The 144,179-nt window shown below is 39.2% G+C and overlaps 1 protein-coding gene and 2 pseudogenes across 1 annotated transcript; 1 reads left to right on the top strand and 2 right to left on the bottom strand.

Annotated features, from left to right (window-relative positions):
- Window positions 1-46,474: 46,474 nt before the first annotated feature.
- Window positions 46,475-78,987, bottom strand: LOC118846819 (annotated as a pseudogene).
- On the top strand, window positions 78,965-79,994 carry LOC118847827 (THO complex subunit 4-like). The gene has a single exon (XM_036756466.1). It carries the CDS (start codon window positions 78,986-78,988, stop codon window positions 79,760-79,762), a length of 777 nt encoding a protein of 258 aa, XP_036612361.1. The 5' UTR covers window positions 78,965-78,985; the 3' UTR covers window positions 79,763-79,994.
- A 4,287-nt stretch (window positions 79,995-84,281) lies between these two features.
- On the bottom strand, window positions 84,282-84,856 carry LOC118847978 (annotated as a pseudogene).
- Between the last annotated feature and the right edge of the window lie 59,323 nt (window positions 84,857-144,179).

The following is a 144,179-nucleotide window of genomic DNA, read 5'->3' as shown; positions in this document are numbered from 1 at the left end:
GCATAGGAAGGGAGGGGATAGGATAGCAATCTGAAGGGGGAAGGGTATAGAGGAGGTGGGAGAGACATTTCATTGAGACTGTGAAGAAGAAACAATAAAATTTCCAAGGGGACCTAGGAACTCTTTGTCATGGAGAAAACATCAGTGCTTAAAGGTGTCTCTGTACTCTATATGCCACATCCTAAAATACCTAGGACCTTTTCTCTCCTCTTGAGGGCTGTTACTAACCTCCCACGAAATATGTTGGTTCCTGCTCCCCAACAGCCTTCAGATTCAACCTTCCCATGACAATTCCATAGCCACCACCTAAGACAGAGCTTTCCTCCCTTCATGTCTGGCATTACTCTGATAGCCTCCATACTGGTCTCCCCACTTCCAGTTTTTCCTCCTCAAACTATTATATGTCATTAGTGTATGCATGTGTGTGGGTGTGCATGTGTGTATGTGTGTGCGTGTACAGATACAGATACATCAAAATGATTAAATGAGGCAAGATTAGAGGTGGAAAGAGCAGTTTGGAGGTCTTCATGTCATGTATGGGATAACTCTAACAGCCTCTAAACTGTCTCTTCATCTCTGATTTTCCTTCCAATCCATTATATATGTGTGTCTTTACACACACACCCACCTATATGTATGTATGCATGCATGTATATATACATGTATAAACATATATGTACACACGTATCCATATAGGTTATATATATATATACATATGATATTATATATGTGGATATATTTACACACATGAAATGGATTAGAAGAGGTGCTACTAGAGGTGGAAAAAACAGTTTGGAAGTTGTTTTGTAGATACTTGTGTTTTGTTGTTCAGTCATTTTAGTCATGAAGACTCTTCGTGATACTATTTGGGGTTTTCTTGGCAAAGATATGGGAGTGTTTGCCATTTCCTTCTCCAGCTCATTTGACAGATGAGGAAACTGAGGCAAATAGGGTTAAATGACTTGCCCAGGGTCACATAGCTAAGAAGTGTCTGAGGCCAGATTTGAACTTAGGAAGAGTCTTCCTCACTCCAAACCCTCCACTGTTCCACCTAGCTGTCCAGACACATACATACATACATACATACACATACATACATACATATAGGTATAGATGATACATTACGTGTATATAGTACATATTTAAATATATATTTATATATTATTGCATGTCATAGTCATTTTTTTAGATACTGTTTTCTTTAAAAGGTTTTCTCTTATTTATTAGATACAATCTGAACTTCTCAGTCTACCATTCAAGGCCCTCCATCAACTGGACTCTTCCAGTTTCATAGTCCCTTGCCACATTTCTGGTCCATCCAGATTGAAATCATTACTGGTCTCCCAATAGCACCACCAAGTCCCTCTTTATACCTTTTGCTCCAACTCTTTCCTGTCTTTAGGATACTTTTCCAACATCCTCTTATCCATTATAGCCTTCAAACTAGGCTCCAAATCCCCCTCTTGAGGAAGGCTTCTCTCAGTGACTTCACTTCTGTTAATCACTCCCTGGCATTGGATGCCATAGCACCTAAGTGGATCTAGGAGATGAGATGCCCTTGTAGTAGAGTGGAGACATGAAGAATCAGAACACTTCAGTGCCATTTACTATGTGTCCTTGAGGAAGTCACTTAACTTTTCTGAGACTCAGTTTTCTCATCTGTAAAATTGGAATAATGGTATCTGTCCACCTAACTCGCAGGGTTGTCCACAAGAAATGAATGCTCCAACGTATATAAAATGCTCCATAGATTTAGGCTATTATTATGAACACAGTTTGAACTACAGTAGCTTGTACTTATGTTCCCTAGGTGTTTCAGGAATGAATGATATCTGCTAGTATAATTTTCTAGATATTTAGTTCTAAGATATTTGGGGAGGGGGAGTGAGGTGAAGAAAGGAAGGAAAGTCATTCAAGCGTGTAGGTCTTGGCCCGCGATTACCCTCAACAACCTGCATTAATCTTTGAGAGTGTCCCCTTCATTAATTAGAGAGCAGTGACAAAGTTAACCAGTGACAAAGTTAATTAGAATGTAGATCTCCTAAAATTTCTGCTTTCCTTCAGCAAATTCCTGCTGTTCTTTTAAACTACAGTTTGGAGGGCGGTGGCGAGGGAGATAAATAAATAGCAAGTGTTGCTTTAAAAACCAAGCAAAGAGGCTTCCTGACTGTGGGCTCGCTTCTGAGAAAATTGCAGGGAGAAGAGCATGATCTGCTAGCGATTGAAAGATGATGTTTACATTGGGGATTTATGGTCCTTTGGTCCAGGCTTGAAGGTAGCACGCGGCTGCTGCATCCCCAGCTCTTTGCTGATGTCTCCCCCAAAAGGCAAGGGGACAAAGGAGAGACCCAAACAGGCAAGATAGTTCAGAGGAGGTAGGAGAGAAACAGGGCTCTACAGGGAAGGAGACTGGAGAAACACTTGGAGGGAGGGAGAGGAATGAGCATGCCCACCTCCCTTCCCTTCCCCTCAGAGATGATAAATAGATGGAGGCTGCTTTAATTTAACCCGTTTTTTCTGATCTGACTAGAACAAAGGATGCTTAACTGGCAGCTTGGTTGCTTCTAAGGAAGAGAGGAATGGTGCAGGTGTGGGAGGAGAGGTCAGACAGTTTGTGGGAGAAAAGGATTTCTAAAGAGAAAGCAGCTTCCTTGATTTCCTCAGAATATCTATTTGGGAAGAGAATGTGTGCATGTTGGGGGAGGGGTCAGAATTAGTGAATAAATAATCATAACAGGCACCTTAAAGGCAGGGACTCTGTTTTATAATAAAAGCCTGCATGTTACATAGCATTTTCAAGTTTGCAAAGCACTTTATAGATACTATCTCGTTTTATCCTTATAACCCTCATTTTACAAATGACGAAGCTAAGGCAGAGGTTAAGTGACTTGCTTAGGGTCACACAGCTGAGGGTCTCTTTGAACTTAATTCTTCCTGACTCCAGGCCCAGTGCTCTATTCACAGTGAGTGTGTGTGTGGGTAGAGAGGGAGTAGAGAGGAGGTTCAAGGATTTGGAACATTGCATATAATGTCAGATTTTTTTTCAATGATTGGCAATGATTAGTTTTGTTAAATGTTTTTCATTCCTCCTCACTTTCTTTTCTTTTTTTAGTCAATAATTCATTCATTTTTTAAAATTACAAAATTCTTTGGCTTTCTGGAAGGGAAAGAGGAGGATACAGTGGGAATTAAAGACAATGTAAAAAAAGATATCAAAAATCTATTTTTCAGAAACAAAAAAAAATTAAAAAATAAACTTTATCTCTCCACACCTATCTCAGTGTTCTGCACAGAGAAGGCATTTAATAAACATCAGTCTTTCCACATTGTACTTTGTAATGCCCATAGTGCCTAGTATAGTGTTAGGCACAAAGTTAGCTCTTGTGAATGCTTGTTGAATATACAAATGAAAATCAAGAATACTGAATTTGTAATCAGAAGACCTGGGATTAGATCCTGCATCTGCTGCTTATTATCTGTGTGACTATAGACAAGTTACAACCTTTTTGAACCTCATCAGTAAAGTGAGAGTCTGCCTGAATAACTCGGTTGATGACCTCCTCCCCAAAAAAGCTTCCCATCCTTAAAATGGGACCATTTTAGATTTAGGTGGAAAAGCAGGAAAACAAACAGCAATAAGAAGAATATTTATGTACAATCTTCTTTCGTTAAATTTGGTTCTGGAACTTGTCTTTGTTATTAAATGGTAACAAGAAAGAAATACTAGCTGTGTGACGTTGGTAGAGTCACTTTATCTCTGTTTGTCTCAGTTGTTTCATCTGTCAAATGGGAATACTAAAAGCATCTATTTTTCATATGTATTTACAGAGCACTTGGCATGGTGCCTAGCACATAATGCTATATAAACGTTAGTTATTGCTATTATAATTAATTTCAAGTGATAAACCAGCTTGTCTTTATGTCATAGTTTTCAATAAATTTTATGTGTTTTGAACTCTTAAAAAAAAAGACCTATGATCCTAAGAATTCTTCAGAGATATATGGGGAAAGCATACTACATATAGACTAGAAAATATATATATATATATATATGTATACTCAAAATTACGTAATTAAAAATTGGTATGCTTAAAACAAAGGAGCACAGAAGAATCTTCTGAGCAAGCATGAGGTCACTGTCATTTATTCATCCTCTTTTAGCCATTTCTAAGTGCTCCGCCCTGGGCAGGAAACAGGAATTTAGACCAGAGAGAACAAGTTCAAGAACTAGACCCGTGGTGATAGCCAAAGAATTGGAACCTCTTAATGGCCCATTCTGTCTGAGATTTCAGAGGAGTCAGCAAATCTTTAATCTGGTGTTATGGAACATGGACTATGCCTTCAATAGTAAAACTTTGTATTGCAAAATTTTGAATATGCAGGGTGTCCCTAAAGTCTTAGTATAGTTTAATGCTGTTTAAAGCTGTACTAAGATTTATGGGACACCCTGTATTTTCTCAATGGAGAAACTGAGATTTAGAGAAGTCAAGTGCTGCTAACATATATATGAAGAGGGATTTGGACTCTGGCCTTCCTCCTAATCCGTTATACTATCTACTATGCCTTGCTACCTCTAAGACCCTGGCTAGGTTGGGCTAATAAGATCTCCCTGGCCAATTGTTTCCAGTGATATAGACTAGGAATTAGAAGAGACAAGATCATGGGATGATGGATTTAGAACTGGAAAGGACCTTTGAGGTCATCTAAACCACCACGAAACTAAGCTTTGAGCCCAGGTCCAATGACTTCAAATCCCAGTGTCTTCTCAATGAATTTTGCTGCCATAGGAAGGATAACTTTATACTCACACTTCCAGAGATTATTAAATCCTTCTTGTCACACAATGGGCAAGGACAAAGTTCATTCATTCATTCATTCAAAAAACTTTTTTTTTCCAGTGCTTCCTATTGACAGGGAGCATCATGCTAGGTTCTGGGAAAACTAAGAGGGTAAATAAGATGACAGCCCAGCCCCTTAAGGGGCTTTTGATGTAACAAGGGTGATCAGACAAGAACACAAATAAATTAATATGTCAGGGACATAAAAGTACAAAATACTATGAGATTAGAAGGAGAGATCTTTCTCACCTTAGGAGGCAGCTAGGTGGCTCAGTGGATAGAGCACTGGGCCTAGAGTCAGGAAGTACATGAGTTCAAATCCAGCCTCAGACACTTACTAACTGTGTGACCCTGGACAAGTCACATAACCTGTTTGCCTTAATCTACTAGAGAAGAAAATAAGCACTCCACTATATTCGAAATGGGTAGTATGGTCCATGGAGTCACAAAGAGTTGGACAGGACTGAACAACAACCACAACAAAAGTCTTTCTCACCTCAGGGTTATCAAGGAATAAAAGATCCCTGTTCAATCAACAGTAAATGACACCATCATGATTAAGTGGTAAAGAGTGGTGGTGAAATGCATTAAATGACAGCATTATGATTAAGTGGTAAAGAGTGGGAAAAAATGCAGTCAACTTAAAATAAACAACCTGTGTGTGAGATGGATGCGGGGGAGGGGCTGGATTGACTGTTCCTATGTGGATTCACTTATAATCAGAAAGCAGATCCCTTTTCCCAGGAAAATAAATGACCCCCTTTGTTGAGTTCCATCTCTTTGGACTTCTAGCTTTTGTATCTTTGTTGTCCCTAATTCTTGGGAGTTAGAAGAACTCCCAGAACACTCACTGTGTTTGCATGCCAAGGCCTCCAAGCAATTATTAGTCTGTGTTCAAGTGACTGAAAATGTCAGGCCTCTTCACAATGGGCCCACGGTGAGTCTGTAGGTTGTGTTCCATTTTCCAAAGACAGTCCTTGAATGAAATGACAAAGAGGGATAAGTTAAGAAGCACTTTGAATAATGAAAGCCATAGTTACAGTAAGCTGGGAGAACAATGAGCCCTGATCAGCAAAAAACTGAGGTGGGATGTTAAGGGGGAGGGGGGCAAAGAGTGGAGAGAGGAGGAGGGCCTCCCAAAATAGCCTTTGCTTCTTGCAATGAAACTGTTGAGTTTTCATTGCAATTATGAAATCTTGGCAAGAAGCTCAACAGACAGAGATCTCCCTCCTTGGTTGGGAGGTGGCTCCGAAGCTCTGCAATTCTGGAACCTGGTTGGCAATGGAACCCTGCAGAAAAATTGTACCCTGCAGCAGCAGCAAACTTCTCCTCACCCAAAGTCTTTGATTATACATATATGGACTGATGGCAATTTCCCTCTCATCTAGTCCATTTTATATTTTTGTCATGGGCTGGCTGTGTCTTCTGTTAGCTTCAACAAAATTAATCTGGGGATATTTAGTCCTCGGAGAACTTGCAGGAGCAATTGCTGGGGTATTTGGGGAAAGGGGATAATGAATAGATGGGGCAGTTTGACTTCCCATAGGAAAGGATGGGGAAAGAGAAGTAGCCAAAAATCAGAAATTGGGAAGAAAATTAAGCTCTCCCAGAGGAGGCCAAGGTGGCAGAAATCTCCCCAATGTTTAATCATCATCTCTTTTTGTGGGAAATGCATGAGGCAGGTTGAAGCTACAACATGTTCTGCAGAGTGGGAAGCTTTGGAAACAGAGGGATGATTAAGAAATGTTGTTTTCTTCTGCCAGCCCACTCAAACCCTTTAGCTAAACAAACAAAGATCCTGGATAAAAAGTAATGGTCCCTCGTTGCCAGGGTAGCAGGGAGTAAGTTTTAAAGGCTTAAACAGAAACTCTGGGTCTCATCTTCATCCAGGACCAAATAGGTTCAAATTCAAAAAAAAAGTGAGCTTACAAGTTTTATTTCCAGGCTTCCTGCCTGGCAGCAGCTCACATGTAAGGGGCTGTCAGAGACTCTAGTGGGCAATACGTTTAAAAGGCAAAGGAGGGAAGAGAGAGTTGAAATTACTTGGAAACAATTCTCCAAGCAGAAGGATTCTAGAGTCAGCTGGTAGGCCATGGAACCCAGGGGAAATAAAGAGTTCCACCTATAGTGAAAGAAAATCACTAAAGGAAGATGACATGCCAGCTGTCAAGTAGGAGGGGCAAATCCATACAAAAGATGAGTTTTTCATAGTCTTCCTGGGAGGTATGGGACCTCTAGAAATGAAGGAGACTGGTAGCGGACCGGCCACTGGCTTTACGTCTACAGGCCCTGGGTTCTAAACTTGGCTCCACAATTCCTCCCTGTGTGACCTTGGGCAAATCCTTTATCCTTTCTGGGTCTCTGATCCCTAAAACTGGGGATTTCATAAGTCTCCTTTTCCTCTTCTTTGTATAGGGAAGTGTTTCTGCTTGTGTGTGATGTTTGTCAAGATCATAATAATAAAATATTATTGTTGTTGTTAGTAGCTGCAGCAGTAGTAATAGTGGTCGTAGTAGTAGTGGTCATAGTAGTAGTAATTGTAGTAGTAGTAATATTAGCAGTAGTAGCAGTGATAGTAATGGTAGTATTTGTAATGGCAGTAGTAGTAACAGTGGTAGCACTAGTAGTAATAGTAGTAGTTACAGAGTGTGACTTGATCTCTTCTGGCTCTAAATGGATGATCCCATGAGATTTCTTATTCTCAATAATAGGGTTGGTATTTTTTAGGCTCTGAGTACCTTACCGCTTGTGTGGTAATGATTTTGAGGAATGTTTTTCTTTTACCTCCCTATTACAGAAATCTGGAGTGTATGGGGTGTTGAGGGAGGACTAGCACTTCTGGCCATCTCCCATCATCCTGATCTATACCTTGCCATTGAGCCCAGATGGCTCTGGAGGGGAAAATGAGGCTGGTGATTTTGCACAGTCCACCCTCACTTAAATCTAGTTCACTTGTCAATCATGTCACCACCCTTCCTGATGTCACGGTCCTCTTTGAGAATGAAGGACAAACAGTAACCTCTGAGTAAGCTGGTGATTCAACTGGCCAGTTCCAGTTGGATAGTGCAGCTCCTTATTTCCTTCCTTCCTTCTTCCTTCCTTCCTTCCTTCCTTCCTTCCTTCCTTCCTTCCTTTCTGCCTTCTTTTCTTCCTTCCTTCTTTCCTTTCTTTCTTTCTGTCTGTAAGGTGAATTTTAGTGTGTGTAAAGTGGATTTTTGTTATTATTTCTTTTTTTCTCAATTTTTTTCTTTCTTTTCTTTTCTTTTTTCTTTTATTTAATTTATTTAATATATTTATTTTTCAGCATTGGTTTTCACAAGAGTTTGAATTATGAATTTTCTCCCCATTTCTACCCTCCCACCCACTCCAAGATGGCGTATATTCTGGTTGCCCCGTTCCCCAGTCAGCCCTCCCTTCTTTCACCCCACTTCCCCTCCCATCCCCCTTTACCTTCTTCTCTTGTAGGGCAAGATAAATTTCTATGCCCCATTGCCTGTGTATCTTATTTCCTAGTTGCATGCAAAAACTTTTTTTTTTGTTTTTGAATGTCTGTTTTTAAAACTTTGAGTTCCAAATTCTCTCCCCTCTTCCTTCCCTAAGAAGGCGAGCAATTCAACATAGGCCACATGTGTATCATTATGGAAAACCCTTCCACAATACTCATGTTGTGAAAGATTAACTATGTTTTGCTCCCTCCTAACCTATCCCCCTTTATTGAAACTTCTCCCTTGACTCTGTCCCTTTTTGAAAGTGTTTGTTTTTGATTACCTCCTCCCCCCGTCTGCCCTCCCTTCTATCATCCCCTCTTTTTTATCTTCTTCCTCCTTCTTTCCCGTGGGGTAAGATACCCAACTGAGTGTGTATGGTATTCCCTCCTCAGGTCAAATCCAATGAGAGCAAGATTCACTCATTCTTCCTCACCTGCCCCTAAAAGTTTAGTTTCCAGGATCCATGGCCATAACAATATCAGTTTCCCAGGTTTGTGGTTCAAAATATCTCCACCATGCTTGCACAACATTATATAATGATAAATAATATAAACATATGTGCTTAAATTGTAAACATCCACTGCAACGGCGCGGTGAGATACAGGGATGAGGAGTTGTAAACTTGTGAGGTTATTGCTGGCAATATGGCTTCTTTGTCTGTTGCCTTATAAAAGAGGGAGGCATTGGTCAGTGAGTTGGGGAAACTTTATGGTTGAATGCACAAGCTGGAATGCTGTGTCCCTTGACTTGCCCCCATCAAGGCTTGGGAGGTGGGGGAAATCTGTGTTTGCCTCAACTGGGCCCCATTGAGGCTTGAGGGGATTTAGGGGAGACACAAGTTGTGCCTGTCTTGATTGACCCCATTGAGACATAGGAGTAATTTTGCCCTGCCTCTTCTTGCCTGCCCCTGTGAGAAGGGTGATTAGGGAATGCTGTAGGAGTTTGTGGTTTTTCTGTTACCAGCAATACTGGGTTAGAGAAGACTAGAGTAGAATAAATCTCATTATTAACCCCTTTGAAGCTGTTTTCCTGTCTGATCAGATCAAAAGTGAACCTGTTAGAGGCTGGAGTCTGAAACCTCCAGTGCCTCTTGTGTATTATCTGTCTCTTTTTTTTCTTTCTTTCTTTCTTTCTTTCTTTCTTTCTTTCTTTCTTTCTTTCTTTCTTTCTTTCTTTCTTTCTTCCTCCTTCCTTCCTTCCTTCCTTCCTTCCTTCCTTCCTTCCTTCCTTCCTTCCTTCCTTCCTTCTTTCCTTCCTTTCTTTCTTTTTCTTCCTTCCTTTCTTTGTTTCTTTCTTTGTTTCTTTCTTTCTTTCTTCATAGTTTATAACATTCAATTCCAGAACCTTTTGAGTTTTAAATTTCCTTGCCTCCCCAAGATTGTGTGCAATCTGATATAGGCTCTACATTCACATTAAATATATTTTCACATTAGTCATGTTGCAAAGAAGAATTATAACCAATGGAATGAACCATGAGAAAGAAGAAAAAACAAAAAAGAGAGGGAGCAAATAATATGCTTGGATCTGCATTCAGACTCTGTAATTCTTTCTCTGGATGTGGACAGCATTTTCCATCCTGAGCCTTTTGTAGTTGTCTTAGATCCTTGCATTGCTGAGAAGAGCCAAGTCTATCAAAGTTAGTCATCACACAATGTGTCTGTAACTGTCTACAATGTTCTCCTGGTTCTGCTCCCTTCAGTCAGCATCAGTTCATATAAGTCTTTCCAGGTTTTTCTGGAGTCTGTCTGCTCATCATTTCTTATAGCACAATAGTATTCCATTACACTCATATACCACAACTTTTTCAGCCATTCCCCAAATGATAGGCATCCTCTCAATTTCCAATTCTTCACCACCACAAAAAGAGCTGCTTTTGCTTCATTTCTTACCTAGCCTTAATCACTGAACAAGTGTTGCCTCAGTCAAACTGTGACCTGGGAAAACCTTAGCTTAAAAAGGCCAAAGTCTCCCACAGCATCCGGGGCCAACTCCAGTCATGCTGATGTATATCTTGCCACTGGGCCCAGGTAAGGAGAAAGTGAGGCTGGTGACTTTACACAGCCCTCTCTCACTTAAATACAATTCAATTGCAAGTCATGGCATCATCTTCCTAATGTCATGGTCCTCTTTGAGAATGAAGGGCAAATGACTACAGCACCCTTGGTATGTGGGCTTGTTGAGCCCTTTCCAGGGATGCTTATTCACTTTTGGTGTTCATCTCTTACCTAACTTTCACCTATGGCTCCAGGAAGCTCTAGCATGCCCAGTGGCCATACTCTGGTAAACCATTTTGGCATACAGGCTAAACCAAGTTGAGGGTAATTGATAGGCCTGAAACCTGCTGGTGACTTAGGGGGATGTCTGCCCCAAGCATGTGAAGATTTTCCCCAGTGGAATGGGTGGATGAAAACCCTTTGCTCCCATGGCCATGAAAGTAGCTGAAACATGTGCTGCAGAACTCTTAGAGCTTGGTTAGACATCAAAGGCACCAATATCATCTACTGCATCTCTAGCCATTGCTAGTAATATTGACTTTTGTCTTAAGGCTGAATTTTGATGACTATGGAAGAGAGAGTGAAGCTGATAACCATGCAACTCTACCTCATTTAAATCCAATTCATGTACAAATCAAGACAGTACCCATGATGTCATTGGTCCTCTTAAATTGAAGGACAAATAAATATCATTGATGACTGACATTATGTATCCCACTTTTAGGAACATATTCCTTTGGGTTTAAGAAATTATACTTCCAAGCTTTTTAAAACTATAAATTCCCCTGACAAGCTTAGCTTCTTCTTCTATAAAATGAGGGTTGGACTAGATGGTCCCTAAGGTCTCCTCCAGCCCTTGATCTATAACCCTAAATCTTATCACAGTCTTAGAGTTCATTCCCTCCTCAACTCTAGCTCTTAGACTATTTAAGTTTCCTTCAAGATTCAGCTCGGGTATTATCACCTAAGGGAAACCTATTCTGATCTAATTGAGAGTGTGTGCTCCTTCGAAAATTATCTTGAATTCACTCACTTGTTTCTGGGCAATTATAGACGTTATCTAGTACAACTCCCTCATTTTACAGAAAAGGAAACTGAGGCCCAGAGAGAATATTAATTTGCCCAAAGTCAAGGGGAAAGTACATTATATGTAGTGACCAACCACACTTCCATAGGAATCATGATAACACATGCTATTCACCTCTGGACAAAGATGTGATAGACTCAGTATAAATTAAGACTTTTTTTTGACATGGCCAATGTGGGAATTTGTTTTGCTTGACTATAAATGAGAGCTTTTCTTTTCTTTCCCTTTCAAAGGGGGTATTATAGGTAGGAGAGAGAAAAGGCAGACTTTGGTTCATTGAAAAAAATAAAATTTAATTAAAGAAAGTATTAAATTGCCTAGTAAAATGTCAGCTCCTTGAGAGCAAGAATTGGTTCCTTTTTTTATTTGGCAACCCAGTGCTTAGCACAGATTTTTTCACATAATAGATACTTCATCAATCTTTATTAAATCGAAGAAGGAACATATTAAGCTATTATAAGTCATCAATAGTGTTGCATTCTTAGCTGCTTTCCTCACTGAGAACTGAGATCTGAGTAGGGAAGGGGAGTCAGATGGGCTAATCATGGGACCCAAGGTGTTGCCTTGAGGAAACAGAAGTGGGAACTATGAAGGTGTCCAAAGATGAAGGAGGGGCAAGGACTATGGGAAGGGGAATACTAGGTAAGATCAACAGTTGTGTGCTGAGAACTTAACCAAACATTCTCGGGGAATACATAAAAAAATTTCGGGTGTAATAATTGCTGTTCTTGACCACAGAATTAATGGGGAATGTGAATTATATACAGGAAAGAAAACACACACACACACACACACACACACACACACACACACACGCATGCACACACCCCAAAACTTCTAGAGAATGCTTCAATGAAAGACTATAGATCGCTAAAGAAATTCAGAGGAGAAAGAGATAATTTATAGGTGGACTACTATCATAAAAAGTTTCCTGGAAGAAGTGGTTTATAAATGGGAATTTGAACCTATATGGGAGATTGATCAGGGAAGTTCCCTGATTAACTTGATAAGCTTATAGGGTGGTAAACATTGAATCGCTGGATCATAAATCTAGCACTGAAGGATAGCTCAGGGACCATGTAGCCCAGCTCTTTCATTCTACATATGAGGAAACTGAGGCACGGAACAGTAAAGTGTTGTCCAAAGTTGTATAGCTATTAAGTGATACAGTCAGGATTTGGTTAGCTTCTGCTGGGAACTTTGCTTGTATCTAATGAATAGAGAATGATTGATTGGTGAATGAAAGCCAGCCCTTTGAATTAGGCCTATAAAAAGGGGGTTAGTCATAGAATCAGCCTTGTATACAGGAGCCACATAGAAGTGAAAACAGATTAGAAGGAACAGGAGTAAGAGAATACTTGGGTCTCAGGGGCTGCTCCCAAATCCAGTGGTTGAGAGGTGATTACAGCTACCAGTCTTGCAAGCTTAGAGCATTGGAGAGTTTGGAGATTCAGGCTTCCAGAGAGAATAGGAGCATTCACTAGGTATCACCAGCTGAGACCTCGGCTTCTAGGGAGAACTGTCACACTAATTTCTTGGGGAGACAAGAATTGAGCACATGGCCCCTAAAGCTGGTAGAGAAGAACAGACTAAGTTATAATAACAGAGTAAAACATTTGGACAAGGCACTTGGATGGCACAGTGGTAGACCACTGGGCTTGGAGTCAGGAAGACTTCAGATGCTTTATTAGCTGTGTGACCCTGGACAAATCACTTAACTGCTGATTGCCTCAGGTTCCTCAACTGTAAAATACAGATAATAACATCACCTATGTTGAAGGGCTATTCTACAGATCAAATGAAATGATATTTGTAAAAGCCACAACACAGTGCCTAGTCCATGGTAGTTATTATATAAATGCTTATTCCTTTGTTCCTTCCCAATGCCCTGCATGATTCAGGTAATTTGCTTCATTTGCTGGCCACTTAGAAACCATGCCATCTACTTTCTAGCCATTCTCCTCATTCCCCCTTCCACTGGAATTTTGGACTCTATTATTGTAACCCAAATTTTGGTAGGTAAACTTTAGCTTTATCCTATCTGGGATCAGGCCTCCAAGCAAATTTCCAACCATTTCTAAATCATCCTTCTTCCACTCCAGCCATCCCTTTTAACTTCCTCATATCCCACCCATAGGAAACTTGTAATCTCCCCCTGGGACTTTAACCCCTGATAAGTGAGCTTTTTCTTCTCTTGCCTCAAATAGAGCCTCCACATCACTTCCTGGACATTGCTAAACCATGTCTATACCCCTTCCCCTTTGTGTGGTCTTCTTCCATTGAAACATAAGCTCCTTGAGAACAGGGACTATCTTACTTGCTTGTAATTGTATTCCCATCATGGTACATAGTACCTGGCATATATATGGTAAGCACTTAACAAGTGCTTTATCATTTGTTCATCATTCATTCATTCATTCATTTCTACAGATCCAACCTCTCTATCGGTCTCAAGTTAATTTCCATCTGGGAGAGTCTAAGCCCTCAGGGTAGTACCATAAACCTGGGCATTTGTATGGATATCTGTGGTGAAGATGGAACTCATCTGGACCTTTTGAGCAATGCCTAACAACCTCACATTTGAATCTCTTCCAAGGGGAGGCCAAACCATGGTGGTAGTTCGGGTGTGTGAGAATATATAAGATAGAAATATAGAGGAAGGTGGAACTCATTAGAGAGAGAGCTTTATCTTAATTATTTATAGGTTACCGTGATTTACGTATACATAGGTATTCTTCGTTATCTGTGGGGTATCATGTGCCTAAAAGCTTGTATGGGAGATAGAGACCCTTTTAGACATAACCATAGAGACCTAGATAAGATATATTTAAGCTTTATTCTGAAATTACCCTAAGGAAACTATAGATGGAGGAAAAATGAGTGAAAAATAGAGTAATTTGGAGGACTGACCCCCAAGGTTAAACACAGTCCATATAAGTTCAGGTTTTGGGGATGCTAGGTCAAGAGTTATACACAATAAGGGAGAGTTTTGATAATTAAAGAGAGAAATCTAGGGTGTTCCAGGTATGGGACAACATGACCAGAGGCACAGCAGTAGAAATTAGCATAATGTAATATTAGGGGAAATGAGTAGAACAGCCAGATTAGATGGGATTATTAATGCTTCATTTCTTTCTCACTCTTTTTCTTTCCATTATTAGTCAGCCAACATATATTTATTAAATACTTAATATGTATACTAAGTGGCACAGTGAAATAGAGAGCTAGACCAGGAGTCAGGAAGGCCTGAATTCACATCTAGTCTTAGGCACTTTCCAGCTGTTTGACCCTATCAATAAGTGTCTTTTTATTCTTTTCTTATCTGTAAAATGGGTATGATAGCACCTACCTCCCAGCAATGTTGTAAGGATAAAATGAGGTTTTTGTAAAGCACTTTGCAAACCATAAAGCATTATATAAATGCTAGGTATTATTAGTAACTGTGCTCACTTTTTCTTCCTATCTCCGTTTCTGCCTCATTTTCTCTCCTTTCTCTCTCTTTCACATGTATGAAAAATCCATGAGTCTTTCCTTAATTTCTCATGACTTCAGCTTTCCTGCCAGCTCAATATTTTATGTTGATAAAGAAAACACAACATTTTATGACATTTACCAACCAATTTCAGGAGTACTGGCTTAGCCTAGAGTGGTTCCATTAGTCTGAATTACTCCTTAGAAAAAGCAAGGGGTGGGGGTGGGGGAAGAGGCTTTCAATAGAAGACTTTTCCCCAATGACTGTTTGGGAGATTGACCTGAGTAGCATCCCAGCAGGGCCGGATATAATTTTTAGTGGGAGCCCAGTGAGCATGTTCTCATCTGACCAGGAACCTGGTGATGGAAACTGACCTTTTCTCAAACCTGAGGGGTAAGGGAGAGGTGCATCCAGGAATAAGGCCAGAATCCAGACAGGTTCTAGCATTCATTCTTCTAGCCCCAGGGAGGTGGAAGTTAAAGCCTGTGGTTTCTAATGCTGACAACTTGGAAGCCTGCAATAAGGAAAGAGCAGATGGGAGGCAGCAGGTCTCTGTGGCGGGACTTCCAGGCTGCTAGGAGCAGCTTTTGAGAAACGATTCTGAATTCTTCCATTCTGGCTACCTGGGGATGTACTGCTGAATTCGTGATCATAACCAACCTATGAGCTTCAAAGAGGAACGTTTTCCCTTTGCGGACAGGGAGGATGAGACAAAATGCAAGAAAAACAGGGAAGTAAAATGGCAGCAGGTTTTTTATTATTGATTTGTTTTGTTTTGATTAGTAAGGTATTTCACAAATCCATATAAAGAACTGTTTTTCCACTTGGTTTATTCACCGTATTCCATAGACACCATGATAATTCAAACCTTCCGGCTTTTGTTTATGCCATTTTCTCCAATCTTACCCACTCCCCCCAATATATATTAAGTGCTTTTTATGCTCAAAGCACTGTGCTAATTGCTAAATTTACAAGCATAAAGGCCCAAGGTGCTAAGTGTGCAAGCATAAAGGCCAAAGCAAATCCTGCCTTCAAAAAACTTACATTTTGATAGAAGTATATAAAGAGAAAAGTCTATATCTGATGTGGGAAAAATGATTAATTATATTGTTTGGGGAAAAATGATAATGATGTTGTTTAGGGGCACCTTAATAGTGTAGTAGATAGAGCACCTGCCCTAGAGTCAGGAGGAGCTGAGTTCAAATCAGGCCTCACATGCTTGACACTTACTAGTTGTATGATCCTGGGCAAATGACTTAACCCTGAGTGCTTTAAGACAAAGTTATTATATTGTTTAAACCCAACTTTATGTGATCAAAGGTTGTCTATACTCAGAATGTTACCTGACCTCAGTAACTCTCCAGGAATGCTAGAGATAGCCACAAGGTATTTTGAATTCATCCAAATCATTCTTGTTTGAGGTTACCACATCCAGGACTTGTAATGGTTCTATCCACACTTGTGTTTTGTGTTCCCTCATATTTTCACTTTGTCCAAATTTTATTGAATGTTTATAGTTATTCATATCTATCTCAGTTTACCTTCTGAGTTGCCCTCTCAGCAAAATTGCTTAACAGTGTATGTGTGTTTCATGTGTGGATACGCTTTTCCAAGTCCTATATAATGTAGGAGGGTGGAGCCTGGAGGGGAGGGAGCCACACCTTTTTGGTTCACTTGCCTTTACCAAAGGACCGAATAAATTTCTTTCTAAAACTATTTCAGATTTTGGGATTTATTCTCGCGAACAAAAGTGATTAGTTCATCAGGGAAATCACACTAACAGCTAGAGGAATCAGAGAAGGCTTCATGTAGGAAGTAGCATCTGATCTGAACCCTGAAAGAAAGAGCTTCTAAGAGATATAGGTAAGGAAGGAGACAAGACTATACAGAGGCAAGAGATAGAATGTTAAGTTCAAAGAATAGAAAATAGGACATTTAAGCTGGAAAGGACAATTGGGGATGGAAATAGTTTGGAATAAGCCTAGAAATGTAGTCTAGAGCCAGATTGTAGAGGTCCTTGAGCACCAAACAGATAACTTTGTATTCAGTCTCGGAGTTAATAGGGGGCTATAGATCTTGAGCAGGGGACTGACATGGCTAGAATTGTCCATTATGGAAATTATTTTGGTAACTGTGTGAAGTATGGATTAGAGAAAGGTTGGAAACTGGGAGTCCAATTAGGAGACTGATGAAATAATTCAGACAAGAAATTATGAGAGTTGAATCTAAGGCAATGGTTGTGTAGACGGAGAGAAGGGGAAGAGGTACAAGATATGTTGAGGAAGTGAAATGAACAAGATACAGCTACTGATGGGATATGGGGTGGGGTGGGAGGGAAATATGAAGAGTTGTGGGTAACTCCAATATTGTAAACCTGATGGCATTTTCAACAGAAATGGAGAAGTTTGTAAAAAGGATGAGGTTTGGGATTAAAATAATGAGTTCTATTTTGGACATGTTGAGCTCAAGATGGAACATTAAGTTAGAGATATCCAATTGGCAGTTTGTAATTCAGGTCTAGAACTCAATAGGAAGAATAGCTAAATGTATAGATCAAGAGAGAGGATACAGAGAAGAAAAAAGAAGAGAGTCTAGAACAGAATAAATTCCTATATTAGGGGTTAAGATATGGATGCTGCTGTTTGAGCAAAGGAGATTTTCTTCTCTGCCTTATCTCTGAAGGATATATAGGATACATGTGTATATATGTATATTACTGTATGTATACACTAAACAACTCCCAGAATCCTATGCTTTTACTTCTAACAGTGCTCAGCCCTGACTCCAAGGCACTCGTACATCCTATTAGCTTTTATCAAACATGAGATCATTTTAAAAGGCACATTGTCTTGGCTAGACCATATCACATTTTTAGAGGTTCATAGATAAACTGGAGCGCATTTAAAAGAGCCAACACATCAACAAGAAGCATTTATTAAACACTTGCTATGTGCCAGTAGCACTTGCTAAGTGTTGGGAATACAAATAGGAGCAGAACAAAAAAAGTTCCTGACCTCAAAGAGCTTAGATTCTAATGGGGGGGGGGGGGAGAGGAAGGAGAAAACACATAAAAGAAAACCAAAATGTGAGAGAGAAGAAAGAGAAGGAAGATGAGGGGGACATGATAGAGGTGACTGGATTAGATTACACCTTGGTGAGAAATGAAGAGAGGGTGAGCCTGGGTACCCTTTGCAAATATTAAATTCTGGGAGGAGCTGTCCAATCATAAGGAAGGGCCACATGGGCTTAGAGTATTTCAGAGGTATGAATTCCAGGGCTGAAGTTATCTTCTAGGAGGAAGACTTTTCTGGGTCATGGTGAGAATCCTGAATGCAGCTTGATGAGAAAAGAGATGACTGGACTGGGAGTATAATGAGGAGGTGGTAAATGATTTGGAAAACCTTCCATTGTGGGAAAAGTTGAAGAAACTAGAAATATTCAACTTTTAGAAGGGAAGATTGGGGGTAGAACATGGAAGGTGATCTTCAACTATTTGAAATGTTGTCATCTAGAAGAGGGAAGAGAGATTCTCTGTAGGAAAAACTAATAGGTAAAAATTACAAAGAGACAAGTTTTGGCTTGATTTAAGAAATAATTTTCTAATAGCTAGAGCCATCTGGCAATAGAATGGTCTGTCTTGAAAGACAATGAGTACTCATCATAGGATGTTTTTCTGGGATGTTGTAGAAAGGTTGGATTGCATTTGGTGAGACCTTGGACTAAATAATCTTTTAGGTTCAGATTCTCTGAAACCTAGAACAGCACAGAATGAAAAAAAAAGTTTGGGAGTAACACCCAAAAGGGATTGGTCAGAAATAACAGCCCAGCAAAATCATGAGGAGAGAGGTGAAGTTCAAAGGTATGAAAACCCTGCTACTCTGACAGATGACAGCATTACAACAGAAACCTCAAGAAAAACAACCAATAATATGTCGAATTGCAAATGTCCCATAGGAGACAAGATCCAGATGTTTTCATGGAAGTATTTAACACAGTATGCACACCATGCTGGCATCTCAATTCTAACTAATTGTTGACAAAAAATAAAAATAAAAAAGAATAAACAAAACAAAACATCTGAGCTTTCCATCAGGCTTCCTGACAAAGTGGGTAACATAAATCCTTCCAAAGGAGACTAACTCCACCCAGCCAAAGAATTATATACCCATCACACACCTCCCACTGTTTATAAGCCATTGACAGCAGGCAACACACCAAAAATGAATGCAAAAGATGTGGGTGGAAATGATCACTAAACACCTAGGTCTTGCTACAGTCCTCCAAGGCTTGATAAATTGGATGTACTAAGTCCCCATTCAGGATATAGACAGATGTTTAATATCACAGTGATCAAAGTTGACAGGGTAAATGAGTTTCCTCATCTGTAAAATGGGGATAATAATACCTGTACTATCCCTCCTCCCTGAGTTGTTAGGAGGATCAAATGAGAAAATAGTTATACAGAGCTTGCAAATCAAAAGCATCATATAAATGTGATTTCTCAGCTGTTATTTTTTTTCAACCATGAGTATAGTGATAACAGAGAGAGAAAAGAAGGTGAGCCTCTGTAAATTTTAGCTAAAAATTATGATTCTTGCAACCTCATCCTGAAAGGGCTAGCACTTAGACTTTGCATTATCCCATCTGATATACTCAAGTCATATTTTAATCTAGGCACGGCAGCGTAGTAAACTATAAATAGTACGGTACTGAAACTCATGAGGCTAAACTCCAGTACTGACTAGGCATCTAATGTCCAACAAATACTTAGTGATTATGTGGTATAAGAAACAAGTTATTTTAGATACTTACAGGTATTATAAATAATACCAAATCATATTTACATAGTGTTTATAGTTTATAAAATACTTTACATATGATAAGCCTTTGTGTAACTACATTTAACAGATAAGATTGAGGTTCAAGGAGGTTGTCAATTTCCCAGTTACATGGTAATTCTAATTCAAGTGTCCTGATTCTGTATCCAGGGCATTACAATTCTATATTGCCCAATAAAGAGCTTTACATCGTATCTGCTTGCTAACTGGGGCAGCTAGGTAGCATAGTGGATAGAGACCTGGACCTGTAGTCAGGAAGACCTGAGTTCAAATTCACCTTCAGACACTTACTAGTTATATGACCCTGGGCAAAACACTTAACCCCTCTGTCTCGGTTTTCCCATCACTAAAATGGAGAAAAAACTAGAACCTAATTCTCAAAGTTGTTATGGGGATTAAATGAGATAATATTTGTGAAGTGCTGCACAACTCTTTAAGTGCTATATTTTTGAAGAAGACCAAGGACATCATTTTTTTTATACTCAGTATTTTCTTTTGTTAATTTTTATTTTTAGTTTACAACATTCGGTTCTACATAATTTTGAGTTCCAGATTTTCTTCCCTCCCTCCCCGCCTCCCTCCCCAAGATGGCATGGAATCCCATATAGCTTCCATGTATAACTTCGCATTGAATTGATTTACACACTAGTCAAGTTATGGAGAAGAACTGTGATCAATGAAATGAATCATGCGAGAGAAAAAAATAGGACCAAAAAAAAACCAACCCAAAAATAAAAACAAAAGAGAGAAAAGGGAAAAAAAAAGGGGGAGGGAGGCTAGCATGAAGCGTGCTTCAATCTGCATTCATACTTCATAGTTCTTTCTCTGGATGTAGATAGCATTCTCCATCATGAGTCCTTTGGAGTTGTCTTTGTACCTTGTGTTGCTGAGAAGAGCGAAGTCTGTCAGGGTTGGTCTTCACAGAATCCATATATCTGTGGTTGTGTATAATGTTCTCCTGGCTCTGCTCCACTCACTCAGCATTATGTCGTGTAGGTTTTTTCAGGTTGCTATAAAGTCCGTATCATACCCATTTCTTATGGCACAATAGTATTCCATTACCTTCATATGCCACAGCTTGTTCAGCCATTCCCCAATTGATGGGCATCCCTTTGATTTCCAATTCTTGGCTACCACAAAAAGAGCCGCTATAAATATTTTTGTACATATGGGTCCTTTTCCCGCTTGTGTGATTTCTTTGGGATACAACCCTAAAAGTGGTATTGCTGGGTCAAAGGGTATGAACATTTTTATAGCCCTTTGGGCGAAGTTCCAAATTACTCTCCAAAATGGCTGGATCATCTCACAACTCCACCAGCAACATAACATTGTTCCAATTTTCCCACATCCTCTCCAGCATTTATCATTTTCCTGTTTTGTTATTTTAGCCAATCTGACAGGAGAGATGTGGTATCTAAGAGTTGTTTTGATTTGCATTTCTCTGCTCAGTAGTGATTTAGAGCATTTTTTCATATGCCTATAGATATCTTTAATTTCTTCCTCTGAAAACTACCTGTTCATATCCTTTGACCATTTCTCAATTGGGGAATGCCTTGTATTCCTATATATTTGGCTCAGTTCCCTGTATATTTTAGAAATGAGGCCTTTATCAGAGATACTAGTTGTAAACATTTTCTCCCAATTTTCTGCTTCCCTCCTAATTTTTGTTGCATTGGCTTTTTTCATACAAAAAACCTTTCAATTTAACATAATCAAAATTATCCATTTTGCATTTTGTAATGCTCTCTAACTCTTGTTGGGTCATGAATTCTTTTCTTTTCCATAAATCTGATAAGTAAACTATTCCTTGCTCTCCCAAATTACTTAGTATCAGCCTTTATTCCTAAATCGTGAACCCATTTTGACTTTATTTTGGTATATGGTGTAAGATATTGGTCTATGCCCAGTTTCTGTCCTACCATTTTCCAATTTTCCCAACAGTTTTTGTGAAATAGTGAATTATTAGCCCAGAAGCTGGCCACTTTGGGTTGATCAAAGAGTAGATTGCTGTAGTTGTTGACTTCTCCATCTTGTGTTCCTATTGTGTATTAGCTTGGCCTAACCATGAGCAACTGATATTTTTCCATTTATTTAGATCTGACTTTATTTGTGTGAAAAGTGTTTCATAATTATGTTCATATAGGTCCTGGGTTTGTCTTGGCAGATAGACTCCCAAATAATTCATAGTGTCTACAGTAACTTTGAATGGAATTTCTCTGTCTATCTCTTGCTGTTGGGCTTTGTTAGTAATGTATAGGAATGCTGAGGATTTATGTGGGTTTATTTTATATCCTGCAACTTTGCTAAAGTTGTTTATTATTTCAAGTAGTTTTTTTACTTGATTCTCTAGGATTCTCTAAATAAATCATCATATCATCTACAAAAAGTGATAATTTAGTTTCTTCTTTTCCCATTCTAATTCCTTCAATTTCTTTTTCTTTTCTTATTGCTACAACTAACATTTCTAGTACCAAATTGAATAGTAGGGGTGATAATGGACATCCTTGTTTCACCCCTGATCTTATTGGGAATGCATCTAGCTTATCCCCATTACAAATAATGCTTGTTGATAGTTTTAGGTAGATGCTATTTATAATTTTGAGGAAGGTTCCATTTATTCCTATGCTTTCTAGTGTTTTTAATAGGAATGGGTGTTGTATTTTGTCAAAGGCTTTTTCTGCATCTATTGAGATGATCATATGGTTTCTGCTAGTTTTGTTGTTGATATGGTCAATTATGCTAATAGTTTTCCTAATATTGAACCAGCCTTGCATTCCTGGAATAAATCCTACCTGGTCATAGTGTATTATTCTTGTGATGAGTTGCTGCAGTCTTTTTGCTAGTATTTTATTTAAAATTTTTGCATCAATATTCATTAGGGAAATTGGTCTATAATTTTCTTTCTCTGTTTTGACTCTACCTGGTTTGGGTATTAGTACCATATTTGTGTCATAAAAAGAATTTGGTAGGACTCCTTCTTCACCTATTTTCCCAAATAGTCTACAAAGTATTGGAATTAGTTGTTCTTTAAATGTTTGATAGAATTCATATGTAAAACTATCTGAACCTGGAGATTTTCTCCTAGGGAGTTCATTGATGGCATGCTCGATTTCTTTTTCTGAGATGGGGTTATTTAGAAATTTTACTTCTTTTTCTGTTAACCTGTGCCGTTTATGTTTCTGTAGATATTTATCCATATCGCTAAGGTTGTCAAATTTATGGGCATACAATGGGCAAAATGGTCAAAATAATTCCTAATTATTGTTTTGATTTCCTCTTCATTAGATGTGACCTCACCCTTTTCATTTTTGATACTGGTAATTTGATTTTCTTCTTTCTTTTTTTTAAATTAAATTGACCAAGGGTTTATCAATTTTATTGGTTTCTTCATAAAACCAGCTCTTTGTTTTATTTATTAATTCAATAGTTTTCTCGGTTTCAATTTTATTAATCTCTCTTTGATTTTCAGAATTTCTAATTTGGTATTTAATTGGGGATTTTCAATTTGCTCTTTTTCTAGCTTTTTCGGTTGCATGCCCAGATCATTTATCTCCTTTTTCCCTATTTTATTCATGTAAGCATTTAGGGATATAAAACTTCCCCCAAGAACTGCTTTTGCTGCATCCCATAAGTTTTGGTATGTTGTTTCATTATTGTCATTCTCTTGAATGAAGTTATTAATTGTTTCTCTGATTTGTTCTTTGGCCCACTCATTCTTTAGAATTAGATTATTTAGTTTCCAATTAGTTTTTAGCTTATTTTTCCATGGTTCTTTATTAAAAATAATTCTTATTGCATTATGATCTGAAAAGGATGCTTCAACTACTTCTGCCTTTCTTCACTGGATTGTGAGGTTTTTATGCTCTAGTACATGATCAATTTTTGAGTATGTGCCATGTACCGCTGAGAAGAAAGTATATTCCTTTTTATCCCCATTCAGTTTTCTCCAGAGGTCTATCATATCTGCCTTTTCTAAAATTCTGTTTACCTCCTTAACTTTTTTCTTGTTTATTTTGAGGTTAGATTTATCAAGTTCAGAAAGGGGGAGGCTGAGGTCTCCCAATATTATAGTTTTGCTGTCTATTTCTTCCTGTAACTTCCTTAACCTCTCCTCTAAGAATTTGTATGACTTACCACTTGGTGCATATATATTAAACAATGATATTGGTTCATTGTTTATGGTGCCTTTTAGCAGGATGTAATGTTCTTCCTTATCTCTTTTAATTAAATCTATCTTTACTTTTGCTTTGTCTGAGATTAGGATTGCTACACCTGCTTTTTTTTACTTTAACTGAGGAGCAATATATTTTACTCCAACCTTGTACCTTTACCCTGTGTGTATCCCCCTCTTTCAAATGTGTTTCTTGTAAACAGCATATTGTAGGATTATGGTTTTTAATCCATTCTGCTATCTGCTTCCGTTTTATGGGAGAGTACATCCCATTCACGTTCACAGTTATGATTTCTATCTGTGTCTTTTTCTCCATCCTATTTCCCCCATTTATGCTTTTATTTCTCCCTTTCCCCTTCCCCTCCTCAACAAAGTTTTGCTTTTGACCACCGCCTTCCTCATTTTACCCTCCCTCTTTATTCCCCTTCCTTCGCTTACTGTTTCCCGCTTGCTACTTCTCCCCTCCCTTCTGACCACCCCCCTCCCTTTTTTCCCCCCTTCCCCTCCTATTTCCTGTAGGACAAGTTAGATTTCTATACTTATCAGGGTATGTTATTCCCTTCTTGAACCAGATCAGATGACAGTGAAGCTCAAATACTGCTCTTCTCCTTCCCTTCTTTCCCTTTACTATAATGTTTTTGTGCTTCTTCATTTGGTGTAATTTACCCTTTTCTACTACCTCCTTACCTCTTATAGCCCTCCCTTTACATCTCTTACTTATGTTTTTTATCCTTATATCAATTATTTTATACAGGCATTCACAATCTATGTGTATCCCTTTCAATCGTCATAATAGCTGTACCATTCTCAAGACTGACATATATATGTCTATATATAAAACATACATAAGATGATATAATCCTATACAAAGATGCAAATAATTTGCCCTTATTCATTAATAAGGTTTGTGGGGGTTTTTCCCCCTGGTTACCTTTTTATGTCTCTCTTGCATTTTGTATTTGGAGATCAAATTTTCCATTGAGTTCTGGCCTTTTCATCAGGAAGGTCTGGAATTCCCTTATTTCATTGAACATCCATCTCCTTGCCTCAAAAATTATGCTTAGTTTTGCTGGGTAGTTGATCCTTGGTTGTAGTCCCAGCTCCTTTTGCCTTCAGAATATCATATTCCAATTTCTCCTGTCTTTTAATGTGGAAGCTGAGAGATCCTGCGTGATCCTGACTGTAGTTCCACGATATTTGAATTGTTTCTTTTTGGCTGCTTACAGTATTTTCTCCTCGACTTTGTGGTTCTGAAATTTGGCTATGATATTTCTTGGTGTTTTCAGTTTGGGGTCTCTTTCAGGGGGTGATTGGTGAATACTTTCAATGACTTTTGCCCTCTGGTTCTAGGACCTCTGGGCAGTTGTCTTTGATAATTTCTTCGAAGATACTGTCAAGGCTCTTTTTTTCATCGTGGATTTCCGGTAGACCAATAACTCTTAAATTGTCTCTCCTGGATCTATTTTCCAGGTCAATTGTTTTGCCAATCAGATATTTCACATTTTTTTCTATTTTTTCATTCTTTACATTTTGTTTTACTACTTCTTGGTGCCTCATAGATTCATTAGCTTCCACTTGATCAACCCTGATTTTTAATGAGTTAGTGTTTTCATTTTGCTTTTGAGTCTCCTTTTCCAATTGGTTGATTTTGCCTCTCAGGGTGTCATTTTCTCTCTTTAGATTCTGAATCTCCGTAGCCATTTCGCCACTCTTTTTTTTTCCATATTTTCTTTTAGCTCCCTAATTTGGTTTTTAAAATCCTCCTTTAGCTCTTCCAGCAACGCTTTTTGGGCTTCAGGCCAGTTCACATTATCTTTTGAGGTATCAGATGTATCTATAGTGTCATTGCTGTCATCTTCCATATTGGTATTTTGATCCTGCTGGTCTCCATAAAAAGAATCAATGGTTCTTGGTTTTTTTGTGTTCTTCTTCATGCTGGTTAGCCTTTTCCTGGCTTTACAACAAATTTCTGCCTTTGGGGCTCAGGGCTCTCTGTCCCAGCTTTCTTATTCTGGGGATTGTGAGTCTAGAATTATAGCCTTCAGTTTCCTGAGGTGTGGGGGAGGGGTCTGGCTCCCTGACGTCTCTTTCCCTAGGGGTGCTCTCCAGCACTGTTGCTCTTCAGCAATGGTCTCAGCTGTTTGTTGTTTGAGCTGATGTCTGGCACTTCCCCTGGGGGAGCAAGATTACATCTGGGCTCCTGGTGTTGACCCCTGCTGGCTCTGCCCCTCTGGGACTAATGAACTTCTACTATTTGACCACTGAAGCCCCACTTCTTTCTCCTCTGTTTCAGCATTCTTTTTTTTTTCCCCAAGGAATTCTCTGGGTGGGGAGGGGAGGGATTAGAGCCGTTTACCTGGCCATTACGTCTCCCAGAAGTTCAGGACACCGCGTTTCATGACTTTGTGCTGTAAGCCTCAGGAGTTGGTGTTTCACAGCCGGTGGTGTTGGGCTGCCTTTTGTTGCTTCCACAGACTGCCGTCCTGTGTTGGGAGGCCTGGGGCTCTCCGCCGGTTTTGGGTGCCCAGGTTTCTCCCGGCTTGTCTCCCACATGGGTTTCCCTGCCGACCACTTCTGCTTTGATCTGGAGCAGCTCCCCACATCGTGCCTTTGGCCTTTCAGATGCTCCCGGCTTGGAAATTTGCCCCACTCAGACTGCTTGCAGTTTCTAACTGTCTCAAATCTGCTCAAATTCACTTCTTTATAGGAATCTGACTGACCTTGTGAGAGAGCTCCAGTAAGACGCTGTTTTCATGTGGTCATCTTGGCTCTACCCCACCAGGGACATCATTTTTTGAGTGACGTCTTGACTTGTGCATGAATTGGAATAGGCTTTGTGCAACTCTGCTTCACTCTGTCTTCCAGAGTCATCAAAGTCTAGTGGCAAGACAAAAGCCAGGACAACTGGCGATGGCCAGGGATGCAGTAGATGCCATTGGTGTCTATTGTCTGACCAAGCTCTAAGTGTTCTGCAGCACCTGCTTCAACTGCCTTCATGGCCATTGGAATCAATTATTCTCACCGGCCTATGGTAGGAGAAGTTTTCATATGCTTGGGGTAGACATCACCCTAACTCACCAACAGGTTTGGGGCTTGTTGGCCACCCCCAATGTGGTTTAGCCCATCTGTTAGTTTTACTGTGGTGTGGCTGCTGGGCATAATATAGCTTCTTGGAGTCACAGATGAGAGTTGGGAAAGGTAGATACCAAAGATGGATGAGAATCCCAGAAAAGGGCTCAGCAAGCCCTCACACCAGAGGTACCATCTTCCCTGAACACCCTACATAGCACAATGAATAAATAAACAATAATATAAGCTAGTATTAACTATAAATAAGTAAAACATATATTATAAAATATAAATAAAATGCTTGCTTTCAGCAAGTCCACATCCTTAGGCCTTTGTTTTCTCATCTATAATGTAAAGGATTTCAACTGGATGATCCTTTGAGGCCCCTTTCACCTCTAATAGGCTATGACCTTCCCTCACCCATGAATCCTTCACATAGCCACCTGTGGATTTCCATGATCTAGATTCCTGGCTATTGGTATGACTTATAGGCCATGACATTGGCCGATCCACAGGTTATAAGCGTGCAAACCCATAAGTCAAACCATTTCCTGACGTGCATGGGCTCTTCAAAGTCAGATTTTTCCAAGTAATCCATGAAGCCGGAGTTTTTACAGACAATTCAGCAAGACCCATTGTCAGCCTCCTGAACTGCATCTAAATGACCAGCATTATCCGGGTATCTCCACAGCCATCAGAACTGTTTACAGGGAGCACAGATATAAATACAGAGTTAGTGAAAAAGAAAAGAAAATTGTCCCACTCAGATATCTCATATGACTTAAGTGAGAGGGCAAGACCCCACTGATTCCCCCAATGGCCAGGAAAAGATTGTTTGAGACTCAAAATGGAAACACTTATCCCCTTGTTCTGGTTCACTCTACTATCATGCTCAGTTAGGCAACACCAGTGAAGGCTGTTTCTTTCTATCTCTGTCTCTTTTTAACCACATCTGCCGAATTAAATTCTGAGCACTGACAGTGATGCTTTCAAAAGCTCAGAATCAATTCTTCAATCACTCCACTTTCTTAGCTGTGATTAAAAACATGTGTCCCCTAATTAAGCTAACGAGGAATTGTTAATTGGCACAAAGCCCCCCTCTGTGCACACTTGTTAATGTCACCGTCACATTGACAGGAGAAAGAATTTGAATCAAGGGTAGAGTTATTAAGTGACTTTAGCACTAGCCTTAAGGACAAGAGTTTTGCTTAAGAAGTGAAAGAGGGAAGGGGAAAGGGAGGAAGAGACAGATGGTCAGTCAGTCAGTCAATAAACATTTATTAAGCACCTACTATGTGCCAAGCACTATGCTAAATGCTGTGGGGATATCAAAAGTGGAACAAGATAGTCTCTACCCTAAAGGAGCTCACAATCTAATGATTGACAGACAGGCAGACAAAGAAATCTGGCAATTTGGGGGCCTGACTGGAATAGTAGAAAAAAATATCACCTCTATTTTAATGCCAGGAGAAGACTCAGAGTTGGATTTCCTCCTAGAACCTAATACATTCAACTCTCTGATCTGTTTTATAGTCAGTAGTGAAAGTACTTCAGCTGAGTGTAGGTAGTCAGAGTGATAAGGGGATATGCTTGGTTCCAGAACACCTGGATTTGCGATGCCAAATACACTGGAATCAGAGGACCTGGGTCCAAACCTTAAGGACCTGGGTTCAAACCTTGACTTTACTTATTTGCATACCCTTGAACAAACTGCTTAAACTTTGGGGGCCTCACTATCCTTCTCTCAATCCAAGTTTCTTCCTGATATAAAATGGGCATAATTCTTCTCCAATCTCACAGAAGATCTGAGCTAGAGTTTGAGCATCTCCTCTTGCTAGAGGTGTGACCAAGTCACTAACTGTAACCACTGAGAGTCTCAGTTTCATTATCCATAAAGTGGGAGTACATATCTGTACTATCTACCTTCCAACAGCTAGGTGGGAAAGTGGATAGAACACTGGACCTTGAGTCAGGAAAACCTGACTTCATACACTAGCTTGGTGACCCTGGGCAAGTCTTACCCACTTAACCCTATTTGCCTCAGTTTCCTCATTTGTAAAATGAGTTGGACAAGGAAATGGCAAACGACTCTACTATCTCTGCCAAGAAAACCCCAAATGGGGTCACAAGAATCAGACATGACTGAACACAACAACTATTTACCTCACGAGGTTGCTGTGAGGATGAAGTAAAATAAAGTGTGTAATTAATCAACAGGCATTTACTAAGTGTTTAGCATGTGCACTGCACCAAGTTCTGGGGGAACAAAGACAAAAGGGAAATGGATGCCTACCCCTGATAAGCTTGCATTCTAATGAAGGAGACATAGAAAGGGATTCACAAACCTTAAAGAACACCATTTACTATTTTATTATGCTAATGTTGATGGAAGCCAGCCTTGGGTTCAAGTCTTCCCCAAGACATACACTGACTGTGTGACCCTGGGCAAATCACTAAACATCTTAGTGCTTTAGGCAACTATCTGAGAATATCAGTTACAGTTGTTGTTCAGTTGTGTTCAGCTCTCTCTGACTCCATCTTAGGGTTTTCTTGGCAAACATACCAGAGTGGTTTGTCATTTCCTTCTCCAACTCATTTGACAGATGAGGAAACCAAGGCAAACAGGGTTAAGGGACTTGCCCAGGGTGTCTGAAACTGAATTTGAACTCAGGTCTTCTGTGCCACCTAGCTGCTCATTAAGTTATAGAGAAGATCCCAAACTGCGTGGTTAAGGGAGTTTTCTCAACTGGGACCATTTCCTAAACTAGTGAAATCACATTTCCAGTCCCTCTCCCTGTCCCTTTTGTGAGATAGAATAATAGACCAGCTCCCTGAGCAAGGATTCCATCAGGAGCTGGCTGCCTTCTCTGTCATCCTGCCCATTAAAGGCCTGAGTGGGGCCCTCTTGGCCTCTGCTGTGCAGTATCATTATTCCTTCTTGTCTGGCATCCAAGACCTCTCGGGGAGGGGAGGAGGAGTTGGCAGACGAAGCAGATGCAACTATGAGAAGATTCTTCAAATTTCTCTGTAATTTCCATTTTGGCAAAAACAGAACTCGTTTCCTGTCTGGCTTGGCGCCAGCTCTATCCTGCGTACCTCTGCATACCAAAGGTAAAGCTCATTTTCCCAAAGCCGTCAAGCTTTTTGAAGGTGAATAAAAGTCCTCTAAGAGCAAAGCTGCTCCCGGGGTGCTCAGAAGCTGCCATGGGGAGCCTTGCAACAACAACCAGGGACAGGCTGGATTGTAGCAAAGTCACTCGGTCACTGCTTAAAGACAGGATGTTCCAGGTAAAAGAGAACACAGAGGGGCTCTCTTGAGCTGGCTCAGTCTTAGGCTCTGACACCTCCCTCTTCATAAGGAGACAGCTTGAGAGAGCAAATCTAAGTCATAGTAGCCATTTAAACTCTAAACAAAATGTAGAATCAGAGTATCAGAGACCTGGGAGGTGTCTTAGAGATCATCTGGTCCAACCATCTCATTTCACAGATGAAGAAACTGAGGTCTGAGGTGATGTGATTTGACCACACCTAGCTGGGTTGTAAAAGCATAACCTCTGAAGGTGTGGATATGATTTCTGATTCTAGCCCCTTCTTCTCTTTCCCTTCTCACTCCTCAATCTGCTAATACTTCTTCCACTATACCCACTCCCAACCAAGATTCTATCTCCTGGGGAGCTATAAGCACTAAATCCAATTTAAGGCTAAGATATTTTTGAAGTTCTCCTTTGATAGGAACAGAGAAATAAATGGAAAAAAAATCAGTACCCCAGTATATTTTTGAGATCCCCTCGAAAAGCCCATGAAGGAAACTGAGAGGAGAAGGAAGAAAAGAGGAAGAAGAGGAAGAAGGAGGAAGAGGAGGAAGAAGAGGGAGAAGGAGGAGGAAGGAGGAGGAGGAAGAAGAAATAATCTTGGACAAGTCACTTGGACAAGTCCTCCAGGCCTTAATTTCATCATCCCATAAATTGGAGCTAGAATAATGTGGCAGGGGGTTATCTCTCTAAGAAAAGGAGATTCAATTCAATAGGCAGGTACTAAATGCCTGCTATTAAATGCCTACTATATGCCAGGCACTATGCCAAGTGTTGGGGAAAAACAATAATAAAAAAAGCCCATGTCCTCAAGAGGCTTAAAATCTAATGAGAGAAGACAATGCACCAAGGGAAGCTAAACAAGAGGTTCCTAGTGTGCCTGGAGTTGGAACAAAGCAGAATTGCTAACCGGAAGTGGAGAGTTACCTGAAAAGTTCCAAAACTTCTGGGGCCTCTGTAAAGATGGACTTTGGGAGGAGTTTATTGTTCTTCTTTGCAGCCTTCCAATCAGAGGGGAAAGGCATCGGAGGGAGCTTGATTATCAAATATGGAGTCAATCTGTATGATGATGAGAGCTTAGATGATCAACTTATCCTGGGGGAGGGATGATGTTCATGGAGTCTAAAGCAAGCAGAGTAGTTGATTTAGAATGGATGATATGCAAAGTCAGTGGTGGGAGGGGACACTAAGGTCCTTTCCAATTCATTCTAGATGCTATGCTTTTTTATGGTATCAGTGGTCAGTTACATCCAGAACTTACAGGAGTTATATCTTGTCTTTTAAAGAACAGGATTGCAGCAATGCTTTGGGCACTACTGTTAGAAATACGGCTTGATGCTGAAATTCAGCTATCAAGGGCAAATTATTATTATTGAGGAATTCAAAGGAATTTGTAAAGGTTCCTGGCCAGGAGCGGACTCCACCCTTCTTTAGGAAGAGGGAGTGGAAAGTACAGGAGTGATACCAACTTTATTCTGTTAGAATGACATAGATTGATGCACCATCAGCTCAGTACCTCCCTTCAGAGAACAGATTGGTCTGCTCCCTTCTAGGTCACAATCTTACTTATGTGCCCCCAACTCGCAACTCCTTGGCATGTTCCCCCCCTCCTCAACATATGTCCCATGTTCCAAAATGGCGGAAAACTCCCTCCTGTGGGTGTGTGAGGTAATCTTCAATTAGCCAATTAAGCGTGGGTGGTAGCCATTTAACCCAGCTCTCTCTTCAACCCTGACTGTTATCTGTCTGGTTTAGACCAGTTCTCTTACATCCTGGGTCTGAGGCATGCACAAAGTTGATTCGGATTAGTTGAGGGCTCTCATACTGGTTAATCTTTACTCCTCTTTTGTTCAAGCTGACAATTAATTATTCTGTGAAACTTAATTAACTCTTCTGTGGAAACCTAACTATCCCTAACTTTACTCAATTAACTCTTCTTTGGAAACCTAACTTTTACCCATCTCTTACACTACCATATGTGTCTGTTCATGACAGACATCTTTCTGAATCTCTGTATTTCAGAGGTGGAAGGGTCCTCACTGGCCATTTCATCCAACTTGTTGTCTTCTAGTCGTTTTTTTGTCCTATCCAAATTTTAGTGAAAACATTAGAATTTTCTTGGCAAAGACACTGGAGTAGTTCACCATTTACTTCTTCAGCTCATTTGATAGATGAGGAAACTGAAGCAAACAGGGTTAAGTGATTTGTCCAGGGTCACACAGCTATTAAGTGTTTGAGGTCAAATTTGAACTCAGGAGGTCCTGACTCCAGGCCTAGTGCTCTATCCACTAGGTGGCAATCTAGCTGCCCTTTATCCAAGCCATATCTGAAAAGAATTTCATCTTCCTGGAACCCAGGAATATCATGCTTTCCCCCAGGATAAGCTGATCAGCTCATATCTCATTATCATGTAGATTGACTCAGCTTTTGATGCTCAACACAACACAATATACTCAGTAGGTGATCATCAGACCTTCAAGGAGGGGAGATCTACCCACAAACTGCTACCTCTGAAGGCAGTTTATTCCACTTCAGGAGAGTTCTGATTGTTTGAAAGTTTTCCCTGACATCAAGTTCAAATTTGCCTCCTTGAAATTTCCATTTATGGCTGCTACTTCTGCTCTCTGGGGTAGAATAGAACAAGCCTAATCACTCTCTCATTGGACAACCTTTCAGGTACCTGAATAGGGTAATAAACCCTAAGTCTTCTCCTCTCAAGAGAAACAGCTCCAGTGCTTTTAGCTCATCCTCAGGTGGAGCTCCGATTTCCTTCAAGACACAAGTGATCCTCTCTACATGAAATCTGAAACCTTTCCTGATTCTTCCAGCTGCTAGTTCATGCCTCTCAAAAGTAGCCTATGCAATTATATGTGTTTTATATATTAGTTATATATACATATATCACATATAAATATGTGCTATATATTCATATGAAGTTTATATATGTCTATATATGTATGTCTGTATGTATCAATATGTATCTATATATTTATATATATAAATGAATTAATATATGGATAGATACATATAGTCTACATTAGATAAGGACTGGTTCATTTTTGGTTTTGCATCCTGAATTCTTAGCACAAAGCCTGGAATATTGTAAATACTAAATAAGTGATTGATTGATAAGCAGTAATTCAAAGCCCTCCACCATTTTGGTTGCTATCTTTTGGTCATCCTGTAGCAACGAGGTGAAGATAAACTTGACTAAGGACAAAAAGCAAGTCCACTGTGTCTAAAACTTTTCTACTTGCTTAAAGCAGAAGCCATTCTCTCCTTTCCCCCCAAAGAATTAAAGTATGTGGAAATGATCAGACAAATTCTGATTCTAAACTTGATTAACTATTGCCTCACTAAAACTTTGAAGAGATTGAGGTAAACACTTTAGTATCTTGACTTGTGAGCTCTTTTCCAACCTTAATTGATTTCTTGCCCAAGGCAGAGGTCCTAGCTGTCTCTCTTGGAAAAGACCTAGCCTTAATTATAGAGTAGGGCCTAGAATGGGAGGGGTGAATTGTTGAGTACCCATATGAATGCTGGGTAACATGGTACAAGATGAAGTAAAATGATAAAGGTCAAGCAAACTGGGAACCCTTCAGAGGGGAATATTATTAAAACAAAATATTGCATTCTCCAGGACCGATTCAAACTATATTGCCTCCTCCTCATTTTGTATCACTAAAATGTATTCCCTCTACTATCTTCTCCTTCACCCCTATCTCACATGAAGAGGTAACCTTTGTCCTTGTTAAGGAAAACTCCTCTACATGCACAAGTGATCCCAATCATTTTTGTTTTCTCCCAAAGATTATACCTTCTATCATCCCACTTTCTCATTAATCTTCAATCTTTACTTCTCTACTGGTAACTCCCCTGCTGCCAACAAACAAGCCCATGTCTCATATTTTAAAAAAACCCTCATTAAAAAAAAAAACCTGTTCACCCCCACTATCATCCCATATTTCTTTTCTTTCATGACTAAACTCCTTGAGAAGATCTCCTACAACAGGCACTTCTACTTCCTTTACTCTGATTCTCTTATGAACTCCTTAAAGTCTGGCTTCCAACAAGATCAGTCAATTGAAATTGCTCTCTCCAAAGTTATCAATGATTTCTTAATTGCCAAATCTAATGGCCTTTTTTTCAATCCTCATCTTGATCTCTCTACAGACTTTGATGTTGTTAATCACCCATTTCCCTGGATATTTTTGGAAATATTATTTATTAATATTATCTGAACCTAGTTTTATGTGGCTAGATATTGTTTAACCCAGAATGTGAAGTGTGGGTGATGCCTCCCCCAGATTGCTGCCAGCAATGCTTAAACCAACTAGGTCTTGCTTTAGGCACACTCTAAAAGCTTGTCCATTGGCTTTTCCCAAGTTTTATTGAATGTTTATACTTACCTGTTGATATCTAGAAATTCTTTTTGGAAACTGCCTGTGGGTGGGACCCCTCAGCTTGTACTCTTTTTTGAACTCTATGGAATATAAAGATACTGAGAGGGAGCCACACCTTTTTCTGGTTCTTCGCTCTGCCAAACGACCTATTGCTGAGTAGAGCACCAGCCCTGGAGTTAGGAAGACCTGAGTTCAAATCTGGCCTCAGACATTTGACACACTTACTAGCTGTGTGACCTTGGGCAAGTCACTTAACCCCAATTGCCCTGGCTTCCCCCTTCCAAAAAAATAAAAATAAAAAACTTCTTTCTATAACGTTTTCATTTTCTGGCTTTTTTTTCTCAATTGACAATAGTTTCTTCTTTCTCTCCAGGTTTTTACGACAATGTTCTCTTCAAACTGTCTGAATTTTCCCCAGTTTCCTTTGCTGCATCTTCATGTAGATCTTGCCCACTAACCATGAGCATCCCTCAAGGCTCTATCCTGGACTCTCTTCTCTTCTTTCTGCATACTCTCTTGTTGATCTCATTTGCTCCCATAGAATCAATAGTCATTCCTATGCAATTGATTCTCAGATCTATTTATCCATCCCTAATCTCTCAGTGAAGTTCCACATCTCTAACTGTGTCTATTAGACATATGGAACTGGATGTTCTATAGGCATCTTAAACTCAACATATCCAAAACTGAACTTGTTATCTTTCTTCCCAAACCCTTCCTTCTTCCAAACTTTCCTTTGACTGAGGGTACCACCACCCTCTTAGTCACCAAGGTTCACAACTTAGGTGTCATCCTTACCTCTCTCACTCTCTCTCACCTCCCCATATCCAATCTATTGCCAAGTTCTATCAATTCAGCCCTCGAAATATCTCTCTTTTACCCCCCCTCCTCCCTTCTGACGCTGCTACCACCCTGGTGTAGGCTTTTTTCACCTCATACCTGTATTATTGAAATAGCCTTCTAGTTAGCTCCCCAATTCAAGTATTTCCTCATTCCAGTCTTAGCTGCCAAAGTGAGCTTCCTGAAGCACGGGTCTGACCATGTCACTTCCCTACTCAATCAACTTCAGTGGCTCCCTGTTGCCTCCAGGATCACATATAAAATCCTCTATTTAGCTTTTAAAACCCTCCCTACCTTTGCAGTCTTCTTATTTTATTTCCCTTACTGTATTCTCCAAATAAGAGACTCTGGGGTCCTTGCTGTTGTGTGAGAACACAAGGTACTCCATATCCCCACTCCATTCCCTTAAACTAGTTATTCCTATCCCTGGAATGCTATTCCTTCTCATCTCTGCCTCCTGGAGTCCAAATTTCTTCAGCTAAAAGTCCCACCTTCTGCAAGAAGCATTTCTCAATCACATTCAATTCTAGTTCCTTCCCTCTATGATTACTCCCCATTTATCCTACCTGTATCTTTTTACTTTTTTATTTTAATTTTTCTACGTGTTGTCTCACTGCTTAGAATGTGTGCTTCTTGAGGGCAAGGGCTGTGATGGTTTTGTTTTTTTAATCCCCAAAACATAGCATAGTTCTTGTCACAGAGTAAGTGTTTAATAAATATTTGTTGACATGTTGCCTTTGACTCAGCTTCCTCTAGAATCTTAAGATTCCTCAGCTACCCTAAGCCTATGAAGTTGGGAAATTGAGAATTCCATTGGCTCTTGATCTAATTTCAAAGATAGCTGAGTTTCCAAGGGCTGAGCTGAAGAGATCCCTATATTTGACCCTGTTCTAGTGATTAAATGCCATCGTGGATTCCACTTTGCACACATCTTAGAGCTTCCCATCATGTTCAAGTGAATGCACTAGTTAAATAGTTATATTAATAGCAGAGTCTCTTAAACTTGGGCAAAGCACCAGATGACAAGGCATCAACATGTTCCCCAATTATTTCCATTTGTATTCAATTAGAAGGTCCAAAAGCTCTTTGTCTTTCGGGAAGCAGAGAGAGTCTATCCTTTCCTGCAGACTCTGCCAGGCTGATTCTGGAAATGCCTTCCAAGTCCTCCAAGGATCTGGGTGCCCTTTGCCTTTAGAGAACAGGTGCTCTCTTGCCTGGTCATTTTGCTTTTCTTCTTTCTTCTCCTGTGCATGCTAGAAACCATATTTGTTGTACATTTACTTTGGGTGGAAACTAGCTCATATTATTAAGCAGCCACTAAAAACGTAGTTGAGGTAAATGACAGCTTATATTTATACAGCACTTTAGCATCTTTAGAAGACTCTACATGCATCATCTTCTTGTCTGGCAACAACCTTATGAGTAAAGCAATTTTACAAATATTACTGCCCCCATTTTAGAGACTAGGAAACTGAGGCTCAGAAAAATTAAATGACTTGCCCATGATTAATCACACAGTTGAATCTATTAATTTACCGAGGGTAAAAGTATATATATATATATAGATATATAGATATATAGATATATAGATATAGATATAGATAGATAGATACACATATATATGTATATATACACATATATATATATATGTATATATATATAAGTATATATATATATATACACACATACATACATACAAGCACACTCTCAAAGGCTTCTTGAAAGGATCAGAAGTGAACTTTGAACCCAAGCCTTTCCTTAATTCGACTACCGTGCTCTTTCACTACAACTGATCCTCTAAATAAAAAGTAGGGAAGGAGTGAGGGAAGACAGCATCCTTCGTGCTCTTCTCTAAAAGCTCTGCCCTCCCCTCCCTTCCCGTTCAGCTATGGTCTCTTCATTTTTGCTCATATCAGCAACTCCGTGCCTCATCTTTCTTTCTTCCAGGTACTTTTGAAACCCAATTTCATCTGATTTTTGAGGATGTGCCAGCAATGAGCCAAGCCAGGCTTCCTTCACCAGCAATCTGGCTCTCCCTCACTCCAGGACCATTCAGCTGCGATACCGCCCTAAATGATGGATAACTGAGGGTTCGAGTCGGGCTGCAGAAACAGGTGTTTACTAAAGCTACCCTCCTGGATGGCTCCTCATGCAGCCTTCCGAAACTCTCTGCTGGGGAAATTTCAGCCCTGCTCAGCACAGCCTCAGGCCAGATGGGAAAAGATGCCTTTACAGGCTCAGCGAAAATAGAATTTTTTCAGGGGTGGGGGGTAATGGTTGGCTTTGAAATTAGCTTCACCTCTCTTCTGTTATAAAACATGGAAGACACATTTCCTGCTTGATGGGGAGGAAAAAGGAAGACAGCAACAAAACCGGTGCTTTCCATAGATTTCATATGAGTCTCCACCCGTTCCCATCTCTTTTCAATGATTGGAGGAGGGGGGAAGAGGTTTGTGATATCCTTGACAGGTTAACCACTGCAGCACTCATCTTCAATACGTCTTATTGAATGGGAACAGACAGGACCACAGCAGTGAAGACTTAGGCCCTTCACAGGCAGGCAAAGATTTCACGAAACACTCAGTGAGGGTGGGGTGGGGGTGGGTTGATGAGATCTCTGAAGTGTACAAGCAGCTGTAAGCTTATGCATATGAATGGAAAGTTCTTTGTATGTAACAGAGCCACAAACTCCAGGAGCAAAAGACCATTCTCCAGCAACTACGGGGAGAAGGAAGGAGGCTTGGAGGTGGGGGGTGGAAAAATGATAAAGATTCTATTAAAATAGGTATATAATGGCGAGCTGAGGTTATTACCAGCTGAAATAGAATCGGGGTATGGCTCTTCCACTCAGTGTAGGCTGCTGAGCACTACTGCTATGGTTTATTAAACGGCTGCCATAGACCAGGCCCCAAGGTACAAACATTCAATCTGGTTTGAAGAAGGAAAATTCCAGAGGGACAGACTCAGCAACTGGTTTCACCACAGGCTCCCCTGGTTGCAAATTACCCTTCCTCCAATTCCTTTGTTAAAGAGAAACAAAAAAAGGATAGGGGGAGAGAAACTATCCAAAAGTAAGAACAAAGTGGAAGATGAGGAACAAAACATTTAAAAAAATCCTCTTAGCTTATGAAGTGTGTCTTCCACTGAACACCAGCCCCTCTCCTGGCCCCCAATGCACAACTATTGATTTATTGTCAGTGTAACACTTGGCCCAGGAACCCTTCAAGCTTTGGGGTTCACAAAAACTGGCCTAATCTTGGGGACCAACGTATCTTTGTATCATTATTGGCTGTGTCTGGGTTTCCAGCAAAGTTGGTGTTGAAAGTTATGATGACTCAATATCCCATTGTTCCCGACCCAGCTTATCAATCAGTGTTGGGGGAGGCACTGAGGGGAAAGGAGACCCTAAGTCCTGTTCTTTGGGACACCCCTATCTGCAAATTGACACATTCTTGGCTGGGGAGGAATTGAGATGTAAGGACCTAACCTCTTTTGCTGAGGTGGACCTCTCTGATTTGTCTTAAAGTTACCTATAAAAGCTGTCCCCACCTGGAAGCCATAGCTGATGTTCAGTGATCAGCCCTTAAACATGTTGCTATCTTGATGGACTTATGATAAAATCCTTTTAATTCTCTTTGTCCTGAGTTTTGCCTCTTTAATCAGGGTGAAAGCCCAAATGAAGAATTTTACTTTCAACACCAGTAACAAGGCTCTGTCAAAGCATTCAAGGTGAATATTGTGTAGAAGGCAGCATTTCCTTTTTTCTTCCACAAAAAAGTGCAGAAACCATTTAAGAAACCCATAAACGTTCAGAAAATAATAGAGGCATTCACAACAACCCACAAACAATATTTCTCTACCAATCTGCTGGTTCCTGCTTTTTTTTTTTAATGTGGGTTCTAAAGTTCTGCCTCAGCACCATCCTTTGGCTTAGATTTCCATGCAGAAGGGAATTCAATGTGGGGGCAGGGAGGGGGTCAAGAAGATGACATTGCAGTGAGATCCCTTTCTCCTCTAGGGTTCTACACAATTTCTCTCAAATTTGTAGTACCTCATTGTGATTTGTACTCCTCATAGAAGGCAAACTCACCAGAAAGGAAGATCCTACCAATCCTACCAGTGCTGTCTAAATGACTCACTTTAATAGCAGAGAACAAAATATAGGTTTTCTGCTACCAGATAACATAGCTTTAATCCTTTACTGAGTTTTCAGCTTTAGGGAGCATGTAGGCAAGCCTTTCCTCTCTGAGTCATGCTACTCAGGAACTTCCCTACTTTCCCTATTGTTTCAATCGTTTTTCAGTCATTTTTAACTCTTCATGATGCCATTTAGGGTTTTCTTGGCAAAGGTACTGGAGTGCTTTGCCAATTCCTTCTTTAGCTCATTTACCAGATGAGGAAACTGAGGCAAAATGAGAGTTAAGTGACTTGCCCAGGGTTGTACCACTAGTGTCTGAGGCCAGATTTGAACTTAGGAAGATGAGTCTTTCTGATTCTAAGTCCTGTACTCTAATCACTGTGCCATTAGCTGTCTCTACTTTCCCCATATTGGGGTTCATGGGTACCCCAAAATGTTGGGGTGCACCAGAATGACAAGAAATAGCATGGTGTTTTGAAAGAATTTGCTTGGAGTGTCTCCAAGTTAAATGAAAGGCATTTATTAGAGTGATGTACCCAGCAGGCCTTGCTCCCCATGGGAGTCAGAGCACTGAGCTAGGTTAGGTCTATATACAGTTTGATGGGATATGGGGAAGGGGGGGGAAGAATGCTGCTCAGGAATATCACAAAGTCCATGCAGATAAGCAAAGGGAATAGGAAAGGGGAAGAGAAGAGCTGTTATGGAATGTCAGGTAGTGGGTGGGGGTGTTGCTTTGTGAAAGCACACTGGTAAGTCCATGGTGGGGGCTTCAGTGAATATTCTTTATCACTTTTCTGGCTGGTCACATCCTGTACCTTATCTCATATCTCACATCCTGCATCCTGCTTGCTCCATCTGCCTTGAGCACTCTTTTCTTCCTCATCACCTAGAAGGCCAAAATTCTCAAGTCTTGAATGCACTTGGGATTGTTCCAGGGCAATTTCCAAGTTGATGCTACCCAAGAAATTCTTCTCTGGGTAAAAGGCTAGATTATAAAAAACACACCGCCTAAAATAAAAAAAAAATCAAGTTTTGCATCTAGCCCTCATCTACACACGAAACTGGAAGTCAACAATATTCATTGACCCAGGACTTCCCTCTACATATGTGCAGCCCCCATGTATTTTTCCAGGGTGCTCCATCACTGTCCCAGTTGCTGTTCTCTCTTCTCTGTCTCTTCTTCTCAGTCTCTCTTCCCTGACCTGTGTTAGGAATGCAGTGGATCAGCTCATGAAGATCCCAGGTGCTCTGCCACTTATCCAAAGACTCAGGTCCTTAGCCCTGCTCTTCTTTTAGAGTCTTTAACACAAATTCAAAAAGGGCCACATGAGGATGAGTAAATTTGACAGAGGGATCATTTCAGCAAAGTCTATCCTCCTAAGAGGTCTGAACTAAACAAATTATCTTGTCAGTGAGACTTAATTAGGAGCCGTCTCTTATTCTCTTAACAAGGGCTGACAGACATGCCCTATACAATGATATATGGACCGTCCAAGATTCTAAACTCAGGCTCACCCTTTGGGCTCTTAGAGTTGTCTAGGAAACATCTGACGGATCCTTTATACTTGCTATGAGTGGAGAGTACAAAAATATACAAAAGAGGATAGATGATGCCTGCTCATGAAAAGCTCAGCTCAGGTTAACCTTTATTTCAGGTAGACATTAATCTACCTTCCAGATACATAAATGGTATCTAGAAAATAGAAATATAGTTCAAGATTACAGACTCATCTGGAAGGAGTTTGGAGGTCATCAGGTCCACCCCTCTCCCCTATCTTCATCATTTTACAAATATGGAAACTAAGGCCCAGAAATGTGAAATGATTTATTCAAGGTCATATACTTGTAGAGTCAGGATGTGAACCCAGGTTATCTGACTTCAAATACTTCTCAATGTATTCAGAGCTTTATATGTGTTCAATACACATGTAATAAATGTAACTGATTTACAGTCTTCTAGGTCACAAAATGGGCAGTGGCTTGGATTTGGAATTAGGATAGGTCTGTGTTCAAATCTTGCTTCAGTCACTTACTGGATGATGACATTGGGTAAGTCATTTGACCTGTAAGCCTCAGTTTTCCTCATCTGCTAGCTGCTCCTTAGGAAGCCACTGGGTATATTCAGACCTTGCATCTTCATAGGGCAGGGAACTAGCAATCACTTCACTTAGGGTTAAAGCCAAGTTAGGTGGCAGAGGAGATTACAGAAACATTTGGTGCTGGATTGTTTACTTTGAACCTCAAAGAGTCCATGTAACTTTGATAGTTTCAAACCTCCAGTCAGACAACTGGACTCTGGAAGAAGATGCAGCCAAAGGCACAGGTGGCACAGTGGATAGAGTGCTAGACCTGGAGTCAGTAAGACATAAGTTCAAATCTTGTCTCAGAATTTATTAGCTGTGTGACTCTGGACGAGTCACTTCATCTCTATTTCAGCTTCTTTATCTATAAAATGGGGATAATGATTGCACCTACCTTGTTGTGAAGATAAAATGAAGTAATATTTGTATTGCACTTGGAAATCTTAAAGTGCTATATAAATGCTAGCTATTAATATTTTAATGAAGAGGGCTCACCCTGACTCTATTTTTTAGAGTCTCCTATGATTACATACTATTAATTGTTAATTACATCACTAATTTATTACCTTGCATCAGGAATAGCATACTTTGTTCTTTCTTTAACAAATTTGAGATCTAAAGGAAAAAGGAAATTGGGGCCATTTAACTTTTTTTAATAAAAGGAAATAAAATGCCTTAAATCATCTCATCCTTTGCCCTACAGTCTTTTCAATGAGTGCTATATAATAAAGTAATTGTGTAATTAGGCATAAATGGCTGGTGGGAGTGATATCTTTTTTTTTTCCCTCTTAAAAAATACAAGTATTCCACATCTTTTTTTAGTCTGTTCCCTTTATCCTGAAGTGGCAAAGGGGAGGAATTGATTTTAGGAATAACTGCACTTAATCAGTTTGGTGAGGAATAATCCTTCTGATGCTTCTTCTCCCAGTGCCATAGCCAGCAGTTTCAAGGCTTTCAGAGACCAGAGTTGGGCCTTGCAGTCTCCTCTAAGGCCAGGCCTTTGTTTCTCTCTTTGCTTTGTTGATGTCTCTGGGTTTGTTTTTGTTTTTTGCTTGAATTAAGTCATTTGTACAGAGTAGGGCTCTTTGAGAAATTGCTCAACCTTTCCAGTGATCCCAAGCTGCTCCCTGCTGCCAGAGCTCATATTTTATTGCCATTATTCTCCCTGTGATGATCTATGACTACAGATAATGGAACACAACAGCCTCGGGAGAATCCAAATTGCAGGTGACCCAAAGGGCGATGCAAAGATGCACGTTAGGGGTATGTAAGCTGCAATGTATCTATTGCCCATTATGACTGGCATTCAGGAAGTAGCACAGAAGGCTTCAACAAGGACATGCATGATAAGAAATAGAGGCAGTCAGAGTTAGAGCAAAAAGATGGAGAACTCTAGTGTCTCAGTGGCATCCCTGAAATATTCAGAGAACTAGAGGATGGCCTATAGTGAATTGGATAAGTCTTCTGAGGAGGATTTGGAGAAGGACATGTATAGTGGAAGATGACTTGGAAGAACCTTCTACTATATTCCTGCTGAGTTCAAACAATGTTTCTAAGGCACTATGTGGGTGTGCTGGTAAATGTTTAACAATGGTAGGGGTAGGGGAAAATGTATTCATATGGGCTTTCAAATTTAATCCTCATTATTAACACTTTAAGTCTAGATAACCAATGAAATCAGAAATTGAGCTTCAACTGACGTTGAACATACTATCTGCCTCCAGAGAAAGAACTGGTATTGTCTGAATACATATTGAAGCATGCTGCTTTTTACTTTCTTTCATACCTTTTAAAAACTTCAAGTCTTCTTGTACAAAATGGCTAACATGAAAATGTTTTACATGATTGCTCATGTATAACTTATATTGGATTGCTTATGATCTCAGAGAGGGGGGAGATGAGCGAGGGATAGAATTTGAAATTCAAAACTTTTTTAAAAAGTTTAAAAATTGCTTTAACATCTGATTGGGGAAATTTATATATACATATACATACATATATACACATACACACATATGTGTATATACACACATATGTAATATATAAACACATGTGTTTATACATATACATACATATATGCGTATATGTGTATATACATATGTGTGTTTGTGTATATATATATGTATATACCTATATATATATGATCTAGTATAAATGCCTTATTATGGAGGAGGAAATTGAAGGCCCACAGAAATTTATCATTGCCCTACCAATCAAAAACAGGCATGTTATGGAGTGGGGGAAGGGAGAATGAGAGCATAGATGCGGAAATGCTTGGAAAGTAAAAACATGATAGAAATGTAAGGGATTCTCATGTTTTTATTACTCAAATCAATCTAGTCCCAACACATTATGACAGTTTAAGCCCTATTAGCTAAATGCATTATAATAATCTATTACAGGCAGAACCAGCCCTGGGCATCTGCAGCTGGCCCTGATTATTGCGATAGAAATTTCCCGGCTATGTGACATATGAGGTATGACTATATAGTCACAATGAGACAGATTGTCAAGTGTAGTTTATAGAAATTAATCAGGGTTGCACCATATATATCAAGAAAAGCTATCTTAATAAACCTAACAGTTGTAGATCATTTTACAGTTTTCAAGGCACTTCTGCCTATGAGAACTCATTTGACTCCCTTGGCAACCTTGTGAGGCTAGTAGGACAAGTAGTATTCTTGTTACATTACTTATTTATATTACATGTAATATATGTATATGTTATATACATGTAATATATATTAATATATGTAATATATTAATACATGTAATATATGTATTATATTAATGTATGTATATAAATAAATAAATATGTATATATTAATACATGTAATATATATTAATATATGTAATATATTGTATGTAAAATATATGTATGTAAAAATATGTAAACATGTAATATATATATAATATATATTACATTACTCAGGGGGAGAGTGACTTGCTCCAGATCACGTGATAAGTGAATGGTAGAGCTCATCAGTCAAAAAGCATTTATTAAGTGCTTGCTATGTACAAGGCACTGTGTTAAGCTTGGAGAATACAAATACAAGCAGAAAAATAGAGGGAAGGCATTGGCAAACAACTCTAGTATGTCTGCCAAGAAAACCCCAAATGGGGTCATGAAGAGTTGGACACAACTGAAATGACTAAACCAACCCCCACCACAATAGCATTATATATAAAGTCCTCAACTTGAGTTTAAAAAAAATAGGATTTTTTCAGGATTGGGGATAGGTGAAAATATCTAGGATATGGGAAATTTAGCTACCCAAACATTCTTGTGGGGGGTTTAGGGTACATTAAGCTCAATATGAATCAACAATGTGACATAGTAGTGAAAAACATTGTTTTTTTTTTACCCAAATATTCAAATCTTTCATTCCAGTGTGGCTGTTCCCTCCACATATGCAGATAGCAACCTATCTTTGTCGACCCTTCCTATGTGACTTTCATCTGTGCCCTCCCATTAGTTCATCACAGGGGATCAACTGAACATGGTGTGGCTATTTTAATCTGGTATCACAAAGATATCAATGGAACACACAGGTTGCCCATCAGTTACCCATGATTTTATCAGGCAACCAGCCCCATTATGACATCCTTTTCTCCATTTTCCACTTAGGACATGGTACCCCTGTAATCTGGAAAATACAAGTAAAAATTTTTGACCCTCCCTTCATAACAGAGAACAAGTCTGAAATTTTTTCCTTTTTCTTTTATGGGGTCTTTACAGCACCTTATTGTAAAATTTAGGTTAAATATTTGGTCATAGGTTCTGTGTCATCTGCAGCTTCCATAAAACACCCCCAAAATTTCCATTTAATTTCTTATGCTGATCCATCATATATCGAGACCACAATGGGAAAAGCTGTGATGTGAAAGGGATAACTATATTAATCAGAAGAGACAGGGTTTAGTCTTGATACATTCTGTCCAGGTCAGACTATAAATTATTGTGTGAAGCTCTGGATGTGGAATTAGAGCAAAAATGTTGGCAAGCTGCAGTATTCAAAGAAGGCAGACCAAGATGATGAAAAGACTTAAAAAAAAGTCACACAAGGAGCACTTGAAGGACATAGTACATAGTATAGAGAAAAAAAAAGGATAGAGGGATTATAGGTTTCTTTCAGTATTTAAAGGGTTGTCACATAGAGGAAAAATTACACGTAAGATTCAGATTACAGAAAGAGCATCGAAAAAATTCTAGAGTAGCAGTCCCTGGATCTGAGATTATGTCCTGATGGTCACTAGTTCCTGTATGACTATGGAAAAGTCACTTAAGATCTCTAGGATTCAGCAAAGTGGGAGGATTAGACCAGATGATTTCTGACTTCCTTTCTACCCTAAATCTATGATTTTCCTTGTTTTGCTTGATCCCAAGAGGCAAACAGAATGGGGGTAAATGAATAGAAGTTGTAGAAAAGTGGATTTGGAGATGATATAAAAGGGGGAAATGCCTAAGAGGGCATTAGAGCTATTTCTTTTTTTTTTTGGCGGGGGGGGGGGAGGGGTTTCAGGTCTTGCTTTATTAGAAGGAGCTTAAGAACTGGGTGAAGTTATAATGGCAGAAGTGGCCTGGAGAAAGCTTAAATGGGGCTAGCTAAGGTGGAGGGGGGAGTGGAGGGGGTTCCTTCAATGCTAAGGCAGGGGAGAGGAATAGGGGAAAAATGGGAAGGATAGGCAGGTTGGGGACTGGACTCAAAGCGGGGTACAAGGCAGAAAGTTAGCAGGAGACGGCTCAGAAAGGAGCTTCCCGGGAAGTGCGAGCGGCCATCAGGGCCCATTTCGGTTGCTTGTAGGTGACAAACATCACTACATTCTAGGAGCCCAAGCGGAGGAAGGAAGGCATGAACCCTTTGTAGAAGGCTTGAGGTCCTTTCTTCCGAAGCATGGTGAGGGTGCAGTGGCCAGCACTGGCATATTGGCCCGCAGCAGAGTTCATCTATCTCTTCTTGACCACATCCATGGGGGAAGCAATGATGGCGGTGCAGAAGACTGCCCCAAAGGCTGACGTGAAGTAGCATGGAAGGTCATCAGTCATGAGATGGGCCTTCAAGAGGGCATCTTTAATGAGATCATAGGTCACTGGCTCAGCACAGCTGACGATAGCATTGCGGGCAACACTGGGTGAAGTTCCTTTCCATAAGCCCCGAAGGCCGTCCTCTCAAGCAATGGTCTTCTAGGCATCCACTGTACTCTGGTATCTCTGGCTGCCACCTGCATGAGCCTGGGCCTGGAAACATATCTTCACCACATCTGTGGGTTGGGCTACAGCCACTCTCAGTGCCTCTGTGGTGCAGCCTGCCAGGAGGTGTCTCCCAATGCCTGCATGCTCAGATCCCTTGGTGTAGAACTGCTTGACAGAGTCATAGAGGCCAATATAGACAGAGGCAAAACTCATCTGGCACTGCAACCTAGCCACCAGCCCATTGTACAGACTGCCAGGGCCCTCAGTCTTCACCCTCAGTTAGAATGCTACCCATGACATCCCTGATACTGGGCAGTGGTAGAGGAAGTTCGGATGGCCCCCTGGCTCTCTCCTTGAATCTGCAACTGGACTTTGGCTATGTCCAGGGGGAAGGTGATGAGGTCAGCGATGTAGGCAGTGGTGCCAGCCCCGAGTGGTTGTTGGAGGCACACCTGTAGGCTTAAATCCAACAATGATGAATGCTGTCCTTCTGCTACTTCCCAGGAGGCAGAGAAATGGAAAGATAGCCTCCACTGATTGAGCAAGACAAGATAGAGGAACTCCGCTGGAGTCCTGATATGGAGGGTCTCACAGTGATGGCACCTTGATCAAGCTTCTCTAAAGGTGTCCCGCTGTTCAAAGTTGCTCACAGCGACCATGGCCCACTTGATTTTCCATAGAAAGTTGTTGGGAAACTGAACACCTAATGATCATACTATGTGCCCGGGACTGTAGAGGAAAACACGAGGAGGCAGTGGGAGGCATGAGGCCTGCAGCAGAGTCCAGCGTCCGGAGGGCTGAAGGGGCTGCCTAGCTGTCTCTTCGCTGGGTCCCTAGGAGGTCTCAGCCTTGGAGGAGGTTGAAACGCACACTCAATTAGAGCTATTTCTAAAAGGGAAGGGGTTATCTTGGGATGTAATGAGTTCCCCTTCCCAGAAGATCTTCAGGTGAAAGCTGATAACTACTTACCTAGAACGTTATAGAGGGGTTTCTTGTTCAGATATAGTGATTCGATCCCTGAGCTCCCTTCCAACTCCAAGGTTCTATGATTTCTAGAATTTTTAATAATTTTGGCACTGAGAGTGCACTCATCTCAGGCTCAAGCCTGCATTTTGGGTAGTATGACTTGACTTTTCCTAAGCAATCTAAGACCTATAACTTCTCAAAGGACTTTGACTAATAAGTCAGAAGTCTATTATTTGGGTGATGCTGCTTTCGATAACATGTAATGGCTTCACTATCCGTTGCTGCCAAAATTCAGCTTGGAAGAATTGTCTCATAAGAACTTATCCTCCAAGTTTTCTTTTCTCCAGATTAAACACTCCCAATTTCCTCAAATATTCTCCATATGACATCATCTGAAAAATCCTCACTGTCTTGTTCCTTTTGGTGGACATATTTTCATTTTTCAATGTCATTCTAAACTGACAGCACTTAAAATTAGAGAGAATGCTCCAGATGTCATCTCAACAGTGCAGAATATAGCTGGACTGTCTCTTTACCACCTTTAATTTGATTACTTTTATTTCTGTTAATGCAAACTAAACTTGCATTATCTTTTTTTTTTCATAGCAGCCATGTGGCACTATTGAAAATAGGACATTTGTCTATCTCTGGTTTTCTGGCACCTTTCCTAGTCCTAGAAATTCCTAAAAATAACTGAGAGTGGCATCATGATCACATCTGCAATTTTTTTCAGTATCCTGAAATCTGATTCATCTGTGTTTGGAAATTTGAACTAATTCAAAGCATCAAGGTAGTAGCTGAAAAGGTATAATTATATACCTTGAGTCAGGAAGATTCATCTTCCTGAGTTCAGATCTGGTCTCAGACATTTACTATCCATGTGACCCTGAGCAAGTCACTTAACCCTGTTGGCCTCAGTTTCTCATATATAAAATGAGAGTTGGAGAAGGAAATAGCAAACCACTCCAGCATCTTTGCCAAGAAAATTCCAAATGGGGTCAAGAAAAGTTGGACTTGACCAAAGATGACTGAACAACAACAATAATTGTTTAATAAAAAGAGAATTGAAGTTGAAGCCAAAAGATCTAAATTTGAGTCCTAACTGATAGCAACTAGCCATGAGACCTTGGACAACTCATTTCAACTATTTGAGCTTACAGGATTTAGAGTTCGGAGGAACCTTAGGCATTATCCATTCTGTTTCTTTCGTCTCATATAAAATTAAACTGGAGCCCAGAGTGGTTAAGTGACTTAAGTGGTTGAGATCAGAGGGCACACAGGTAGTAGGTAAGTAGGAGAACCAGGCAGCATGGTTTGGTGGAAAGAATGTGGAATTTTAAGTCAAGGGGTATGAGTTCAAACTGAGTCATTTACTATGTGTAGAACTTTACATAGAAAAATCATTTAACTTGTATAGATCTTAGTTTCCTTCTTTTTAACATTTCCAGGGTTGAAATGCTCCAAATCACTAATCATTAGAGAAATGCAAATTAAAGCAAATCTGAAGTTCCATCTCACACTCATCAGTCATACAGTGATGAGGGCTTGCACCAGGTGGTAGCAGCATCAAGAGAGAAGGGAGTATATATGAAAGACGTCAAGATGATTAAAATCAACAGACTGTATATGGGAGGGGGAGAGAGTGAGGAGTTGAGGATAACACTTAGGTTGTAAGTCTGGGTGACTGGGATGATGATGTTATTCATGACAGTAATAAGGAAGTTAGGAAGATGGAAGGTTTTTTTGGGGGGGGATTTATTTTTTTTAATTTTAATTAATTTATTTATTTTTCGTTTACAACATTCAGTTCCACAAACTTTTGAATTCCAAATTTTCTCCCCCCTCTCTCTCTTCCACCCTCTACCCCCAAGATGGCATGTAATTTGATATAGGCTCTACATATACATTCACATTAAGCTTATTTTCACATTAGTCATGTTGCAAAGAAGAATTAGGACCAATGGAATGAACCACAAGAAAGAAGAAACAAAACAAAAAAGAGAGAGCAAATAGTTTGCTTCAATCAACATTTAGACTCTGGAATTCTTTGGATATGGAAAACATTTTCCATCATGAGTTTTTTGGAGTTGTCTTAGAACCTTGTATTGCTGAGAAGAGCCAAGTCTATCAAAGTTAGTTATCACACAATGTGGCTATAACTGTGTACAGTGTTCTCCTAGTTCTGCTCCCCTCAATCAGCATCAGTTCATATAAGTCTTTCCAGGTTTTTCTGAAGTCCATCTGCTCATCATTTCTTATAGCACAGTAGTATTCCATTACATTAATATACCTCAACTTGTTCAGCTATTCCCCAACTGATGGGCATCCCCTCGATTTCCAATTCTTTGTCACCACAAAAAGAGCTGCTATAAATATTTTTGTACATGTGGGTCATTTTCCCATTTGTATGATGTCTTTGGGATATAGCTGTAGAAGTGGTATTGCTGGGTCAAAGGGCATGCACATTTTATAGCTCTTGGGGCATAGTTACAAATTTCTCTCCAGAATGGTTGGATCAGTCCACACTCCACCAACAATGCATTAGGGTTCCAATTTTCTCAATCTTCTCCAGCATTTATAATTTTCATGTTTTGTCGTATTAGCCAATCTGACAGGTGTGATGTGGTACCTAAGATTTGTTTTGATTTGCATTTCTCCAATCAATAGTGATTTAGAGCATTTTTCTATATGACTATAGATGGCTTTAATTTCTTCCTCTGAAAACTGCCTGTTCATATCCTTTGACCATTTATCAACTGGGGAATGACTTGTATTCTTATAAATTTGACTCAGTTCTCTATGTATTTTAGAAATCAGACCTTTATCAGAGACACTAGCCAGAAAAATTCTTTTCCAATTTTCTGCTTCCCTCCTAACCTTGGTTGCATTGACTTTGTTTATACAAAAAATTTTCAATTACTGTAATCAAAATTATCTATTTTGCATTTTGTAATGTTCTCTTTCTCTTGTTTGGTCATAGATTCTTCTGTTCTCCATAAATCTGACAGTTAAACTACTCCTTGCTCTCCCAGATTGCTAAATAGTATCAGCCTTTATGTCTAAATCATGAGCCCATTTTGACTTTATTTTGGTGTATGGTTGTAAGATTTGTTCTATGCCCAGTTTCTGCTATACTATTTTCCAGTTTTTCCAGCAGTTTTTGTCAAATATCGAGTTCTTATCCCAGAAGCTTGAGTCTTTGGGTTTATCAAACAGTAGATTACTATAGTCATTGACTGATACGATGAGTTTAAAATATCTATTTGGCAACCATTTCTATCCATAGGCAGTTAAAGATGTGAATCTGGAGGATAAGAAAGAGGTTAGGGCCTGATAAGTAGATTTGAGAATCATCAGCATAGAGATATTTGAATCTATGGGAGCTGATGAAATCACCAAGTTAAATAGTACAAAGAGAAAAGGACCCAGGACAGAGCCCTGTGATCTCCCACTGTGGCCTACAGTTGATGATCTTAGACAAAGATACAGCAAAGGAGACTGAGGAGTAGTCAGAAAAGTAAGAGGAAAACCAAAATAGTGTCATGGAAACCTAGAGAAAAGAATTTCAAAGAAAAGGTAATTGACAGTATTGAAAACTGAGGAGATGACAAGAAGGACTGAAAAAAGACTATTAGATTTAGCAATTAAAGAAAACTGTAAAATGATATATTCATTTTGGAGAAACATTTGTAACTTAAAGTTGCTCACTATTATTAAACTGTGTGTACCCTTTGACTCAAAAATACTGATACTAGGACTATATCTATAATCTAAGGAAATTAAAGTAAGAGAAAAGGGACCCATTTATAGTCAAATACTTACAGCTGCTCTTTTTGTGGAGGCAAAAAACTGGAAATTAAGGGAGTGTCAGTTATTTGAAGAATGGCTGAACTTATATGAATATAATAGAAAACTATTGTACTGTAAGAAATGAAGGAGACAGTTTCAGATAAACATGGGAAGATCTGTATCAACTGAAACATGGTTAATTGAGTAGAACCAGAAGAAAACATTATACAATAACAACAAGATTGTAAAAACAAACAACTTTAAAAGATTTAAGAACGCTATGTTCATCAATACAGAGCTTTAAGGTTTGCAAAGAATTGTAAATATTGTCTCATTTTATCTTCACAACAACCCTGGGAGACAGGTGCTATTTATTATCCCCATTCCGTAGATGGGAAAAAATGAAGTGGGCAGTGATTAAGAGACTTGCCCCAGGGTCAAACAACTGAGGACATGTCTGCAGCTTGATTGGAACTCATGTCTTCCTGACTCCAGGTCCAATTCTCTGTCCACTGCACCACAAAATTCTAGGGTACTCATCATGAAACATGGTTTTCACTTTCTACCAGAGAAGTGACAGACTCGGGATATAGACTGAGACATGTATTTGGGGGGAGGCAATTGCCAGTGTAGGAATTTCTTTTCTTTTAACTATGCATATTTGTTACAAGGGTTTTGTTTTTCTTTCTTTTGGGAGGAGGGGCTTTGGGGAGATAAAAAAAAGAAAAATTGTTTTTCTTAATTAAAAATTTAAATATAATTATGAGATGGAGCTTTAAAATCTCTTCCAATATTAACTCCTGTGTTTTTTCTAATCCTGGTTAATATGATCATAGATTTAGATAGAAGGAACCTCAGAGGCCTTCTACAGAAGCCCAGGGTAGTTAAGAGACTTGCTCGAAGTCACCCACGGAATAAGCGGCAGAGGAAGGATTCATACTCAAGTCTTCCATCATCCTTTCAGTGAGTCAAACAGTCAACAAGCATTTATTAAACACTTATTATGTACTAGGTCACGCAGGTCACTGCAGACAATAATTGCAGCCAGGAAATTAAAAGATATTTTCTCCTTAAAAGGAAAGCTATGGCAAATCTGACAGCATACTAAAAATCAGAGACAAGAACTTGCTGACAAAGGACCATGTAGTGACAGCTATGTTTTTTTCCAGTAGCAAAGTATGGCTGTAAGAGTTGCACTACAATGGAACGGTGAATGCCACAGAATCTACACTTTCAAATTGCTAGAGAAGACTTTTTGTTTTTTTGGAGGGGAGGGCAGGGCAACTGGTGTTAAATGACTTGCCCAAGGTCACACAGCTAGTAAGTGTCTGAGGCCGGATTTGAACTCAGGTCCTCCTGACTCCAGGGCCAGTGCTCTACTCACTGCACCACCTAGCTGCCCCCTAGAGAAGACTTTCAAAGTTCCCTTGTACAGCAAGGAGATCAAATTAGTCAATACTTAAAGAAATTAATTCAGGATGTTCACTGGAATGTCAGATACTGAAGATGAAGCTTAGTTACTTTGGCTACATAATGAGAAGACTGGACTCATTGGGAAAGACCCTGATGCAGGGAAAGATTGAAGACAAAAGGAAAAGGGGATGGCAGAGGATGACATGGATGGATAGTGTCATGGAAACAACAAACATGAGCTTAGATAGACTTTGAGAGACAGTGGAGGATAGAAGGGCCTAATGTACTAGGGTCTGTGGGGTCACAAGAGTCAGATGTGACTGAACAGCACAACAAAATGTACCAGGTACCATATTGCCTCCCCATGTTCTTTGACTCCAAATCCATTGCTCATTAATGGGGGCAAGAATTATTTCTTGCCCATCCCCCAGTTTTATTGGGAGGAAGGATCTGTGTAAACTGTAGTTAACAGGATAAAAACAATATGCCACCATCATTCTCTGCTATTCTAGGATACTGCGTCCTATGATTTCAACTTAAAATTTCCAATTTGAAAATGAAGTGGGAAGCAAAAATAAAGTTGAGAAGCTTTCATTCTTTTGTTCTCTTAACACTTCACCAACTTCCTCAAGTGAAAGCTTTGCTTTTTTTTATCCTTCTTAGAACATTGCTAAGAACGAGACATTCTGCTTTTTATTTTATTTCATTTCCACCAGCACCATTATGAATGCACTGTCTTTACACAATTACTATTATTACAAGTTCACACCACTCTTTTGAATTCATCCTTGGATTGTGCACTCTCTTCTATCTTTTGTACTTTCCCTTTTTTTTGTACTTTCCTTTTTAAAATCTGACCTTATCAGAGAGCTAAATGTGCAGCCATATTGGTTTCTTCTTTTTCTTCCTAATTGAGGTTATTTGCAATTATTTTCAGCAAGCCAGAATGTCCATTTTTTTATCATGTCCTTTTCCCCAGAGCTAATTTCTTTTGTATACTTAATTCTTGGGATAAAATCTATCCTTAACCTAAACTCAAAAAACCTACTTGCTAAAATTTTGTTTACGTACCTGACAGCCTTCAGCCTTCCATTCCTTGCCCTCTTCTTGTTTGGTTTTCCTACTTTTCCTCCTTCCTACTTTTCTCTTCTTTCTTTCCTCTATGTCCCCATCCTTTCCTGTCTCTCTTACCAATAAGCCAGCATCAAGCTTGAAGACCTGAGGTTTAAAGGAACTTATTCCTGGGAATTCCAGCTTCTATGGCAGGGGTTATAGTTGCTTATTTCTAAGGAAATGCATTTCATATATTTTCTTGTTTTTTGAAATAGATATTTCCAGGAGCTACAACCTCTGTCCTTAGCATACAGTAAGTAGAAGGATTCCAATATAATATGGTGTAAAAAGGGTTTATGAAATGTTTCTGCCCCAATATCTGCTAGATACCATCTCATTCCTTTGGGATATAAGTGGAAGGAGTCAGGCAGGATTCTGTTACAGTAGACCATCAGCACAGCTATAGAATTGGGGTGCTGTATATTGGGGTCTTTCCTTTTTTATCTATTAGAGTGTTTCCCTTGTCCTCTGACTGTTTAGGGAAGGAAGACAGAAGAGGAGAAGACTAGTGTGTTTATAAGTTTGCTGCCAAAATCCCTGAGGTCTGGGCATGAATTTTATAACTGGGGTGCACTTCTCATGTGTGATGAACTCATGCCAGTGTCAATGAAGGTTATATACCTGAATCCTCCCTTTAGAGATTACTTCTATTTCCCTGCATGCCATTTCACAGAAAGAAGAAATATCTACTCTAAAAAAGTTTAACCTAACTAGATGATCAAAAAGGACAACCTAAGAGGGCCCATGCATCACATCCCACTATTTAAATGATCATGAAGGAGTTTCTCCACATCTCTTCTTATACATTAATACACAGAATGAAGATTTTTGTAACAGACAGACCTGATTGCCTATACTTGAGGATTTCTCAAGGGGTCAACCTCCAGTCTGTACACTACTTTGGGTTCCTGTAGGGGGCACTATAATTCACCATTGGCAATCTCTAACTCACTTAGGCTAACTCACCCGGTAACTACAGAGCCAGTGGTACATTAGGAAAAAGAATGAATGGAAACCACTGTTAATGTTAAATAGAGAGATTTGGGTAAACCATGTCACTGGAATACCCCCCTCCCCAAATAATCTATAATTTCTTCACTATGGGTACTTCTTCCCAAGATACAGGTTGCAATCCATTCACGTCTACCTATCCCATGAGACTCTTGTTAATATCCCTCCATAAATACACCCCAAGTTATCCAGCCATCCTTCTGGGAGTGGAAAAAAGAGATGTTCTTTATGCTTCGTTGATAACAAAGATAGTGATGGAGAACGGGGCTTTCTGTTACTTATCCCTCAGTTTCACCATGTGAACAGTCTATTTCCTCTTTTGATCATTCAGTTCATTTGTTGGACAACATCTTTTTATATACCATAATACACGAAACTGTAATCATGTCAAAATTCTGCACTAGGTAATAGAGTATGACAGTCATCTTGGTAGTAAGAAGTAGAGCAAATAACGTGTAACACTTGGCTCAAAAGACTGTATGAGGCTCTCTCCTCATTGGTAGAGACTATTTACTCAATTTCCCAGATTTGTGTGATGACAGGGCAGCACTGGTGAGAGCTGAAGAGAAGAGAGATCTGGGCTTTTCTGGATTCTAGCTTTGATAAAGACACGACATCCCAAAATCTCTTCAAGGTCACTGAAGAGACAGAAAGACTCTGGGAAGAAGCTGGCTTGGAGAAGAGCTAGCAATATCTATGATGTCTCTATCCTTAGCTTGCTACACTACAAATTTTGAGTAATTTCCCCTTGGATGATATCACAGCCTCTCTTCCTCTTCCCCCCTCCTCCCCCCTTTCTCTCTCCCTCTCTCCCTTTCCTTTTCTCTTTCCCTCTCCCTCTCCCTCATCCTCTTTCTCTCACTGAGTTATCTCACTCCCAGTGAGAAAGCTCAATCATTTTACGCATAATTCCTCTGATTTCGGTTTTGCTATGGGGATAAATGGGTCTGTCTTCTGTTTGCCATGTGTTCTTGTTGTGCAACAGGAATTTGGTAAAAAGTCAAGCCTTGGAGATATAGATGAATAACTAAATAAATAGACAGACAGAAAGACAGACAGACAGACAGATAGACAGATAGATAGATAGAACATAGATATATGGAATATATAATGAGTTCCATAAAATGAAAACCATACATATATGTATGTCATGTATGTATGTATGTATGTATGTATGTCTCATTTGGGACTCTCCTTACTTATTAAGGAATGGTGATGATCAAGAGTATGGCTTGGACCAAAAAATTACTTTCTCTAAACTACTAATACTTGAGGGAGCAGATAGATATACTTCCAGCCTAATAACCCCTCTCTCTGAAGAGCAGAGTAGCCAGTCTCTGGCCTCAACCTCCTGCTTCCCTTTCTAGCAGCAATCACTTAGGATCCATTAAAAACCTCAGACCTTTTTCAGAACAACTACTATCTAAGCATACCTCCTCCATTTCATACATGTAAAATTGATTTTTTTTGTAGTCAAGTACTGATTCCAAGCCTCGGAGTCTCCCTTGGAGAAAAGATGGAAGAGGAGATGCTAGAAATATCAATTCTAGCCTCCTTTTTGCCACCTCTAAACAGACCCATATGGACACATAACCTACATGACAAAAAAACAATATAACAACACTCCCTGTACACATACACACACACACACACATACAATACTATTACTTACACATACTATTTAAGGGACTGGTTGATGCCCTTTGTCTAACCATCAGACTAAGGGTGATGTACAAGAGAAAGGAGAACTTTTGTCTGAAAGGCAGATAATAGGACTAATATGTTCAAGTGATAAAGGGCAATTAGTAAGCCTTAAGGGAAAGAACCCTATTGCAAAGAAGGCATGGCCAAATTGTGAGCTGCAAGAGCAAATAGGATATTTTGATGAGTCAAATCAAGCTTTGTGGGGTACCCAAATCTAAATCTAAGAGGAGACATAGATTGGAATTAGAAATTACAAGTTCAGTCTCTCATTTTGCAGATGAGAAAGCTCAGGCATAGAAAGGTTGAGTGACTTGTCCATGGTAACACAGCTAGTAAGTATCTGGATTGCAAGGATGGGCTGGAATCTAGTCTTTCCTGACTTTCTGTTGAGTACTTTATCTACTATACAATGCTGCCTTTTAGGAGTCAGAAAAAGAACTAGACAAGACATTCCAGAACACATCAAGGACAACATACAACAAAGGGCAAATGTAGGCACCAGCAAGAAGAGAGACATAGCATTCTTTCTCCATGTTGGCAGACTAGCCACAGCCTCTCCTTGTTCTGTTGTGTCTATGTTGCTTTGAACCAACACAGCCTTCCAAGGACTTGCATTATTGTAGCCAAATATTCATTTTCTCAGCCCTGAACTAAGTTATTCTATACGGGAAAAGGTATGTTCTTTTTACTTGGCTACAAAATAAATCAATTTTACACATATGAGATGTGTATGGTTCATGGTTAGATAATAGTTATTCTGAAAAAGATCTAAGATTTTTAGTAGATTCTAAGTTCAATAAGACTCAACACTGTAACACAATCTTGGGCTGTGTTAGGAAGGGCATGGTGTCTAGAACTAGAGAAGTGAGAGTCCCATTGTACTGTACCTCATGTGTCCGTCCATATGGGTATGGGCACATGTACTGTACCTGGGCATTTATCATGTTCAGTTCCGGATACCACAGCTCAAGAAGGATATTACTAAGCTGAAGAGTTTCCAAGAGAAGGGCTACTACGTTGGCAAGGCTGTTGAACTCAGGCCGTATGAGGATCAAGAGAAGTAACTGGGAATGTATAATCTCAAGTCAAGAAGATTTAGGAGAGACATGATAACCATCTTTAAATATTTAAAGAATTATCACGTGCAGGAGGAATTTGCCTTGTTCTGTTTGGCTCCAGAGAGTAGAATCAAGAACATTGGGTAGAAGTGGAAAAAAAGGCAAAATTTTAGATTCGATGTCAGGAAAAACTTCCTGATGATTGGAGATGAATAAATAGAATGACCTACCTTCAGAGGTGGTAGGTGCCCCCTCCTTGGAGGTTTTCAAACAGAGGCTGGACAGACATTGATTAGGTGTATAATCTGGGATTCCTTTCTGCTATACATTAGACTGGATGGTTAGTGAGGTCCCTTCCAACTTGCAAATGCTGTAATCCTGTAATAATATCTCTATGAATATGCTCCCCCCCATCTGAGAGTCTAAGAGGGGTAGAAAAAGTCTGAAATCAAGGTACAGTGGAAAGAGAAATTGATTTGGAGTCAGAGGACCTAGGAGCCAATTCCAAGTCTGACAATTTCTACCTGTGTTACCTTGACTAAATTGCTTCACCTCTCTGGGTCTCAGTTTCCTTATTTGTAAAATAATGGGGTTGGACTAGCTTGACCTCTAATTTCCTCTCCAGTTTGAAATCTATTATCCTAAATCAAACAGCCTCCTTCTAAGATGCAAAACAGGCAGAGAAGACCCAATGAGGCAGAGATTCAGGAAACCTTTCTAGGAAATACTCCCATCCTTTTGGCTGGAACGAATCTACTTCTAAGTGATTACCTAATGTTTTCCATCATTTTGGTGGGGTTTCTTTTTTTGACAATTTCTAAATGCAAAGAGAAACAACCTGCCTCCCTTTATATTCATGTATTCCAGCACATAACGTCTGATTTTCTGCATGGCAGGAGTCAACCAAGCTCCCATTCTCCTTTTTCCCTGTTCACCGTTCTAATGCATTTCATGATTTAGTTTCTTTGGTGTGCATTTCAAAATGACACATTTGATCAGTTCTTTAGGTAATATTGATGTTTTGCCCTTTTAAATGTGTCATTTGATTTTCTGATGCTATTCTCCATCTGCTTTGGTAACACTTTCATTTAGCTGCAATTTATTATTCGGTCCCCAAAGGTTTATGTAAGGACTTTAGCTTCAAGTTTTTTGGTCCCTCATTTTTCCCCCCTCCCCATACCTCCTTCTTTTCCCCTGCTCCCTCCCCTCCCTGCAGCCCCCTCTTCATTTCCTACATTCTGAAAACTGTGAGCATGTGACTAAATCCTTCACTATGTGAACCAGCGATGCTGGTCTCTCCCTCATCTCAATCTTATTTAAGTATTTCATGGTGCAGACCCATTGCCCTACCGCCACTATTTTCCATGGATTCAATCAAAGAACAATTTTTAAAAGCAGACGTGTGGAGCTGCTGATGTTTTACATTTCTGACATGTTTTTATGGCCTTTGGATAAGACATTTCTAAATAGTTATTCCAAAATTTCTGTAGGCAGTAGCAAAGCTTCTATGTTCTCTGTTCTTTTTTCTTTGTTTGACTTTCTTTGGCTTTTTCTTACCAGACATGATTATATTTACCTTACATCCTCAGCAGGTTAATTTCCACATTTCTGATCTCTTCACCTCCCCTGCAAGTACAGTAAATGCAGATGTTAGAAACACACAACGGGGTCGAGAGACTGATCTGACTTAAGTACATGCCAATTTCTTCCTCATGAAACATTTGAAGAATAGAGAAGATAGGGTCAAGCAAATAATAAAACCCCTCTGTTTCACGTTTCCAATTGTCAGTTCAGATTCTCTTAAACCATAAATTCCATTGAGAGGTGCCTAAACAGTTGTACTATCTAATAAGTGAGATACCACTTTTTTTTGATTTGAAAAGATTCCCACAAAGTAAATGGAACAGTTCAAAAAAACATAGGTTGTCTTGTTTTGTTTTTGTTTGTTTTGGAGTTTTTTTTTTGTTTTGTTTTTGTTTTTTTTTTTAGGAAAGACACTGGATAGAATTTTAACAGTCATCATGAAGGGCTAATATTTTCACAAAAGTAGTCTCAGACATTAATGGAATGCTGAGTAAATTATAGAAAAGTCAGGAAGACAGGTCAAAAGTTGCTCACTTCATCCTGTTTCTCTAGCTTTGCTAAATAAAGCTCCAATAAAGGGATTTGAGTAATGTAGCTCGGGGTATGGTGGGGTTGGAAGATATGAAAAGGGATATTCCTTTTCCAACTCCAAGAATAGATTGAATTCAGAGAGAGAAAGCTGAGACAGAAAAAAAGTTTGTTTTTTTTTAAAATGCCTTAAAATAAAGACTCAAAGTCAAAGCTTCTCTGGCTGACTGACCACAGCTGTGGGTCTGAATCACAAAGTAGCTGATATACACCCTTGGAGGATTAACTGAAAGACGTATCAGACGCTTTCTATGGGGAAAAGGCACAGAGCAGCTGTAATTCAGTAGAAAACCAGAAGATGGTAGTAGGAGAGAATAGTGAACCCCATCACCAGTATGTACCTGCTGAGCAGAAAAAATGTTGACTAATAGAGGATTTCAGCAATGTGTAGTCACAGAGAAAGCAGCTCGTAGTCTGATGACATTACTGGACTAGTAGATTGATTCATCAAAGCAGTAAGCAGCAGCATCAGAGGCATAGAATCCATCTAGTAGGGACCCCAGTCTGAATTATCCTGGCTATATCTGTTCTCTCATCATTTGTGTTCCCAAACATGTCTCTCTCTTACCATGCTTGTTCTTTTCCCTATGTGTACAAGTCAGTAAAACCATTTTATTTCATTGATAGTTACAAGCCAAGGCAGGGAGAAGTATCAGTTTGTGTACTGAGAAGGGAGTCACAGAATCCATTTCCCAAAGGTATATATGGAAACTTATAATTAGATTGAGTTCACAACTGGTCAGCAACTGACCTTGGGGGCAGTTTGTTTTGTTTGTAGGGAGGGGGCTGGGGCTTCCTTCCTATTCTGCTAGTCTGTCATTGGTCTCAAGTGTGCAAGCCGGAAAGGGATCTCTGTATCTTACTTTGCCTTTCCCAATATCTGGAGTAAAGGAAAGCAAAACATAGGGATTACATGTGGCTGCCCATTTTCATGGAAATGGAGGCTTATTCTAAAATAACATTATTCATGTCAAGCAAGGAAAAATACATTTTCTCCACACCTCTATCCCTAACATTATGGCAACATAAAATTGCAATAAAAGTTCTGTTATCCAGCATTCTATTGATTGGGACCTTCCATTAATCACTCTATTTGTGGTATAATGCCAACTAATAAACATTCTATATCTGCCCCTCTCCCCACTCAAAGCACTGACCATAATGATATAGTAGGAACTTAATAAAAGTTTGCTGAATGAGTGACTCAATGAATGAATGTTCAATAAAATGATCTTGAAGTGACTCCTGAATTATTCAACAAAGAACAAATTATGTTTGGTGCAGTATATTTCCATTATAGTCTAATTCTTTGAAACTAAGTTATCTATCCTGGATCTATATAGTCTCTCTCTCTCTCTGACTCTCTCTCTCTCTCTCTCTCTCTCTCTCTCTCTCTCTCTCTCTCAACTAGACCTATGACTTTAGTGGTGCAGGGAGCTCATAGTGAGTAAATCCCCTCTATAAAAGCAGATTGGCATCTGCTTTGCAGAGTCATAGATTTAGAGATGGATGGGACCTTGGAGGATATCTAATCTGATCCACTCACTTCACAGATAAGGAAATTGAGACACAAAGAGATAATCTGAGGGTTGCACAGCTGGCATGTGTCTGAGGCCAGACTTGAACTAAGGCCTTCCTGACTCCGGGGCCAGCTCTCTATACTCTATGCCATGCTGCCTTAATGGATCTTTATAAATTAGAATATGTAGTTATTAATGGGACTATTCTATAGCCTGACTTCATTAGAAAACTAGATGAAAAATTTCTGGAGGACAGGAACCTTTACATACATGTAGCATATAGTAAGCCCCCCCCCCCAATTGCTGGTTGAAGAAGTGAATGTGTGAATTCCATTTTCCTTCCTCTCTCTGTTGTAAATAAGGAAACTTATGCATTGAGAGGTGATTCTACACCTAGGCAAGGCCTTTTGAGGTTTTTTGACACTTCTAAAAACCCTAACCTTTTTTTTTTGCTCTGGACTTTATGCCTCAGCCTACAAGGTATATTTAGAGTCACTCACTGTGCCCCAAGGAATGTTAGCCTCAGGAACCCTTGGCTTTTTATAAAACAAGAGGATGCAAAGGGTACTGTCCCATTTTCAAACACCTATATAGCTCCCTTTCCTGTCCTTCAAAATTAAAGAAGAGGAAAGGAAAAGAAAAGAAGAGAAAAGAAAAGAAAAGAAAAGAAAAGAAAAGAAAAGAAAAGAAAAGAAAAGAAAAGAAAAGAAAAGAAAAGAAAAGAAAAGAAGGGAAAAGAAGGGAAAAGAAGGGAAAAGGAAAGAAAGGAAAAGGAAGAATGAGAATTTTTTTTGCAGGTGCATTGGCATTATTCTTTGATTAATCAATGCTGGACAGGACTCCTGGCTAATCTCATTAGCTAATAGTGCTTCTGGGCAATTACTCTGATGAGTGCAATTATCCTCAAATTTCTGTGTGTGTGTGTGTGTGTGTGTGTGTGTGTGTGTGTGTGTGTGTGTGTGTGTGTGTGTGATGGAAGTTTTGGTGTCTGCTTAGTGTACTGCCATTTTCCCAACCATTGGATGATCCTTTGGGTAAAACTTGAAGGGGTAGATTTTTTTCCCCTATTAAAAAGAAAGCCTCCAGAGGGGAATCACTTTTCTAAGGTCCTTTCACTTAAAGCTCAAGACTCTCCCATCTTAAAGTGGGGAGGGGGGAGCTTTCACTAAAGCCTAACTTCCCCTTAAGTTATCTGTCTATATTTCTCCTCCCTTTCTCTGTCAGACTGAGAAAAATATTGCCTCTATTCGATGCCCCCACTTTCCTTTCTCTCACTCATTCCTCAAACCTTTGTAATCTGGCTTCCATCTTCACTCATTCAATTGAAACTGCTTCCTCCAAAGTTACCAGTGCTCTCAACTTCTAAATCTAATGTTTTGTTTTTTCCTCAATCCTCTTCCTTCTCGACCTACTCACTGCATTTGACAATATAATCCACCTTCTTCTCTGGGATACTCTCTCTTCTCAGGTCTTATAAGACCTACCCTCTCTTGGTCCACCTCCTATGTTTAACCCTGCCTTCTCAATCCCCTTTTATGACTCATCAGCACCACCTTTTATTGCTTTCATTTGTATGGTACTATAAAGTTTGCAAAGTGTTTTACATATATGAGTTCATTGAATCCTCCTAAAAGCCCTGTGATTTGGTTGCTATTATTATCCCTGTTTTTATGGGTAAGTAAATTTGGTCTGAGTTCCATTTAAGTGACTTGCCCGGGGTCACCTAGCTAAATTTCATCCGAGCAGAATTTAAACTGAAGTTTTCCCAACTCCAATGCCTGTGCTCTATCTACTATGCTATGCTGGCTCATCATGCCCTCTACAACTGTGGGTATTCCTGAAAGCTCAGTCCTAGGTCCCCAACTCTTTTCTCTCTACATTCTCTCGGTAACATTATCAGCTAGTTACGAGTTTTAATTTTCATCTCTACTCAGAATACTCATAGATTTATAACTCTAGCTCCAGTGTCTCTCCTGAGCTTCAAACCTGTATTACCAAGGGATTACTGGATGTGTCAGACATCCCAGAGACATCTCAAACTCAATATGTTGAAAACAGAAATCTTCTCCCCTCCCCAAACCTGCTCTGCTCCTGTAAGGATACCACCATTCTTCCAATAAGCTTCATAACCTTGGAGTTCTCACTCTTCACTTAGTACCACTCCACATAGTCAATTGCCAAACGCTGCCAATTCTACCTCCATAATATACTGCTATCTGACCCCTTCTTTGTACCTAGCCAAATACCAACCACTTTAATTCTGGCCCTCATCATCTCTTGCTAAGGTTATTGCAATGATCCCTCTACTGAGACTGCCCACTTCATCCCATTATCACTGCCAAAGCAATTTTTATTAATCCCAGATCTGCCCATGTCACTCCACCATTCAACAAACTCCAGAGATTTCCTGTTTCCTCTAGAATCAAATATACACTCCTCACTTTAGGTCTGTAAATGCCTCATAATCTGTTCCCAACCTATCTTTTCAGTATCATACATTTCCCCCACTCCCAGGTTCTTCCATCTAGTCAAACTGACCTTATCTCTGTTTCATACACGGTATCTCTCCCTACCTTTGTACTGGCTTTCCCTGATGCTTGGAATGCACTCCCTCCTAACCTCCAACTCATAAAATCTCTCCCCTCTTTTAAAACTCACTTCAAGTACTACTTTTTATGGAAAACCTTCCTGATCTCCTCAATTGCTACTCCCCTCCCTCCTTGCTTTAGCTGCCTTTCCCCTTTATCACTGTGGCCCAATTCTTGATTTGCTAAATTCCTCTTGGAACCTCCATTTTAAAGAAAGGTCCAAACTAACTATCTTTAATTCTCTGGATTTTACCACCATACTTAGCACAAGTTTCTCCCTCAACTCTTTTCAGCTCCTTTTTATGTTTTATCTTTCCCCATTAGAATATAAACTTCCTGAGGACAGGGGATGTCTTTCTTTTTGCTGCTCTTTGCATCCCTGCTTCATAGTTCCTGTCACATAGTAAGCATAATAAGTGATTTTTTTTGACTTGACTATCTAACAACTTAATATTTATTTTCATTACTTATTCTTTATATACTTATAAACACATACCACATATATATATGTATGTACATACATACTGCATATATGTGTTTATAATATGTAGAAAGAGATATCTATAGATATAGGTATCCATATATAGATCTATATGTTACTCAGTTATTTCAGTTGTGTCCAACTCTTTGTGACCCCATTTGAGGTTTTCTTGACAAAAATATTGGAGTGGTTTGCCATTTCCTTCCCTAGCTCAATTTAGAGATGAAGAAACAGTCTAACAGAGTTAAGTAACTTACCTAGGGCCTCACAACTAGTGTCAGAGGCCAGACTTGAACTCAGGAAGATGAGCCTTTTTGACTTTACACTCAGTACTCTATCTACTCTATCACCTAGCTGCCCAAAGATTTTATGTATGTGTATATGTATGTGTGTATGTGTATATGTACTTATGATTATGGGTCTATGTGTGTCTATGTATTTTTATATATAACCACATATAATACATATATTATCTATCTATGAGTGTATAATATATATACATATATGTGTATATATATACACATATATGTATATATATACATAAATAATATGTACTTATCTATCTATGCTTGCTATTACTCTCACTCTACCCTCCAGAATGTCATTTCTTTGCATGTAGGGATTATTTCATATATTGTATTTGTATCTCCAGAGCCTGTCAAATAATAAGTGTTTAATAAATGCTTGCTGATCGATAGGCCCTTTTCATTCCTAATAACCTCCTAACCAAATACATAAAATAACCTACTTGATAAAACTTGAAAGAATTTCCAGAAATTTCCAGTCAAGCTGAAGTAATAGGCCTCCAGGTTACAATAAGAAATCTAACTAGCATTTGGTCCCATTCCATGAAAACCACAGTGGACTCAGCCATGTCGCCCATAGAATAATAGATTTTAGAACTAAAAGGGACCTAAGAGACCTCCTAATACAAATGTCTCATTTTATAGAAAAGGAAACAAAATGTGATATAGCAGAAAGATAATTTCATTTGGAGTCTGAAGACCTGGGCTCAGATCCCAGCTCTACAACCTGCTACCAGTGTGGTCTTGAGAAAATCCCTCCACTTTTCTGGACCTTAGTTTCCTCATTTGTAAAATAAGACCATCCCTATGGCCTCTGAGGGGCCTTCTCCTTCTAGATCTGTGAGTTCATGAGAAGTGACCTACTGAAGATTACCCAGGGATCTCATGGCAGAATTAAGACTAGAGCCCTGTTCTTTTGATTCCCAGTCCAGCCATCTTTCTCTTTTGCTCAATTACTTCCTTCATGGTCTGCTCTTTCCCCAAGAAGAGTAAAATGGGAATGCCACCAAGAAATTTGTACCCGCTGCTCATGGATTAGCATAGTTGAGACTTCTGAGAAAAGCATTTGGAGCTCTTTTGTCTCCCACTTCCCTTCATCCATAACCATATCCCAAATCTTCTGTCCTCACCCCTCCCTCTTCCACTGAAATTATAATATGAGGATGGACAGCTGCATTTGGAGACAGGAAGGCCCAGTACATCACCTCTGCCACTAACCATGAAATATTGAGAAATTAAACTAGCTTATCTTGTCCTCAGTTTCCTTATGTGAAAAACAGGTATAGCAATGGTACCTACCTCCCAGGGTTGTTGGGCGTGTCAAATGAGATAATATGTGAGTTCTCGTTGGCATTGTCACCTTCATCATTGCTGTTGTTGTTACTAGCATGGTATAGTGGATAGAGACCTAGCTTTAGATCCAGGAAGACTGGGTTCAAGTGCTACTTCTGATACATTCTGCCAGTATGCCTCTAGGCAAGTTGATTCACCATTTTGTGCCCTATGAAAATCTCTAAGACTATAAGTGGCAGAGAAGGCACCAACCTGCAATGGAAGAGAGAATTTCCTCACCTGGGAGTTCCCTACAGCACTGTAGTTACAGGTATAGTTCCTGCCCCCTATGTTATCATTCTTATTGCTAATGCTATGGTTAATAGTATCATTCTCCTTTAAACATCAGGAAAATCGGGCTATTCTGTTATATCCCATTCAGCTTAATATATCAAGGCTAATTCATTTCAGCCTTGCACTGGTAGCAGCACACCCAGTTGCATTTAGACCCAGAACACACACTCCTCATCCTGCAGACTAATGACACTCAGCTGTTAGTGTCTGGCTCTTCTATTCCGGTGGATTTTAGCGCTAAGTTTAAACAGCTGTTGTCAACTCAATAACCTCTCTGGACACTAATGGAACCTTCAAAATGAATTCTCCTATTATGAAAATATCATTTTTCATTATAGCTTAAGCAATCTTGAGTTTGATTTTTTTTAGTGTCTGGTTGCAAAAAAAAAAATGCTGAAGCACCTCAGTTCTGTCCAAACTCTAGTCTCAATATTATTTTAAATAGCCTTTCCGGGGAGAGAACCATCAACCATGACTCAGGAAATTTGCTGCTGAAGTGTATCATTGTGCAGCCATTGACGCCCCATCACCCTGGTGCCCTCATTTGGGAAAGGAAGTATTAAGTCCCACCTGAGCCAAAGGCAGTTAATATTAATGATGAATGCAACGGCAAATATATGGAGTTTTTCTCTCCCCTTTAACCTGTCTCAGTAATGATTATTATCATCATCATAATTATTTTAAAATGAGGCCCTGTGCTTTCTTTCCAGCAACTCTGGTACAATCTTGCTTTCTCTAGCTATTTAGAAAAGTCAGTGATGTTTTGCCCCCAGCTTATGTTTAAAAAGGTGGGGAGGGGGATGATTTTTTCTTCACCTAATGTAAAGATAATGACAATAAGTCAACTAGATTATTCACATTTTCAGGTCCTAGCAGGGGGATTAAAGCCTAAGAAATAGGGAAGTTGGACAGCCCTGTAAGTACCAAAACATTAGATTATGGCTATCATCATCATCATGATGATCACCACTATCATTACCGTCATTATTTTGGGCGACAGTTTTCTTAGCCATAGAAAAGGAAAATGAATAGCCTTTTCATCCTTGTGGAAGGCTTAACTACAAGACATATCTAGTGGTAATGAGTGTTGCATAAAGAATATTAAGATTAAAAGAACTTATATTTTCCTTTATCCTTTTAACAATCTCCAGATGTATTTCCTAAGGGTTGCCTTCTAAATCTTTTTTGTACAATAAGCTGTAAATCCTGGAACCAGCGAGCTTCTGGTTTGGCTCAACGTAGCCTTTCATGTACAATATGTACAGCCTGAATAATGGCAGAAAATTATTCAGGGGATAATTACAGCAATTGATCTTGAGATGTTTTGTGGCGTCCTTCATAGATCATTCTTCAAAGCCTTTTGGAGAAATGGTGTCTGTGGAGTCCGCTAGAAGCAAGAGAGCTTACAGGGACCTAATACAAAATAAATAACCAGCAGGCATTGCAGCAGGCACCTGAGAAGGAAAGAAAGAAAGAAAGAAGGGAAGGGGTGGGGGGGAGGAAGACTTCAAGGAGATCTCAGTTCCCATCCATAAGATAAGAGCTATTTCTGAGTCACCCCACCCACACAGTATGTTCCCTGTCTTCCATATGTCCTACTCTTGGCCCAGATGTTATCCTGATGGTAAGTAAGCCCTTATCAACTCAAGATGGGGAAAACAACAACAAAAACAACTCCATTGGATTTTTGGGAACTACCTCAATTGTAATTCAATGTTACATCTCCTGGATCACCTGAACACGTACATCCCTGCCCCTGCCCCTCCCCTGCAACACACAAACACACACACACACACACACACACACACACACAATACACCAACACACATAAAGCATAACACATACACACACACACAGACTTCCTTTTCCTTTTCTTGCCCTATAAAAGGATAAAAACTGGTTGGCATGAGAATGTATATGCCAGCATTCAGTTCAGAAATCAATGGTAACTGTTACTTCATAAATGGGTCTACTACATACAAGGAAATTCATAGAGTAGAAAGGACAGGCAGAGGTTGAGGAAAAGTTAATTTTTCTTTTGAATGGTAGTTTGCTCTTGGGTTGGCTGGTACATACCTGGGATTAGGACATAGCTAAAGAGATAGTGACAATTTTGTCACTTAATATCAATTAAGTTCAGACATTTTTTTTTTACTGTTTTAGAATGATAGATTAGTTAAGTGTTTTTGATTGAGCCTTACTAGGTGCAAAGCCCCAGGCCCAAACCGCTACCTACTAGGTGCTAAGCCTATGTGGACATGAAGCCCTCAGGGTCCTAAGGGGAGTTGCTAAGACCAGAGCCAATAGCAGGAGCCTGAGTTCTGGTCTACATTTGATGACAGCTAAAGGGTGTATAAAAAGAGAGAACAGAGCTATTTGCTTGGAGCTCTCACTTTTGGAGGTGTGTTGATGTGGAGACTCTGGGCAGCTGTAGTTAAGAGCCCTCCAGCTTGCAAACCCGGGTGCTGGGACTTTGTTAAACCCTGGTAACTATGCACTGAGATTTGAATCAGACAAGGTCTGTCTGTTGATGTTTGTAATTTGTTTGTATTTGCTTTGAAGTTCAGAGTACTTGCTTTTTCCCTTGAACCAAATGAATGATATTTGCATGTTCAATTAAACTGAGATTGTTAACCCCTTAACATTGCTTTCCTTAGTAAAGCAGATCAAAAAAATTGTGCTGGCAGTTTTCTTGTTGTTGGGCTTGTGTTGGCCTTTACCCCCGCAACAGCTGCTAGCTAAATTGTTGCAACACTTATTAAAGGGAAAGGGAAAGGTTCTTGGGTGAAAAGCATGAAAAGCAGTCGAACAGCTTATTCTCAATTATCCTAGGTAGCAAAAGGCGAAAATGGACCGCATTGCTATTAGCTTGAATCCCACTCCCCACACTACACTATACATACTTTTTTTAAAGGTCTAAGAATCAGAATTTACTATTTTTATCTTGAGAGCTTAATGAAGACAAAAAGTTCACAATTTGTAGAGATGAGTTTGGAGAAAAATATGTCTGCTGAAAGAACCGGAAGGAGAGATCAAGGAGGTATGGTCAGTGCTCTTTAAATGACTGTGAAGAACTAGATAGTTTGGATCCAAAGGACTGGAGTATGAATATCATCAAATATTATCCCAAGGTAAATATTGTCACAGGCTCAAATATAGGAATATAACGGAGTCTGCAAACCATAGGCATTTAATGAACTTGAGGTCAATTCAGGGCAAAACTCTAGGATATAGCATTAAAAGGATGGTTACTAAGCATGTAAAAAAGGAAGCATCACTCACAAAGAACCACTGTGACTTCATCAAAAACAGGTCACATCATGTTGATTTAATTTCCTAATTTTTTAAAAAAAAGATTAGTAAAATAATAATTCAGAAGAATCCTATAGATAAATTTTACCTTGATTCTAAGAAAGCATTTGGCGAAGTCTCTCATATTGTTGTAGAAAAGATAAAAAAAAGTTATATAGGGCAGACAATAGTAAGCTTAAGTGGCTACAGAAATGATTAAATGACTGGACCCAAAGAATATGAACCAATAGTTTGATACCAACTTAGAAGAAAGATGGATCTTATGGAAGACCTCAAAGATAGGTAGATAGATAGAAGAAAGGAAGGAAGGAAGGAAGGAAGGAAGGAAGGAAGGGAAGAAGGAAGGAAGGAAGGAAGGAAGGAAGGAAGGAAGGAAGGAAGGAAGGAAGGAAGGAAGGAAGGAAGGAAGGAAGGAAAAAAGAGAAATATTTGGCTTTACTCTGTTTAACATTTTTTTGTCAGTGACTTGGATAAAGGCATAGATGTTCTATGCAGATGATTCTCAGATCTATGATTAACTCAACTTCTAATCTAGCACCTCAAACTCTCTATTGGACACATCACACTAGATGCCCCACAGACCTCTCAAATTCAACATGTCCAAAACTTTGTTGTCTTCTTCCCTCAAAAAACCATCCTTTCTTCCTAATTTCTCTATTACTGTGGAAGGCACCTCTAGCCTGGTAGGCTTTTAAAGCCTTTTGCAACAGGCTACTGTAGTGGGCTAATAAATGTTTAACGATCAGCTCTCAAGAAATGCACACATGACACACTTTTAAATTTAATCTGAACTATTAGCATTTCTCCATTTTCTAAATCTAGAAAAGAAATCAACAAAACAATAAATCAAACCCTTTTGGTTTGTAGCAGTTGCTGATTTCCAAGGTGTGAAAGCTCACACTGAAAATAAGCTGTCTCTAGAACACCAGTGCCTGCCCCCCTCCTTACTTTTTTAGTCTTCCTATAACTTATTCCCCTCTGGATTCTCTAAGGTCTAGTGACACTGACCTTGCTGCTCTTTGCACAAGATATGTCATTTCCAGATTCTGTGCACTTTTGCTTACTGTTCTCATGCCTGGAATTCTGTCCTTCCTCATCTCTACTTCCTAACTTCCCTTGCTTCTTGATGGTTTCAGATAAAATCCTACCTTTTGCAAGAAGCTTTTCCCAATCCCCATTAATGCTAGTACATTCTTCCTGAAATTCTCTAATTTATCATACGCATACAAATATATGTATACATATATGCATATACATACATGTATGATATATCTTGCTTCTATAAAAACATTAGGTCTAGAAATAGATATGCACACTCACACTCACACACATACACACAAATACATACACGTTACATATTTCTACATAGTTGTTTTCATGTTGTCTCACCCATTAGCCAGGTCTCACCCATAGCTGTCTCACCCCTCCCTGAGATGAGGTATTATTTTTGCCTTTCTTTGTATGCTGAATGATTAGCACAATGCCTAGCACATAGTAGGAGCTTAATAAATGTTTGTTGAGTTGACTTAACTAGATAGCATATTTATCAACATTTTAGATGTCACAAACCTGGAAGAAATTAACCGAAACACTAGATGTCAGGGTCATGATCCAAAAAGCTGTTCAAAATCTGGGAGGTTTGACAAAATCTAACAATAACAATTCAGTCTAACAATTGAATAAAGGTGAAGTCCTATGCTTCATTTTTTTAAAAATTAATTTCTTAAGAAAAAGATGGAGAAGAAATGTTTGGAGAGTAGTTTGTCTGAAAAAAGATCTGGAGGTTTTAGCTTAATAGGAGTTCATACTTTGGGCTTGCTCAGAACGCTAACCATGAGCTAGAGTTCATGACACCAAGTTTAGTGACCAGGGAATTTAGAAAGATGGACTGGAGCTAGAAGGCAATAATCTTCTAGTTAGAAATATCTTTGTTCTTTGTTCTAGAGAACTTAGAATCAATGGCTGAGCATATCCTGCTGGCAGTAAGAGAGCCCTCATTGTCAAAACTCTGAAGGTGCCAAGTGAGGTCACTTGCAAAGGAAAAAATAAATCCAAGAAGCATATTAGCATTTCCCCCCCTCCTATGGCTATTACATGAATGGCCCCTACTTTTCTCAAAGGGCTATAAAATGGCTTTGAAATAAAAGAGCATAGACAGCTCACTTTTCTCACAAGGAAAAGATAGCTAAGGACTTTGGCTGAAACCTGAAGCTCTAAGCTGAGAGATATTTCACAGTCATGTGATCAGGAGATCTATTCCTGATAGGGTCTGGCAAAGACTATGCATGTCCAGTAGAGCAGCATCTGGCTAAAAGTATCCAGTTGAATAGTAGAGGAGACTACATATCAATCAGAGACCACTGTGAATTCTTCCCAGTGGGAACAGAAGGTTGACACCACTAGAAGACATCAATGGCCCTGCTTTCTCAAAGGCATGTGTTACCCTTCCAAATGTGTGCTCTAGCTACTTATGTTCTCTTCATGTGTACATTCATCTCATTTATGGTGTGTATATTTGTAGGAGTGTGCCCCAGGTTTACTGGAGAAATGTTATACAGCTACATTTCTTTTTTTTAATATTTTTCCCCAATTATATGTTAAAACAATTTTTAATGTTTTTTAAAAAAAGTTTCGAGTTCCAGATTCTATCCCTCCCTTCCTTCCTCTCCTCCTCCCTCCCTCCCTGAGATGGTCAGCAATCCAATATAGGTTATACATGAGCAATCATGTTAAACATTTCCATATTATTCATTTTGTACAAGAAGGCTCAAAGAAAAGAAAAAATAGAGAAAGAAAGAATGGAAAGAAAAGAAAGAAAAAGAAAGGAAAGATAGGAAAGGAGGGAAAAAGAAAGAAAGACAGACAGAAAGAAAGAAAGAAAGGAAAGAAGGGAGGGAGGGAGAAAAAGAGAGAAAGAAAGAAAGAAACAAAGAAAGAAAGAAAGAAGAAAAGAAAGGAAGGAAGGAAGAAAAAGAAAGGAAGGAAAAACAGTATGCTTCAGTCTGTATTCACAATATCAGTACTTTCTCTAGAGGTGTATAGCATGTTTAATTATAAGTCCTTTCAGATTTGAGAATAGCTCAGTCATTCACAATTCATCATACACTATTGCTTTTGCTGTATACAACTTTTACCTGGTTATGCTTACTTCAGTTTGCATCAGTTCATATAAGTCTTTCCAGATTTTTCTGAAATCATCCTGCTTGCCGTTTCTCATTGCACAATAATATTCCATCAAAATCACATACCATAGCTTGTTCAGCCATTCCCCAATTGATGGGCATCTCCTCAATTTCCAATTCTTAGCCACTACAAAAAGATATTGTCACATCTCTTACTATTTAATAAATTCTTTTGCACTGAAATCTTTTTAATCAAATGAAATAATTATCTCACTATGAAACAAAATAATATTTGTAAAAAACAAAAGTACCTAGCATAGTAGCCTGCACATAGTTGGTACTACATAAATCCTTTTCCCTTTCTTTCATAATAGTTACCTCTGGCTGACTATTAAAGGTAAAACATATCATCTTTGGTTTTAGTGGATGCGAATGTGCAGGGTGTTTTTTAAACTAGATTATTCTAATATATTTATTTTTAAAATGTATCTTTTCTGAATTTAAGAAATAAATCAAGCATTTCCATAATGTAGCAGTAGAATAAAAAAAAAGGATGATTGCCAATGAAACTGCAAATCTATAATGTACAGTTTGCTATTCCTATTCAATATATAATAAAGTTATCATGTAGCTTTCTTTTTTTTCCTTTTTCTTTCCCTCCCCATCCCCACCCTAAAGATGGCTACCATCACACATACATGTACATACATATATGCATATATGTAAAATAACTCTATACATAGTTCTATTTATCAGTTCTTTTTCTGATACAGATAGTGTCTTCCTTCATGTCTTTTGTAGTTAATTTGGATACTATGATAGTCAAAAGACTTAGTCACCCAAAGTTGTTCTTAAAACAATATTCTCTTGGTTCTGCTTGTTTTGCTCTTCATTATTTCATGCAAATCTATCCATGTTTTTTCTAAAATCATCAAGCTCATCATTTCTTATAGCACAGTACTATTTTATCACAATCATTTACCACAACTTATTCAGCCATTCTCCACAGAGTATCTTTAACATGAGACAATCATTTTTCCTCTAAGTTGGCCAGGATTCCATTGATAAGCTAGGTAATGTCCGGGGAAACCAAGCACAACAAAGTGCCTCATTTGTGCTGTATGAGGATAAGCAGAAGGCACTGAGATTGTTTATGACGGAGAAGAAAAAACTTATATCATCAGTATCTGAAGAACTGTAGCGCAGAAGAGGAATTAGGCCTGCTCAACTTAGGAGGACAATGAAGAGCAATTAGAAAGAAGATTTAGTTTTGGTGCAAAGGAAAGCTTCCTAACAATTAGAGCTATCCCAAAGTGGAGTGAGTTATGTCAGGAGGGATTGGGGTTCTCCTTCTCTGGAAGTCCTTCAGCAAAGGCTGGATGATTTCTGGGTGTGCTACAAAGGGGATCCTTTACACTGGAAATGACAGAAGAAAATGGCTGACATGGAATTGATACCTAGATAAACAAGGAGTGGTAAGAGGACCTAGCTATCCTTGATGAATTCAAGTCCTCTGGCCCAACTAAATTGCATCCTTGCATCCTCAAAAAGGTGGCAGCTATGATTGCTGAGCCTTGGTAAGTGATATTTGAAAGATCATGGGGAAAGGAAGAAGTGCCACAAGATTAGAGAAGATCAAATGTTCCAATTAAAAAAAATGAAAAGTAACAACCTGCCAACTATAGGCCAGTGAGCTTAACTTCTATTACTGGGAAAATTCTAGAATAGACTGTTAAAGAGATGGTTGACAAACATTTAGAAAGAGGATTTGTGATTACACACATAAACATACAAATGCATTGATACACACATACACACACATAATCATTTTGTCAAGAACAGGTTATACTAGACTCACCTCATTTCTTTTCTTTTTTGACAGGATTACTAAGCTAATAGATTAGATAAATGCTGTGGCTATAGTTATTAAGGGTTAGCAAAGTTTTTTATAAAGTATCTCACATTACTATAGCCCCTCATCTGGCAACTTCCCCATTTCTGACCTGTATTAGCAGGCTAGGTCCCCAGAGGGCAACTAACTACTGCTTTAGAAATTCTAGCCACTTGCCCACTAGGGGCAAGACTAAGGGACTAGGTTTCCTATTACTGTAACTCATGAGCCCCCATTACTCTTTCCCATTGACAATCAGCTAGCAGCCACAATTATATTTTAGTAAAGGGCATTTACTAAGCAGGTAATGTAAGAACAGCTGGCACAAATAGGAAGAGACATTTACATCAGGAAGATGAGTTCAAATTCAGCCTCAGAAACTTACTAGGTGTGTACCGCTGGACAAGTCACTTAATTCTGTCTGACTCAGTCTCCTTGTCTGTGAGATGGGGGTAATGACAGTACCTACCTCCTGAGGGTGTTGTGAGGATGAAGTGAATTGCTTATATAATTATACTCTCTCTCTCTCTCTCTCTCTCTCTCTCTCTCTCTCTCTCTCTCTCTCTCTCCATATATATATACATATATAGTGTATTATATATATTATATAATTGTGTACTGTCATATATAATGTTAAATAATTATAACAGTAAATATGAAATTTACATATAAATATACAAAATATGTATACATGTAAAATAAAATATTAATAAGATAATAAATATAAAAGTATCTAATAATATACATAGTATATGCCATATATAGTACATAATATATGCAGTATATAATTATATATTATCACATGTAATGTTAAATAATTATAATAATAATATAATAATAACAATAATAATAATAATAACTACGATGATGATGCTATTATAAAATATTTCTCTGAAACCTAGGACTCACTTTCCTTTTCCACACAAAAGATCCCTAGGAAGATTAGAATAAAAATTATAGTAAAATAGTAGTGTCATAAATTTGTGGAGAAGACATATGGCAGAGTTACCTCATAGCTCCTGGTTGCGTTAAGTCTTTTTCTCCCTTTGTAGAGTCCTCATGAGGTATAGCTGGCTTCTGGGCTATGAGAGTTGGATCTTTGTAGCATTTATAGCCATCATCTCTTTACATTATGGGGGCTCATGATCATTGAAGCTGTTGCCAGCTCTGAGTGACTGTATGACTAAGTGAGCTTCTTCTATTGTCATCTTTTACCATTCTAGTGGCCATTGCTACTGTCTCCCCTGACTTCTGCTACCAACTCTAGTCTCTGTGGTGGAAGGGAGTGGAGGGGAGGAGAGGAGGAGAGGAGAAAGATATGCTTCCCCATCCCTTGAAAGCGATTCTGTCTTAGAAGCCTAGCTAGAGATCCTCAAATGTTGGACTGGATTTTGCAGTTCAGAACTGTCATATTCTTATACACAGATAGAAAGATAGGACCATGGGTGTGACAGCTAATAATAAGCTATTGCTTGCATGGCATCATTTGTCTTTATCCAAAGATAAAATTAGTTAAGACCTTGTTCACACTTAACTTATAGTTTTGATTAATTGATTTATTGGAATTTTCAAGGCATTCTCTGATTAATTGGGACAGGAGTACAGATCCCACTCTTACCCTATGGAGAAGATTTTGAGAGATGGATTAGGTGTTATTACAATCAGATGGATTCAGGAATGGTTGGATAGACAGATTCAAAAAGTGGTTGTTAATGGTTTGATGTTACTGTAGTATGAAATCTCTAGGGGAATACCCATAGAGATCTGTCCTTGGTCCTGCCCTATTTAATATTTTGGTTGATGATTTGAACAACAACATGGATGACATGCAGATCATTCAAAGCTGAGAAGGTTACCTACAACCCTGGATGACAAAGTCAGTATACAAAAGAGTACTTAGAGGCTAGATCATCAGCATAGTAATAAATATAAAATCTTGCACTTCCGTACAAAAAATCAATTTCTCAATTATAAGATCAGAGGTATGGACAGAGCCATGGTTGTGAGAGCAATCTAGGGGCTTTAGCAGACTTCAAGCTCAGTATGAGTCAGCAGAGTGATTCAGCAACTAAAAAAGCTAGTAGGACCTTGGACTACATTAAGCAGGACATAGCTTCCCAGAATAGGGAGGTGACAGTCTGTCTATAGTGCACCCTCAACAGCCCTCATCTGAGTACTGAGTTCAGTTCTGGACACAATAGAATGCCTCTGGTGGAGAGGAGAGTGAGCAGGATGATGAAGAGTCTTGAATTCGTCTTGAGGAAGGAATGGGCATGTTTATCCTGAAGAATAGGGCACATGATTGCTATCTTCAAATATCTGAAGTACTATAACATGGAAAAGGATTAGAGGAGTTTTTTTTTTTTTCCATTTAGCCCCAGAGGTCAGCACCTGGTACACTGGGTGGAAGTTACAAAGAAATAACTTTAGACTTAATGTCAAGAAAAACCTCCTGACAATTAGAGTTGTCCTGAAGAGGAATGGGCTGCTTCAAGAGGTGGTGCCTTTCCCTCTCCCTGGAGGTCTTCAAACAAAGGCTAGATGACTTTATCAAAATTATGTTGATTCCTTTGGTGTGAGGCTTGAAGATTGGGAAACTGTAAGTTAGGTGTAAACAAGTTCTTAACCAATTTTATCTTCGGAAAAGACAAATGATGCCATGCAAACAATACCTTATTATTTGCTGGCATACCCATGGTCCTAACTTTCTATCTGTCTACAAAAATAAGACGGTTCTGAAGAGCAAAATCCTGCAGCAGCCCAGCCCAAATTTCAAACTATGTGGTTCTATGTCTGAGTTACCCTGGGAGACTACACATGCTTATTCCAGAAGTTTGTGAAATGACATGGCACGGTGAAAAGGAATATAAACTTAGAGTTAGAGGACCTGGGTTCAAATCCTGACCATCACTCATGAACCTTTGACAAATCACTTAACTGCTCCGGATCTCAGTTTTTTTTTCTATAAAATGAGATTGTTAAACTCAGTGATCACCACCATCTCCTCTGACTCTTGGTCCTGTGCTGCCATTTTCTCAACATGTGTTGGGGAAAGCATTCACAGTACAAAGCATATTCTTTTATAAGTTCTTCAGTGAGAGCAACATGTCATGTTTTGATGGTGGATTTCATTTTTGGAAATAACTAAATATCATTTGGAGTCAAGTCTGGTAATAAAATGGATGATCAGACTTAATAATACGGTTTTGGGTTAAAAACAAAGTGTGAGCATAAAGTTAGGAAATAGATTTTCATGTGTCTCTCAGACTAGCCCTAAGGGCAATTCCAACTGAGAATTCCCAAAACAATTTTGAGCAAAGGATGCTCTGTTAGAATAAATAATATTTCAAGGTGGCTTCCTGGAAGGACAGTGCTCATTAGGATGCATAAGGTCTGCTATGTTCCTTTAAAAAAAAGAACTGGCTCATTACTTGGTAGTCATACCTTGACCATATCCCACATGTGCCTCCACTTGGGTTAATGAACTCCATAAATACAACACCTCCTGTTGAAGCACTATCTTAAATTTATTTGTCCTAAACTTTCTTGGCTCAAGATTCAAAATGAGCCTCCATATCCTGGGGTTTTAGGATTTGGTGAAAAATTATTTTCACTTTACCTGTTGGAAACTTTTGAGGAACAGGGAAGTGCAGTCTAGTGGAAAGAGCACATGACCTGGGTTCAATCCTCATATCTGATGTTTACTGCCCATGTGACCTGAGGGAAGTCAAAATCTCCTTGAACCTCAGTTTCCTCATGTATAAAAATGGGAGCTGCAATAGATGGGTTCCAAGGTCACTATCAACTCTAGATCTGCAATCCTATGAGATTCTTTGGTTCTATTATTCTTCCAATAGAAACTTGAATGTTGCTAATAGCTTGTTATCATTAATGATGATAATAATTTACATGTATATATTACTTTAAGATTTACAAAGTGGACGTCCTGACTCGCGGGGTTCGTGCCGAGGCCCCGATTCCGCGCCCGCCATGGCCGACAAGATGGACATGTCCCTGGACGACATCATTAAACTCAACCGGAGCCAGCGGGGCGGACGCGGCGGGGGCCGGGGCCGAGGCCTGGCCGGAGCCCAGGGCAGCCGCGGCGGCGGGGGCGCGCAGGCGGCAGCCCGCGTGAGCCGAGGCGGGGGCCCCGTTCGGAACAGGCCGGCCATGGCCCGCGGAGGCGCCGGGGGCGGCAGCAGGAACCGACCCGCGCCCTACAGCCGACCAAAACAGCTTCCAGATAAATGGCAACACGACCTGTTCGACAGCGGCTTTGGAGGCGGGGCTGGCGTGGAGACCGGTGGGAAATTGCTGGTCTCCAATCTGGATTTTGGGGTCTCAGATGCGGATATTCAGGAACTATTTGCTGAATTTGGAACTCTGAAAAAGGCAGCTGTACATTATGATCGGTCTGGCCGGAGCTTAGGAACAGCAGATGTTCACTTCGAGCGAAAAGCAGATGCTGTGAAGGCCATGAAACAGTATAACGGAGTCCCTTTGGATGGTCGCCCTATGAATATTCAGCTTGTTACATCACAGATCGATACACAACGAAGACCTACACAGAGTGTAAATAGAGGCGGAATGACTAGAAACCGTGGTTCTGGTGGTTTTGGTGGTGGAGGTGGCACCCGGAGAGGCAGTCGTGGAGGCAATCGAGGAAGAGGCAGAGGGACTGGAAGAAATTCGAAACAACAGCTTTCCGCAGAAGAACTAGATGCACAATTGGATGCTTATAATGCCAGGATGGATACCAGTTAAACTAGCCAACATATTCCCTGCATGGAACAGGACCCAGGAATCTCATTCTTTACCCTTTTCGCTGGAGGGCGGAGTAGAGGACTGTGGCTCTGCTATCAATGATGGATTTGTTTCTTTTATGTTTCGAAATAGGATTTAAAACTCATGTAAAGGTTTTTTTTTTTAATTCTGAAACAGACCTGTTTTGTACCAAGTTATTTTTGGGATAAATTTTACTGGTTGCTGTTGTGGAGAAGGTGTTGTTTTCACCTTTGCCATAATAAAATAGAAATGTGTGTAAAAAAAAAGATTTACAAAGCACTTTACAAATATGATATCATTTTATGCTCACAACAACTCTGAGAAGTAAATGGTATTAATACCATCTACAGATGTTAATACATATGAGAAAAGTAAGGCTGAGAAAAATTAGGTTATTTGCTCAAAGTCACACAGCTGGTAAGTGTCTGATGTGGTATTAGACCTCAAGTCTTCCCCTTCCAAGTCCAACATCTGTTCAAGTGAGATGATGATGATGGTGGTGGTGATGGTGATGATGATGATGGTGATGGTGGTGGTGGTGGTGGTGATAGTATAATAACAATTTATTTTCATATAGTTTCACCTTTCATTAGAGTCCTACTCTAATGTTCACTGTGGCATGAAGGTGATTCTGAGTTCTCCAAGGTTATGCTAGGTGAGAGGAAGCTCTGTCAGGTCATGTCAAGGTGGAAAAGGTCAAAATACACACACACACACACACACACACACACACACACACACACACACACACAGCCAGCTTAGCTGCAGCAGTATAGCACCTAGATGGAGAACTTTTCAGTGCCATGTGCCAGGCATTTCAAACTTCAACCACCACTTTGATCATTGCCCCTCTTGGACTCTCATAGAGACAGTCTAGTTTGAGGAGCTATTGCAATTTTAGTCTATCCTTGCATAGGACATGAGAGCTGCCATATTGGGCATGACCTATAGTCCTATCGAGAGATAGGCAGTCTTTCACAGTGGGATTGTGGAAATGTCTACTTAACTTGGCATCTGCTCCATTGGTTAGGGACTTCTCACAATCAATCCTTATTTCCCAACCCTAGGTGAATATTGATCAGTAAGCATCAGAAAGTTCTGATAGAATCTAACAAAGACCTGGACCCAGAAGCTGTCCATGGTTTATGGGAAGCATTCTAATACTCAGAAAGAATGTCAACAGTGAGGCAAAGGCCTTCTATAGGACAGTTGTATAGAAGCTGAGGGCACCAGAAACAGGTCTTAGGCACAGGGTAACTGTACTTAGTTACTAGAATGGAGATACAAAGTAGGAGGGGGTGGGGAAATACTTATTAATCATTTACTATCTGGTATACTATACTAATGACTTTATAAATATAAACTCATTTGATCCTCACAACAACCTTAGGAGGTAGGTAATACTATTATTCCCATTTACAGTTTGGGAAACTGAGTCATACTAAAGTTGAGTGACTTGCCCAGGCTCGTATAGCTAGTAAGTATCTGAAGCTGGATTTGAATTTAGGTCTTCCTCACTCTAGGCCCAGCTCTCCATCCCCTGTGCCATCTCCTGTCTGCCTAGGATTTGTCTTAACGAACATGAAACCACTTTGGTCAAATCAAGGTTTGGGATTAGAGCAGGACCAGCAGCCAGACTGACATTGCTAAACACCCTAAGTTATAAATCTCTGGGCCTCTATATTTCCATCACCTAGAATCTAGAGTAATTCCAGAGCCTGTTACAAGGCTATGTTTACACTGGGAGTTGAGTGACAGAAGTTTAAGGGAAGTAGCAAACCAGGTAGATAGATAATCATACCAAGAGAAAGTGAGAAGAAATAGAAACGTTAGAATGAGTTTGGATTGAATTGTGGAAGGGGGATCTGAAGTTACTGCAATTCAGGCATCGATATCTGCATAGGCCATCTGAAGCAACTGATTTTAATGCTGCTGTGGCCAAAGTAGTAAAAAAATCTGACTTTAACAATTCTCCCACTTCCCATTCTAAGCTCTTCTTATTCCTCTTGAATAACTGACTGATAAAATTCCTCTACTCTTCACAGCCCTGACCTAGGATTCAAAACTTTTTGATTTCTTTGTTCAATACAATTAAAATTTCCATTCCTTAAATGAGGCTGATTGTGGATAGATGTGCTAATCATTTTGTGACCTAAACAATGAACTCTAAGAATGAATGGCATTTGGCTTTCCTAATAGGTAATACTAAAAATAGGCAGCAAAGAGGGACTAGAAACAGGTCTCCTGACACCTTTCATTCATTCATTCATTTTTTTTATTCACCAGTCACTAAGCACCTGTATCGTACAGTACGTTGTGCTATAGTGGAGAAGATAGACATTTTCTATGAGACCAGACTACTACTGTCCTCAAGAAACTCACAGTCTAAGAGGGGGCCATAGGTAAATACATACACATATATATGTATATATATATATATATGTATATATGTGTGTGTATGTTTGTATATATATGTGTATATATATATACACATATATACATATACACACAGAATCACTGGATTATAGTTAAACAGCTGGAAGTGCTCTCAAAGGCCATCTAATCCAACTCCCTCATTTTATAACTGATGAAACAGATAGAAAGAGATGAATGACTTTTCCAAGTTCAGAGGTAGGATTTATAGCCAAGTCCTCTGACTTTAGACCCAATGTTCTCTCCCATGTTCCACACTGTATCCAAATATATTTACATTCTGGACATTCATCATAATGTAGTGATTAAGGCACTGAATATGCCATCAAAAGATCCAGGCCTCCACTGACATTGACCTCTCTAAACCTGAACTTTCTCATCTGCAGAATCATGGTAATCATCACCATTTATATCCTGCTTTAAGGTTTTCAAAGCACCTTACAAACACTACCTTTTTTTTCCATTCTAACAACAACCTTGGGAGTTAGGTGCTAATATTATCCCCATTTTACAGTTGAGGAAGCTGGAACAGTTAAGTGATTTGCCTAGGGTCACACAGCTAGTAAGGGTATGAGCCTGGGCTTGAAAGCAGGTCTTTCTGACTTCTTCAGAACTTAAGGCATTAAATAAATATGAGAACTTATTTTTTTCATAGACTAAACCTGCACACAGTGTTTTAGGTTTTTAATAAGAAAAGGATACTGTTTTCTTCAAACACTCTTCCTGTGATGCCCAACATTGAAGTTACTCTTACAATGCACTCTCACTTTTAACACCAGTTACTTGTTGCTTTGGTCTACCTTTTTAATACCAGTGGTGCTACATGGTAGTTTGTAATGAAACACTTCGATCTTAGAATAATCTAAATGACATGTAACCCAAATGGCAATTAGTAGACATAGGGTGTGTGGATTCAGGCCATATCATGTTACCAAGAAGACATGCAAAAAAGTGACATAAAAAGACATTATAAGGGTTTATATGACTTGAAAAAGACATAGGTTAATCATATACTAGATAGTCCAAAAGACTCAGTATAGTTTTAAGCAATTTTTAAAAAGCTTAAAACTGCCCTAAGACTTTTGGGACACCTTGTATCTAGAGTGAGAGATAGAAGACAGACAGCCAGAGCTATCAGATAGAAGGGAAAGAGAATCAGGCAGGTGTCCACTACACCATTTAGATCCTGATTGCCCAGTGAATGATCCACATTCCAATTGCAGATTCATCAGAAAACCAGGGCGTAACCAGAGCAGTCACTCATCTATCTAGCCTGCTACTTGCTAACTTCCAGTTCTTTCCACCTAAAACAGCAGCCCTCAGGATCTAGACCTCAAGAGACCATTGCACTACCATGGGGGAGTAAATCTACTCAGTTTTGGACTGCACCTTGGGACACAGCCCTCCTTTTGGGAGAATAAGCAAGTGAGTAGGAAATTCACCTGAGCCACCATGCCATGCTTCAGATCCCATCTATTCATCTACTAGGAAACCAGAGCCTAGTCAAAGCAGGCCTCTTGCCAACCATTCTGCTCCTACATGCATACTGGCTCCCTGCCCTGCATTCTACCTTTTGCTCTTGCTCTGGAAGCAGTAATCAAATAATTTTTGCTGCCATTATTAGAAAGAGAATGGCAATCAACTGCCCTTATAATCTCCGGGATGCCTCAGAACACAACTCTTTCCTGGTCATCTGAGTATGTGTTGTATCTCCCAATTAGAATGTAAGTTCCTTGAGAGCAAGGGTTGCCTTACTTTTTTTTATTTATATGCCCAGTGACTTGCTTAGTTTCTAGTACATGCAAATAGTAAGTACTTTTTGAAGAGGACCATGATATCAGGAAAATGATGAGGACTGTGCAGGGTCACCAGCCTCACTTTCTCCTTCAGAGCCATCTGGATCTAGTGGCCTGATATTCACCAGGATGACTGGAGATGGCCCAGGATGCAATGGCATGAAGGACAAACACAACCTGTGAGTAGTCTGAAATGCCTGAATGAGTACCCAGCCAGGTGGGTAACTCAGCTCATCCTTTCCCTCTCCTCCTCTCCAAAGGAAGGTAAATTTTTTTTTTTTAACCTAAAAGCATTTTATTGTTTGTCAACTACACGAGAACCACGGAGAGACCAGATCACAAAGGACAAGCTTGGGCCCAGGGTGTGCACACAGCAAGGGAGCTCAGGCGAAGGTGGACCCATTCCAGCCCACGTTGGCTGCATTCATGTCGTAGTAATTGATATAAATCCTGTCCCCGGGAATTTTGAGGTGCTTGGTGAGCTGTACGCCTTGTTCTGGGGCCCGCCGATCTTGCCGATGCTGTGCAGGCTGCACAGAGCGCACGGGTCCGAGGAGCCCCCGAAGGACATCAGCTGCTCCGCCGCGATGTGCACTGCGATGTACTGGGCGGGCTTGCCCGTGGCCTTAGCCAGCTGCGTCGTGAGCTCGCTCAGCAGGGAGTCGGGCACCGCGGAGCGCGGCACATTGGTCTGAACCACGAGTATCGGCATGTTGGCGGGGGTTCCGACGGGCGGCGGCGCGGGGAGGCAGGAGCGGGCCTGGGCCGAGCAGGAGACGGCAATCGGGCCGGGCTGTGCTAAGCGAGCCTCAGCACGTCCGCACCCACCGAGCACCGCGACGGACCCCGGAAGGTAAATTTTGATGGCTTAAAGTTCCCCAGTTAACTTGGGGTTTACTGGCTAGATTCCTGCCTTCCTATCTTTCTTTTCTCTTTTGTTTCCCTTCCTTCCTTCCTTCCTTTCTTCCTTCCGACCTCCCTCCTTCTCTCTCTCTCTCTCTCTCTCTCTCTCTCTCTCTCTCTCTCTCTCTCTCTCTCTTTCTTTCTTTCTTTCTTTCTTTCCACTCATTTCACTCTGAAGCTCATAGATTGGATCACAATAGGTCCCTGGCCAAGCTCCATTTAATGGCTATATTTTGGGAGCTCTTGGCTCTGAGTGAATGTCAACGGTAACTGTTTTTCTTTTGACTAGCAACCCTGAGAGTCTTCCCCTCTCGGTTTGAATTTTTTTTTCTAATTAAAGAAGCCATCCTCTGACTCACTTCTTAAAGAGGCCTATTCACTGAATGAGGTTTTACCTCACTCAAAGTGAGAACCTGAAAAGGCCTTAGATTAAAAAGGCCAGAGTCTCCCATTGCATCCTGGGCTATCTCCAGTCATCCTGGTGAATATCAGGCCACTGGACCCAGATGGCTCTGGAGGAGAAAGTAAGGCTGGTGTCCTTGCACAGCCCTGCCTCACTCAAATCAAAGTCAACTGCAAGTCATGTCATCATTTTCCTGATGTCATGGTCCTCTTTAAAAATGAAGGACAAGCGCAATAGTAAGTGCTTAATAGATGTTTGGTTTTTTTTCTTTTTCTTTCTTTTCCCCCTCTTCTTCCTTTTGCCTCCTTCCTTCCTTCCTTCCTTCCTTCCTTCCTTCCTTCCTTCCTTCCTTCCTTTCTCTTTCTTTCCTTCTTTCTTTCTTTCTTTCTTTCTTTTTTTCTTTCTTTCTTTCTTTCTTTCTTTCTTTCTTTCTTTCTTTCTTTCTTTCTTTCTTTCTCATAATGGAAAGATCACCGTATTTCATAAAGCTGAGTTCAAATTCCAACTTTGCTATTAACTGCCTGTGTGATCTTGGTCAAGTCACCTATCTCTTGGGTTCTCAGTTTCTTCATCTGTAAAATGAGGGAGCTGAACTAGATGATCCCAAGTTTTCTTCCAAATCTGAATCTTATTATACTATAATTATAAGAAAATATAGGTAAGAAATGTGTAGCATAAAAAGGCACAGAGGTGTTTTTGTTGGCTGAATATCCACACAGATAAAATCACCGTTCCAACACTGTCAAATGTCAAAGACCATTGGGGTGATGTCTTCAGAGAACATCCTACACAGTGATTACCAGGTGTCTTCCTGGAGTCCTACATAACCCATTGCTCAGAGATGATTTTCCTACAAGTCTGACCTGACACTTACCTACACTGAGGTTGATCTGACACTTTCCTGCTCACTCACACGGCCTTGCAGATATTCTCATAGTTATGTACATCAGTCTGCCATTTCACTACCCTAAAAACCTCCTGCAGAATTGGAGATGTCATTGTGTGCTCCTGGGGCATTTATAAAGAGTCATCCTTCATATCCAATGATACAGAATTTTTCTGGTGATGCTCCTCAGCAGTCTTTACTTACCTAAAAGGATTTCATAGACTGTAGAACTGATCAATTAATCCAACCACCTCATTTTATACATAATGAAACTGAAGCCCTAATGGGAAAAGTAATTTGCTCAGGACTCCTCACTAACAGATCTGGGCCTAGAACCCTGTTCTACTGACCCCCAAGTATTTTACACCTACATTTGGAAGTTAGTCTGCCATGAAATTAAGGGGGTTCAGAGGAAGTCCCCTCTCATCCAGATCTTTATCTTTAGCACTACGCTGGGTTAAAGAAAAGAATGTTATACAATGGAAGAACTACTGGCTCTAGACTCAAATTAAATTAAAATTCCACCTCTGACACTTAATACCTGTGTAACCTTGGGAAAGTGACTTAACCAGTGACTCTGTTTCCATATCTGTAAGATGAGGAGGTTTGACTGAGCTACTGGCCAACTCCAGATCTATCATGTGTTCCCAATTCAAAACATACTGCTGGGCAAACAAGCAAATAAATAAGCTGGAGAGACAGGAAGTATCTCCCAGTGAGTATCAGCTTCGCTCTGATGCACCCTTTCCTAGTTGATGCATTTTGATTTATTTTGGTCTGTAGGAAGAGAAGAGAGTGGAGATGTTTGATGAATCATCCCACAGGTTTTTAACAGTAGAGCTGATGGCTTGAAGTTGCTTCCAAAGGGAATTCATTATGTATGCTGTGGTAGAAAAGAAGCTGAGTTAGTCTGGAGGCTCAAAGAATGTCATGTTCTTGTCGTGATGAATAAGTATTAATTGATGATAATGGATGCTTTTTAAAAGTTAGTGATGATGTATTTGGGAGAAAAACAGGAATCAGGATAAAAACATTTGTGGGAGGCAGAGTGCAGTTACTGAAAATAAAGAAAACCAGGAAAATGGTGATAGGTATGACTGCAGTTATCTATGGGCTCAGGAATTTCCAAAGTTTTGATCAAAGTTTAAATGACACTCATCAGGACATTAAAATCTGCAAAATTCTGTGATACCTTACTTTTCTAATGAAATCTTTCAGGGCAGCTTCATGTCCCCTCCCCTAGGGTGAGTAACACTGATGGGAATCTCCTCGGAGGTCTTTAAAAAACGTAGACAATACCCCTTGCATTGGGAGGATCTCTGCTTTGGGACTAGATGGTCTCAGAGATGCCTTCCAAATCTGAGAGTCTCTAAGTCTATTAGCTTCCTAGCTAGGAGCCTTTTCAATTGCCACAAATTCTTCCTTAAATTCTTTTTTCTTCCCTAGAATAATCTTTCAAACCAAAATAAAAAGTACCAGATCCACCATCTTTTATCAAAGCCACTGTACACTGCCATTTACTTTTGGCTTTCTTTTAAACCAATGGGGGGGGTCACAAGAAAAATAGGTTTTGATGCGTTCCTCATAAAGAAAATTTTCTAGCAATCAGAGTTTTCGAACAATGGAAGGAGCTGCCTTGTGATAACTACTAAGCCATAGGATCATAGAGTTAGAGCCAGAAAAAAAAAAAAATAAAAAAAATTTAGAGACTACCCCTCCCACATCCTACAACTGAAAAAGTTGAGATTCAGGAAAGATGCATGACTTTCCCAAGGTCACAGGTAGTAAACAACAGAACTAGGATCTGAATACAGGCTTTAACCTCCAAAGTCAGCACTCTTTTCACCAAAACAAATGTGTACTTTTAAAAGGCCTACTATGTGCATACAGATTATGATGTTCCCACCTACCGGACTGAAGAAGGTGGATGGATGATCAACCACTTTGTAAATAGGATTCCTGTATTGAGTGGGAGGTTGGAAGAAGTGACCCCTCAGATCCTTCCCAGCTCTGAGATGCCATGAATACTTGTTAAGGTTTTCTAGGAGAATTTTTTTCCCATTGTCTTCAAGAATTCTGTGTCCAACCCTGTCCGCCTCTCCAATCAGGGTACTGAAAGCCACAGATTGCTGCATAGAAAAAAAGGGAACAGACGTGTGAGAGAAAGGAGAAATATTACTCTGTGGCTCCTGGTGCTTCATCAAAACACAGGCCTTGTGAAATGACGGCAGACATTAGTAATCGCCAAAGCTCTGGCCTTATTTATAGATTTCTGGGAAAGATAAATACTGTACATGCACATTCTAATTAAGGCCAAGGCATCCCAGCATGCATAGCTCTGCATCTCATTTCCCTTGTCATTACTACCAGGACTCTCATATTTTCTGTGGCAGCCATGGCCCAGAATTATTAGTGGTGTCATGCCAAATGAAATGGATAGACTTCGAACTCGGCCACAGGGCACTGGAGCCTAGGCCATCTTTCTTTACACCCCTCTCCCTGCTGCACCCCCAACCCCATTATTCTGTGCACACTTAGTAATTTAGTAACTGCACACTTGCATCCTACCCTTGCTTCTGATGGCTACTTGATAGACTTAGTGTCACAATATTGACCCAGGTTTCATGGCTTTTGCCATGTGGGCCAGAGAATATCATTGGTCTTAAGCTCTAGTGGTGTATACTAGCAGGATATTTTTGGTGAAGTGAGTTTGTACCACCAATAATGGAAGATGTCTTTCAAAGAAATTTCATTTTTTGTTACTCACTTAACAATTACTTATTGTTATTTGTGGAGGCAATCAGGGTTAAGTGACTTTCCCAGGGTCACACAGCTAGTAAGTGTCTGAGTTCAGATTTGAACTCGGGCCCTCCTAACTCCAAGGCTGGTGCTCTATCCATTGCACCACCCAGCTGCCCTTTAACAATTATTTAAAAAACAGAGACATTTTGCATGTTCACAACATTTCTCCTATATAGCACCTTCGATAGCCACAACTCTAATTTAGGCCCTCATTAGCTCTAGACTAGACTATTACAATAACCTTGTCTCATCTCACCCCATTCCAATTCATCTTCCATTCAGCTGCCAAAATGATTTTTTTAAGTGTAAGTTTGGCCAGATCACCCTCCCACCCTCTGCCTTCCTTTCCACATTTTAAGGAGTCCCAGTGGTGGCTCCCTACATCTTCTGGGAACAAACATAATCATTTTTCTAGTCTTACATTTCCTTCTTTCCTCTACCCCTAGCCTACCTGCAGATCTATGACTGGAATGCTGTATTTCCCATCTTTGCAATGGATGTCTTCATGCATGGAAGATTCTACCACCTCACCTCAACCTCTTAGATTTCACTGACCTTGAAGATTCATCTCAAAGCCCACCTTCCCCACAAGGCCTTTCCCACTCCACACCCTTACACACACACACACACACACACACACACACACACGTTACTAATACCTTTCCCTTTTGGATTATCTCCCATCTAATCCATATATGTCTTGTATGTATCTATTTATATGTTGTCTCCTCCATTAGAATATAAGCTACTTGAGGGCAGTAACAATTTTTTTTCCTTTCTTTACATGCTTAGTACTTCACAGTTCCTGGAACATAGAGACCATTTAATGAAATGCATGTTGATTGGCTAATATACAAAAAAATACCAAAAAAGAAGAGTATTTAAGAATCAACAGACTTTTCATATTTATGAAAATACTTGCCATATATGTATGAAACAAATGCATATTAAATTTAAGTTAGCTACAAAATTCCTCTATTTGTTTGTGCTTTCTTCTGACCTTTCCAATTTAATTCACATCAGTCAAGTACCCACTAGAACTGGTACCATATAAGGGATCTGATTCCACCCCACACCAAAGAACTCACTATGATCTAGGTTCAATCTAGGTTTATAGCATCATAAGGCTAGAGCTAAGAGGGACCCTAGAGGTCTGCCAGTCCAGCTCCCATGTGCTATAAAGGCAGAACCGAGACCCAGAAATGGGAAGTGAGTTGCCCAAAGTCACACAGGTAATAAATCGTCAAGCCAGGATTGGAATCTGGGTATTGTACAACATTGTCCAGATCTTCTCTTTCCATGTACAAGTACAATCCTATTTCAATGGATACTTTTTATAACTTCCCATATATAACTATTTCTATAGCCTGAATAAAAGTCAATAGAACTTTGATGAAGTGCATATATGATTTTTTTAAATAAAAGTTTCATTGATACCTCACTTTTTTTTGCATTGCTATTACTTCCCAGTGACCCCTCCTCAAAACTCTCTATCTCTGTCTCTTTCTGTCTATCTGCCTCTCACACACACAGACACACAGACACACAGACACACACACACGCTCACACACACACATGCACACACGCTCCCTCAAAGTAATGTAGCTATGCAAAACAAATCAACATCTTGGCCATTTCAAACAATGTATACTTCATTCTGCACCTGTGGTCTACCACTTTTCCATGGAGAGGAGCAGAGCATGCTTTGCTGTGAGCCCCTGTGAAGTCAAAATTAGTAACTATATTGATCAGAAATCTGCTCTCTTTCAATAAAGTCAGTCTTTTTCGAGCCATTAAAGAATATTTTCTGTGATACTATTGCAGCCGAATGTACCATCTGGCCACTATTTGAGGCCCATATTTCATGCACCGCAGGTCAAGAATTCCCAAGGTAAAGGTTGCCATTATATCCCACCCCACATCCAGTATCCTACTTCGTTCTTTCACCCAACTAAACTAAACTATCCATTGTTTAAGCAAGTATATTAATTTATAAGGAAAAAAGCATAAATTCAGAAATATTACTGAGGTTTAAGGCAGCCAAAAGTAACTATAGAAAAAAAAAAGGTACCTAGTACAGACTGGATTATGGCCAAGCTCACTTATGTAGCCTTCATAGCTAAAAGTCAGTAAGGATTCGCTGCCTTCACTCCAACACACAGACACAGGCACAGACACACACAGACACACAGACACACAGACACACACACACGCAATGGTGGAGATTTGAAAACTGCCTCTTTGTGGTAAATAAATGTGTGTGCGTGTGTGTGTGTGTGTGTGTGTGTGTGTGTGTGTGTATGTGTGTGTATGTGTGTGTGAGAGACAGAGAGACAGAAAGAGACAGAGACTGTGTGTGTGTGTATGTGATTACACAGGCTTTAGAATAAATGACCAGTAAAACATCCAATCCTCTTTAGAAAATGGTAGCATTGCCATCCCATTTAATCAATGGTAACAAATACGTATCCAATAAAGACATTGATATGTATATAACATACATATGTAAGGGGCCATTCCAAACCGAATAATCTGAGGGAGCCAGAGTTTTCTAATATCATCCACAAAAGGCCACAATAAATATATTTTTAAAAATTTCATGCAAATGATATACCATCTAATATCATTGTCTGCTCCCGCTGACAACATGGAACATACGTGAAATAACATCTCAAGATTCAGTTAGTGTCATAGGATCAGTGGGAATGGGAAATAACTTTCTTGAGAGACTGGTTAGGTGCCTAGGTGGAGTGATTGGAAAAGAATAGGGTTGGAGACAGCCTGGGGCTGCGCATAGCCTAAGCCATGGTCTAAGAAATCTGAGTGTTCCAATATAGGACAGGAGTGAGATGAGCTAAGGGATTGGGACAGTCATGAAGTATGGGGTCAGAACCGAGTAGAGCCAAATCAATGCAGAGACAGTCACCTTATCAGGGGCAGAAGCTCTAAAGTAGAGCTGGATGGTGCTCATCAAAAGGATGAGGATGAGATGGGGCAAGGAGGAGCAACGTGGGATAATTCTAGAAATAAGGCAACGAAAGAGGTTCCAAGGAAGTTGTAGACTGAGTCAAGATGAGATCAAGGATTAAGCCAAGTTATGGGAAGTTGGCGTAATGGCCTAGGAAGGAGTAAGTGAGCTGACTCTTAGGCATAGCTATGACAGAGCTAGGCAGAGCAGCAGGCAGGCAGGACTGGACTGTATCTTAAAAATATGATTTGCTATCACTAGTTGGATAAACAGCTCCAAAGAATCTCTGCGATGAAATGTCATTATAACATAACAGAATTTGTAATAATAACTAATGATAATAGCTAGCATTTATATAGTGCTTTGAGATTTCAAAACACTTTATCTGTGTTATCTGACTTGATCCTCATATCAGCTCTGTGATGGACATGCTATTATGATCCCCATTTTACAGATAAGGAAACTGAGGCTGAGAGGCAAAATGACTTGCCCCGGGTCACACAGCTAGTAAATATCTGAGGCAGGATTCACTTGAGTCTTCTTGAGTTCCTACTACTTCACTACCTGACAGTGTTTAGAATCAGAGAACAGAGATGTGAGTTCCCACTTCATTACCCTTTACCCATGGAATACTGGAAAGTCATAAAATCACGGTGATAGAATATTCATAGTGGAAAGTGGCTGCAGGTAGCATATATACCAATTCTTTTTTACAGAGAAAAAAACTGAGGTCCGGACAGTAAAGTGTCCTGCTGATGACCACATAGGGCTCAAGTGTAGAGGTAGGACCAGGATTTTCATTTAACTGCTTAGAAGTTGTTATAGATAGGAATAAGAGAACATTCTGAGTCCTTATCTTCTTCCTGCTAAGGCTAGGGGGAGAGAGAGAGAGAGAGAGAGAGAGCCAGAGAGAGACAGAGAGAGACGGACAGACAGAGACAGACAAAGACAGACAGAGACAGACAGACAGAGACAGAGAGAAACAGAGACAGAGACAGAGAGAGAGACAGAGACAGAGAGAGATGGAGAGGCACGGTGAGACAGAAACAAAGATAGACAGAGACAGACAAACATGGAGAGACACAGAGACACAGACAGAGATAGAGAGACAGAGGGAGAGTAAGATGGGGGAGGAAGAGAGAGACAGAGAAGGAGAGAGAGGGAGGGAGAGAGAGAGACAGAGATAGAGAGACAGAGGATGGAAAGACTACAAACTCCAACACCCACACAAGAGCAGAAGAGAGAAGGAGAAGGATTGCTCCCAGTTTCTCCTAGGGGAAATCTAACTTGAAGTCAAATTGAAAATCTGTCTGAATGTGAGCTGCTCTTCCTTCCAAGATCTCTGCCCAAGACTCCAAATGGAACTGAGTCAAGTAAATACATAAGTGTCTCTATCAATCTACAGTCAGTTTTGGATAGACACACGCCTATGGAGTGGGGCAATTGTGTTCATTGAGTATGGTTATTCCAAACGTGTTGAAACAAAAATAACATGTAAGCTATTTGAGTATAATCCCTTTCTTCTCACCCCTGACAACAAGATTTACCTTCTCAATTATGTTTCTTTTAAAAATACGCTTTATTGATATCATTTTTTACATTGCCCCTACTTCCCACTGTATTCCCTGCCCAGCTCATCTAACCTCCTAGCTTCTGCTGTAGGACTTTACTCTCTCCCCCTGTCTCTCTGTCTGTGTGTCTGTTTGTCTCTCTCCCTTCACTCTCTCTCTCTCTCTCTCTCTCTCTCTCTCTCTCTCTCTCTCTCTCTCTTTTTCTCTCTCTCCCCTCCCTTCCCCCATGTCTTTCCCTCCCCTCCTTTGTCTCCTCTTTCTCTGCCTCTCCCCCAACCCTCTGCTATAATGTCTTCTCTCTTCCATTTACACTGCATATATCTTGTGTATACTTAGTCGTTTGCCTGTTGTGTCCCCCATCAGAGTGTGAGCTCCTTAAGGGTAGGGAACATATTTTTGCTTTTATGTATCCCCAGCACTTAGTACAATGTTTGGCACAGAGTGAACATTTAATACTAGTTGACTAATTGTTGACTGAGAAACAGGGCTGCAGGTGTCTCTACAGTAGTGAGACAGCACAGACAACTGGGTAAAGCATTGCCTGTGGTTAGGAAGCCTTGTTTGAAATCCTGGCTGTAAACCTGCGAGCTGTGCGGCTATGGGCTTCACACCCCCATGGAACTTTAGTCTCCTTATCTGTAAAATAGGGATATAAATACGGTCAATACCTTCCTCTCAGGGTCATTGGAAGCAAGTGCTTTATAAACTCTAAAACTGGATAGAAATAGGAATTGTTGCCATTTTTCTAGGAAAGAACAAATAGGCCAACTTACAGCTTACAAACAACAAGACAGTGCCCGTTGACCCTATGGTAGAGGTTATCTTTCTTCTGTGTTTTTCTTGTGATTAATGATCAGTGTGGGTTGGTAAGGAGTGCGAAACATATGCTGGTAACTGGTTAGAGGCAGAGGTCTGCAGGTGGGGATAGTTCCTAATGGCATCCGGAAGAGGGCTAGACTTCCTTCCCTAAACTAGCTAAGTTGGCTTTCACTTAAGCATACTCTGGGTGGGCATATGCTGATCAGATTTGGGCACTAAGTAGCCCTGTGGACAGAGTTTCAGGCCTGGAGTCAGGAAGATTCATCTTTCTGAGTTCAAATCTGGCCTCAGATACTTACTAACTGTGTGACCCTGGGCAAGTCACTTAACACTGTTTGCCTCATTTTCCTCATCTGTAAAATGAGCTGGAGAAGGAAATAGCATACCATTCCAGTATCTTTGTCCTGGAAACCCCGCATGAGGTCACGAAGTTGGACACAACTGAACAGCGATGACAACTTTGATCAGAATTAGGCAGCCCAGGAACATACTGGGAGGAGGGGAGAGGCAGGGAAGGGACAAGTGTTTATGAAGTACCTTGTCTTTGTTTAGCTCTGTGCTAAGCTCTTTACAAATACTATCTATCTCATTTGAGACTCACAAACAGCCCTTTGAGGTAGGTGCTGTTATCACTCGCATTTTATCATAGAGGAAACTAAAGAAGGCAGAGGTTAAATGATTTGGCCAATTAACCTAGAATCAAAGGTGTGCGTAGGCTAATTAGTGTGGCAGTATTGTGTGGCACAAGTCCTGGGTTGGAGCTCTGGCTTTGACACTTATTAGATATGAGACTCTGAGAAAGTCACTCCATTTCTATGAAACTTAGTTTTTCATCTCTAAATCAAGGGTAGGATTACTTGTACTACCCAACTCACAGGATCAATGTGAGGAACGTATTCACTAGAAGCCATATCCAACTTGTCACTTAAAAAAAATATTATATCCTCAGAACTGGCATAGTGTGTGGCACATAGTAAGCACTTAGTAGGTGCCTTTTCATTCATTCAGATATAAATGTATATTTGCATATGCACACATACGTATGTCTAATCCAATCTAATAAATATTTATTAAGTACCTACTATGTGCCACTATGCTGTGTTGTCTATACAACTAATTTAAAAAAGTATACATTCACACACATATACATAATGCAAATATGTGTATATATGTGTGGCATGATGGACATGTTGTTGTGTTTGTCCTTTGTTCTTGAAGAGGACCAGGTCATCTGGGAAACAAGGACATGACTTGCAGTTGACTTCGATTTGAGTGAGGGAGGGCTGTGCAAGGAAGGTCACCAGCCTCACTTTCTCCTGCAGAGCCATCTGGGTCCAGTGGCCTGATATTCACCAGGATGACTGGAGATGGCCTAGGATCCATTGGGAGACCCTGACCCTTTTAGGCTCATGCCTTTTCAGGTTCTCACATTCAGTGAATAGGCCTCTTTAAGAGGTGAGTCAAGAGAGGACCCCATTAATGAAAAAAAATCAAACTGGGAGGGGAAGACCCTCAGGGTTGCTGGTCAAAAGAGAAAGGTACTATTGACATTCACTCTGAACCAGGAGGGCCCAAAATATAGCCATTAAGTGGAGCTTGGACAGGAATTTATTGTGGTCCAATCTTTGAGCTCAAAACAACAACAAAAAAAAAAGAAAAAAAGAAAAAATGATGGCCATAACACAGGGCTTGGAATCAGGAAGACTCCTCTTCCTGACTTGAAATCTGACATCAGACACTTACTAGCTGTGTGACCCTGGGCAAGTCATTTAACCTTGTTTATCTCACTTCCTCATCTATAAAAGGAGCTGGAGAAGAAGATGGCAAACCATTCCAGGATCTTTGCCATGAAAATACCCAAAAAGGGGTAACAAAGATTCAGGCATGACTGAAAATACCAAACAACAACAAATAGCATTATACGTGTGTATGTATGTGCACATTCATGTCTTTATGTGAGTGGTATCCCACTGAGACTTCTGAAAAAGTTGTAGGGCTGCAGGAGCTTATAGATAGAGACATAGAAAAGAAAAGGGCACAGACAGCAGATGCAAAATACATATTCCCAGCCCTAGAAAAAAATGGGACTCCTGAAAACCTGAATTGCATATGAAGAGGCCAGCAAGACAATGAACTTGCCTCCAGGGTACAGAGATGGTATTCATCCCTTTGTCCCTAGCCACTCATCTACATAAGATTCCCAAAGGAGCATGGGAGTGAAAAAAGACTGAATTGAAACTAGTTACTCCAAGGCACAAAGGAATAGTTTACTGAGGGAACTGGCTTTTGAGGAAGAGTGTCTAGAGAGCAGAGGCTAGCTTTCTATCTTGCGCCTGAAGGTGACAAACAACATCTGAGCTGGGCTTCTGAGGGAGTCAAAGGAAAGAAGTTTCTGCAGATCCTAAGCTTAGAGTTGTTTCTGGGACTGAAAGAACTTTGTGTAACTCTATATAAAAAGAACACTTTAACGTCTCACCTAAAGAGAGTACCACCTAGTGCCACCCAGCCAACTCAGTGCCAGAAGGTATAAAGAGACTGTAGCTGTCCATTGAAGAGTGAACCCAGGAGACTGGTGAATGAGTAAATGACCCAGAGAATCCAAAATGCTCCTTTCTCTCTCTCTCTCTCTCTCTCTCTCTCTCTCTCTCTCTCTCTCTCTCTCTCTCTCTCTTTCTCTCTCTCTCTCTCTCTCTCTCTCTCTCTCTCTCTCTCTCCACACATACACATATACACACATATGTGTGTATGTATATGTATATATACATACGTGTATATGTACACAAACATGCATGCTATCCAAAAAGGAAGTGTTTGTGCAGAGTTTAGTTTTAATATTGTCAACCCCAGAATCAGTATAAAGAAAACCAGAGTCAGGAGTTGAAAAAAAATCAGAAATACATCTTTAATCGCCTTTAATAGGTATGCATCCGGGACACTGCAAGTACCAAAGTACAAGATTGCCCATTGGTATAGGATGCAGAACAATATTTAAAGACTAAAGCCACAAGCAGGGAACAAAGGGGCATTTTGGGGGAGAGGAGTTTTTAGAATGAATGAAACTCAGAAGCAAGATATGGGTGCAGATCAGGGATCCTAAAATCAGGTTAGGCTGGTTTAGGGTAATCTAGATTGTTCAGTGAGAGGACAAACCCAAAGGTGTCTGGGTAAGAGCAAGACTTTGGTTCATGGTTCTCTTTGGTGATTGGTCAGCTCAGGTCTTCCTCTAGAAATGGGACTTCCCAAACTCTGGCACAATCAAAGTCATTTTCACAATATGTTAAAGTAACTTAAAACCACCTTAAACTTTAATAATTTATTAAAGTTTTAAACTTTAATAGCTTAAAAGTGCACTAAAACTTCTAGAACAAACCATATATGAGCTTTCATTATTATTAAAAGATTACACTCCCAGATATTATTTTCCAGAGTGTCTCCATTTAAGTGGCTTGAGGCCAAATCAGTAACTTGGCCAGAAGCCTTAAGGCCAGAATATCTTCAGTTATATTTGGAACCAAGAAAGCTACTTTGACTTGACTATCATTAGCCTGTATAGGCTCCTTGAGGGCAGGAGCTGCCTTTAGTCTTTTTTAATATTTCTAGCACTTAGCACAGTGCTGGCACATAGTAGCCACTTAATAAATATTTATTGATTGATTGACTTAAACCTTTAGTTGCTACTTGACACTCATATGTTCCATTTGTCAGGTCATAGCCATGAAGACTTTGGCTCCACATACTCCTGGTTCTTTTCCAGAAATTTGTCTTCATGGAAAACTCTACTCTGCAGGAAAGGAATGGATCAGGGACTCTGGCTCCTAACTGGGAATGGAAACAATGCTTGAACCTCGGGGGAGCAGTGAGAAAAAACCCAGGGCTTGGTCTGTTGAGGATGACAACTCCATGGTCCATTTTCTCTTGACCTAGAGCTATCCCCATTGGATGCTAAGAAGGGGGAGGCCCAGACATTCTGCCTCTGAAAAAATTCCTGCCATCTGGATTTTAGTCAAGGGATCTACATCACAGCAGAGTACATGGCTGTTGTGCAGCTGTTCAACAGCTGTTGTAAGGCCCCAGGGGCAGGTGGGTGAGAAGGAAAGAGAGTCTGACAAAAAAAAAAAGCTGGAAACTCAGTGGAAACTGGAAACACCAGATCAGAATACACCTATTGCTACTTTATTCTTAATTCTCAGATATCTCCTTGGATAAAGCCCTGGACTTGGAATTAGGAGACTACATCTTAGCTCTATCCCTGATGCTCACTACCTTTATAACCTTGTTCAAGTCCCTTCTCTTCTTTGAATCTCAGATTTACCATCTCTAAAACACTAATGGTGGCTTTGACTATCTCCAAGGCTCCTTCCACATCTTTAAGTTCTAGAAGAGACAATTTTATATAGGTCTATAGCAGAATTATTTTAGTCTCTATAGCTCAATTGACACGAAGTCTGAATCTAATTGTAAAAATATTCTTCCAGAGTGGTCTGATAATTTGAGAAGGTAATGTGTTCCTCTTCCCTTCTCAGACCCCAAATTGAAAAAAAAATCTTCCTCTCTTCTCCTTCTCCACCTTCCACTGCAGATAAAATATATGTCTCCACTAGGAAGTAAGTGCCCTGTTTCCATACAGCAAGCCAGTGGTCTGGAAGGTTGTCTGCTATGAAGCAACAGACAAAAAGCTCACTGCTTAATCGAGAATTAAACTTCGATATCGACCTGTGTGGTCAGGCGGTGAGTGGACCAGCATAAATCAAACTCCTGACCCACAAACAGGAGGCAAAGCGCTTTTGATTAGTTTTTGAATGGTTTTTATTAAAAGGAACACTCCTCACTTCTGTGGCCACTTTTCATTCCCCAGTCTGTTAGAAACCAAGGGAAATTCATCCTTCTCCAATCCTGCCTTTCTCTCAGTATACTAACACACTTACCCATCTCCCATAAAGAAATCCAGGTTTCATCTTCACTGCTTACCTGGAAATGGGAAGTTCATAGCAGTACCTTATACTTCAGTTTGAATTATCTGTAGCAATGGACCACCAAATCGTATTCAACCCATATTGGAAGTCTATTCTTGGACTATGCACATATGGTCAATAAATATTTGTTGACTGTATGAAGGAACAAATTCATCCAGTCATGTAAGGAAGGAAGGAACAAGCACCTACTATGTGCCAGGAACTATGCTAAGCAGTTTACAAACATTGTCTCATTTAATCCTCACGACAACCCTGAAAGGCAGGTGCGATTATCATCTTCATCTTACAGTTGAGGAAACTGGGGCAAAGGTTAAATGACTTGTTCAGGATTACACAGCTAGTTATGAGGCTAGATTTGAATTCAGGTCGTCCTGACTCCAAACCCATAGCTCTACAAACTGTGCCACCTAGAGCTACCTCTGGGGAATAATCTCTTAACAAATAGAGCTATCTACAATTATAATTGGCTGACTCAAAGTAATGAGTTCCCACTCACTGGATATTTTCAAGTAAAAGATGGATAATCCCTTGACCAGGTGTGGATTGGACCAGATGGTCTCTGAGGTCTCTTCCAACTGTGAGATTTTGTGATACATTCAACAAACATTTATTAAATCCTTATTGTGTTCAGAGCATTGTACTAGGTACTGACATAAACCATTTAGATAAGACATGGCTTTCTGCCCTCCTGAAGTTTTTCATCTAGTAGGGGGGAAGACACAAACATGGATAACTGTAACACATAATTGTATTCATTCATTCCAACACAATTGTGTGTAACGCAACATGACATAATGATTTGAATGGATTGAGTGCTAATATGAGTAAGCATAACCTGGGTTCAAGGCTCATCTTTGACACATGCATGCTATTTATGTGACCATGGACAAGTCACATAACCTCTCAGGTGCCTGTAGACCACCCGCTGAAACTAGGAGTTTAGAATAATTACTGACCTTCACTGGTAGAGAGAATTTCATCACCAAGAGCACTCTACCAATGAAATCACATGCCTTCACCCTCATTCCTGCAACCCCAAATGGGCAAAGCCCCATGTTAAAAGTTGGAGATACAAAGTCAAAAGAAAAAAAAACATCTCTGCCTTCAAGGAGATTATATTCTATATGATAAATTTATTTAAGAGAAGTGAAAGAAGATTCTGTGTGTATTCCAGAGAATGAAGATAGGGATCAAGAAAGGGCTTCTGAATGGAGGGATGAATGACCTTCACTAGCATAACCTAAAGTGGGATAACAGAACCTTGTGTGACCTTGACTGAACAGTTTCCTTTCATCGGGCTTCATTTTTCCTTATGTTGAACTCAGAGTGTTATATGCCTGATTTGAGGCTAAAGAAGATAATATAGATGGAATCAAGGAGCATTTCAGCAGGAAAGCATAAGATAAATCCAAGATACCATGATTAATCATTTCAACAAGCCCCAGCCTGGGTGGTAAATAACTGTCAAATCTTGGTAAACAGATCAGACAGACGAAAAACAGAGATATCTTGACAGGCAGGTCAAGGAGGGAGGAAAGGAAGGAGAGAACAGAGAGAAGAGATGGGAAAGGAAATAGGAAGTCCACGCTGCTGAACCATCAAAACCCTAAGGATGGTAAAGTTTGGGAGCCTGGGCTTTGTTCCGAGGAAGGTTCCACGAGTGAAACTGATTAGCTGTAAAATATCATTTAAATCTTCTCTTAAAGCAAATCCAAGTCTTTAATCATTATCTCCCAAACCACCAAACAGCTCCAGACACACACCAGCCTCACTGAGAGACTTGTCAAGACTGAAACAGTAATTCACAAATTCACTAAAATTCCCTGCTCCACTGAGCAGTATGACAGTTTCAGCGACCGGCGGTAACATTTCTATTCAAACTGGCTTTGGTGCCGAAGCTATAAATATCCTTGCAATATTTCCTGCTTCAGAACATAAAGACAGCTTTACAGCACTGATAAAATAGAAATTACTTTCTCTCTGAGGTCTTGCTGGAATTTTAATGTCTGTTTTGCAATAAAGCAGCTCCTACACAATTTGATTTGAGGGAAAGAAAACAAACGGTCTAATTTAGTTACAATAATGACTCCTCTTGTATTGTTTGCCCTACTTGCTTCTCTGGTTGCTGGGCTGTTAAAGTTTGCACTGGCGAGCAGGGGCGATGATGTTTATGGGAATATTAAATTGGCTTCTTTATTATTTAAAGATACATTGTTTCTGTGCCTTCTTACCATAGGAAAACACACCATCAAAAAAGAAAGAGGAGGAAAAAAGAGAAGGAAAATGGAAGAAATAAAGTTTACAGTCCTTAATAGCCAGCGTCTTTTTGGAAAAAAAAATCACTTGTTGGAGTCATAAAGCTGTTGACCAAAGATGAAACAAATTTAAAAGGCCTTTGAAGCCTAAGAGATTATAAGCATTTTAATTAGTCCATACATGTCCTCCGTAGTACTTTCAGAGCAGAGGAAAGCATCTCCTCTTTCTTATTTCTCTGCATTTCCCTAGTTCTCTCCTCTGTGGGTTGTATGATACAAAGAAAAGAAAAAAAGTGTTAAGAATAATTCAATAGAAAGGGCTAAAAACATAATTAGTATTGCTTGTTTGCAGCTGGCTTACATGCTGTGGAGGGTGGGAGGTAGAGTGGATATGGAGGCTCTGCCTTGAATGGAAATGACTAGAGAGAGGCTGGCTGTTGACATAAAGATGTGCCCAAATCCATCTTCTTGGTCTCGTTCACCAAGAACATTGGTAGATATGAACAGTGTCTCAACCCAAAGAAATTCATCTCTAATGGTGAGAATTTCAGAAAGTGTGACAGGGTTGGTGGAAGGCCTTTCACAAAATCACACTGATTACCTGATGATCTATTTCATCCACATATCCAAGGACCTGTGTTTGGTCTTATTTCAATATTTTATCCATGACTTGACATGATTCCCAAATTTGCAGAAGACACTAAGCTAGGAGAGATAGCTAACACACTGGATGGCAGAGTCAGAAACCAAAGACATCTTGGAAGGCTAGAGCATTAGGCTGTATCCAATAAGATGAAATTCAATAAAGACAAATGTAAAGTCTTATGTTTGGGTACAAAAAAATCAACTTCCAAAGTACAGAATAAGAATACCAAGGGTTCATATGAGAAAGATCTAGGGATTTCTGTGGGCTACAAACAAAATATGAACTAGCACAGGTAGGTAGTACAAAAATTGAATGTATTAAGGGAGGCAAAATTTACTGGAAAAACGAAAAGGTAGTTTCTCTATTCTCTGCCCTCATCAGACAATAAAGTATTGTGTTCATTGGTGGTCACCACAGTTTAAAAAAGACATCAGTAGGGACAGTTAGGTGGTATAGTGGATAAGAGCACCAGCTCTGGAGTCAGGAGGACCTGATTTCAAATCTGGCCTCAAACACTTACTGGCTGTGTGATCCTGGGCAAGTCACTTAGCCCCAATTGCCTACACACACACACACACACACACACACACACACAGACAGAGAGAGAGAGAGAGAGAGAGAGAGAGAGAGAGAGAGAGAGAGAGAGAATGAGAGAATATTGGTAAATTGTGGCATATCCAGAAGGCAACCAGAATAGAGAAAGAACACAAGCCTTTATCATAGAAGAATCAGTTAAAGAAAATGGAGATGTTTAACATGAAAAAAGAAGATTCAGAGGGATTTTAAAACTGATTTCAAGTATTTGAAAGGCTATTATATGTAAGAACTGGATTTGTTATGTTTGGAGCCAGAGAACAGAACCAGGAGAAATGGGTCAGAATTGCAAAGACTGTTTTAGACCTGAAGTTACTAAAAAAAAAATATACATATATATATATATATATATATATATATATATATATATATATATATATATATATATATATATATATATATTTCCTAACAATTAAAGCTGCATGAAAAAGAATGGGCTTCCTAAAAAGAGGTGATGGGGTTCCCCTTCTTTGGAGGCTGGATGACCACTTATCAGGAATATCGAAGTTGAAATTTCCTTCTGGCATGGATTGAACTTAATGAACACTGAGGTCCCTTACAATTCTGAAATTCAGAGAAGCTGTGGTTCCTATGCTTACCCTATCTGAAGAGCAGGTCTGAGAGCTCATTTGATTTATATGGATGTACCCTTTACTCTTTTAGAAACCCTTTGAAAAGATTTAATTTAAAATATTAGAATTTCTGAGTCAGAAGCAACCTCAAAAGTCCTCTAACCTACTCCCTCCCTAAAATAAATCATGATCCTGTTGAACAAATCTTGGTTATGAGGTCAGAGAATCAAAGTTTGGACTCTGGGTCTGCCACCTGTTACCCAACTGGACCTCCCTGGGTCTCAGTTTCTTCATTTATACAGTGAAGGACCAGATGGCCTTCTAAGGTCATTTCCAGTTTTAAATATATGACCCTTGCAATCATCCACTATGCTCCACTTCTATGTTTACGAACTCTTAAATTCCCTTATCTGATCACAACTTGTGATCATTCCATCTATCCCTCTTCTTTGCAACTCCAAACCCTGCTTTTTGGTCCTGACCATGACCTCCAGTTCCTCAATCCCTTAGTTCTTTTCCAGGCCATCAACCTTGAAATGTCTATACTCTCCTCCTTTCCCCTGTGACCTCTTAGTGAACCAGTTCAACTCTACGCTGTTGTGGGTATGATAGTGAGTCAATTAGAAAGATGTAAACATATTGCCTTGCTGTAGTGAGAACCCAATTGTGTTTACACAACACTTTTGTACTGGACCCAGTTATTATAGTTTTGTGATTTTTCCACAACTTCATTCAATAGCACATTAATAGAATCAAAGGCAGCAGACAGTGGGATGATCCAGATCCAGGGCTGAAGCTTGGCAGGGCAATAAATTTAAGAGAAGAGAACAGCATTGAGTTCAAATGGCTTGCTGAGGGGTCCTATAGACATTTTAAAACTCAACATATCCAAAACAGAGCTCATTATATTTCCCTCAGAAATCTTCGCTTTCCTTTTCTAAGCTTCACTATTACTGTTATGGGTACCAGCATCCTCCCAGTCACCCAGGCTCACAACCTAGGTGGTGACTTGACTCCTTGAGTCCCCATCTTCTCACTCTCTCTTACCCCCACATCCAGTCTATTGACAAGACTTGATTTTATCATTGTAACATTTTTTCTATATGCTCCTTTCTTTCCTTTAACACTGAAACTATCTGGTTCAGGCCATCATCACTCATGCATCCTCTCTAACCTTTAACTAACAAACCTTAACCCATGTGTCTTTTTTTTACTTTTTCAGCTCCTCCTTTTTGTTTCCCTGTCTTCTTTCCAGGTTCAACTCAAGTTTCACTTTCTACAAGAGCCCTTTTTTGGTCCTTCCATGTGTGCTAATGTCTTTCCCTCATAGATTGCCTTCTATCTACTCTATCTATCTTGCATATACCTCATTAGTTATATATTCCTTTCATTTAATCAAATGAAAAAGAATTAAGTTGGACTAGTGAGGAGATTCCTTTCAATACCACCTTTCCTTCTCTATGGTACAGCTGGTTGCTATGTAAATTAACTCAGGAGCAAGACTGAAAAGGCCCAGGTGGAGCTCTTGACATTTTTCATACTTTCCACCAGCAACCAAAATAACTATACTCTAGACTTCTTCCTCTCATACTTTCTATCTTCTTACATTCCTGGAAGCCTCACTCTCTTTAGAAGATACCACCACTCTGGCCACCCTATTCAATGCTGTTTACTTCTACTCTCATGTCTCCAATACCCTGGGCCAGGAAGAAGAATAGGCATACTCTTTACTCATTGATAACTACTCGAAGTGAGAACATGAAAAGACCTTAGATTAAAAGGGCCAGGCTCTCCCAATGCATCCTGGGCCATCTCCAGTCATCCTGATAAAAATCTGGCCACTGGGCCCAGATGGCTCTGGAGGAGAAAGTGAGACTGGTGACCTTGCACAGCCCTTCCTCCCTCAAATCAGTCAACTGCAAATCATGTCATCATCCTCCTGCTGTCATGGTCCTCTTCAAGAACAAAGGACAAACACAACAACAATAACAACAACTTCTAAAACCTCTCTATGCTTTTAGCACTCAGCAAACTAGACAATTTTGAGTTTTACTCTACCTATCTGTATTTCCCATTGCAGATTTTTGTCACAATCATCTGGGGACTTCTTTGTCACTCTCCTTTTTTTTTGCCATATATTCCTAGCTTAGTTTTCCTCTCCATTCCAATACCTGAGTTCAAATTCATATTTTAATATAAATTATGATGTCACCAAAGATACCACAGCAACCATCAATCTTCTCAACTGCCATAATATATGTCTTCACTTCATCTCAACCAAATGGTCATAGCCTAGACCTCAGTATCACTAATAACTTTGCCACCTCCATTAGCTTGATCTCTGATACTATTTTTCTCATAATAATCTTCTATCCTTTCCTCTCTCCCTCTGCCTCATTCCTACTAATCCTATTCTTTCTCCTTCCTATGAAATCTCATCTCTCCACCATTTTTTTTGCTCTCAGTCTATAATCCCTTCAGTAGTCTCACATTCCTCACTTTACATTCTCGAGTCTAAGTTGGTCAGTTCAATCATATGCTGTTTTTTTTAACTTTGAACTCCTTGACCTTTTGCCTACTTCTTCTCATACTTTGCCACACTCTAACCATGAGCTATCCTCTCTTGACTACTACTCAAGTACTCTTGAACAATTCTGGTGAAAGTCAAATAGTTGTTGAATGGGTCCCATATAAATGGGTTTTATTTCACCTGGGCCCTTATGTCTTCATGAAAATCCATTTTTTTTAAATCCAATTGACTTCCTATTACATTCCTCAGTGCAGTTTTCTGAACTTTTTCTTCTCTCCTTTTACTACCTCCCTGATGCTACCTTTCAACACAGAGCCTAGCCTCCTTCTTTACTTTACTAAGATTATTGAAGTCAACTATCATGATCTCCATTTTTTTCCCCTGGTTCATTCATTGAAAATCTCTCTACATCATTTCCTAATCCCTCTTCCTTTTCTCTAGTCCCTGAGGAAATAGGGACATTACTCATTGCCAGGATTCCCCATTCTACATTTTTTTTGTCCTCTTAAATTTCTTCTTAACTATTGGAGACTTCCTTGATATCTACAAATATGCATAGAGCTCCCATATCCTTAATAAGTTTTCACTTGACCCTGTGCTATCCTCTCAAGCTTATGCCCTATGTAATGTGTGAAGTGGGAGAAGATAAGTGACTTCAGTGATGGTGCCAGACCACATGTGGCCCACCAGAAGTAGCTGAGGGTTCTGTTTATCAAGAGCTAATTTGTTTGATCCCATTATATGTATAGTTCTCCTTTCATACTGTAAAATTCAGAAAAAAGTAAACTATACTTTTTACCTCTATTTCTTTACTACCCTATCATTCCTAGATACTTTGAAATCTGACTTTTTGTCTGTCTCTCTATTCTCTCTAATGTTACCTATTATCTCAAAACTTGCTTTATCAAATGGCATTTTCTCAGTCTTCATCCTATCTGACCTCTGCAAATTTTGACATTGTAGATCACTCCCTCTACCACTGTTCTTTGCATCTTCCCTCCTCCCTTGGTTTTGGTAACACTGGTCTCTTTCGGTTCTCTTCCAACCACTCTGACCATTCCTTATCTCATTTGCTGGATCATCACCTATTTCTTGATTAATAAGGTTCTATAGTAGGCCCTTTTCTCTCTCTACCTTGTTTCCCAGGGATTTCATAAGCTCCTGTGGATTTTAATATCATTTCTATATTGATATGTCCTAAATTTATATGTTCATCCCTGGTCTCTCTTCTGAAATAAAGTCCTAACAAATACCTGTTGGGCATCTTCACTTGGATGTCCCATCAGTATCTCAAACCAACATGTCTGAAATAGTATCTGTCATCTTCCTTTAAAACTCTCCCCTCCTCTAACTTCTCTCTCATTTTTAAGGATGGCATCATCTGGAAAATAGATTCAGAGATATGATTTAAGAATTATTGGACTACCTGAAAGCCAAGATTAAAAAAAAGAGTTTTGACAGTATCTTTCAAGAAATTATGGAGAAAAACTGTTTTGATATCCTAGAACCAAAGGACAAAATAGTCACTGACAGAATCCATCAATCACCTCCCTAAGAGATCCCAAAATGGGGGACTTCAAGGAATATTGTAGCCAAATTCTAGAACTATGAGGTCGAGGAGAAAATACAGGCAGCCAGCAAGAAACAATTCAAATATCAAGGAGCCACAGTCAGACTCACACAGGACTTGGAAGCTTCTACATTAAAGGAATGGAAGGCTTAGAATAATATATTCCAGAAGGCAAAAGAGCTTGGATTACAGAGAAGAATCAACTACCCAGCAAAACTAAGCATAATCTATCAAGGGGAAAGATGGATATTCAATGAAATAGGAGACTTTCCCCATGAAAAGAACTGAGCTGAACAGAAAATTAGATCTTCAAATATAAAACTCAAGCTAAACATTAAAAGGTAAACAGGAAAGAAAAAAACAAGACATGTTATTCAATAAAGTTAAACTGTTTACATGTCTACATGGGAAGATGTTACTAGTAACTCTTAAAAACTGTATCTATATTAGGACAGTTAGAAAGAATATACTTAGACAGAGTGTGGGTATAAGTTGACTTTGATGTGATGATAAAAACAATTAATTAGAGGTTAAAAAAAGGATTGTACTGAGGGAAGAGGAGAGGGGAGGCAGAAAGGGGTATATTATATCACATAAAGAGGCATGAAAGACCTATTACAATAGAAGGAAAGAAGGGAGGGGATAAGCATTGTTTGAACCTTACTTTCATCAGATTTGGATCAAAGAGGGAACATACATAATCAGTTGGGTAGAGAAATCTATCTTATGCTATAGGGAAGTAGGAAGGGAAAGAAAAAAGAAAAGGGTTGGGAGCGCTGATAAAAGGGAGGGAAGATTGGGGGAGATCGTGGTCAGAAACAAAATGTTGGTGAGGAGGGACAGGGTGAAAAGAGAGAGAGAAGTATAAGAAGGGGGAAAATAGGATGGAAAGAAATACACAGTTAGTAATCATAACTATAAATGTGAATGGTATGAATCCTCCCATAAAAAGAAAGCAAATAGCAGAGTGGATCCCCCCACCCCCAACTCCCCGGAATGACGCAATAAAGTTTAGACATGTTTCTGTATAGCTATAGATAAATATGTACATGTATACATATATACACACACATATAGACATATACTTTCCCAAACATACTCTACTCATGATCCTTGTTTTTATGTTAGCACTTATCTCTTGTTTCCTATCTGTCCTGTCTTCTCTACTTTACATCTATCCACTGCCTTGCTCTTCTATTACTTGCTTACCCCCTCCAAGGATCCCTCTACTATCCTCCATTCCCATGAATCTAAACACTTTTCTACCCTATTACCAATTTTACCTACCCTTTTACCTATTCCCTCATTGTGCCCTCTAAAAATTCCTCCCTTATCCTTCCTCCCCATGCCCCTCCTGTTTTATTTCTTGTGAATTTAGAAGACTTTTACACTCTTCTAAATATATATGTATTATTCCCTCTTAAACCTATTCCTGATGAAAGTAGGTTACCAGAACTACCAGCCCTCCTCTCCCATCTAATTCGTCTATATCCTTTCTTCCTCTTGCAGCTCATTTGTATAAAATAATTATTTTTTTAGCAGTTCCTAAGTGGTTTTACTTTTTAAATTCATATCACAGTCAGGTTTAGCCAAGTCTTTCTTATGAGCTACCCAATTATTAATAAGAATCTTAGACATGCATTTTACATATATAAAAAATAAATGGTCTGTCCCTATGAATCCCTTATAATCAGTTTTTGATATGTACCTCTTGGTTCTTGTATGTCAAATCTTATATTAAATTCAGGTTTTTTTAACAAATTCTTGAAAGTCTGAGAGTTTATCAAATGTTCTTTTTTTCAATCAGGATCACACTTAACTTTGCAGAATATGATATTTTTGGCCAGAGCCCCAGTTCTTTTGCTCTTTGATAGGTTGTGTTCCAAGACCTGCTGTCCTTTATGGTCTCTGTTGCTATGCCTTGTGTAATACTAATTGTGGCACCCTCACATTTAATTTGTTTTAATCTTGATGCTTTTAATATTTTATACTTGATGATGATATTCCTATGAGTTCTCCTCATAGGATGTTTTTATAGTGGTGATCAATGGATTTTTTTCAATTTCTACTCCCCTCCACCTTATTTTAATATTTCAGGACAATTTTCTTTAATTATTTCTTGTACAATTGTATATAGGTCCTTTTTTGTTCTTAACTTTCAGTTAGTCTGATTATTTTTGTATTTTCTTTTCTTGATCATTTCTCCAGATCTGATGTTTTTCTCATAAGATGTTTGACTTCCCCTTCTATTTTTTTCATTATTCATATTTTGTTTAATTATTTCTTGATAATTAAATTTCTTATAATAAATTTCTTATAATTTCACTGGCTTCACTTTGCCCAATACTAATTTTCTTTTTTTAATTAATTAATTTTTTATTTAATATTTTTTAGTTTTCAACATTGATTTCCACAAGATTTTGAGTTACAAATTTTCCCCATCTCCCCCCCACACACCCTAAGATGGCATAAATTCTGATTGCCCCTTTCCCAAGTCTGCCTTCCCTTCTATCACCCCACTCTCCCCCCCATCCCCTTTCCCCTTACTTTCTTGTAGGGCAAGATAGATTTCTATACCCCATTGCCTGCATAGTTTATTTCCCAGTTGCATGTAAAAGCAACTTTAAAAAAAATTGTTTTTAGAACTTTGAGTTCCAAATTCTCTCCCTTCCTCCCTCCCCACCCACCCTCCTTAAGAAGGCAAGCAATTCAACATAGGCCACACATGTATCATTATGCAAAACACTTCTGTAATTGTCATGTTGTGAAAGACTAACTGTATTTCCCTCCATCCTATCCTGTCTCCCTTTATTCACTTTTCTCCCTTGACCTTGTGTGTATGTATGTGTATATATATATATATATATATATATATATATACACATACATACACACACATATATACATATATATATGTATATACATATATATATATATATAATGCATGTATATAAACACACACACATATTCCCTTCATCTACCCTAATACTGAGAAAAGTCTCATGAGTTACAAAAATCATTTTTCCATGTAGAATGTAAACAAAACAGTTCAACTCTAGTAATCCCTTATATGATTTCTCTTTCCTGTTTACCTTTCCATGCTTCTTTTGATTCTTGTATTTGAAAGTCCAATTTTCTATTCAGCTCTGGTCTTTTCATTGAGAATACTTGAAAGCTCTCTATTTTATTGAAAATCCATATTTTGTCCTAGAGCGTTATACTCAGTTTTGCTGGGTAGGTGGTTCTTGGTTTTAATCCTAGCTACTTTGACCTCTGGAATATCATATTCCAAGCCCTTTGATTCCTTAATGTAGAAGCTGCTAGATCTTGTGTTATCCTGAATTGGGTTTCCACAATACTCAAATTGTTTCTTTCTGGCTGTTTGCAGCATTTTCTCCTTGATCTGGGAACTCTGAAATTTGGCTACAACGTTCTTAAGATTATTCTTTTTGGGATCTTTTTCAAGAAGTGATTGGTGGATTCTTTCAATTTCTATTTTACCCTCTGGTTCAAGGCAGTATTCCTTGATAATTTCTTGAAAAATGACGTCTAGGATCTTTTTTTGATCATGGCTTTCAGGTAGTCCAGTAATTTTAAAATTATCTCTCCTGGATCTATTCTCCATGTCAGTGGTTTTTCCAATGAGATATTTCACATTTCCATTTTTTCCTTCTTTTGGTTCTGTTTTATAATTTCTTGATTTCTCATAAAGTCACTATCTTCCACTTGCTCCATTCTAATTTTTAAGGCAGTATTTTTTTCAGTGGTCTTTTGGACCTCCTTTTCCATTTGTTTAATTCTGCCTTTTAAGGCATTCTTCTCCTTATTGGCTTTTTGGAGCTCTTTTGCCATTTTGGTTAGTCTATTTTTTAAGGTTTTATTTTCTTCAGTATTTTTTTGGGTCTCCTTTAGAAAGTCAGTGACTTGTTTTTCATGATTTTTTTGCATCACTCTCATTTCTCTTCCCAATTTTTCCTCTACTTCCCTTACTTGCTTTTCCAAATCCTTTTTGACCTTGTCCATGGCTTGAGACCAATTCATATCTTTCTTGGAGGCTTTTGATGTAAGCTCTTTGACTTTGTTGACTTCTTCTGGCTGTATGTTTTGATCTGGTTTGTCACCAAAGAAAGATTCTATAGCCTGAGTCTTTTTTCGCTGCTTGCTCATGTTTCCAGCTAATTATTTGACTTTCGAGATTTTTCTCAGTGTATAACTGCTTTCAGAGTGTAGAGTGTTTTGTCCCAACCTTCAGGGACTTTTGAGCTACTGTTTTCAGAGCTACTTCTATTCTGAAGTGGTATGACACACCACAAAGCTCTGCCACACCACTGCTCCTCCTCCCCCAAGAACGGCCAAACAGGACCATGACCTAGATCAAAGGAGGGCAAAGCAAGAGAACCTTGCCTCAGCATCAGCAAAGCAATTTCTGTATTTCTGCTCTGATCAGCCACTTGATTCTTCCCACAGTGTGGGCCTGAGACTGGAAGCAGCCCCTGCACTGCTGCTGTTGCTGCAGCCATGGCTGCTGCATCCACCTCCGCTGCCCCAGGGCTATATGCACTTCCCTCACCCAAATCCAGCAGTTTTCCCACTGACCTGCTCCATTTTCTTTGGCATTTGTGGGTTGTGAAGTCTGGTAACTGCCACAGTTCAGTGATTCAGGACCACGAGTCCTGCTCTGTCTGCGCCTGGTCTGTCCTAGTGTGTCCTCCCCCCACTTTGGGCTGTGCTTTGTTCCCAGCACAGTATGATAAATCCTTCCCAGCAATCATCTCGGGCTGGAGACTTGTTTCCCTCTGTTATTTCCTGGTTTCTGTAGCTCTAGAATCTGTTTAGAGTCATTTTTATAGGTGTTTGGAAGGATTTGGGGGAGAGCTTAAGGGAGTCCCTGTTTTTAAGCCGTTATCTTGGCTCTGCCCCTAGTAGTGACTCTCAATACTACTTTTTAAGGTGTCATTTTCTTACTTAAGATTATGGATCTCCTTTTCTAAGTGGTTGACTTTCCTTTCATACCCTTTTCATTTTTCTTGGATTATTCTTATTTTTTTTTAAAGTTTTTCCTCCATCTCTGTCATTTGATTTTGAAAGTCTTTTTAGAGATCTTGTATAAATTCTTTTTCAGCAGGTGACCATTTGACATTGGTCTTTGGGGGCTTCTTTACTTCAATATCCTCTTTTGAAGATGAACCCCAGTCATCTCTATTCCCATTATAGCTTCCTATGGTTGTGGTTTTTCTCCTTTGCCTGTGCATTTTTTTGTGGTAATAGTTTTATTTTTGTAATCACCTTCAGCCCTGGGGTATGGGAAATGGTGCCTCTTGCCACAGATCTTCAGTTTTCCCCTGTAGCCTGGAACCAAAGCCAAACCTCTAACCTCCTTTAAGTGTTCACAGCCAGAGGCTTTCTGCCACACTGCTTCTTCACTCACCAAGCATGTGCTGGTTCCTTCTCACCATTGCCCTTGGCAGCACAGTTGGGTCTGGCATTCCTCATCAGCAGAGATTCCCTCAATCTTCCTGGCCTCAGATGCCCAAATCCCCTCACTATCCTGGGGTCAAAAGTTCCTGTGGCTGGGGCCAAGGCAGCCTCTCACACAAACTAACCCCAGGCCTTGCCTCTTGTTATTTTATGTGGCTTGCTACTTGTGGTTAAAACCTGAAGGTGTTTATTCTTCACAGGGTCAAACCTCTTCCTGAGATTTTTCTTCCAATCTTCTTAAATTGTCCCAGGATGACCCAAGACTATTCTTCTTTATCTCCACCCAGACTTTCTTCACCCTAAGGTGCTATTTTAACACTTTTGTGGGGGAAAATCTTGAAAGCTTGGGATTTTCTGAATTACTCTGCCACCTTCCCACAATCTTCTCCCAAATTCTTAAAGAAGTGAGTTTAAGTAAGAAACAGACAGCAAAACTATACTAATGGGGGACCTCAACCTCCTTCTCTCAGAACTATATAAATCTAACCACAAAATAAACAAGAAAGAAGTTAAAGAGGTGAATAGAATTTTAGAAAAGCTAGATATGGTAGACCTCTGGAGAAAACTGAATGAGGATAGAAAGAAATATACCTTTTTCTCAGCAGTACATGGCACCTTGTGTCAAAAATTGACCATGTGTCAGGGCATGTATGAATGCATCCATTCCAGATCATTATGCAAATAATTACATATAATAAAGGGCCATGGAAAAACAAACTAAAAATGAATTGGAAATTAAATAATCTAATCCTGAGGAATGAATGGCTCAAAGAACAATTCACAGAAATAATCAATAATTTCATCAAAGAGAATGACAATAATGAGACAACATACCAAAATTTATGGGATATAGCCAAAGTAGTATATAGGGGAAATTTTATTTCTCTAAATGCTTACATGAATAAGATAGAGAAAGAGCAGAGCAATGAACTGGGCATACAATTAAAATGCTAGAAAAAGAACAAATCAAAAATCCCCAATGAAATATCAAATTCAAAATTCTGAAAATCAAAGGAGAGCTTAATAAATTGAAAGTAAGAAAATTATTGAACTAATACATAAAACTAAGGCCTGGTTTTATGAAAAAAAACAATAAAATAGATAAACCTTTTGGTTTGTTTTGGTTAATTTGATTTTTAAAAGAAAGAAGAAAACCAAATTACCAGTATCAAAAGAAAGGGTGAATTCAACACCAATGAAAAGAAAATTAAAGCAATAATTAGGAGCTATTTTGCCCAACTGTATGTCAATAAGTCTGACAATCTACGTCAAATGGATGAATATTTACAAAAATATGATTCAACAGCAGAAGAAATAAAACATTTAAATGACCCAATTTTAGAAAAAGAAATTGAACAAGTCATCCATGAACTCCCTAAGAAAAAATCTCCAGGGCCAGAAGGACTTACAAGTGAATTTTACCAAACATTTAAAAATAATTAATTCCAAAGCTTTATAAAATATTTAGAAAAATAAGTGAACAAGGAGTCCCACCAAAATCTTTTTGTGATTCAAATATGGTAGAGATATCTAAACCAGGAAGAGCCAAAAGAGAGAAAGAAAATTATAGATCAATTTTCTTAATGAATATTGATGCAAAAATTTTAATTAAAACATAGGTAAAGAGATTACAGCAATTTATCACAAGGATAATACACTATTATCAGGTGGGATTTATATCAGGAATGCAGGGCTGGTTCAAATATTAGGGAAACTATTAGCAAAATTGACCATAATAGTAATAAAACCAACAGAAATCATATGATTATCTCAATAGACATAGTAAAATATTCTTTTAACAAAATGCAGCATGCATTCCTTTCAAAAACACTAGAGAATATAGGAATAAATGTATTCTTTCAACAACAGGGTGCCTTCTGGAAAAGAAACTTGCATTTCTAATAGTGATGAAGGGCTACACCCTTTATTTTTGACATGCTGAGTTACTCATAAGTCTCTATCATATAGTTCCTTCTATTATTCATCATCCAAGAACAAAGAGTTCAATGGTCATCAATCCGAGGCTATAAGATTTACTTCCATTGATTGGCATACCTTTCAGCCAAAATCCCAGACTTTCAGAAGCACTTCCATGTATTCTTAGCCTGGCTCCTTGTTATAAATCACATTCATTCTTTCTATGAATAGCAATATGGCTTTGGAAACACAGGACCAATGGGAGATGGCATCTGCATCCGTATTAGTTTTATCTGGTTAGCAATGCATAATGAATTTACATCTAGCTAGTGCCACTTCCAGCATTCCATTGTTGGAATGTGATGTTTAATTTAGGACTTGTCAAAATATCAATAAAGTGCTCAACCATACTGAAATAGAATTCCATAAACAGTCTCAGAATTTTTCAATGACAGCCCACTTCAAAGCCAAGAACTCCCATTTGTTAGTCTCACTATCTACAAGTATTCTACTGTCAGATGAAATAGACTTCAAATGGTCATCACTCTCGTGGTATAAGATGCTTCCTAACACCTCTAAGCACCAAGGTATAGTACAAATAGTTTGCTTCAATTTGCAAAAGCAAAGACTGGTACTTGCATAAGGCAATTAATCAAGTCTTTGTAGGTCTGTTTGCATTCCTCATATCAATGATCTGCAAATGGGATCAGCAAGTTCAAATTGGATTCTCTGTCTGTCTGTCTGTCTGTCTGTCTCTCTCTCTCTCTCTCTCTCTCTTCCTCCTCCTCCTCCTCCTCTCTCCTCCTCTCTCCTCCTCTCTCCTCCTCTCTCCTCCTCTTTCCTTCTCTCTCCTCCTCTCTCCTCCTTTTCCCTTCCCTCCTCTCCTCTCCCCTCCTCTTCCCTCCCCTCCCTTCCCCCCCTCTCCTTCCCTCCCTTCCTTTCCCCTTCTCTCCTCTCTTCTCTTCTTTTTGTTCCATCCTAAAAACACACTCATGGAAGATTATTGAGAAACTTAGTGATGGTGGCATTGCCTTCTTATAATAGTCACAAAATCTTTAAAAAAAAGCCTTTAGCTTTCAAAAATGCTTCAGGTGTGACTAAGTGATAAACATTTCTCTCTTTGTGGGGTTGAGTATTCCCTACTAAGATATTATGAGACTCATGTACTTGACTTGGCACCTGACCCTTGGTTTCATACGAGCATCTTCTAGATGATCTAACACTTTCATTAGACCTTCTAATTTCTAACATTGTTCCAAATTCATGGATAGAACTTGCATCAATCAATACTTTCCAAGTATTTCATATCCCTACTATTTCCAAAAAAAAACTTTTAAAAAGTGTCAGGGACCCCAGAAATTCCTTAGAGGATGTGCTCAAACTGGTAGAATTCTATCTTATCCTTCCCTTGCCATGGAGATCTGAGAATACCCATGTGCATTTTCAACACAGCAAACCATTGACTTCCTAGTAGATAGCTTGAGGCATCTTGAACTTGTGGTACAGTTTACTATTGTGCAGAGTCCAGTCATCACATATAGGTATGCCTGGGTCTTTTCATTCTTCCATACGATGACTATGGCTATGGTATAGATTATAGAACTCTGAAATGATGCTGCCAACTAATAGTTCTTTCAAGGGCTGGTTCCTTATGTCCTTCATCCCCAAAGAGGGTGATTTTTCAAGATTACTCTAGGAAAGGTCAGAAGTCATTGAAGTAAATTGTGTGCATTGCCCCAGAAGTATAACCCACTTCCCACTCACACAGTGTAAGTGTACAACCTCTCAGGCCAGGTTTTTTCCTTCAGATAATCTGTTTATTCCCCAGGTAGTGGAGAGCCATCACATTTGAATTTTCCTGAATCCAACCTAGGTAGGGAGGGGTTGACACTTCCATGTTGCTTTTACAGGTCATGTGTAAATACTAAAGGCAGAAATTTAGAACAAAGCGTTGAGGTAGTGGAAAAATAGAAAATTTGTTTACATGTTTCTCTCTTGAGAATATATGCTTCATAAGGGCAGGTACTATTTTATTTCATTGTGTTTAGGTCTTCATTTTCCCAATGCTTAACACAGTGTCTGAAACATTGTAGGTACTTCAAAAATACTTGTTGGATCAATGAATAAATCAATAAATCAATCAATCTGTATCTAATCAATTCTTACAAAATGGAAAATTTTCACCAGTTCTGGCTATACCAGATCCACAATATCCATTTTCTTGCTGATCCCCACAACTTCCATAGAGAATGCTATTCTAATATAATCACAGAGAAGCCTAGCCCCTACTCACATAGGCTGTGGAAATCTATACTGCAATTGTCCTTTATAAGATAATTAGTCATTGTCACTGGCATCCACTGTCTAGTTTAGAAGAACATTCTATCTTTTACTTGTTAACTGTCACTGCTATATAAATGTATTACAAGTTCATGCAGGCAAAATCAAATATGAAAGGTTGATAGGGTAAGGATGACATTCCTTGAGACTGGGAGGTTTTGACCTTTGAATCTTTTTTTCATATCCTGATTCCAGTCTTTTGGAATTTCCCTTCTGACATGCCAACTCCATATTCATCTCCTGAGTATGTCCAGTACCCAGGTGTTCATCTAGTCTATGGTTGTAACAAAATACAACTAACTGCCTCTTTTGCTTTGGTCCACTCTTCAAGGGGTCTGCCTTTGTCTATGAATCTCAGGTTCCTTGTTCCTCTGAACAGTGGCTAGCTAAACATGCCAGACCTTGACTGAGATATTTCTCCTTCTATAAGGTCAGCCCCTATTCTTAAGTTTCCATGGTTCACATTTAAAAGGGTCAACTGGAACTATTCCTGTCTGTATAGAGTGTATACTCTTCTTCTACTTGCCAGATTACTTGTATCACTTTGGAGTAGTTGAGAGTTGTTACTTCTACACACACAGCTTAAGGTGTACTTACAGAAAACATCACGTAAAGTCCCCCTGAGCACTTGGGTTGAGCTAGTATGGCCCATTCATTTCAGAAAGCATCAAAGCCTTTAACAAAGCCCTTGTATATAGTAACTTCTCCAGTCTCAAAACCTAAAAAGAGGTATATTCTGTTTTTTTCTCTCTCTCTGTGTCTCTCTTTCTCTCTCTCTCTCTCTCTCTCTCTCTCTCTCTCTCTGTCTCTCTCTCTCTCTGTCTCTCTCTCTCTCTCTCTCTCTCTCTCTGTCTCTCTCTTTCCCTCTCTCTCTGTCTCTCTCTCCCTGCCCCCACCTCTCTCTGTCTCTGTCTCTCTCTCTGTTTACGTATGTATACATATGTGTGTGTATATATGTGTATGAAATTGGAAAATACTTAGAAACTTTCCATCTCACAAACTGACCATCCAGCATCTATCTGAAGACATTCAAATATTGTATCCTCAGGTCATTGCCTCTTCATTGTGCTTATTTCAAAAGCAGGTTCCTTGAAGTTCTCCTATTACCTCTCACAGCTATTCGGCATTAGTCTCATGCCACACTTGCATTATATCTGTGACATGTTCCAGTTGGGCATCAAACATTTTTTATATTTAGTAGATAGGGATGCCCCTTCTGAGGACTACATCTTTATTTTTAGTCTCCCGTGACAGTTTTTTTTTAAGTCAACTTAAACTGTAAGTAACTATTCCCACTGGACCATGGTTTGTTTGGGAAAGTATGGGCCTCAAGCTAAGGACCAAGGAAGGTAAAGTTGTGCTTGAATCATGTGTTTCTAAGACTGGGGTTATAACCAGATTACTCATCTCTGAGGTAGGTGAGGACACCAGATCATTGATAATGTTGCTACTCCTCCCTACACCCTAAAAGACCTTGAACACTATCTTTAGGCAATCTTCCTTTCACTAGAAAGGCTTTAAACTTTCTCACCATTTCTGAATCTATATTAGGAAGATTTAATAAATAGTTTCTAAGCATCCCTATTAACAGTTATTGCTTTAGGGATGCTGGAATGTCCCACTGCTTAAGGCAGTTTACTTAATATAGTTAATGTTTCTTCTTCATTGCTGAATATCATAGCTTGTACTCTATATGCCCCAAAGTGCTTGAAGTGCATTATAAAGTCTCCACAACTCATTGTTATCATCATAGGCAACAAGAACCATGACAATCAGTAGTACCTGGTGGCAATCAGGAACTAGGAACTAGAAAAAATATAACAATAGCTCCAAATGTATGGTGACCATTTAGACCAATACACCAATATACAAAAAACAGTAACAATTCAACAATTTCCCTCCAGCAAATAATGAAAACCATACCAATAGCTCTTTAAAATACAACAATATAATAATCACTTTTAAATCAACTGGTCTGATTTGGAAGGTTACACTGAAAGACTATGCTGCTCAATCCCTGCCTAGAAAAATATCTTCTCCCCACCCATCAAATCCTTAATGAATACTTGTGATGCTAGGGTAGCGAGAACATGAGTCCAGGATAAGCCCTCACAAATGTAGCCTGGGTCTCCCTCATTTTGGGTCCCTTAAAGTTACACCAATGTTGAAGGGATGCTTTGGATCATCATTGATTCTAAACAACAGCTTATAAATGCTCCCTCAGTGCTTATTTTTATGAGGCCAACCCAGAGAAAACATTAAGTCAAGCAAAGGCATTTGATTAAATAGAATAGCAAGGTAAATAGTCATGAAAATCCCTTCCTACTTCTAAACACAGGGGCATACTCTCCCATAGATTGCCATGTTAGTAGTGTAAAAGGGAGTATAGGTAACCCAGAAAACTCACATTCCATTTAAAACATTTCTCTGTTTTTGATACTGCTGTTTCTTGCTTATTTCTTTCTTTCAGAGCTTTTTATGTGATTGGATGGTTTGCTGATAACAGCTGTTGAGATGCTTCGTCAGCAGAAATGCAACTGGTACATGACCTTTCTTCTCACAGAAGTCCTTAAAGAACTTTCCTGAGCATTACCTATAGCCTCAGGTCTTTTTTGGCTCTTTTGTGAGTCAAACCCATAATCAGACTGAGCTATCCCATTTAGTAACTGAATTTGTCTGAGAAATTCCTTTCAGCTCACATCATGCCTCTGGCAGTTAATACTAGGGTCATGTAGATTATCCTGGAATTTCACTTAGCAAGAATAGAGGGGACAGTATGGAGTAGGCGACCTTTTGTCCCACGTCTTTAACCAAATTGTTGCTTTTTCTACCTGTTGTTTCCAGGGTGAAATTCAGACTATTATCTGACATTCAAGGTCCCCACAACCTAATGCTATCTATTTTTTCCAATCTTATTTCATTTTTTCCTTCATACGTTATAGCAAAATTAACTAATTCTGTGATACCTGAATATTCACTGCATTTTCCTGCCTCTGTACTTTTGTACATGTTGTTCCCTAGGCCAATAATATTTTTCTTCCCTCTCTCCACCTGCTAAATTTCCACCTATTTGTGGTACCTTAGGAAGAATGTTATACTTGGAGTCAGAGGATGTGAATATAAATCCAAGCTCTAATGCTTCTTCTCTGTATCCCTTACTTGCTTAGCAGCAAGGTGGTTGGTGAGAAGAGCTGGAGGAGGTGGCTGCAGAGAAAGAGTGAAATGAAGCAGAGTAGAGGCTTTCCAGAAATTGTGTTCTAGGACAGATAGTTATTGATTGGTATAGGAATCTGCAGGGTATAAGTTTCTCCAGGGCATGCTCTCTGGTACAGGCTATAAGGTAATTGGTGAGTTTCCTATAGAGGAGGTGGCCAGAGAAGAAACAGTGAGGTGAAGTATAGTTGAACTAAAGATGGGGAATGGGTTCATTAAAATTAATCAACAAGTTCTTATGGAACAATCTCAAGTGTCCAGCTCTGTAGGAGAAAGAAGAGAAGCATAAGTATAAAAAGATTCCTTCTTCCAAGGAACCCTTTTCCCTTGGTCAGATAACACGCTTGGGTAAGGGCCACTACAATTTCATTAGGGATAAAAATTAAGGAAATAGATAGTAAGTTCTATGCTCTGTGATTTTTTTTGGAGGTTTGGGAGAAAGTCTAGACCAATGATTTCATTGGTATAAGGAATTGCTGATGAAGAATCTGTCTCTACAATCTAGGATTAGCAACTGTTCTTCAATTTATAATTTTAGAAAATTGCCTGGGGCACTGGGCACTAAGAGGTTAAGTGATTTGTTTTGTTTGTTTGTTTTTTGGCAGGGTAATTGGGGTTGTGACTTGCCCAAGGTCGCACAGCTAGTACACGTGTCAAGCATCTGAGACTGGATTTGAACTCAGGTCCTCCTGACTCCAGGGCCGGTGCTCTACTCACTGCGCCACCTAGCTGCCCCATGCACAGCTTTTTGAACCCCAATTTTCTTGACTTCAAGCCTGGCTTTCTATCCACTAGGCCCTATTGCATCTATGACACTAGTAATAAATACTATTGGAGACTGTAGAACGAAGGATTAATAAGAGCTGGGGTAGTCTAGGAAGATTCTATGGAAGGAATGAGGTTTATGTTGGAGCTTAAAGGATATGTAGGTTTAGGATAGGCAAGGGGGAAGGAGGAAAGATATTTTAGACATAAAACTTGGAAAGAGAAAAGGCATAGATCATTTTTCAGGGGCCAACTCTGGCCTGTCTCCTGAATGAAGCTTTCCCTGACTACCTTGGCCCACAGCAGTCTCTCCCTCTTCTGAACTCATAGCACTTACTGACTCTATTATTCATTTGGCACTTAACACATCCTGACTCATATCATCATATTTCTTTTCCAACATATAGGTCATATTTCCTGAATTCAATCCAATGACATTCAACAAATATTTATTAAGCATTTCTGTGTTCAAGACATACTGCATGGGTGGCTAGGTGGTGCAATGAATAGAGTACTGACCCTGGACTCAGGAAGACCTCAATTCAAATTTGACCTCAGACACTTGACACACTTACTATCTGTATGACCTTGGGTAAGTCACTTAACCCCAATTGCCCTGCCTTCCCCCCTCCATACTGCATAACCAGTGAGGAACTCGGAATAATAGGAATAAAACTAGTCACTAGAAAATGTACTCTGAGAAGAGAACCTGAGCTGGTCACTTGGGAAAGGTGAGGGAAGGCTGGTAGATAACTGGAGTATAGATTGGTAGCCTCATGAAATTCAGAGAAAGTGAAGAAGGCCTCCAACATGCTGGGTCAGTAAACGGGGGTAAATTTATGGGAGGAGATGGAAAAGATTCATCACAAATAAGCAAGAATAGATGAGTTGTAATCTGCATTCTTGAAATAAACTTCCATATCGATGGGATCAATGATTTAGTTTAACATTTCAGTATGCGACCATTTGCAAAACATTGTTTTGAAAATGCAGAAAAGAAATAATCTCTGACCTTACAGAGCTTACAGTCTATTAGGGGTCAAGACAGATACACAAATAAGTATAATTGCAGAAAGAATATAATAAAGGGATAGAAGAGATGTAGAGAAAAATACTCAGAAAGTTTGGGGCAAGGGGGAAAGAATACTGGATGTCCACAGAAAACTTCTTGGAATTTAGCATAGTCCCTGGCACATAGTAGGTGCTAAATTAGGTGTTTGTTTTATTGAATTGTATTAGAACAGGTGGCACCTGAGCTTATCCTTTACGGAAGAGATTTGGACAGGTTAAATTCTAAGCATAGGGATCAGATAACTTTCACAAATGAACAAAGAGGGGAGATGCGATGCCATCAGGAACTGCCAGTCAACAGTCTTGTTTGCCTGGAATATAGGGTATGAATTGAAGCACTAGAAAAATAGAACAGAGACTGTGTCATATATACATATATACACATACATATATCCACACAAAACATGTTTAATTGTGTGAATGTGAATACATATATGTATACATGTGTAAACACATATGTGTGTTTATATGTGCACACACACACAAATATATAAGATGTTGCAAAGGTCTTTACGTAATTTAAGCTATTAAAGCTTAAAACTACCCTAAGACTTTAGGGACACCCTGTAGCTATATCTTTGTATCCTTCTTGGAGCCTAGCATGATGATAAGCACACAGTAGGTGTTCAATATTTTTTTGATTAATTGATGGATGGGGGTATGAGTGTAGATGTTGAGAAAAGATCCATGACAGAAAGTTGTGGCAAATAAGACATCTTTCCTGTGAAAGACTCAAAGTTTTTTCACAATTTTCCTACTGCTCCTCCAACTATCTCTGTGAAATAGGGAGGGACAAAAATGATTAACTCCAATTTATAGCTGGAGAAATTGAATTCCCAAAATTGTTAAGCAAATCATCTAGCAGATTCAATTCAATTCCATTCGGTTCAATTCAATCCATCCCAATAAACTCGTTGTGCCTGTGACTAGGGATACTCTTTGTACCAAGACAGATCCTGTTCTCAAGAAAATTGGTGTTTAATAATATATTTTGGACAGTTAGGCCGATATCCCACATTGTTTACCATCTTCTGCTCTATCTAATTGAGAGATGTTTCTACAAAGAGGCTTTCTAGAGTAACCTAGGAAAGAGCATACTGCACCTCCAAGGTCACACAGCCCTGGAGAGTGAAACCCCACAATGGAAAATTTGTCTTTTTTAATCTACAAGCAGATTTCCTTGGTCAGCTGAGCTGGGGAGCAACTATCTCTTGGGGTCAAGCTGTCTGTCAAGGTTTCAAGCATCCCACAGTCCCTATAGGTTGGAAATGCCACAGTAGCAGTCTTTCTGGTATCATTTTCTTAGTTCCAGCCCCAGTTGCAATCAAGAAGTGCAAGGGAGTGTAGCAACAATGAAAATAAGGAATTAATCACTCTTGCTTGAACTCCACTAAATAGGGGAGAATAGTTGGAATAATGTGGTTCCATGGAGGGTGGCTGGGATATCTGATATGCAGCCCAGATTTGATATAAGGTCATTGGAATGTTAATAGAACTTTAATGATTTAACATATACCCACTTCCCCATCAAAAACCACACACCCATTTCTCAGAGTTTAGATAACTGGTATATTTCATTTAAATGAATTATCATTCATTTCAAACATAGTTTGTGTTTCTACAAGGTCTCTAAATCAACCGTTTCCTGATTGATTCTTTTTTGGCAGGGGGAAGGGTAGAGAGCTATATTTTAATGACTATGTTCAGTATAGCTGATCAGTTCAGCCATGTGAAAAATGTGATTTTTCACTGATATGGATACTTACAAACACATTCCAATATATATCATTATATAGATACAGTCACAGAAAGTATCTTCTACTCTGAACATATTTTTAAAAATAGTGACGATGATGGCAGCTATTATTGTTCACCACCAAAACCACCACCACCACCATTATCATCATCATTACCAAATTATAGTTATCAATAGTTAGCTAGGCAGTATATAGAATATAGACTACTGGACCTGGAGTCAGAAAGATATGAATTCAAATCTGACCTGCAATGCTTTCTAGCAGTGTGACCTTGGGCAAGTCACCTAACCTCTGTCTGCCTCAGATTCCTTGTCTGTAAAATGGGGGATAGGGCAATGATAGCACCTACCTTCCAAAGATGCTGTGAGAAGAAAATGAGATAATATTTGTAAAGTGCTTTGCAAACTTTAAATCACTATATAAATGCAAATGATTATTGTTACTATATGATTTAGAATAGGAAGGGACCTAGAAATAATCATCTCATTTTCTCATTTTAAAGAAGAGGAAACTGAGGCCTCAAGAGGTGAAGCTTAAAGTGACACAATAGGTAACAGAGTTGTTGTTGTTAAGTTGTTTCTTTGGTATCTCACCCTTCATGACCCCTTTTGGGGTTTTCTTGGCAAAGATACTAGAGTGATTTGCCATTTCCTTCTCCAGCTTATTTTATAAATGAGGAAATTGAGGCAAGCAGGGTTAAGTGACTTGCCCAGGGTCACATAGCTAGTAAGTGTCTTAGGCTAGATGTGAACTCAGGTCTTCCAGACTCTAGGCCCAGTGTTTTTTCCACTATGCTACATAGCTTCCCAAGTAGCAGAGCTCAGAATTCAAATCTGAATCTTCTTGCCCTAATTCCAGTGCTCTATTCACTAATACCCTTTCCCCCTAATAAAGAATCCTACACTGATGACATGTCAGTTCATAGGGGTGTCCTTTGATTCTCTGCAGGCTACATCAGTAAAGTACAAACTCTGTAAAGTTCTACCAAGTTTAAATGGCATCAAGAATGGGCCTACTGATGGATGCATACGGCATCTTAGAATGTACTTAAGTTTAAAGACTCTCATCAATAGGAGTAAGGGGGAGGAGCCAAGACTGTGGCTAGAAAACAGGGACTTGCCTAGGGTTCTCCCCCAGGACCCTCCAAACACTAATAAAAATGACTCTGAACAAATTCTAGAATTGCAGAACCCACAAAATAGTAGAGGGAAGCAGAGCTCCAGCCCAGGAGAACCTGGATGGTCGCTGGGTAAGGTCTATTGTACACGGAGCTGGGAGTGGAGTGGAGCAGAGCCATGCATGGTCTGCACCCAGACCAACCACACTGAGAGCCAGAGGGAACAGGCCTTAGCACCCTGAATCAGTGAGCTGTGGCAATTACCAGACTTCTCAACCCACAAACACCAAAGACAACAGAGAAGGTTAGTGGGAAAAACTGCGGGGGACAGAGTGAAAGGAGTTTGCAGTTTGGCCACCACCCCAGGGGCAGTGGAGGTGGTGCAGCTACAGAACTACAGCTGCAGTTGCTTCCAGCCCCAGGCCCACTTGGTGGGAGGAATTAAATGGCAGATCAGAGCAGGAGTGCAGATCCTGCTTAAGATCTGAGTCCTGATCCGGGTTGGCAGCTCTTGGGGGAAGAGGAGCACTGGTGTGACAGAGCTTGCTGTGTAGAAATAGCTGTGAAAATGACAGCATAGCCCCTCAAGCTTGTAACAAAGTACTCTCTACTCTATAAGCAGCCACACCCTGACAAAAAGTTCAAGGGTCAAGTAGTTGGTTGGGAATGTGAACAGGCAGAGAAAATGAACTCAGATTCAGACTCAGACTTTGGAATCTTTCTTTGGTGACAAAGAAGACTAAACCATACAGCCAGAAGAAGTCAACAGTCAAAAAGCCTATATCAAAAGCCTCTAAGAAAAACACGAACTGGTCTCAGGCCATGGAAGAGCTCAAAAAGGATTTGGAAAAGCAAATTAGAGAGGTAGAGGAAAAATTGGGAAGGGAAATGAGAATGATGTGAGAAAACTATGAAAAACAAGTCAATGACTTACTAAAGGATACCCCCAAAAATAGACTAACCAAAATGGCAAAAGAGCTCCAAAAAGCCAATGAGAAGAATGCTTTGAAAGTCAGAATTAGTCAAATGGAAAAGGAGGTCCAAAAGACCACTGAAGAAAATACCACCTTAAAAATTAGATTGGAGCAAGTGGGAACTAGTGACTTGATGAGAAATCAAGATATTATAAAACAGAACCAAAGGAATGAAAACATGGAAGACAATGTGAAATATCTCATTGGAAAAACCACTGACCTGGAAAATAGATCCAGGAGAGATAATTTTAAAATTATTGGATTACCTGAAATCCATGATCAAAAAAAGAGCCTAGATATCATCTTTCAAGAAATTATCAGCCCTGATATTCTAGAGCCAAAAGGTAGAATAGAAATTGAAAGAATCCACAAAGAAAGATCCCAAAAAGAAAACTCCTAGGAATATTGTTGCCAAATTCCAGAGCTCCCAGATCAAGGAGAAAATACTGCAAGCAGCCAGAAAGAAACAATTTGAGTATTGTGGAAACATAATCAGAATAACACAAGATCTAGCAGCTTCTACATTAAGGGATCGAAGGGCTTGGAATATGATACTCCAGAGGTCAGTGGAGCTAGGATTAAAACCAAGAATCACCTACCCAGCAAAACTGAGTATCATACTCCAAGGCAAAATATGGATTTTCAATAAAATAGAGGACTTTCAAGCTTTCTCAGTGAAAAGACCAGAGCTGAATAGAAAATTTGACTTTCAAACACAAGAATCAAGAGAAGCATGAAAAGGTAAACCAGAAAGAGAAATCACAAGGGACTTACTAAAGTTAAATTGTTTTGTTTACATTCCTACATGGAAAGAAAATGTGCATAATTCATGAGACCTCAGTATTAGGGTAGCTGAAGGGAATATACATATATCTATATATTTATATGTATCTATATATCTAGATATAGATATAGATATATAGACAGAGGGCACAGGGTGAATTGAATATGAAGGGATGAAATCTAAAAAAATAAAATCAAATTAAGGGATGAGAGAGGAATATATTGAGAGAGGGAGAAAGGGTGAGATAGAATTGTGTAAATTATCTCACATAAAAGTGGCAAGAAAAAGCAGTTCTGCTGGGAGGGAAGAGCAAGCAGGTGAGGGGGAATGAGTGAATCTTGCTCTCATTGGATTTGACCTGAGGAGGGAATAACATACACACTCAGTTGGGTATCTTACCCCACAGGAAAGAAGGAGGAAGGAGATAAAAAAGAGGGGACAATAGAAGGGAGGGCAGATAGGGGGAGTAGGTAATCAAAAGCAAACAGTTTTGAAAAGGGACAAGGTCAAGGGAGAAAATTGGATAGAGGGGGATAGAATAGGAAGGAGGAAAATATAGTTAGTCTTTCACAACATGAGTGTTGTGAAAGGGTTTTGCATAATAATACACATGTGCCCTATGTTGAATTGCTTGCCCCGCTAGGGAGGGTAGGTGGGGAAGAGGGGAGAGAAGATGTTCAAAAAAAGTAGTTTCTGCATGCAACCAGGAAATAAGATATACAGGCAATGGGGCATAAAAATCTATCTTGCCCTACAAGAAAGTAAGGGAAAAGGGGATGGGGGGGAGTGGAATGACAGAAGGGAGGGCTGACTAGGGAATGGCGCAATCAGAATATAAGCCATCTTGGAGTGGGGGAGGGTAGAAATGGGGAGAAATTTTGTAATTCAAACTTGTGTGAAAATTAATGCTGAAAACTAAAAATATTAAATAAATAAATAATGATTTAAAAGATAGAGGAAATGAAATAAACACACAAAAAAGAGTCTTATCACCAAAGATTTGATCATCATGTGTTAGAATTCTATGTTTTTGAAAAGAAACTATACTTTAAAACAGGGCCCAAAGAGTTCTCCCATGGGTAACATGTCTAACTGTTAATGCATGAGCTCTGTGAATCTAATTTTAGCTTCTCCAATACTTCAATCAAACCTCATTTGTAGTCTTGGGTCTGATTCTGGCCACCACATATTAGAAAAGTCATTGATAAGTACTGGTCAAATACCGTATTTCATGTGTTCATAAGGAGCAGTCCCAAAAGGTCCATCAACAAGTTTGTTGCAGTCCGATGATATTTTGGACATGGTACCTCTCAAAGACTGTTATGTATGGGCAGTAATATGCATGTCTACAAAAATGCAGGTCCTTGGAGCACTAATTATCTATAAGCTGAAGAGTAGCCAGATGAGAATGATAGTGAAGGTAAAAAGACTAGAAACTGGACTAGAAACTTGTGCTGCCATTAGTGGGTACAACAGAGGCTATATGGAAGATGTCTTCAAGTTTTTTAAAAGTTGGCAAAGAAAAGGGGATTAGACTTAATCTCTTTAATCCTAAAAAGCAAAGTTAGATGAGATATAACCCCTGGACATTGCCTGCTCTGCCACAGCGGCTCCATCCTCCAAACTCCAGAAACTATAGCTAGGAGGAACTAAACTTGGGTCAATGTATCTTCATCTTCACCTCCACCATTTTCCAGCCATGGCATTGTGGGACAGCTCAACCACCCTCTGATTGCCATCTTCTCCTCTGAGAACTGTAGTTATCCTTCCCACATTGTAACTTTCCACTTTGTAATTTTGATATATCAAGGGTTGGCATAAGAAATTAAATGGGAATTTTGGGCAAGTTTTGCAGAAGCTGCAAATGACACACAAAGGTCAGCAGACAACACAGGAAAAGTTTAGAAACTCAGAAATGCATAAAATATATGTGTAGTGCTGTATATCAACACATTTTATCTTTTAATGGCATAATAATTCGGACTTCTTTTCTGGTAAGAAAGGAGTGCCAAAAATTTTACATATATTTTCCAGATCATGGGGACTTCATGCCTCTAACCTGCATCATGTAGAAGGGGTAATTTCAAATATCAAATCAATGCATTGTTTATTGAATAGCTGTGTTAAAAGGTTTCTCTATGCTTCTACTCATCATCCCAGATACTTTCCAGGAAAAATAAGTAAACAAACAAATAACCTTTTTCTGGCCACCATTCCCCCATCCCCTTTTATATAGACCATCTCTCCCCTGTCCCCCTCTTAGAACATAAGCTATTTGAGGGCAGGAAATGTCTCAATTTTTTGTGTCCACAGAACTTAGTATAGTTTTTGGCACATAAAGTTTTTTTTTCCTATTCCTTCATTGATGAAAGTTATGGGGAGGTAGATTTTAGTTCAACATAAGGTAGTCCTAATTAAAGCTATCCAAATGTAGAGTGGACTGCCCTAGAGAGTAATGATTTTCCTATCTCTTCCCAGTCTTCATGGGAAGGCTGGATTGATCACTTGTCAGAAAAAATAATTCTAAAGACTAAAACTTAGAGAAGTTACAGAATCATAGATTTAGACCTGAAAGGGTGCTCAGAGATCATTTAGTCTAACCCTTTCATTTTGCAGATAAAGTAACTGACATCAGGAGTAGTTCAGTGACTTGACCAAGGTTACCCAGGTAGTAAGTAACAAAGGAAACTAGATCTATCTGATTTCACATTCATAGTCCTCTCCAATATACCTTACTTCCTTTGAACTAGTCATTTTTTACTTGAAACCATCCTTTTTGAGTTTTAAGGATGAGTAGTAGCGTGAAAGGGTCTTATTCTTTATTTCAGGATCTAATGAGCAAGTCCTGCAACATGGTAAATTGAATAGAGCACTGGAGTTGTGGTTAGAAAGACCTGAGTTCAAATCCTACTTCAAGCACTCAGTTGCTTTGTAACTATGAGCGACTCACTTAAGCTCTCTGTGCTTCATTTTTCTCATTTGTAAAATGAGGAAATTAGACTCAATGGATTCTAAGGTCCATAGCTACCACCTCTAAATCTATCATCCAACTATATTCACCAACCAGGTTTTATAAAATATGACATCTCTATTCAGCCTTTACTTTTTTAGACTAGATAACATTTGGTTTTAATTTTACCACTATGCAGATGCTCCTACATCCCCCTGTTCATTTCATAGTTACTCTTCTCCAGATCACAGCCATCAAAACTCTACATAACATTCCAGGCACATGTACACCTTGTTTTTGGACAAGGGTCAAACATATTTTCTGTTATGTTTCTAATACACCTGATGATGCCCAGAAAATTATTGGACTTTTTGGTAGCAACAGGAGCACTGAGCTGATATCTCCAGGGAACAGCCTACCAGGACTCCTACATTCCTTTCCTAGACTATAACTAATAGCTTAGAACCTATCATCTTGAAAGTACAGTTGGTATTTTTTCCTCTAAATGCATTACCTTACACCTGCTCACACTGAAGTTCATCTGCTACATTCTTGGGTGTTCAAACAGCCTGCAATTTATCTACCCTGACTTGGCATTTCACTTCCTGGAATAGCTTAGTGCCACCTGCAAGCTCAGAGACTTCACTGTTCATTTCCTTTTCAAGGGCATTTTTAAAAATGTATTTAAATAAATCCTAACCTTATACTCCAAGGAGGTTAAAGAGAGAAATGAAGAGCTTACCTAAAACAAAAAAAAATATTATAGTAACACTTTTTTTGTAGTAGCAAAGAATTGGACACCAAGTAAATCTCATCAATTTGGAAATAGTTAAATAAATTTCATTATATGAATGGAATAGACTGTTACTGCTATATAAGAAACTGAGAATATGGAAAGATACAGAAAAGCGAAGAAAGACTTACATGAACTGAACTGAAGGGAAGTGAGTAGAACCAGAAAAACAACATACATAATGACTATAATAATATACAGTGAAACAACAGCCACAAAGTGAAAATGAATTCTATGCAATTACAATGAGCAAGTTTGGAGCACCCTTCACACACACACACACACACACACACACACACACACACAGAAAAATAAAATAAAAAAGAGAAAATCCAGAGGAAATATGGAAGATGATGAGGGTAGAAAACTGCATAGATTGTTATATTCCCTTGATACATTGATTAGTTTTATTGAACAACTTTCTCTGACTCTTTCTATATTTCCCTCTGTCTCTCTCAATTATAAGGGATGGCTTTCTGGGTAGCAGAGGAGAAAGGATAATAGCAAGTATTTATATACTAATAATAATATTTGTATTTATGGAATACTTTAAGGTTTGCAAAGTGCTTTACAAATATTTCATTTTGTCATCACAACAACCCTGGGTGGTAGGTGATACTGTTATAGCTATTTTACAGAGCTGGCAGCTGGGTGGCACAGTGCATAAAGTGTAGGGTACCTGGAGTCAGGAAGTTATTGTTCAGTTGTGTCCAACTCCGCATTTAGGATTTTTTTCAACAGTGTTTTTTTTCCCAATTACATGTAAAGATAGTTTTTTTGGCATTCATTTATGCAAGATTTTGAATTCCAAATTTTATCTCCCATCCCTGTCCCTAAGACAGCAAGCAGTCTGATATAGGTTATTCATGTACAATCATGTTAACATATTGCTGAATTAGTCATGTCATAAAAGAAGAATCAGAACAAAAGGGAAAAGCCAACAAAAAGGTGAAAATAGGAGGCTTCAATCTGCATTCAGACTCCATAGTTCTTTTCTGGATGTGGATAAAATTTTCTGTCATGAGTCTTTTGGAATTGTCTCGGATCATTGGTATTGCTGAGAAAAGTTGAGAAAATAGTAGTTGATCATTGCACAATGTTGCTGTTACTATGTACAGTGTTCTCTGGGTTCTGCTCATTTCACTCAGCATCAGTTCATATAAGTCTTTCCAGGTTTTTTATGAAATCTGCCTGCTTATCTTTTCTTATAGCACAATAGTATACCACTACATTCATATGCCACAACTTGTTCAGCCATTCCCCTACTGATGGGCATCCCCTTGATTTCCAATTCTTTGCCACCACAAAAAAGTTGCTATAAATGTTTTTGTATACATAGGTCCTTTTCCCTTTTTTATGATCTCTTTGGGATATAGCCATTGTCATATTAGCTAATCTGATAGGTGTGAGGTATGGTTTTAATTTCTGTTTCTTTAATCAATAGTGATTTAGAGCATTTTTTCATATGATTATACATAGCTTAATTTCTTCATCTGCAAACTGCCAGTTCATATCCTTTGATCATTTAACAATTTGGAAATGACTTGGATTCTTATAAATTTTACTCAGTTTTCTATGTAATTGAGAAATGAGGCCTTTATCAGAATCCTTTACTATAAGAATGTTTTCCATTTTTCTGGTTTCTTTCTAGTCTTGGTTGCATTTGTTTTGTTTGTGAAAGAAATAATCAAAATTATCCACTTTGCATTTCATAATGTTCTCTATCTTTTGTTTGGTCAGAAATTCTCCCCTTTTCCATAGATCTGACAGGTAAATTAATCCTTACTCTCCTAATTTGCTTATGGCATCACCCTTTATGTCTAAATCATGTGCACATTCTGAACTTAGTATATGATGAGAGATGCTGGTCAATGCCTAGTTTCTGCCATACTATTTTCCACTTTTCTGAGCAGTTTTTGTCAAGTGGTGAGTTCTTATCCCAGAAGCTGGAGTCTTTGGGTTTATCATAAAGTGAATTACTATAGTCATTTACTGCTATGTCTTGTGTACCTAATCTATTTCTCTGATACACCATTCTATTCCTTACCCAGTACAAAATATTTTGATGATTGCTCCTTTATAATATAGCTTTAGATCTGCTACAGCTAAACCACTGTCCATTGCATTTTTTTCATTAATTCTCTTGAACTTTTGTTCTTCTAGATGATTTTGTTATTATTTTTTCTAACTTTATAAAATAATTTTTGGTAGTTTGATTGTTATGTCACTGAATAAGTATATTAATTTTTGTAGAATTGTCATTTTTATTCTATTAGGTCAGCCTATCTATGAGCAATTGATATTATTCAATTGTTTACATCTGACTTTATTTGTGTGAAAAGTGTTCTGTAATTATGTTCATACAGTTTTTGTGTTTGTCTTGGCAAGTAGACTCCCAAATATTTTATATTATCTACAGTTATTTTAAATCTTTCTATCTCTTGCTGCTGAGCTTTGCTGGTAATACATAGAAGTGTGGATGATTTATATAGGTTTATTTTATATCCTGAGACTTTGCTATAGTTGTGTACTATTTCAAGTAGGTTTTTAGTGAATTCTGTAAGTATACTATCATATCATCTGCAAAGAGAGATAATTTTGTTTCCTCGTTGCCTAGTCTAATTCCTTCAATTTATTTTTATTCTCCTATTGCTAAAGCTAACATTTCTAGTACAATATTGAATAATATTGATAATAATGTACATCCTTGTTTCACCCCTGATCTTATTGGGAAGGCTTCTAGCTTATCCCCATTACAGATAATACTTGCTGATGGTTTTAGATAGATACTACTTAATCATTTTAAGGAAAGCTCCATTTATTCCTATGCCCTCTAGTATTTTTAATATTTATTTAGTATTTTATTTTTCTCCAATTAAAAACAATTTTTAACATTTGTTAAAGTTCGAGTTTTTTGAGTTCCAAATTCTCATCCTTCCTCCCTTCCCAGTCCCCTCATTGGGAAGGAAAGCAATTTGATATAAGGTATATATGTGTAGTCATGAGAAACATATTTCCCTATTATTGTAAAAGAAAAAATAGAGCAAAAAAAGCCCTCAAGAAAAATAAAGTCTAAAAAATTATGCTTCCATCTCTATTCTGATACCATCAGTTCTTTCTCTGGGGATGGATAGCATTTTACATCATAAGCCTTTCAGAATTATTTTGGATCATTGTATTGCTGAGAATAGCTAAGTCATTCACAGCTGATCATCTCACAATACTGCTATTACTGTTTACAATGTTCTCCTGGTTTTACTAATTTCATTTTCATCTATTCATATTAAGTCTTTCCAAGTTTTTTTTTCTGTGAGCATACTGCTCATCATTTCTTTTTTTCATTTATAATTTGTAATGCTTTATTTGAAAGCTGTTTCATTTTTTTTAATTAAGATTTTTTATTTTTAGTTTACAACACTCTCTTCTGCATGGTCCTGAGTTCCAGATTTTCTCCCCCCTCCCCTCTTCCTCCCCAAGATGGCATGGAATCTGATATATCTTCTACATAAAACATCACATTGAACATGTTTACACAATAGTCAAGTTGTAAAGAAGAATTATTACCAATGGAATGAATTATGAGAAAGAAGAAGCAAAACCAAAAACAAAAACAAAAGAAAAAAAAAACAAAAGAAAAAAAGGAGAGCAAACGGTTTGCCTCAATCTGCATTCAGTCTCCATAGTTCTTTTTCTGGATGTAGGTATCTCTCTCCCTCGTGAGTCTTTTGGAGTTGTCTTTGAACCTTGTGTTGCTATGAAGAGCTAAGTCTATCAAGGTTAGTCATCACAGAATCTGTATGTCTGTGGTTGTGTGTAATGTTCTGCTAGTTCTGCTTTGCTCACTCAGCATTATATCATATAGGGTTTTCCAGTTATGAAGTCCGTATCTTCCCCATTTCTTATAGCACAATAGTATTCCATTACCTTCATATACCACAACTTGTTCAGCCATTCCCCAATTGATGGACATCCCCTTGATTTCCAATTCTTTGCTACTACAAAAAGAGCTGATATAAATATTTTTTACATGCAGGTCCTTTTCCCACTTGTGTGATCTCTTTGGGGTACAACCCTGGAAGTGGTATTGCTGAGTCAAAGGGTATGAACATTTTCATAGTCCTTTGGGCATAGTTCCAAATTGCTCTCCAGAATAGCTGGAACAGTTCACAACTCCACCAGCAGTGTAACAGTGTTCCAATTTTCCCACATCTTCTCCAGCATTTATCATTTCCTCTTTTGTCATTTTAGCCAACCTGACAGGAGAGATGTGGTACCTAAGAGTTGTTTTCATTTGCATGTCTCTAATCAGTAGTGATTTCGAGCATTTTTTCATATGCCTATAGATATCTTTAATTTCTTCCTCTGAAAACTGCCTGTTTATGTCGTTTGATCATTTCTCAATTGGGGAATGACTTGTATTCTTATAAATTTGACTCAGTTCCTTGTATATTTTAGAGATGAGGCATTTATGAGAGATACTAGTTATAAAGATTTTCTCCCAGTTTTCTTCTTCCCTCCTAATCTTTGTTGCATTGGCTTTTTTATACAAAAACTTTTCAATTTTACATAATCAAAATTATCCATTTTGCATTTTGTAATGCTCTCTATCTCTTGTTGTGTCATGAATTCTTTGCTTTTCCATAAATCTGATAGGTAAACTATTCCTTGCTCTCTGAAATTGCTTATAGTGTCAGCCTTTATTCCTAAATCATGAACCCATTTTGACTTTATTTTGGTATATGGTGTAAGATACTGGTCTATGCCCAGTTTCTGCCCTACCATTTATCAATTTTCCCAGTAGTTTTTGTGAAATAGTGAATTCTTAGCCCAGAAGCTGGATTCTTTGGGTTTATCAAAGAGTAGATTGCTATAGTCATTGACTACTGTGTCTTGTGTACCTAACCTATTCCACTGATACATGACTCTGTTTCTTAGCCCGTACCAGGTAGTTTTATGACTACTGCTTTATAGTACAGTTTAATATCTGGTATGGCTAGGCCACCTTCCCTAGCATTTCTTTTCATAATTCCCTTGATATTCTAGACCTCTTGCTCTTCCAGACAAATTTTGTTGTGATTTTACCCAGCTCTAAAATAATTTTTGGTAGTTCAATGCATATGGCATTGGATAAATAAATTAATTTAGGTAAAATTGTCATTTTTATTATTTTATTAGATCAGCTTAACCATGAGCAACTGATATTTTTCCATTTATTTATATCTGACTTTATTTGTGTGAAAAGTGCTTTGTAATTATGCTCATATAGGCCCTGGGTTTGTCTTGGCAGATAGACTCCCAAATATCTTATAGTGTCTACAGTAAATTTAAATTGAATTTTTCTCTCTATCTCTTGCTGTTGGGCTTTGTTAGTGATGTATAGGAATGTCAGGCATTTATGTGGGTTAATTTTATATCCTCCAAATTTGCTAAAATTGTTTATTATTTCAAGTAGTGTTTCACTTGATTCTCTAGGATTCTCTAAGTAAATCATCATATCATCTGCAGAAAGTGATAATTTAGTTTCTTCTTGCCTATTCTAATTCCTTCAGTTTTTTTTTCTTCTCTCCTTCTACAGCTAACATTTCTAGTACCAAATTGAATAACGGGGGTGATAATGGACATCCTTGTTTCACCCCTGATCTTATTTGGAATGCATCTAGCTTATCCCCATTACAAATTATGCTTGTTGATGGTTTTAGGTAGATGCTATTTATAATTTTAAGGACGGGTCCATTTATTCCTATGCTTTCTAGTGTTTTTAATAGGAATGGATGTTGTATTTTGTCAAAGGCTTTTTCTGCATCTATTGAGATAATCTTATGGTTTCTGCTAGTTTTGTTATTGATACGATCAATTATGCTGATAGTTTTCCTAATATTGAACCAGCCTTGCATTCCTGGAATAAATCCTACCTGGTCATAGTGTATTATTCTCATGATAAGTTGCTGCAATCTTTTTGCTAACATTTTATTTAAGACTTTTGCATCAATATTCACTAGGGAAACTGGTCTATAATTTTCTTTCTCTGTTTTGATTCTTCCTGGTTTAGGTATTAGTACCATATTTGTGTCATAAAAAGAATTTGAAAGGACTCCTTCTTCACCGATTTTCCCAAATCGTCCATAAAGTATATGAATTAATTGTTCTTTGAATGTTTGATAAAATTCACATGTAAAACCATCTGGCCCTGGAGATTTTTTCCTGAGGAGTTCATTGATAGCTTGGTCAATTTCTTTTTCTGAGATGGGGTTATTAAGGTATTTTACTTCCTCTTCTGTTAACCTGGGCAATTTATATTTTTGTAGATATTCCTTCATATCCCTAAGGTTGTCAAATTTATAGGTATACAATTGGGCAAAATAATTTCTAATTATTGTTTAATTTCCTCTTCATTGGAGGTAAATTCACCCTTTTCATTTTTGATATACTGGTAATTTGATTTTCTTCTTTCTTTTTTTGATCAAATTGACCAAAGGTTTATGAATTTTATTGGTTTTTTCTTAAAACCAGCACTTGGTTTTATTTATTAATTTAATAGTTTTCTTGATTTCAATTTTATTAATCTCTCTTTTGATTTTCAGTATTTCTAACTTGGTATTTGATTGGGAATTTTCAATTTGTTCATTTTCTAGCTTTTTCAATTGCATGCCCAATTTGTTGATCTCCTTTTTCTCTATTTTATTCATGTAAGCATTTAGAGATATAAAACTTCCCCTAAGAACTGCTTTTGCTGCATCTCATGAGTTTTGGTATGTTGTCTCATCATTGTCATTCTCTTGAATGAAGTTATTAATTGTTTCTCTGATTTGTTCTTTGGCCCACTCATTCTTTAGAATTAGATTATTTAGTTTCCAATTAATTTCTAGCTTATTTTTCCATGGTTCTTTGTTACAAATAATTTTTATTGTATCATGATCTGAAAAGGATGCTTTGACTACTTCTGTCTTTCTGCAATGGATAGTGAGGTTTTTGTGCCCCAGTACATGGTCAGTTTTTGAGTACGTGCCATATACGTCTGAGAAAAAAAAGTATATTCCTTTTTATCCCCATGTAGTTTTCTGCCTTTTTAAAAATTCTATTCACCTCCTTAACTTCTTTCTTGTTTATTTTGAGGTTAGAATTATCAAGTTCAGAAAGGGGGAGGTTGAGGTTCCCCATTAGTATGGTTTTGCTGTCTATTTCTTCCTGTAACTTCCTTAACTTCTCCTCTAAGAATCTGCCTGCTCTACCACTTGATGCATATATGTTAAATAATGATATTGCTTCATCATTTATGGCGCCTTTTAGTAGGATGTAGTGTCCTTCCTTATCTCTTTTAATTAGATCTATCTTTGCTTTTGCTTTGTCTGAGATTAGGATTGCTACCCCTGCTGTTTTTACTTTAGCTGAAGCACAATATATTCTACTCCAGCCTTTTATCTTTACCCTGTATGTATCTCCGTTTCAAATGTGTTTCTTGTAAACAGCATATTGTAGGAATTTGGTTTTTAATCCATTCTGCTATCCACTTCTGTTTTATGGGAGAGTTCATCCCATTAACATTCACAGTTATGATTACAATCTGTGTCTTTTTCTCCATCCTATTTCCCCCCATTTTTGCTTTTGTTTCTCCCTTTCCCTTTCCACTTCTCAACAGAGTTTTGCTTTTGACCACCGCCTTCCTCAGTTTACCCTCCCTCTTGATTCCCCTCACTTATCTTACCATTTTCCCCTTGCTACTTCTTCCCTCCCTTCTGACCACCCCCCTCCTTTTTTCCCCTTTCCCCTCCTACTGCTTGTAGGGCAAGTTAGATTTCTATACTTATCAGGGTATGTTATTCCCTTCTTGAACCAGATCCAATGAGAGTAAAGCTCAAATACTGCTCTTCTTCCTCCCTTTTTTCCCTCTACTACAATATATTTTTGTGCCTCTTCATGTGATATGATTTACCCTTTTCTACTACCTCCTTACCTCTTCTCCCAGAACGATCCCTTTATATCTCTTAGTTATATTTTTATTATTATATTGGTTATTTTATACTGATACCCACAGTCTATGAATATCCCTTTCAATTGCCATAATAAGTATACAATTCTCATGATTCACATATATATATATATATATATATATATATATATATATATGTGTGTGTGTGTGTGTGTGTGTGTGTGTATGCATGTGTGTGTATAGATTTGTTTTCCTCATTGAATTTTTTTTCCATTTTTTCTTTTACCTCCTTAATTTGTTTTTTTTGTTTTTTTTAAAATTTATTTATTTAGCATATTTAGTTTTCAGCATTGATTTTCACAAGAGTTTGAATTACAAATTTTCTCCCCATTTCTACCCTCCCTCCCACTCCAAGATGGCGTATATTCTGGTTGCCCTATTCCCCAGTCAGCACTCCCTTCTGTCACCCCACTCCCCTCCCATCCCCTTTTCCCTTCCTTTCTTGTAGGGCAGGATAAATTTTACGCCCCGTTGCCTGTGTATCTTATTTCCTAATTGCATGCAAAAACTTTTTCTTTTTGTTTTTGAACATCTGTTTTTAAAACTTTGAGTTCCAAATTCTCTCCTCTCTTCCCTTCCCACCCACCCTCCCTAAGAAGTCAAGCAATTCAGCATGGGCCACATGTGTATCATTATGTATAACCCTTCCACAATACTCATGTTGTGAAAGACTAACTATATTTTTCTCCTTCCCAATCCATCCCGCTTTATTGAATTTTCTCCCTTGACCCTGTCCCCTTTCCAAAGTGTTTGTTTTTGATTACCTCTACCCCCATCTGCCCTCCCCTCCATCATTCCCCCCCCCCCTTTTTTATCTTCTTCCCTCTTCTTTCCTGTGGGGTAAGATACCCAATTGAGTATGTATGGTATTCCCTGCTCAGGCCAGATCTGATGACAGCAAGATTCACTCATTCCCCCCTCACCTGCCCTCTCCCCTCCTCCCACAGAACTGCTTCCTCTTGCCACCTTTATGCGAGATAGTCCACCCCATTCTATCTCTCCCTATCTCCCTCTCTCAATATATTCCTCACTCATCCCTTAATTTGATTTTATTTCTTTTAGATACCTTTTCTTCATCATCAACTCACCCTGTGTCTGCTCTCCCTCTCTTTATATGTATATATACATATATATATATATATATATATATATACACACACACATACATATATACATACATACACATTCACATATATATGTGTGTGTGTATGTATATATATATATATATATATATATATATATATATATATATATATATATATACATGTTGCATATTCCCTTCAGCTACCCTAATACTGAGGTCTCATGAATCATGCACATCATCTTTCCATGTAGGAATGTAAACAAAACAGTTCAACTTTAGTAAGTCCCTTGCCATTTCTTTTTCTTGTTCTTTTTCTTGATTACCTTTTCATGCTTCTCTTGATTCTTGTGTTTGAAAGTCAAATTTTCTATTCAGCTCTGGTCTTTTCACTGAGAAAGCTTGAAAGTCCTCTATTTTATTGACAATCCATATTTTGCCTTGGAGCATGATACTCAGTTTTGCTGGGTAGGTGATTCTAAGTTTTAATCCTAGCTCCATTGACCTCTGGAATATTGTATTCCAAGCCCTTCGATCTCTTAATGTGGAAGCTGCCAGATCTTGGATTATTCTGATTATGTTTCCACAATACTCAAATTGTTTCTTTCTGGCTGCTTGCAGTATTTTCTCCTTGATCTGGGAGCTCTGGAATTTGGCGACAATATTCATAGGAGATTTCTTTTTGGGATCTATTTGAGGAGGCGATCGATGGATTCTTTTAATTTCTATTTTGCCCTGTGGCTCTAGAATATCAGGGCAGTTCTCCTTGATAATTTCTTGAAAGGTGATATCTAGTCTCTTTTTTTGATCATGGCTTTCAGGTAGTCCAATAATTTTTAAATTATCTCTCCTGGATCTATTTTCCAGGTCAGTGGTTTTTCCAATGAGATATTTCACATTGTCTTCCATTTTTTCATTCCTCTGGTTCTGTTTTATAATATCTTGATTGCTCATAAAGTCACTAGCTTCCACTTGCTCCAATCTAATTTTTAAGGTAGTATTTTCTTCAGTGCTCTGTTGGACCTCCTTTTCCATTTGGCTAATTCTGCCTTTCAAGGCATTCTTCTCCTCATTGGCTTTTTGGAGCTTTTTTGCCATTTGAGTTAGTCTATTTTTTAAGGTGTTGTTTTCTTCAGTGTATTTTTCAGTATTTTTTTGGGTCTCCTTTAGCAAGTCATTGACTTTTTTTCATGTTTTTCTCGCATCCTTCTCATTTCCCTTCCCAATTTTTCTTCCACTTCTCTAACTTGCTTTTCCAAATCCTTTTTGAGCTCTTCCATGGCCTGGGATGAGTTCATGTTTTTCTTGGAGGCTTTTGGTGTAGGCTCTTGCACTTTGTTGTTGACTTCTTTATGCTGTATGTTTTGGTCTTCTTTGTCACCAAAGAAAGAATCCAAAGTCTGAGACTGAATCTGGGCGCGTTTTCGCTGCCTGGCCATATTCCCAACCAACTAACTCGACCGTTGAGTTTTTCAGTGGTGTACGACTGCTTGTAGACTAAAGAGTTCTATGTTCTACGTTTGGGGGGGATGCGCCAGCTCTGCCACACCAGCACTCCTCCTTCCCCAAGAACCCCCAACCCGGACTGAGCTTATATCTTCAGCAGGCTGTGCACTCCTGCTCTGATCCACCACTTAATTCCTCCCACCAGGTGGGCCCGGGGCTGGAAGCAACTGCAGCTGTAGCTGTCCCACCTTCGCTGCCCCAGTGGCGGTGGCCGAACTGTGAACTCCTTCCACTCCTGCAGCTTCTCCCACTATCCTTCTCTGCTGTCTTTGGTGTTTGTGGGTTGAGAAGTCTGGTAACTGCCCCAGCTCACTGATTCAGGGCGCTAGGGCCCGCTCCACCCGGCTCCTGGTCTGGTTGGTCCATGCTGCTCACACTGGGCTCTGCTCCCCTCTGCTCCCAGCTCCCAGCTCCGTGTGGGATAGACCTCACCCAGAGACCATCCAGGCTGTCCTGGGCTGGAGCCCTGCTTCCCTCTACTGTTTTGTGGGTTCTGCAGTTATAGAATTGGTTCAGAGCCATTTTTTTATAGGTTTTTGGAGGGACTCGGCAGGGAGCTCATGCCAGTCCCTGTTTTCCAGCCGCCATCTTGGCTCCATCCCTGCTTTAATTTGGTTTTTAAAGTCCTCCTTGAGTTCTACCAGGAATGCTTTTTGGTCTGGAAACCAGTTCACTTTCCCTTTTGAGCATTCAGATGTGGGTGTAGTGCCCATGCTGTCCTCTTCTGAATTGGTATTTTGGTCTTCCCTGTCTCCATAATATGAATCAATTGTCTTTGGCTTCTTAGCATGTTTTTTCATGGTGTTTTTTTTCCTCCTGGCTTCTAAAGTGGATCTCCGTTTCTGAGGCTCAAGGGGCTCTGTCCCAAGTTTCTTGTGTTGGAATCTGTGGGTCTGCTCACTGGCTTTATGTTCTACGGCCTCTGGTTTCATGAGGTGTGGGAGAGGGTGATCTGGCTTCTGGGGATCTCCTCTTCCTGAGACCGTTCTACAGAATAGGTAGTCTCAGCTCTTGTCTGTGCTGGTGTCTGCCACTTCCCCTGGCTGTGCAAAGCCAAGTCTCAGCTCCTGGCATTGACGCTTGCTAGCTCCACCCCCTGGGCTAACTTACTCTGTTTTGCTAAGGAGAGGGCTGCTGGGACACCTCTATTCCTGCACTAGTTTCCTTCCACCACCACAGGAAAGGTCCTCTCCCCTGCTTCTCTCTCGACTGAAGCCTCACTTCTGGCTCCTCTGTTTCTCCTGAGGCATTATTCTCTTGGTTTATTCAAGGAAGGGATAAAAGCCATTTTACCTGTGCATCATGGCTCTCAGAAGTTCAAGAAGGCAAAGTTTCAAACCTTTAGACTTTTGGTTGGATGCCTCTGTGCTAGCTCCTCCCATGGCCACAGGATCTGCACTCCGGTAGACTCCTGTCCTGGGCTGAGAGGCCTGGGGCTCAATTGCAGCCGTAGCCAGTACTTCTGCCCTAGTCTTGTTCCTGCTCCAGCATTTTGCTCACCCACTGCTCTCCCAGACCCATGTGCTGGCTGGATTCCTCTGCTGTTCCTGGTTGGTTTGGCCTGGTGCCGTTCCATGTGCCTGGTGCTCCTATACCTCTCAGTCTACTAGTGGCTTCTAACTCTCTGAAATCTGCTCAGATTCACTTTTTTAGATGTATCTGACAGAATTTGTGAGAGAGCTCTAGTAGTTCCTTTCTTTCACAGCACCATCTTGGCTCTCCCCCCTGCTCATCATTTCTTATAGCACGATAGTATTCCATCTCAATAATATAACACAACTTGTTCAGTCATCCCCCAATTGATGGGCATCCCTAAATTTTCAATTCTTTAAACCAGAAAAGAGCCACTGTAAATATTGTTGTCCATATAGGTCCTTTTCCTTTTTTTTAATCTCTTTTGGGATATAGACCTAGTAGTGGTATTGCTAAGTCAAAGGGTATGCATAGCTTTATAGTCCTTTGGACATAGTTCCAAGTTGCTCTACAGAATGGTTAATCAGTTCACAACTCACCAACAGTGCATTAATGTCTCAATTTTCCCACGTCCCCTCCAATACTTGTCATTTTCTTTTTCTGTCCTATTGGCCAATCTAATAGGTGTGAGGTAGTACCTTAGAAATTTTTAACTTGAATTTATCCAATCAATAGTGATTTTGAGCATTTTTTTTCATGTGACTACAGATAATTTTGATTATTTCATCTGAAAACTAACTGTTCTTATCTTTTGAACATTTACCAATTGAGGAATGGTTCTTATTTTCATAAATTTGTCTCAGTTTTCTACATATTTGAGAAATGAGGCTTTTATCAAAGGAACTTGGCTTCACATTTTTTTTCATAGTTCTGATTGCTAACTATATTTCCCTCCATCCTATCCCCCTCATTTATTCTTTTCCCTCTCTCCTTTTACCCTGTCCCTACTCAAAAGTGTTTTGCTTCTGACCACTGCCTCCCCCAATCTGCTTTCAATTCTATCATCCCACTCCTCTCATCCTTTTCCCCTCCTACTTTCCTGCAGTGTAAGATAGATTTCTGTGACCAATAGAGCATGTATGTTATTCCTCTTTGAGCCAATTCTGATGAGAGTAAGGTTCAAGTATTCCCTGCCACCTCCCCCAGCTTTCCTTCCACTGTAAAACCTTTTTCTTGTCTCTTATGTGAGACAATTTATCCCATTCTACCTCTCCCTTTGCCTTTCTCCCCATACATTCCTTTTTCTCTCCCCTCAATTTTATTTTTTAAAATATCATCCCTTCATATTCAACTTAGACCTGTATTTTCTGTCTACAGGTACTCCTTCTAACTGCCATGATAATAAGAAATTTCTTGTGAGTTACAAGTATCTTCCCATGTAGGAATGTAAACATTTTAAACTTATTAAGTCCCTTATGTTTTTCTTTTCCTGTTTACCTTTATATGCTTCTCTCCAATCTTGTATTTGA

This window comes from Trichosurus vulpecula, chromosome 4 (genome assembly GCF_011100635.1).
Source record: "Trichosurus vulpecula isolate mTriVul1 chromosome 4, mTriVul1.pri, whole genome shotgun sequence".
NCBI lineage: Eukaryota > Metazoa > Chordata > Mammalia > Diprotodontia > Phalangeridae > Trichosurus > Trichosurus vulpecula.
This window is presented reverse-complemented; position numbering and strand designations above follow the sequence as displayed.

What these genes read in the sequence shown, in the direction of transcription:
- LOC118847827 (XM_036756466.1), top strand. Translation starts at nt 78,986, where the DNA reads ATGGCCGACAAGATGGACATGTCCCTGGACGACATCATTAAACTCAAC.